Genomic DNA, 144179 nt, shown 5'->3' on the forward strand with positions numbered 1-144179 from the left:
ACCAAGACAGTGAAGACCCAAGTCTGTCACTCGGGACAGACCCGCATTCGAGTCCAAATAGAAAACATGTATTAGATTGACCTGAATACATCGGGCTCTGTTCTTCAATTCAGTAATGCTTATTGTGGATATGGTTGATCATCATGGATACATAAAAACAAATCTTAATGCATGCAGGGCATGAAAGATTTTAAAAACTTTCTATTGACCACACACCTAAAATTTACTTGTTAGCAGTTTTTCAAGCAAAAACTTTTTCCGTATTAATCTTACATTTCGAATACTGAATTTTAAAAATAATGACAATTGATTTATTCTCATTGTTTTAATGATCTTCTGTATCGACTTTAATGATTATGCAATTATCTCTCACTGCTGACTTCGATTTTCTTAATATGCTTAGTCATGGATTCCCAAAATAGAATTTTCATGAGAAAGAACAGACACATTAAATAATTGATAATTACGGCAAACTTGTATAAATGAATACTTGAAACAATTAACAGAGAGAATTGCAATTATGACTGAACTGAATGTTTGGAATAATTTTTTATTTATAATATAAAAACCCCTTTATTCCTATCTAACTTCACCTGCGAATGCTAACAGACGTTTTATCATTTCCATTCTAAGACGATCAGAAATTCTAATATATCAATATCAAATCATCTATGACAATTCCTGAGCTACCTGGACTCGAACCCGGATCCCAAAGCTTGCAGTCTGGTGCGTTTATTAACTGGATCGTTTTGCCATGTATATATATTTGATTTTTTACTTATTTATTTATTTTCAAAGGAGAAAAAGAAGCTATGTCTCGTAGACAATAAGTGCCTCCTCCGGTACAACAATTAGATAACATACCTAAACGGTGATGGATGAGATGCGAATGTCGATATATTGTGAAGGGAATAAGCCATTGAAATATTTACAAGTGTATATTTGATCAAGGAATTGTATACGTTTGACGTGGATGGGTAAATCTAAACGGGAACGGGCTAAGTCGGCTGAGTCTGTAAGAAAGTACGTATATTTTAGACAATTCGACGAAGAAAGCTTATCAAGACGTATATTTGGAAGAACGGAGTCAAATGCTTTGGCTATGTTGTATAAACTACGTTTTAATTCAAAATTGTTTAAAATTGCACGTTGGATTTCTAGGAGATTACTAGTGGTGGAGCCAGCGTCGGATTTACATAAGGACATTTGGGGCCGCTGCCCAGAACCCCCACAAAACCATGTTTAAACATAATTTTTTTTTTCTATTACCGCGACAGTCTAGTGTGGCCTAGTCACGGAACCCCTCACCACCTTTAGTGAGGGTAGTGTCCATCCTATGTCCTAACCTAAAGTTTAGCTCTCTTTATCCTACCCTCTTATATTCTTATCTCATTTCCTACCTTATCCTCATATTATCCTCACATTAATTCCGTATTACGTTTAATGTTTATTGTTTATATTTTATAAAAATAAAGCATTATTTAATTAAATTTTATATGAATTTATAAGAATGTTTTAAGCTATAACACCTTTACAATAATAAGTAAACTTTTTGAAAACATATTTTTTTTTTTTAAGTACAGTATTTTGTATAAATTTTCTAAATCATCAAATTTGCCTATTCTTAAAGGGGGGCCCCACTTTATTCGTGCCTGTGGGCCTCTGATTTAACAATCTGGCGCTGACTGGAACGATGGTTTAGTGCTTAGAAGTTTTATCCACTGTCATTTTTTTTTTACAATAGAAAAAATTCTGTTCTAAGATCGAAAGTTACCACATGTTTAATAAATTGTTACCTAATTTTATGAAAATTAAAACACTTAACAAAGTCATTTCTCTTTGCCTCTTTACTGGATGATTAAGCAACCTAAAATCCCTTTTAAATAAATTTTAATTGGAGGTAAAATTCGGGTGATTTAAAAAGCATGCTTGCATGTTGTACGTGGTTTGTGTACTGAACTACTATTCTTAGCGCAAACTGTTGAAGCTTGAGAACGGATTGAAAGTAAAAAAGTGGAGTTGACAGACCGTTAGATGAAAAGACCCTGCTATTACTACAAGCATTGAGCCGTTTTTTCCGTCCGACGGCGCGATCGAGTGCGTTCATTTATTCCTCCGCGCGCGGAGTTACGCGGAGGAATAAATGAACGCACTCGATGCGCGAATGTCGCGAATGACCAGCTTTTCGAGTGATTTTTTATATTGACGTCATTGTCCGGTGAATAAATAAATATATTCAAATTTTTATTTATCTAAAGAGAAAAAGCTTTGTTGAGAATTTAAATAAAAACATAAAATTATCATTTAATATTGTTATATATAAATATCATTCAAAATTATTTACAAAAATAAATATTACTTGCATATCTTGTAATTAATAAATATTAATATTTTTATAATTAAATTAAAAAATATTATTTAATACACGTGAGATAAAATTATTTATATTATAGTATTAAAAATTACGTCATTACAAGATGGCGGACTACATAGTCGTTTGTTGTTAATTACACGATGCTTCGTGTTTACAAAGGTAAGCGTGGGGTTTAATATAGATACACAGTGTTTAACAACGTCACAGATGTTGTTAATTTTGTATATATGAAAAGTGTGTATTTATGCAATTAAATTAATGTGTGTTTTTTTCATATTTATCTGTTCTGCGTTAAAAAACAAATTTAAAACATTATTAAATACATTAAATCATAATAATGCTTAATATGCTTATATTTCCATGCCATTCCATTATAACTGTGCTTTGCTCTGCAAATAATGTAAAACAATACTTGCAGCTACAAAGGTATATTAGTTTAGTGTCTGTACTACATTTCAATAATATGGTGTTAATATCTGTTAAGTGTGATTTGTTATCATTATGTGAAATAATTTATAAAGTTCAACAAAATTCAATACTCGAGTAAAATTTACTCGATCCTTTGGGAAAAAGCATAAAATTGCTGTGTCGAACTTATTGTACAGGAATGCGCTTGATGAAGAGAATAGACTTTATTTTGTATTGCATATTATCTACTTGATCGTGTTCTATTATACTGTATTATTTAAAGGCGTATCACACATTGTGGTTATTTATCTCATTTATTATATATCTAGTTATAACCTTAGATAACAATTTCTTCATGTCTTCTAGACCGAACACCGTTACTAAACCTTTAATTCCGGTAACATAGCATTTAATACAATATCGAACTAACACTTTCGATCTTACCCAAGATCTGCTTTGGGTTTTTAAACAAATTGTATTCCAAAAATGGAATTAAAGGTTAAGTAATGGTGTTCGTTTGTACCGGTAATTAAACTAGAAGATATCTTCTAGACTGTCTTAAAATGCATTTCGTCTACGACACCTCGTCCCTCTTCGGTTAGGTAATTTTGGTCGAGTAACATTTTCAAATAGTGGAAGTAATGCATATACATCAACAAACCTGTTAGTACTGGATAAGGTTGCCAGCCTTTGGAATAAAAGATTGTCCTTTATTTTAACTAAACTATCCTTGTCCTTTAACAAAACAAGAAAAGACATAATTTGTTTTTTTTCGTCTTTGAATGCCTGTTTTGTAATGACAGTGGTAGATTTCTACACTGGCGTGTGCTATTCTTTTATATAAATCCATATTCTTTCCCATAGAGTGCAAAGGTTTACTATTAAATATTTTAAATTCTATAATTTAAAATATTGCTATAATTTTTAATTTAAAATTATAACAGAATGTTTAGTTATTAACTAAAAAATTATTCAATTTTACTTTTCTGGAGTGGGATGGGCTAGAGCAAAAGTTGGAAAGTGGTAACATTAATTAATCATTTTTAAATTGCCTTTTAATCCAATTGTAGAAATCTGGCAACTTATGATCCGGATATGCATTACATCCATTGTTGATATGAAAATGATATTTGTTTGGATGGAATTTTGTTATGAAATCGTAAATTTATATTAAGATTTTTAAAGATAATACACTTAGTTTATAATTTAAAAAATATCAGTTGTTAAAAAAATTGTTACTATAGTATTATTAATTCAGAGATAAGTGTATATAAAACAACACTGTTATCAGTACTTAGATACATAACTACAGTTATTGGCTCTTAGATACTGTACACACAGCAGTATTATCTATGTTACTATATGTTCTACGTAATTTTCATTCATTTTCAATGATGTCTCAATAACATAATGTGGTGTTAACCTCTTTGGTTGATTTAATTACTAGATCATGATGCTATTAATTTGGATACTAAATTGCAGTAATTTATAACAGTTAAAATGAGACTAAAATGAATTTATGATTATCAAATGTTTAATAAGTAGTAAGAAAAGATTGTAAGCCTCTTGAAATATTAACCTTAACTAGAAAAATTTTCTTTATTAATGCAAATGTAAATTAAAAACCAGTTTCTATTAATTTTAATATTTTATTTTAGAATACAGTAAGGATGTGAGAACTATATTTAACAGAAAATACAGAAAAAGCTTTACCGTACGGTGATCAAATCAGTTTCTACCTGTTAAAGGTGTTATTAGAAAAGAGTAGTTAGTTTACAAAGATTTATTAATGTGTAGGGATGAATTAGTTTTGCAAAAAATAACCAATAAAATATCTTTGAACATTGTGTAGATTCAATTAGTAAATTTGTCAATATTTTTATATGTAATATCTCAATATTTAAACTAAGAAATTTATAAGTTCTCATTCATTTGAGATGCATATATTAATACTTGTTTGTTTTAAATGATCTGAAATTCTTCACACAAATATAATTTTAGTTATTCTTCTTGGCAATACTCAAATTGCAATATTGAATGCATAGAATTTCATGCTATACGAACAGGTTTTGCCGAAAAAAAAATGGCATGACAACAACTCTTATTAATCATCACACATTATTTAAACTTTATAAAATTTTTGTGATGTTACATGTAAATATTTGAGAAACAGAAGCGAAGTTATCTGATAAAAAATTTTGTCATTCTGTAGGCATTTATATCATTGACACATGAAGTTTGAGGTTCCCTCTTGTATTACATTTTCCACTTCACTTATTTTATAATTATATCTACAATGAAACAAAATTAATAAAATATAATGTTTTAGTGTTTGATATACTTTCTAAACTGCATACTAGTAAATATAATGCTTTTAAATACTGCTCTGGAGATGAGAGGTGTACAGTGGTGTGGTAAGTATTTTCCTTATACTCATAAAATAAAAACAAGGAAATTAATTTAAACATTTTATTTCTGAATGTTATTGAAGTTGTCAAAAACTGCTCTAAAAACTGCATTTGCTGCACAGTGCACTTCATAGTGGAATGCAGCAGACCTGCATAGTTGTTACACATGCAAAAATGTACTACATAATATGCATATTAGGGACAGCAGTGCAAAATTTTGCCCTAGTGACTGAAATGTGACCTGCAAATTAAAACTGCATACTGAGGATAGTGTGTATACCAAGTTTGATTGAGATTTTACATATTTATTTTTACAAAAAAATTTAAATTTTACGTGAAAAATTCATCAGGCCACAAAAACGTTTCTGAAATAACAAATCCTAGAAATAAATGCATAAAATTAAAATATGTAGTAGTTAAAGAGAATATATAAAAATTTATGATGTATTTTTTGAAATATGTTTGAAATTAACATTTAAAAAATATTCACATTCCCTAATTAAATCATTGATTCTGTAATAAGAGATCATTGAGTAATAGTGCTGAATTCAATTCGTAATTACTGTATTTATACTTAGTTGGGGATATTTTGTTACCTGGAACATAGAAACATGAAACAGTGTCCAAAATGTTACTGTGCAATGACAGATTTGTGTAATGACATTAAAGTTATTTGTATAACATTAAAACCTTCCATTATACAGTAATTTTTTGGACAGTCTATACTTAAAATATAAAAATATTTTATACTTTATTGAATATGATAATAAGAATACTGATTTTTTTTTCAATACAATGATTAAAATATATTTGTTTAGAATAAAAGAATTATGGGACAGAATCCCAGCTCTCAATTTGATTTAAATGAGCTGAAAGATGATGTGTGCCAAGGAACTCAAACATTAAAAGACATGTTTGGAACAGCAAGTTCTTTACTCGCTGTTACATCTTATGACGAATTCCTTGAAAAAGTAAAAGAATTAAACTGCATGTAAGTATTTTCTAAAATTTTTCTTTTAAGTTTTTTTCTAAATTTAACCATGTTTTAGGCCTATTGTTTGTTTTCATCCAATTTCTTGATCTTCTAACAAATATTATACATATAGAATTCAGATGTTGAGTATGCATTTGTGACTGTTCTACTATAAATTAATTGATAATATGATTTTACCCATGATCAGTAATGTCTATGTTGTATTACTACAATAATTTTTACATTCAGACAACATTGAGAACAACTTTTGAGTAATTCATTATCAATGATGTACTAATTATTTGTCTTAACCCCCTCTCTCCCTTCTAGTATGGACATCATTTATGGATAGCCCCTTTCAACATATTTATTCAAAGAAAAAAGTCAGTACAAGATTTTAAAACATTATTATTTATATTTCAGAAATATCTTTTTAATAATTTTTGCTTAAAAAATTGAAAATTTTAATACAGGAACAAAAGTTGTGTTAATTATGCACTTTAGATTTAATAGTTGATAAAATATATTGGATCTGATAGTTTTTGTTTTAGCTTTTTGGTCAAGCATTGGTTTATGCATTAGTATATATGTTTTTGGTAGTGTTTATTTGCAATTGACTGGTGACAAATTCATATTATCCTATGAAAAGAATGGCTGGAACTAACTATTATATATATATAAAATAGTTAGTTACAAAATCCAAGATTTGTGAAATTTTACATTTCTTAGATTTATATCATCTAAGATCGTGTCCCATGAAAATTAAAATTCAGTAAAATTTGATAAATTTAGTATTTTTAATGATATAAAGAATTATACTTTCCCCTGACACACCCCATCCAGGAAAAATGTTCTGGTCATTTATAAAAAACCTTCATTATTGAGGATGTGGAAGTAATGCAAATCAGGAAAGGAAAGGTTTTATGTTGTTGGTTTTGCAAAAAAAGTTAGATGATATTCAAGAATTATTGCAGGAGTCACATGAAAAGATTTCACACACAAAAAAATTGGCTTTGAAGTTCATGCAGTACTGACAACAGTGGCCATTCCATCAATCCCTGTAATTTTCTATCAGCATAAACTGCTTTACATTGTGGCAAATGAGTGCACCAGTGTCCAATAAGTCCAAACATCAGTCTTTTGTACTACTAAATGTGGGAAAGGCAATGCTACCTCTTGAAATTAGAAGAAAATTATTGAAAGCATTAGGAATCGTGATGAGAAAAATTGGGAGAAACCTCTCCATTTCTTAATCCTCAGTCCTGTTTTTTTTTAATCACTACAATTTCACTGAATCCATTTTCCAATGAAAAGATATGGAAGACAAAAGACTATGTGATAGAGAAAGATCACATGCTTATTTGAGAAATCAAGGCACAGTGACCAGGAACATATATAGAGAATGCAGCACTATGGGAAGAAAAGATAGGTAGGCCAGTTTGATCAAAATGACCACTAAAAGAATGACTTCAGATTTTACAAAGCCAAGCATAAGCCCTTACTAATGAAGGCCCTATAGAAGATATGGTATCAGTAGACTAGGAATCATCTGCATTTGATGGATCAGGATTGGCATCAAATAATATGGTCCAATGAGTTGCCTTTCAAGGTTTTGTAAGAAATACTAGACAGAGGGTCATCAGAATGACAAATGAAAGCCTGAAGAAAAGCTACATCAAATAGCAAGTTAAGTTTCCACCCTAAGGTGCAAATGTAGGAATGTTTTAATATTGCTGGCATAGGTAATATGGTTTCTTGTGATTCAATGTTTAAAAGCAGTTGATTAGTAGAGACTGTTAAACTATATTCTCTGCTCATCTCTTGACTGATTGGCTCCTGAAAGTGACTTCTTGTTTCAACAGGATGGTGCTTCCATTGCTGCATGATTAAGAAATCACAGCATTTTATAGGTTATTGACTGGCCACTCAATATTCCAGATGTATCCTATAGAATCTCTGAACTCTATAGAAGTATTCCTCAAGAGACAAGAAACAGCCACTAATGGTTAGATTTTAAATGTGTATTTTTTATTTGACTTGTGGCTTATATCAATGCAGGCAGATTGTACAAAATTAAGAAATTCTGAACAAGTTTTGTTAAAATTGATTTGTATTTGTATCTCGTTTTATATAATTTTGAATCTGAAAATTTTTTACATGAGAACTTCAGCCTACATTTGGATGAAAGGTATCTATGATTATGCATAACTCTGGAAAGCATAAGATAATTCAGCAACTGCACTGTCAATATGTTTTTGAAGTGGCGGAAGTAAAGAATGTTATCACCACATTTGCTCTCTTTGCTGCTTCCATCCATGATTTACGTTTAGCAGTTTTCATGTGTTTTAATAGAACCCTTATTTCAGGCTTAGTAAACACTAGTGTTGTGTTGTGTTCCAAAGACACTTGGCAAGTTTTTCCATCAAATATCTTTATTTAGTTTAGTCGACCCTTAGTTTAGAACCCTTATTATTTAAAGAAATTCCACTAGGACAAACTAAGTAGTTGGAAGTGTACATGTTCTGCCCTTTCCAAGCCATGATTCAAATTTCTGCTCTTTCAGCCACTCATTATTATTCACCTTCTCAAAGTGTTTTGAGGAGATGAACAATTATTCTTGAAATTTAACTTGCAGATGGGTAAGACAGGAACATATTTGTTTTCCATGTCTGTCTAATTGCTAAAATAGTATAATTCAGTATGTTCATTAAAATGTTGCAGTATTTACCAAAATTCCAGAATAAGAATATGATACATTTACTTATATAAACTGTAAATTTCTCCAATAAGAAAGTAAAAATATACCTATTAAGCCATTAAGATTGAACATTGAAATGTCTGTTAAGTAAAATCACTACACACTTCTAAATTACCTTTACAATATAGTATTGAATTTATTGTTGCATTCTTTTGAGTTATATTTGAAGATGCAATAAACATTAAATTTTTGTTTGGTGCTCAGCTACTGATATGAACTACCTCAATGTTGATAGTTCGATGAAAAACTACAGATAATCCTTTCACAATATGGCAAATGCTTGCACATTTTTGTTATTCAAATGAATAATTTTATTCACAAAAATTATTTGACTAGCAGCAAGGGCGAGCCTTGCTCTCATGCTTTGTTGCCAATGTTAAAGTTTGTTTTGGTTTACAACTTGTTCTTCTGCTGGTGGTCATAGCTCATTCCAACCTTTTTTCAAAAGTTGCTCACCCAACATTTTTTCCATTCATTGGCAGTTCAGAACATATCTTTACAGTTGATGAATTTCATAGTGTTCTTTGTCACAGTTGTTATCATTAATGATGCTTAGAAGTAGTTTTTCCTCTAGAATGTTTTTGTACACTGGATCATGTGCTGGTCTGTAGGTTACAAAACTAAACTTTTGTTTAATGGTAAAAACATTGTTATGGTTCCATCTTCCTTCTTAATTTGTTTTATGATGGGTAGCTAGGAGCATTAGCCAAGATAAGCAAAGTATTTGGGGGTAAATGAGGGTTTTTTTCAAGTGTTCTTTAACTGAAGAAATTGACAGTTGAAATGAGAATCATTTCTTGAACACTCCTTTGTTCATCCAAATACTTTTCTGCCCCTCATATTTCACTGGAAATGAAATGTTTTTTTAAAGCAAATGGTTGCTTTGATTTTTCAATAAGAAACAAGGGCAGTCTATCAACTCTAGCTGTGTTAGTAAGTTACAAACCAAAAATGTCAATCAGATATCGTTACTTTTTCTTACAGGGGCTTTAGCTGAAATCCCTGTATGCTTTCAGGAGCTACACAAGTATTTTATCAGAAAATGTGCCAGAAAAGACCCTTTCATCAGCATTGCATATCATTGTATATCTGTTAACATACTAGGTTCATATCTTCAACTTTTTTAAAACTTTTTATGAAGGCTGCACCACTGATGTATCCATGTATCCAACATTAACCCGTTATAGACAATCTTATTCCAATCCTCCGTTTAAGACAATTGAGACACCCTTTGGTAGCAGTAAAATAATTTTTTCCTGTTATGTTTTTGTTTTCATTAAAAAAAACTAGCTTTTTCAGCAACGCTTTCACCATTAGATATCCTCACATTCAAGCTACACAAACCATGAATATAATGCTGCATGTACTATAAGATTTTCTGCTTGTTTCAAAGTTTATTATTTTCCAGGCCCACACTCACTAGTAGAGAGAAATGTTTACAGGCTTTCTTCTGACTTTTTTATATAATTGATTGTAGATTTTACCACATTGAATCCATCAGCTACTAATCTTTGAATTTTTTCAAAGATCAGTAGCTGATTCTCTTTTTGTCAAGCATTTGATGATCTCAATTTTAGTTTTTACAGTAAGGGTATGTTACTTATGCTCTGAGGATATTTTTACTGTTTAAGATATAGCAGGCAACTGAAAGTTTAAATTTTTGAAAATCAAAAAGGATCACAGAAGGAATGAGCAGCAATCCATGAAAACATGTTCTCAAGTTTAGTTTACGCATGTATGGTTTAGGACAAGCCCATTATTTTAGTTAGACGAATGACAAAGGCTGTTCAAATTACAAGGAGTTTTGAATGATCAGTGGTACAGGTTTGTTGCACCTATACTGTAGTTTTATAAGACAACTAGCTGACCCGGCCACGCGTTGTTGTGGCTCAAAATGTATCTATTATAAATGTATAACACTTCCCCCGTGGGGGAAATTTCAAAAAATCCCTTCTTAGTGTACATTCTCTTGACGTACAGTACCTATTAAAACGCAATCAAACCCGCGTGCAAAATAGTATAAATAGAAGCCGAGTTTTTCACAGTAAGCCTTAATCCCGTCCCTTTCCCTGCTGGGGAATATCGAAAAATCCCTTTTTAGTGTATATTCTGTTGACGTAGCCTATTAAAACGCAATTAAAAACGCAAAAAACCACATGCAAAATAGTATAAATAGAAGCCGAGTTCTTCACAGTAAGCCTTAATCCTGTCCCTCTCTCTCCAGTGGGGGGAATTTCGACATGTGTATTCGAATGTAACGTGGTGTCAAAATTTCAAAGGAATCGGTAGGAACAAACGAACGTTAAAATATTTTATTTATATAGATAGATAGAAAATGATCTGCTTTAGTCAATTCTCACAGCAAAACATAATGCCTCACAGAAAAGCAAACTTAGGTCGTCGGAAGTTAGCGCCATCTGTTGGACATAAAAGCCTTAATCCATATATAAATATATTTTTGAAAGGGGGGAAATGGTGGTCTTCACATATGCCAGAAACCTTCGCGGGAATGTATTAAACAACTTCCCAAAGTTTCATGGCAATCGGATAAATGGTATGGTAATGCATGAAGGACAAACAGACAGACAGACATACATTCATTTTTATATATATAGATTAAATTTACAAGAAAAATAAAATAATTACTTTATAAACTTTATATAAATAATAATGTTTATTGTTTTCTCACTAAGTGCATATTTTTATTTATTATCTGTCGTTTTTGAAATGAAGAGAAAAATTTTTAATATATAAGATTGATTGATTTCAAACATAAAAAGTTTATTGAATAAATCTCAGACCAATAAATAAATATTTTAGTTTTTTCATTTTCTATCTGTCATAAGACTAATAAGCTGTCATTCTGAAATTTTTTTTTTATGAAAGATGAAAGTAATGAATAAATTTATTTTTAAAATTACATAAAATATCATCTATCAGAACTGTTGCATTTTTCATAAATCAAGTTAAATTTGTTATGAAAATATTATACAATGAAGTGTCGAAAATCCGGATTCTGCCATAGAAAAATGGACATTAACCCATTCTATGGTAACTTGGTTGTAGATTTTTTTTTGCAATGTATTGATGATGATCTAACATTCATTCAGAATTCTGAAATGATGTTTAATGTATTTTTCGTTTAAATGTGATGATTCTGTAAATTATATTTTAAACCTTTATAAGTTCTATATTCCTTGTGAAATAATGGCTTGAACTTACAACACGTAAACTTCAATTACAGTATATTTAGAGTTTATAGTTGAGTGTAAAATGTTAATTTACATGTATATTTGAAAGTCTGGCCTCAATTAGTCTGGATTTTTGATAATTTACTGTACATTGTATAATTACGTGGTATATGCAGTGCCATCAAAACTAGTTAATTGTAGTGAGTTTTCAACTAGTACCTGTAGTGAGTGCAATTCAATCTGTTTCAATAGATTCAGAATTGATAAAAAGTTACAGTATAATTCAATATTTATTTATTGTTTTGGTTTAATTCTTTTCTGTAAGAGAAACAATATAATTTATGTAACATTCCCAATGAAAATAAAAAACATATTGATTTAGATAATTGAATTATTTGTAATTGGTAAATTGAATGGTGAAAGGAATGATATAGAATTAATTTTATCTGAATAGTTCTTCTAAATTCTTTCTGAATGTTGTTATTATTAATCAAAAAAAGTTAGTATTTTATCAAATACATGTTAGTTGAATGATGATGAATAATGATGTATCAGTGCAGTATCTATTGTTACTCTCTTTTTTACTGAGAGGATGCTCTCTCCTCAGCTGAGACAACAATTTAACTTTCTATTTTAATTCAAGAAAGATATACTGTATTTTACGGACTATAAGATGCTACGGACTATGAGACGCACCCGAATTTTGGAGGCAATTTTTCGAAGAAGAAAATGCGTCTTATAGTCCGTAAAATACGGTATTTATTGAATTAAAATTTATATTTTATATTTAATTTCTAATGTTCATAATTTCTGATCAAGATGATTGGGATTTTAAGTCATTTAAACTTCAAATATTTTAAATAAAAATTAAAACTTCAGTTTTAATGATATCATTGAATAAGAATATAGATGAAAAAATAACTATAAACAAAAGTTATGTATTAAGTATTTTTATTATATATTACATACAAGCACCATGTTTTTATTATGTAAATAATCATAGCCATCAAATGATCTTTATTTTATTATTATAAACAATAATGCTTTGAAAGCATTTGCTTTGTTGGTAGTTCAACTTAATCAATTGATCTGAAATAAAAATTAGATTTATAATATTAATAATTAGGTAAAAAAGACCAATTTAAAAATGATTGTCTTTAAAATTTAATAAAAAAATTTCCATGCATTCAATGTTTTGCTATCTCTTACATTCATATACAGTACTTTTATTTATATATCTTCAATACTAATTGAATTTTTAACATTGAGATTTATATTGATCATTTGAGTAGATGTTATAATTAATTTTTATTTTTAAATAGATTGTACAATTTGAACTGTAGTAATTATGGAATAATAATTAGCAAGGATAACAAACTATTTATATTAAGGCTGAAAAATGTAGCAAACTATGGACAATGTTTCAATAGGTGAACATTTAACTTTTAAAAATGCTGCTTTCAAATTTAATGGAAACAGAAAAATTTCTTACAGCATCATTCCTTATACTAATCAAGGAATGATGCACTAAGCAATATATGGGCACTAGAAAAATAGTTCTTAATAAATTAAAATTGCAAAAAGAGTGCTGCATGGAAGTCTTAATGACTTCCATGCAGCACTCTTTAACAACACATTATTGGTTTATTGAACATTTAATAAACTATACACTTTGGCTTTGAATAATAGATAAAAGATATTTAAGTATGAAAACTTATTATGGTGTAGTTTTTAACAAAGTCTTTTTAACAACAGCTTTTGTTATAAATAATGAAAATACAGTCTTGAGATTTTGAAAATAAATGTCTAAGTAACTTTTAACTTCATCCAAAATTTAGATTTATGTAATACATTTAATTCAGCTGGCTTCTTAAATTAGGAAAGGAATCTGATTGGATAGGACTTTTAATGTCACTGGAGGTTTCTGTGATGGAAAATATTTGTATTCTAATGTAAAAAATTTTTTTTATATATTTGAAATATTGTTTCATTTTAGAACATTCAAGAACTTGAAGATGACTTTCAACTGCAGTTGAAAACATTTGTTTGTTATCATAATTATTTATTAGGAATTATTGGGAAATCATCTTCACTTTAAAACTATTACAACTATTATTAAAATGGTATGTAATTCAAATATAAACTTCCACTAACCCAATTTTTAGATTAATGCCACATGATTGTCAGATTATATCAGGCTATAATAATAGTACTATTTAATAATTAAATGTCAAGTAATTTAGCCTAGAGATAGGTGTTAGGTGCCATCTCTTGATATATTTAATAATTAATTTAGAAGATTCTGGAAGAAAAGAATTGGCCTGGAGCACAAGACTTGAACCTGCAACCAGATTGGATGGAGGTCCAGGTAACTTCATTGGTAATGTATCCACACAGCAAGCGAGAGTTGCAGGTTTGAGTCCTGCTCCAGGCCAATTCGTTTCTTCCAGAACCTGCTAAATTAATTATTAAATTTATCCAGAGATGGCACCTGATACCTGCCTACCTCCAGACAAAATTACTTGATATATAATTATTAAATAGTAGCATTGTTATAGCCCAGTGTAATCTGGCAATCATTTGGCATTAATATATTATAATTTTTCAAAATTCTCAACACTGACATGTTTTAGTTATGGTGTTGAGATAATATTGATTCAAAAAAGCATTGTCTTTTTCCAGTGAATATGCTAAGTCTAAAACACTACACTCATGACACCTTATAAATTTGCAGCCGTGTTTATTCGGTACAAACGAACGTTTTCGGTCGTGTTTAACGACCTTCTTCAGGAAATATCCAAAAAATTCGAACACAACGAAAATCTGCAAAAACGAACAAACTTCGGAATATTTTTAAAAATATTCTAAAGAGAATTGCGTGCGCCATCTCTACATCGATGCGTATTAAATAACCCATTACATGAGAATAAAATAAAAATAAATAACAGACAATGAAAAGTAATATGCTCCTTGGAGACATTAAAAATAAAATACAAACATAAACTATGGTGCAAGCCGAACGGCACACAGAACATAGGGAAGGAGAGGAGCTGTGCAGAGACAAAAACTACGGTTTCTGTCCTTGTGTAGGCTTCTGCATATCCGCTTTTCTGAGGTTTACATGTCGCCTGAGCGCCGGGCTGCAGATATTTTACTAGCTCTCTGCAAAGCAAGCCAAAAAGGACAATCTATCAACTTCAGAGAGGCTAGTAAAATATCTGCAGCCTGGCGCTCAGGCGACATGTAAACCTCAGAAAAGCGGATATGCGGAAGCCTACACAAGGACAGAAACCGTAGTTTTTTGTCTCTGCACAGCTCCTCTCCTTCCCTATGTTCTGTGCGCCGTTCGGCTTGCACCATAGTGTGGGTACCGAGGAGGGACAATGAGGTCAGACCTCTGTTTAATGTCGGCAACAAGTCGGAGGGACTTGCCCACGAGTCAGAGATGTCTTATTTGTCGGTAAGGATCCCGTAGGGACGGGACTGCTTTTTATCTGGTCGAGTGTAGGAGGGAAAGTGGAGTCGTGGTAAGACGATAGGCGAATATTCGAGCAACCAAGACACCATTTAACAGGATAACAACGATTTAATGGAAAACAAAATATACGTTACAAAAATCTGACATAAAAGGGGTGACATATAATAAGCTATATATCCCTATCACGCGACGGGAGAGAGAGAGTTCACATAAGTGGGGTCCATACCTCTTGGACAATCAGTAATTCAAATATGCTGTTCGTCACGATGGTCAAATATTTCTTTCTAGGGAAGGTTCGATGGTACTTGAGGCACAATAGTCAAATATATTCCGTAGGCACACAGGGTAAGATCGCGACTCGATCTTAATCGATGATAGATTCTCCACCGGGGGAGGAAGGAAACATCTTATATATAGCTTTTTGGCTGGGAATTTTGGTCACGTGCAGGTGCTTAGGCCATAGGTGTTCCCGGGATTGGAAACAATACGGCGAATTCGGGCGCTAACTATAAACTTAAGTTGCAAGATGATCGGTGCTCAGCGTAAGAACAATGGATAGTTGACAGTTATACGGCCGGGGACGCATATTTTCTTGTCCAGGGCCGTTTTTAGGCAGGATGTTTATACTCAAGACAGTTTTTGGCAGGATATTTATAATAGAAGAATTTTCGAGTCGATATGGGGAACAATTTTATTATAATTCGTATTATATTCGGATTATATCCGGATATAAGAAAAGGGTAATTATTAATTCGGATATAATTTATTATAATTTTGTGTCAAGAGGATTTTCAGATCTCACAATAGTTTATGTTTGTATTTTATTTTTAATGTCTCCAAGGAGCATATTACTTTTCATTGTCTGTTATTTATTTTTATTTTATTCTCATGTAATGTGTTATTTAATACGCATCGATGTAGAGATGGCGCATGCAATTCTCTTTAGAATATTTTTAAAAACGTTCCGAAGTTTGTTCGTTTTTGCAGATTTTCGTTGTGTTCGAATTTTTTTGGATATTTCCTGAAGAAGGTCGTTAAACACGACCGAAAACGTTCGTTTGTACCGAATAAACACGGCTGCAAATTTATAAGGTGTCATGAGTGTAGTGTTTTAATAAGATATGCAGTCTACGATGAGTTGTGCTAAGTCTAACCAAAAAACAAGTACATACTAATCAATTAAAATAAATGAATGTTTTATTCTAAACAGGAAAATAAATTAAACTTTTCTTGGAGGAATTACAATTTGGTGTTGAGGCTAATAAAAGAGTATCAATGCTTTTTTTTATTTTATTTTTTTATATACAGATTTTTAAACATACAAAGTTGACATATGGTTTATATGATTACCCAATGATTTAAATCACTTTAACTGACATAAAACAATCTCAAATTCATGGCTTTGTTTCCATTCAAGCAAAATAAATATAGTTGTATTAGCATTGAGCATGCATTTTTAGACATCAGTGGTAGCAGTTTAAAAGTTAAAAAAGCAAGTAAAATGTAGCAAATACTGACAAACAATAACAATTTATTAAAATGTTAATTTTTATGTTTCAATATTTGTGGGATAATTCTATAACTTGTTTAAAAAAACAAAATTGATTCCTATGTTCAAACTACATTAAATTATTATGAAAACCTTATCACTGACATACACAAAACAGTCTAAAAATTATAAGAATTAAGAAAAGTTTAGAATCAAAATATCTTTCTTTTGATACAGAGGAAAGGTTTTCTTTTATTTTTGTCAACCTTGATTCTTATTTTTGTTCTGAGATCAAGGTATGGCTTTCTTTTGGGTCCACTGGGCAATCTTTAAAAAATATTGGATGGTACATCCATCCAATACATAAAATTATACCAGTTGTTCCTCTATTGAAGTATTGTCCTGTAAACTTTGCTTGATATTTATTCTATAGTTTATGTTATGTGTCTTTGGAAAGTTGTTTCACAAGCTGACAGACTCATTAATTTAATTCTTACTTTGTTTACTTATCATAATATTTCACATTTTGTATAGCAGTCATTATGACAAACTTTATAGAAACTAACTGCAAAATGATCTGAACAGACAAATTATCTCTGCTTGACACTAACTGAGCAGATTATTTTTTTGGTCATATTTTAAACTTTTCTTATAATTTAATCAAATTGTTTTTGCATGAAATAAGCAATGATAAATAATTTGATTAGAAGAATCTAAAAGATTAAAGTTGTAACATTGTATCTATTACATTCATTCAGTTTTTGTTATATTTTAAATGTGCAACTTTCTTTATAATTTTTGTCTAAAGAATTCAAATGATTTTTCTTAAAAGAAAAATCATTTGAATTCTTTAGACAAAAATTATGTAAAAAAATAGCTGATTAGATTATCTTGTAACATTCTGCATGTAGATAGACCTAAAGAGTTTTGTTCCTGACTGGAATGGTTTAATTACAAAATTTTTATTTTATGTCTAAAGTGTTATTTATTCTTTTTTTATATTGTGTTGATGCAAGATTTTAAGAAATTTATTCTTCTCATTTTTCAAAATATTTTCAAATTTATTATGTTTGGCTTTTTTATTCTAACTAGTGACTACATTTATTAAAAGCTTTCAACATTTTAAATTAAAATATATATATAATTAAAATTTACGAAATCTACAAAATTGTCTTTGTGTTCCATCATTACAAACACCAGTGACTTCCAAAAACAATTTTCAGTTACGGAGACAACCTTTCATTTGAGGTTACACCTCTGCAATAAAATGCAAAATGTATAAAAACATTCTCTGGTAATTATGCCAATATGAAGCTAGAAAATTTTTAATTACTAATTATTAATTATTAATTAATTATTAATTATTTTTTTAATTATTAATTTTAATTTAATAGAAAGAAGATAATTAAAAATTTTTAATTTTTAATTATCTTCTTTCTATATATTGTTGTAAGTAATAATTCTGAATTTTTTCTGCTGTACAGCAAAAATTAGATATTAAAAAATTACTTATTGTGACATTATCACAATGCTGGGCTTCAATTTTTAGTCATATTTTAGTTTAAATAAATATAATTTTTACATTGAATCAAACTATGATTACTTTGTCTCTATGATGTTATTTTTCACATGACTTTTATGAAGAAAATATGAGATCACATGAATATTGTATACTTTAGAGAGTCAAGTGATATATTACTGAATGAGGATCATAAGGATCAATTCTATATCAAATTTATCACTCTATATATTAAGATAAAAATTTTGAATGTAACTTCGAGTCCAAACCAGAAGTTCATATATAGTTAATTTGGACTTCTGGACCCTAAGCTTTCTACGTCTGATCTCGATTTTCATCTAGCTAACTCCATTCTTGAGATTAATGAAGGACAGATGGACAATAGTGGGAATGTGTAATTGCAGCCAAATAAAAGTGACGATAATCTATTAAAAATGTATTTTTGCACTGATTTTTGGAGACAATCTCCACTAAACAAATTGAAATAAAGATTTCATCAGTTAGCTTTTTTTACTGCTGAAACAAAGCTTTTTTTTTTTACATGAACTTATAGCACTTCAATAAATTAATAATGATATTTTTTGTTATTTTCATAACAAAATTCAACAAATCTTTACAGTTGACTCTCAACTTGAAAATTCTTCTCTGCCACTTCCACTTCAAGTTATGGAAATTACATTACCATAATGAGATCATGAATATTGCATTACAACAGTATAGTTATAATAAAAAAATACAAAATATTTCAGTCTTTCTTAAGTTCATAATATACAAAAAATATTTGTTATTAGATAAAGTTTTGTTGAGCAGGAAGGCAGTGTCAAACGAGCAATTATTTATTGTCACATCATCATAATGCCAGGCTACAATTTTTAATCATATTTTTAATTTATTTAATTTAAAATATATGCTCTCCACCTCAAATTAGTAGTGTCTTGCCCCCTGTGCATCATACTTTTCCATTAGCAATGGAGTCATGTTGGTCATCTATCTAACTCCTTTCAAGGGAAAATTTTTTAATTGAAATAACGTGACTTCCTTTTTTGCATTGGAAGTTCATATATAGTTAACAGGCCTCCAGCCCCTAAGCTTTCTGTATCTGGTCTTGAATTTCAGTTATCTAACCATTCTTGAGATTAAGAAAAGGCAGATGGACAACAGTGGGAATTTATAGGTTATAATTTTTTCAAATTGCAGTCCAAAAACTTGTGTAATAAGATATTTTTGAGATGATCAAGCAGATTTAAGATGTTTCATGTTCAGTTTCTAGATGCCACATCACACTTGAAACAAAATAAGACTAGAAAACCTCTGAAAATATTGAGAGCTTGCTATTGACAAAATTTCATTGACTAATATGTGTTTAAGAACAAAGTTGTTACTTCAGGGATATTATTTGTTTAAATTTTGTGTGCCGTGATTTAAGATCAACATGTATTATCTATACTTATGTATACTTGAAGAAACATACAAATTTACTTGTTTCTTTAAGTATACATAATTAAGTATGGTGGGCAATCGGTTAACGAACATAATCCATTCCAAGACTTTGTTCATTATCCAAATTCTTTGTTAACCGATTATCGATTTACCATAGGTTTTTATGGAAATTTGATTAATTTGTTCTGGAGACTCCAAAAAATAGTAAGAAAGTATATATTTTTTTATGTTTATTTATATGTAATAATAAAAATACATATATACACAGTCTTGCATTTTTATTAGTCATGTTTTTTCCATTTGTAGGGGTTAAAGAATCTGTAATCTGTCCAATGTCTATTGATTTTCTCTCTTCTTCAGGATTTTTTGGAAGTGATTAATGGCATTGTTGTCATAGAGATTCCCAAGCCTATTAACCTCAACTCAGTTTGGATGCTATTCTAAGACCATTGTTCTGACATCCTCCCACTTCTTCAGAAGGTCTTTAATAGCAGATGTCGGCATTGATCTTCTTTCCTCTTCCTCTTTTTCAGAAGAAAACACATCTCGCCGAGTTTCTTGGTGTTCTTCATTGAAGAGTTCTTGGAGTTCTTCTGTCGTCAGATCAGTTTCAGATTCCATTATGAGCTCTTCAATGTCATCTTTATTCACTTCCAATTCCAGATCTCTAGCGGTCGTCATAATTTCATCCATAATTTCAGGGACATCATCTCTCTCTCCCTGAATGCAGGAGGGACACAGCTTTTGCCAAGCAGAATTCAACTGTCGTTGAGTGACTTGTGACCATGCCTTTTGAATGAGCCATATAGCTTTAAGAATATCAAATCTTTCTTTCCAAAACGTTTTTAATGTCATTGTTGAGGAGAACCGGCATGCTTCAAAACACCGATGAAACAGTGCTCGTATGTACAATTTCTTGACACTTGCAATAACCTCTTGATCCATTGGTTAAATCAACAAAGTGGTATTCGGAGGTAGAAACTGAACTGTCAGCCAGGGAAAGTCTTCCAGCAAATTATCTTCAAGGTATTTTGGGTGTCTTGGTGCATTGTCCAATAGCAACAGTGCTTTTAATGGCAATTTATTGGTCTGAAGGTAATCCTTATGCTTGGAGCACAAACTTCAAACATTCATTCTTTGAAAAGAGCCTGCATGACCCATGCCCTTTTATTTGATCTCCACATCACTGGCAGTTTTTCTTTAATTATGGAATTTTTTTCAATGCTCTAGGGTTCTCAGAGTGATAGACAAGAAGCGAGATAAGCTTCATACCACCACTAGCATTAGCTCCCAAAAGTAATGTCAGTCGGTCTTTCATGAGTTTATGCCCAGGAATATTTTTCTCTTCTTTCATAATGTAGGTACGGTTTGGCATGCACTTCCAAAATAAACCAGTTTCATCACAATTGAAAATTTGTTGTGGACAATATCCTTCTTTTTTAATGAATTCTTCAAATTTGAGACAGAACTTCTCAGCTTCTTTATCTTCACTAGCAGACTCACCGAGAATTACCACATGTTTAATGCCAGTTCTCCTTCTAAACTTTGAAAACCATCCAGTAGTAGCTTTGAATTCTATCTCCTCGTGACGAATGTGGAGTTTTTCTTCAGTTCTTCAAAAATTTCTCTAGCTTTCTCTTGAATGATAGTCATACTAGTTACATCTTTTTTCATTTCCCTTTCTTTTATCCAAATTAAAAGCAATCTCTCCATTTTTTATGGATGGAACATCTTTGTTTCTTAGATGTGATTTTCGTTACTCCTTTAGCTTTTTGAGTCTTCTTGATTATATCTTTCTTAGCTAAGATTGTGCCTATTGTAGACCTGTTCAAGCCATACTGCCCACTCTCTACTTTGGCTATTACGTCTTGCTTGGTTTCTATGGTGAGCGCGGTTCTTGACACTCCACTTTTTTTATGCTCCATAATATTATCAATTTTTTTGAAATAAAAAGTTCAGGAAAGCACTCACAAAAATTCAGAGAACAGAAATTAACTAGTGCATGAAAGAATTATGTAAATGTAAGGCCCGAATGTAATTCGAAATTTTGGTGTTAAAACGTTAATGAATACCCAATAGGACAGTTAAACTCTTACCTTTAGAAAATAAAAACCAACGCAAAACTTATGGAGTGCCCGACAGTCTCGCGAAGACTATAAAAAATTATTTGTCAAAAAGTAAATAAAAAGCTGGAATTACAATGGAGAGTTTCAAAGTTTGAGGAAACACTCTCCGATCAGTATTGGGTTGAGCATCAATGTTGATGTCTCCCGTGTTCCGAAAGGTTTCGAATTGTTACCCGAAGACAAGGGAAAATCAATCGGTATTCATTATTTTATGTTGCTTCTTTTTATGTTTGTTCAGTTAAGTGTTTGTTATCCGAACATGTGTTCATTGTTTGATCATAAAAATCTTTCGCGAAAGTATTCGTTATCCGATCACCCACTGTATTTGGTTTTAATATGAACCCTTAAAAATGCAACAGAGAGCATACAATGCCAGACATGAAGTCTCTTCACTAGAATCTTACATTTTGAGTTATCCCAAATGTATTGTCAAACCATTTTGACTTTGAAGAGACATAATGCATTGAGTTTGTTTAAGTTATGTCAGGACAAAAATAAAATTTGACTTACCAAGAATCAACTGTACATTAAATCATTGCAGCTACTTCTTAGTTTTAATTAGTAGTTAAACAGGAATGATTAAAATTTAATATTTCTACAATTTAAGAAGTGTAGGGGTGATAGATCTTTTTGAGTTTGCTTACTAGAGCAGAATTCAAAAATATATTTTTAAAGGAATGAATATACTTTAAATAGAATACTTAAAAAAGATAAATGACATTTACTTTATTGTAATTAAAATTGTTGAACTGATTTTCCATCTGAAATATTTCAGGTGAAAATATTATTATTTTGTTATTTATAATTATTATGCTATGAAAAGTATCTGAAATCATGATGCACACGTGACAAATGAATAACAACATGCCATAGTTTTCTCATTCTTGTTGTTAGGTAACATAGTTCAGAATTTAAAGAAAAGCTTTAAAAATGTTTTAGAACAGAAAGAGAGGATCTAAAAAGCTATCCACCAACCAAAGCCGAATATAATTGGGCGAGAAATGACTATAATATTAATAATTAACAGACAATTTGGCATTAGAGGTAGACGTTAGGCACCATCTCTTAATAAATTTAATAATTACAATTAATTAAATAATTTAAATAATAATTTAGAATTACTGGAAGAAGTTGCAGGTTTGAGTCCTGCTTCGGGCCGATTCTTTTCTTCCAGTAATTCTAAATTATTATTTAAATTATTTAATTAATTGTAATTATTAAATTTATTAAGAGATGGCGTCTAACGTCTACCTCTAATGCCAAATTGTCTATTAATTATTAATATTATAGCCATTTCTCGCCCGATTATATTCGGCTTTGGTTGGTGGATAGCTTTACATGTATCGGGTATAGTAAAGATGTTTGATTATTTAGGATTAAAAAGATTGACTGAAAAGAATAATATGTAAAATGCTATTAATTTTTAATGTTTCTGCAAAGTATAATTCTGAATAAATTGTATTATTTGTGTTGCATTAATGATGTTTCTTCGTTTATTTGTAACTTAGTCAGAATCTAATTTTCGATTTAAGAGGAAATAATCTTCAAAACATTTAATAAAATTAGACTCCTGTAAGGAAATCTTTTATCTTTATAAATGGCTTAAGTCAGTAAGTCAGCTTATGCAGTTCCAGTTTTATATGAATATCATTGCAGAATAAGCTATCATTTGAATGTAAAAATAAGAATTAAACATGGGATAAATTCATTTGGGAGGTGGTATTACACAATCTCATTTCTAAACACTTACTGATTGACAGTTGGCAGAACAATTTACAGAGGGATTTGTTGTTGCTCAAGTTGAGCAGTGGGATGTCACTTCAGAAACAGGGTGCTAACACAAAATTGTATGTTTTATAAAACAGGACATGGACAAAAGTATTGGGTGAGGCATATGCTTCTGTGTATGAGCGGCATAAACATTTCTGTGAAGGGCAGGAATATTCAAGTTGTAATGATTGTTCTGTGCCAAGTATAGAAAGATGGCTTCCAAAGATGCTTAGAGTTGCTGTGTGAATACTGGTAAAAATGTGTTGTTGCTCAAGGATGAAACTTTGAAGGACATGTTTCAATTGACTTACAAGAAATGAAAATATTTTCAGGTTCTCTTTTTATAGATTATTATTATTATTATTATTATTTAAATCACATGGAAATGAGAAAATACATTCATTTTAAAAGAAGATAATTCACATAATTTAATAGAGATAAATTTATGAATTTATTTTAGAAAATTTTATTTATATTGACATCCTAATTTCACATGTGGTAGTTAGTAATTTACATTGACTATACGTTAAGAATTTTGTATAGTGAACAAATCGATAATTTATCTGTATTGAGAAAAATTTTCAATATCTATGCTGTACTTTGATATTGATATTTAAATTTTCAAATCAAGCAGAATGTTTGTGCTATTAATTTCATACCAGTTCTCAAGGAGATTCTAAATCATTTGGCATGTATATTCACTTTACTGTCATTATAGTTAATGCTACATTTAAGTTTCATTTAATGTTTTGTTTGTCTTAACAGTTAACTTATAACAATAAAGTTATCTCACTATTAGTTTCTGTTTACAATGTGATAAAGTCACTGAATATTTATTAAGATAAATTATAAAAATGCTATAAAATCTACATTTTAATTCTCTCTCTCTCTCTCTTGATTTTTGCTAGGAAATAATGTTTAAGGAAATGTAAAAAATATAAGATATATGTATATATATATATTGTTTCTTCTGATTTATATCTTTATATCACGTTCCTTTTTAAAATCTCAGGAACACAACATAAAAGGTCAACTCTTCTTTAGATAGAGTTGTTCCTGAGGTGTTAAAAAAAGACAAGCTAGGAAAACATTTATTGTTTATTGTAATTTGTGAATATTTTTATATTTTATTATTGTATTGCCATTATATTTATTAAATGTATACAGAGTTTACATGACTGTATTTGTGAATTGCTGATGTATAGCTGTAGCTGTTCCTTCTATGCAACCAATATCTTTTACATTTTGTAATTAAACCAAGAATTAAAAATAAATGCTTAAAATTACTTCATTAATGCTTTTATTTTTATTTGTTTTTAATGACATGTAATTTTAATGAAAAATAAAATGATACAATCATTTATGAGAAAAAAAAATTTGATTTCAGGGAATGAATTTTTATCTGTACTACTAGCCAAACAAGTTAATTGTCTTAAAAAAATAATAATTTAATCATTTACTTTCTCTAGTATAGATTTCAATCAACACATGTTTGCAAATAGGCAGTAATTGTTAATATGAAATGTGACATGGTTAAACAGAATATAATAGTAAATGTGAACAGTAAAATCTGTTTATTGAATCAGTGATACTAGCGAGGTTGAGGCCGAAGTTTTAAACGTGAAAACGTGTACATAAGACGTTCAGCACCACTTTCCTGTAAGCCTAGAAGTTTGACAATGGCATTTGGAAAGTCAGTGGAATCATGCTCGACACTCCAAACCCCATTGTCAGACTTCTAGGTTTACAGGAAAGCGGTGCTAAATGTCCGACGTAAACGTTTTTGCGTTTAAAACTTCGGCCTCAACCTCGCTATTGTATCAAAAAATGTAAACAACTGATTACTTATTCTAACCAATATAGTTTAACATGTTAAGTTTTATAAGAATTTCAGTTATAGCTAGCTTAAAAATGCCTGTTTACTTCAGGATACTTTTCTGTACTATAAGCCTCATGCAACTGATAACAATTCTCTCTTATTAGTTGTAACAATTAGAACATTTAAAGCATTAGTTATTTACTCAATAGTTTAAATTGCTATTATTTCTTACATCAGTTGTCATATTTTCATGCAGAATTACCTGCAGATTATGTGATAAGATGTTATATGCTGACTAAATTCCAATTATAAATTCGTCAAACAGCTTTTCCTTTGTCTAAAGTTTTAGAGATGATTTTTCATATTTTCCAAAGACATGCCATGGATATATTTATTTACAATAACAATTTTTTTTCAAAACCACTAAAAACACACAAATAATTCCCTTGCATTTAGTTCTCTCCCATTCATTATCTGTATATTCAATCTGGTTGATTACTATTAGACACGCCTATGAAGTTTTGATAAAATGGATTGCCTAAAAAGCAAGAAATATATAGGTATTTTTCTAAAGTAAATACTTTTATTTTGCAACCAAATTAGAATTAATTACATTGAATTTTAACCGAATGAAATAAGTATTAGAATATTTAGGTTTAAATCGCTACAAAATACTGTGTTAATACAAAATATTTCTAATATTTGTATGATTTACAGCGTCATTGAAATATTTTTTACATTTATTAATTACAGATGCCAGACTTTAAGCAGAAAAATATCTGAAAGATCAAACAATTCTAAATCTCTATTGTTATTTGCTGTGAAAAAAGGATCTGATGAATCTGTATTTTGGAAAGGAACTGTGAGAATAGGATGTGTTTTGGTATATTTCAATAGTTATTTAATAAAATTTTATTTTTTAGAATATTAATTGTATTTCTGGAATTTAGATTATAATATAAATTTGAAAAAAAAGCTGAAGTACAGTATAAGTCAAATTGATGATAATTTGGCTTATGAATTTTTTAAAAAACTGAAATATAGTTTATTTTCCAGAAGTTTTATTTTATAGATATTACTTTGTAATATATTCCTTGATTCTGATATACTGTACCATTAGTTTGGAGTCAAATTTAAAAAGATTTTTTATTGAAAGAAAAATATTTAACAAAGCATAGTAAAATTTTTAAAATAATGAATAAGTTAGAAAAGCAATACAAATGCCATGGAACAATGTGTTTGATCACTTTATTTCCATGCACTTTGTACTTTTCTTTTTGTGCTGCATTATAATGTCTTTAAGAATATATTTTAAACATTGAAAAATAATTTAAATTAAATGCTTGCTACCAGTGAAGTTCATCTGAATTGATATGACTGTTGAACAGTATAGTAAAAAATTCTTAACAATGATGCATCACTTAGTCTGTATTCAATAATTTTTGTTTTGGACAGCAAATTAAAACACCATTGATTCCAAAATGCACCTTTCCTTTGGAAAAATAAAAAAAATGGATCTTAGAATCAAGAAACTACAGTAATCAAAGGTTAATTACTAAATTAATTCAAAAATCAAGTATCATTCATACCTATAACAGGACATTTTAAAATTAATACACTGAACTCCTGATTATATGTGTTAATTAGTGCTTGGGTATGCATGGAAAACACAGATAATCCAAAATAATCCCCTAAAGTATAAAAACTATTCAGAGATTTTAGATGAAATACATATGTTACTATGAAAGACTGATATCTGGCAAATGTTGAGATTCTCCGATGAATGTCAGCATTCACACAATTGTTTCGTGTATGTATGAAATATTTGCTAAATATAATTACAGTAGAGCGTCGTTTATCCGAATCAACTGGGGACTGGGTTATTCGGATAACCAATTATGTACGAAAAAATATATTAACTTATCCCATGTTGAAATTTTTCTCCCTTGCGTGTCGCTTCGCGTTGAATTTTCGTCAATGTTAAGCCTAATGTAAATTTTTTAAAATAATAATCGTGGCTATTGTATCGTTAAAAATTATTTCTTTATTTTGTACAAACAAAATAAATATATTGAAAAATATAAAAACAAAAAAATTATATTTTGGAAGTTAATCTAGTATCAAAAATGTTTGATTCAGCATGACACAGTCCGACTGGAATGCTTTCGGTTAATTGATGTTTCGGTTGACTGGCTTTCGGATAAATGACGCTCTACTGTATTTCTCACTTACACTGGCAAATGTCAACATTCAGTATGCACTGATGGTGAATGTTGAATAAAAATATTTTTCTTACATTGAGTCAAAAATACAACTTTTTAATATATCATATATGTCAAAATAAGAGACAGCTTAAGTAACAGCACATGTAAATAAACTGTTGAACCTAAGACGAACAGTATATTCTTAATCAGAAAAGAAAAATAATACCAATAATAAACTTACACATAAATTATGTGATTAACGTCATACAATCTTATTTATTGCAACAACTTACACTGTTATGACACTTTAAATTGCACAAGACTCCCTTGCTTTTACAACCGCATTTAGTCGTGGAACACTTCTTTTTGCAATTACAGCGTGATAGCCTTGCCTTGCCTTCCACCACTTCTCAAATTAGTTGCAGCTGCTTCTCTTGGAGAAATCTTACGTAACCTAACCAACCTAACATTGCATGCACCAACAAACCTTGCATAAGACTAACAAACAGCAGTGTTCGAGAGTATAACAAATAGATGCAGCTTTTCGTTTTGACCTCCACTGAAGCTTATCTGTGCTTGTCGACATACACTGGCTATTGTTCGAATGTATAATAATATAACCAAATATTCAGTCTTTCACCATCATATTTTGTATGTGTCAACATTCACCAGAAAATATCAACATTCTCTAATTTTGGTCTTTCTCGGTGACACATGTATATATATATATACATGTGTCACCGAGACACCGAGACAACTCAACTCCGTTATGTGATGTTCTAGTTTTGTGAAATATGAGCCCCAAGTCTCATAAGCCAAAATGCATATTTAAACACAAAATGTAAATTTTTTTGTTTTCAAAAATATGTAGAAATTTTAATTTTACATTTCTATGTATAATTCTTACATTTTTTCTAAATTGGAAAATTGGTATATTATAATTTTAGGAACCAGATATCAAACTCAGCTTTTTAAATAATGGATTATCAATACACCATCTGTTGCTGAGGAATGTTTATTAAACAAAACACAAATGGCATATTGTATTAAGCTGAAAACATCTTCAAATGTAACTGAATTTGAACATCTTTTCAAAAATTTAACATTTTATTTATTTTATTTTATTATTTATTTGTTAATTTAGCTAATACTTTTGTTTTAAATTTAAACGTAAAAAGTGATCCAAGTATAAGGGCAAGTGCAGACTAAGAATTTTTATATACTCTTCAAAGACTGCGTAGATTTGCACTATAGACTCTAGTGTACCTTTTAAACACAGCCGTTTATTGCTAATATTCTAACGTTTTCGGTTATTTTTAATAACCTTTCTCAAGAACAGTTACATTCGAATGCGGTCGTAAAAATTTGAATCAAAGATTTTTTTCAAAAGCTCGTTTTCGATTGGCGACGTGTTCAAATTTTTACGACCGCATTCGAATGTAACTGTTCTTGAGAAAGGTTATTAAAAATAACCGAAAACGTTAGAATATTAGCAATAAACGGCTGTGTTTAAAAGGTACACTAGAGTCTATAGTAAGAATTTTTATATTTTAATTTTTCTTTTATGTAGAATTTCCATGCAGATGCTAGTCCATCCACATTCCTGGCATTAATACAACCATCCTTTAATTTACTTTTTTAGATTTCAATTTTTTCTTTGTTCATTGCTAATGATAGGGAATTGCATGGCCCCAAGGATAGTCACTTCATATCCATTTTATTACAGAGTCCTCTACTTGTGCCATACTGGACAAAACTATGTTATAGTACTCTTTATTAATGTCATACTTGTGCTCCTTAAGAATAATAGCTAAATTCCTTCTTGTGATCCTAATATAGTCTTTCTTAATACCTAATTCCTGATTTTCAAATTGAATTTTATATATGTCTGCTTTTTCTTCTTTTTTAAGCTTGTCTTTATCATTTCTCAGAATACTATATAAATTAGCTGTTTTGAAAACTATTTTCAAGTGTTTTTTGTTCAACAGAAGGTGTATTGATAGTTCATGAACTATAAGTTTAAAGCTAATAAGATTCTTTTTTCATGTGTATTCTTTCAATAAATTGAGGTCAATTTCCGTGGACATTTTAGACTGTTTCTTGGAACATCAGCTGAGCTTGAAAACCTATTGCTTGTACACTGATGATGTGTATATGACTTTCCATTCATTAAACTGTCTATAGACAAGATAGACAAAATATTTTGATGATGCACAGATAATCAAAGTTTGGTGTAGTGTAGTTTATTTATATTTGACTTTTATAATAGCAGAAACATATATTATATAAAACACAATCAGTAATAATTTTTATATTACGTTATATTATACTTTGTTTAAAATGAACGTAAGTGAAATATTCAGTTTGAATGTTCATTTATAATAGCTTTGATATCAATGTTTTTAATTTACTGATAAATAAAAGTTGTAAGCATTGGAATTATTTAATGAAGAATGATAAAAATTTGCATAATTATATTAATTCACACACACCATTTTATGATATCAGTAAAAAAAAATTTTATGTAGATGAAATAATCAACGAAACAATAAAAAGCAATTGTTCGACGACATTCAGCATAAATCATAATCATTAGAGTATTTTTATAATTAATGTGTAATAATTGCTGTTTATATGAGATTTATCATTAAATATATATATTTTTAGATTGACACGCAAACTGGCAACATAAAGTCACATAGAGTTATTAATTTGAAACAGTTTCTAAAAGTACATAAAGCATTAATTGCATATGTCGGAATTAGATCTTCAGGTGATATTGAAACTGCACAGATTGCTGAAGCAGCAATAGCTGAAGAAAAAATTGAATCTACAATTTCTGTTTTATCACCTTCCATCATTCTTGAAGGGTAAGAAATAAATAAAATATAATTATTTTAATTAATCTTCTTAATAGCTATTTTTAATTTGCTATAAATTTTAAGGACTTATCAGACCACAGTTTTCAATTGGAAAGTTCACAGAGATTGTATTAAACCAATATGTACTGTACATTTCAGGCTGGTTATAATCCTTCCTCAGTTGAAATATAACAGACAGATTATTTACATTCCCCTTTAAATGCCTTTCTACCCATTACTCCCTCTATAAATGATACTATTCCATTATTGGTGAATCTCTTTTCCTAGGTTATTATTAATTTTATTATTTTGTCTTTTTATATAAATGTGTTCAAATAACTTACTTCTTTTTTTATTTTTACAGTATTTAAATCGATCTCATGATCTTCTTTATTACAATGTTCTGCTACAGCCAAATTTGCATAATTTCCTTTGTTCTAATATGTTCTTTTATGCGTATTTTAAGTTTTCTTTTTGTCTCACCTATTTATATTTTACTTTGTTTACAGCTACAATCAAAATAATATATCACCCCTACTTCTTTTGTTATTTCTATAATATAAATCATTTTTTTCTGGGAATTTAATTTCACACATTTTTTTATCACTATCAAATTGTTTATTTCTTGGTTCATTGTTAATTATCTTATGTATCCATTTATCTAGTAATTTTTTAGGGTAATTGTTAAACAAAAATAATTTTATTATCTGTTGTATTTCCATTTGTTGGTTTTCTATTTTACTAGTTCTACCCTTGATTTTTATCTATATACATGTTAGGCTCAAAGACTGAAATCGCTCATTGAGTGAAAAAATGGCCACAACGCGTTGTGGCTAACTGAAAACGACCACAAAGCAAAATTCGTGTCGTGGCTTTCGTGATATTTGACCATGACTTGATCTGGTTAGGTTACTTTTATAAGAAAATGATTACATGTTGTTGAACTGATTTACTAAAAATAATTACTTTGTCAGGAACTTTTATTAATAAATCAGTCTTTTTTATGAGAATCAAGAATGTTTCAGAATTATTTATTTTTACAAGAACTGTTACCGTGACATTTAGAGTTGCATTTTATGTTCTTTAAGCAACATTTGCATTTTTTTTATCAATACAGTATCTGTTACAGTGACACATTATAAACCAGATGCTGAGTGACGTGTGAAGTTGAGGGTATGTCCTGAATGTTAATAAAATTACTCTCAGAAATTGTAAATTTATTACGAGCATAAAGTCGATCAAGAAGACCCTTGTTTCTTAACAGATAGAGACCTGATGGATTAATGCTCATAACAACAGCTAAAACATTTCTGGGAGCTGCATGTACCCGATCAACATCAGACACCCTAACTAAAACATTTAAACCAGTTTCAACCTGTCCGAGTAACTTAGCCTAACCAGAACACGTGGTCAAATATCATGAAAGCCATGATATAAATTTCACTTTATGGCCATTTTCAAATGACCCACAATGCGTTGTGGTCATTTTTTTTGCTCCATGAGCGATTTTGGTCTTTGAGCCTAACATATACATTTTGAATATATTAAACTTTATAGTTAATGGCACGTTTGATTTATAGTTGAGTAACTTAGATACCTACATAGGTTTAACATATTTTTTTTTATATTCTAGTTTATTTTCTTTTCTTTCTATTGTAATATCTAAATACACTACTGGCCATTAAAATTGCTACACCAGGAAGGCGGCATGCCACACACTTGAAATTTGCATGACAGATAGAACATGCTATGATATGCAAGTGATTAGCTTTTCAATGCATTCATGTAAGGCAGATGGTGGTAGTGATATCTACAATGTGTATAAAAAAAGAGATTTTACATCAGGTTTCTCATACAGAAATTGCATTTGAAAGTTGTTTTCTGGTTAGAACATTGTTGTTATGCCTCGTGTAAGAAGGAGAAATGCCTACCAACACATGTCTGACTTTGATCAAGGTCAAATTGTAGCCTACTGGGATTTCAGTTTATTGTACTGATATAGATACAGATACAGATATATTTTATTCAACACACTAGGTACAGTGTATACTGGGTGCCACATAGGTATAACCCAGTTTGATACAGTGAAAATAATGACGCGCTAAATAAATAGTATTGGTTGCAATAATTAGAGTGGATTAATAGGAATTTGTTACAGATATTTACAATAAATTAATTTTTTTTTAAGTTAATTAAATAACAGGTACAATTAATTCAGTACAATAATCAATTAATTCAAAAGGAATTTGTTACAAGTACTTATTTACAGTATATACATGCAATGACAAACAAGTTTACAGTCCAATACAAATTAAGTCTTAGCAAGCAGGTAAATTGACATAAATTTGATGATACACAGGATTGTTGATGAGATGATTGTCGCCAACGCAACAAGCACAGAAGGGCGTGAATAGGACAAGGTGAGGCAGAGAAGACAAGGTGATCATTGGGCAGAAGAGGCTAGGAGTAGGCATTGACCGTGGTTCGTTTGAAGTATTTCGTGATGAGTGCTAAGAATGCATCATAAGTGTCCTCATAGTCGAAGATTATTGTACAATCAGTGGGCCATATTCCCCTATGTGCCTCAATAGTGAGCTTAAGGCGAAACCTCTCCGGTTCTAACATTGGGCAGTTGAAGAAGTAGTGTCGACTGCTGTCCTCAACACCACACAGGGAGCAGTTAGGATTGGATGCGTTAGTGAACCTTGTAAGGTATGAGTTGAACCTGCCATGATTACTAAGGAATTGACTAGCATGATGGCAAGGTTTGTACCACCTGCTAAAGATAAAAGGCTCAATGAGAGGGATGAAATTATATGTGGTATGATGGTTATAATCATTCCAGTCCTGCTGCCAGGAAAGAATAAGATCCTTCCAAAGTAGGTTCTTGACGGTTTTAGAGGTTAGCTTAGTATAAGAGATAGGGAGGTCGGTGTCATCTCCCGCAGATTTCGCCAGGGCATCAGCGCACTCATTACCGGGTGTGCCCTGGTGGGCTCGTGTCCAATAAATGAAATAGCGGTTGGTAGTGTTGTTGATGATATCTTTTATTTCATTGGTGATGGGGTGTCCGGTGGCACTTTGCAGCAGGGAGATGGATGAAGCACTATCCGAAATAATGGCCACAGTGTTGTTAGTGTAGTTGGTGACTGACCAAGCCACCGCCATTTTGATGGCAAACAACTCTGCCTGGAGTACAGAACAATGTTTGCCCAGCCAGTAACGTCCAGTGGCAATCTCGTTGCTATTGTGGAAGGCCACAAAACTGCTACCCACCTTAAAGTCCGCTTTTGAGCCGTCTGTATAAATTTCGATGTTTGCATGCTCGGGCTGAAAGAAGGTGATTAAATTGGGTGTTGCCGGATGCCTGGTAAGAGCATAATCAATGCTGCTTTCAAAGTCACTGCTATTGATGATATAGTTTTCCGTGTAAATGGTGTGGCCCCGTTTGAAGTGCCACAATGTTGCCTTAGAGATCAGAACTTTGTCTATGGGTGCCTTTTTGGCCAGAATCTGTAGGGATGTATTGGGAGTCGTTGCATACGCTCTAGTAATGTGCATAAGTGCACTTCTTTGAGCGGATATCACTTTGCGTCTGTTGTGCACTTTGCGGACAGCCAATCCCCAGCTGCCGCATGCATATGATGTTATGGGCACAAAAATTTGATTATAGATTGTTTCCATTGCCTCAGAGGCCAAGCCCCATCTGCTCTTTGCAATGCGGGCAAAGGCATTAAAGATTTTTCCGGTCCGCTCAGTGATGTAATCTATGTGCTCTTTCCAGAGGAGTCGATGGTCGAGAATTACTCTCAAGTACTTAATGGATTTTTTTATAGTGACTGAGTGACCTCCCATTTTAATTGTGGGCACTCTGAGGTGTAAGTTCTGTTTGCCTGGTTTGTTAAAGACAATACCTTTGGTTTTCCTTGCATTAAATCTTAGTTTGTATTCTTCTCCCCAGTGTAGGATTTTATTCAGAACATTGCTGCCATTTTCCTCGAGAGCAGCATGAGAGCAGCCCCCAAGGAGCACAAGAGCATCATCGCCATATGCAACTATCTCGTGCTGGCCAAAATCAAGTTCCAGAAAGTTGTTAAAAATGACGTTCCAAAGGACTGGGACGCAAACAGAACCCTGCGGGCAGCCATGGATGACTTTGCGATGAATAAGATGTTCGCCACACTGAAGGGTGGCTGTTCTGTTATGAAGATAATCGCAGAGAATTTTATAAACATTTGCAGGGCAGTTCATTTCTCTTAACTGTTGCAGGATTAAGGGCCACCACACACTATCAAAAGCCTTGGCAATGTCTAGGCTTATAGCAAGTACATATTTGTAGCTCTCGAGTAATTCGTTGACCCTGCTTACAACTTTTTCAATAGCATCCTCTGATGATTTCTGTGGCCGAAAGCCAAACTGTGAACCATGTATGATGGAATTTGTCTCCAAATGCCACATTAATCTGTTATTCATCAAGCGTTCCAAGACTTTGCCAAGGACTGGCAGGAGAGATATTGGTCGACTTTCCTCTGAATTTCCTGGCTTCGGAACGGGAACAATCCTGGCATGTTTCCAGGTTTCAGGAAAAATACCATGTTTAAGACAGGCATTATATAGTTGAGTGAGTTGGTAGGGAACAAGGCTCCAGATGATTTTAGCCAGTTCTGGTGTAACATCGTCATGTCCTGGTGCTTTTTTATTTCGGAGGTTGTTAAAGGCATTATTGATCTCATGAAGTTGAAAGTCAGGGTCGTTTTCAGTGTGGATGTCTGCATTGGTTTGATGTCAAATCCTTTGATGGATGTCATTGTCATTTTCCTCTGGATCCTCCAGGCAGAAGCTATCAATTTTTCTGTTTGCAGCTAGGAAAAAATCTTCCCCTGCTGTGTTGGAATAGAGAATTTGACTTTTCCTTAGCTTCCCGGTACAGAGTCTTGTTACAAATCCCCATGGGTTTTTTGTGGCATTGGCGCAGTAATTTTTCCAGGACTCCTGTTTGGCTTTTTTGATTTCACTTTTATATATGTTCAAATGGTGGTAATATTGCTCTTTGTTGTGATTTCGTTGGGGTTGCATATGGCAGTTCTGGTATTTCTTTCTTAAGTGAATATTGTCCCTCTTAACATTGGTCAGATTGGGAGTCCACCATGGGACAGATTTACGTTTGTTAACATATTGGGGGATGTGCATTTTGCAGGCTGATTGATGTCAATATTATGTTCAATACTGCGGCGGGCTTTGTTGCTATCATCGTGGTTGCAGTCAACTAGGTTGGTGGAAAGAAATGCCTGTAGTTCATTCCAATTGGCGCGCTTCAGGTTGTATTTCGGCCGTGGTTGGGAAAGAAGGTTGGGGGAAGTGACACCGATCTTGAAAGAAATAAGTGCATGATCATCAATATTATCGTCCAGGATTTTCCAATCATTGATGTGTGGGTAACATTCCAAAGAGCAGGCCATCACATCAATCCAGCTGTGACCCTGGCTTGATGTGAAGGTAGGCGGGGATGAAGGGTTGTTAACAACGAACAGGCTATTGCGGGCATAGAACTCTTCGAGCAGGCGTCCACGAGTGTCAAGACGCTCTCCCCCCAGGTAGGGGAGTGGGCATTAGTGTCCCCAGCCAGTATAAAATAGACATCAATAAAGTGGTCCATAATGTTCTGTATATTGTTGAGCATAAGCTCGATGTTAAGGTCCTTTGGACAGTAGTAATTTATCAGAATGTGTCTTTTCCTGTTGATAACTATTTCAGTACAACAGATATACTGTGTACTTAGTGCCTTGTAGTGGAGAAGAGATAGTCTGTTATTGATGACAATGGACACAGCCTAGGGGTAGTTGGTAGTGCCACTGAGCAGAGTGCAGGTGGATGGAAGGCAGGCCGGTTTGTTATTTATACAGTAAGGCTCTTGACAGAAAATGAAATCGTATTTTGGTATGAGAGAACTGAGGATGGAAGTAGCAGCAATGCTCCTTCCAGCATTATATTGCAGAAAACTGATATAGTTATTAGCGTATTGTTCCATAGTCGGTTTGCTTTATCAAGTTAGATTTGATACGCTGGTAGGTGTAGCAGGAGCCATCCCGTGCATTATGATTGGTGTTACCGACTTTTTCATGCTTACAGTTGATGCAAATTGGTTGTTTGTCTTTATGGTTACAATCTTTGAATGCATGTTCACCGGTGCAGTGGCTACATGTTGCAGCGGTCTGACTACAATTTTTAGTAGCGTGACCGAACCTGCAACAGTGGTAGCACTGTAGGATGGGGCAGAAATCCGCCACCCAACATCTGGACCACTCCAGGTTTACCTTGCCCAGAATTAACAATCGCTTTCACAGGTGGGGTGTGACCTCAATCACCCAATTTGTAAATGGTTTAGTTTTCTTTCCCATTGCGAATTTTGTATTAAATGCCCCTTTAAAGTCTTCCTCAGTGAAATTTTCAGATATTATATCGTTCTGATTGTATAAGAGTTGTGGCAATTCTTCACGTGCGATCAGTGAAGGTACGGAGTATATTATGAGGTTCGGTAGACGTTTCTTAGGTTTTTTAACAGCAATCTCCGGGATTTTATCCTCAATATAATTTTGAAGTTTTTGGGCATCAGCTGCCTTCTTAAGCTCAAGAGCCAAGCCGCCGTTTCCTATATTACGTATTCGTTCAACTCCAATATTAAGTTGAGATGGTTTAACTTTGTCATAAATTAATTTCCTTAAGTTATTGCAACTCTTATCGTTGCTATTGTGATACAAGAGCAGAACCTCAGGACTAGTCATAGGTGTTCTTGGGATTTTTGTGTTGGTATTGGATTTGATGATCTTGCTGGATTGCAGTACAGTACTATAAGTGATGGGTGTTTCAGCAGGAGTGGGATTACTGGGGTGGAGCTTTTCCATTTTCTCCTGTACACTCTTGGTTTTCTACGATTCCTGTATAGGGCCATCAGTGATGAGCTTTTCTAGTTTCCCAGAGAACTCCTCAATATGCCCTTTTGGGACTACACAGTTTAGCTGTTTGGCTATGTCATTGACGTTTTTGCTGATCTTGTTGCTGGTGCTGGTTAGGCCATCATATTTTGGTAATAATCTCTGTCAATTTTTTGTGGAGGTTAGAGGGATGATGATCAGATGAAGGATGGGTTCTGGGAGGCAGTAGGACAGGCATAGGTGGAGTCATGTCAGTGAGCAAGGACTCCTTGTGACTAGGGGACATGGCTCTCTTACCAGTAGGAGTGCCCAATGTAAGTGGAGCACTCGTGTTGTTAGGCTTATCCGTAAGATTTTCCAATAAGCAGTTATCCTTCATGGTGGATTCTGCCAAGTCGATTATTTTTTGAATTTGATTAGTTATATACGTCGTGTGTGCTTCTGTGCTGAAGCGCCCGTTACGGTTGTCTACAAAGTAACCTTTCACTTTGTCTGCAATTCTATAGGCCTCGTCCAGAAACTTCAAGAGCTTGCTGGAATCCATGTTGGTTGAAATACACCCGATTAAGACGCGACAAACCCAGATATGAGCGTAAAAGCAGTAGTGTGACGACGCACTAGTTTAAGTAGTCTGTGAATTAACCAACAAAACAATTCATGTTAATTACAGTCACGAGCACGAAAGACAAAAAGACACCAGGTAAGAAACCCTGTTCAATGCACTAGTCAAAAGTGCTCTGGCATGCTTTGTACAGAAGGGAGGATGACACACTAGTCCAACTGTGTATCCTGATGTGACCACTTTGATGTTGTACCATGTAAATAATGCACAGGAGACTTACCCGGGGAGTCTTGCTTTGTAAGATGAAGGAGAATATCTGGGGTAGTGTCCGTAGACTGCAGATTTGATGATAATCCTTAGTGATGGCAAATAGTGTCAATTGTTTCTAAAGTACACCGCTGCTGCTGTGTACGGCTTTCTATGCTAGATGAGGCTGTGTCCAGTGGAAGCCAAGCTAACTTGGCCAGTGGCAGCACTGGCTGGTTTGCCAACACGTCCAAACTAGCTGGACAGGACGACTGGTCTGCTGGTTAGCGGGTCGTCCCAACTAACCAAAAACAGAAAAAGGAACAGACACAACACTATAGGTGAAATGACTGGTATTTACATAACCTGTAGACATAAACACTCACACTCCAGACCTCACCACACAATTCCAAAAATGGCCAACACTGCTGTCTTCTTGCCTCCTTGTTGTCGAGGTAGCCAACATGGATGGCAGAAAAATCCAACACGTTGCTAAATAAATTTAGCAAGAAAGTTAGGCTTAGCAACCTTAAGCCTAACACAACTCCTAACCCTAAATTAAGCCTACTTTCCTATAGTTGAACACTGAAAACAGCTCACTAGGCCTATTTTTAGGCTTACCTCAAAAGACTTTGCTAAAACACTTCAGGAGCACTTCAAAACACGTCCTTACCCTACGAAGGCACCTGTCTCATTCCAGTTTATTGTACTGCAGTATTGCTGCTTGAGTTGGTCACGATCCCATGACTGTCAGCAGAATATGGAATCTATGGGTTCAGGGCAGTCATACGGAATGCCGTGCAGGTTCTCAGCGGCCCCCATCACTAACAGCCGAGAAGACAGACATCTTATCCGCATGGCCTTAACAGATTGTACAGCCACATCATGAATCCATAGTCAAACAATGGGGTCATTTGCAAGACAACAAGTGTCTGCATGAACAGTTCGAAGATGTTTGCAGCAGCATGGATTGTCAGCATGGTGACCATGGCTTCGGTTACCTTTGACCCTGCATCACAGGCAGGAGCACTTCTAATGGTGTGATCAACGACAAATCTGGATGCAGGAATGGTATCACATCGTCTTTACAGATGAATCCCAGTTCTGTTTAGAGTACCATGATGGCCGCATTGTGGAGAACACACATTGCCAGCATGCATTTGGCATCGTCATACTGACCCATCATCTGGAGTGACGGTATGGGGTGCCATTGGATACACATCTCGATCACCTCTTGTTTGCATTTTTAGTACTTTGAACAGCAGCCGTTACATGGCCCGTGGCTCTGCCATATCTTTGAGGCCTGCATAATGTTACATTTCAGCAGGACGATGCACGACCACATGTTGCTCATATTGTCCGACCTTCCTTGATACAGAACATGTTTGACTGTTGCCCCGGCCAGCACATTCTCCTGACCTCTCACAAATTGAAACGTCCAGTCCATGTTACCAAGCAACTGGCACACCATCATTCGCCAGTCACTATGGTCAGTGACCTGTGGCATAGTGTTGAAGTTGCATGGACTGCTGTACCTGTATATACCATCCAATCTCTGTTTGACTCCATGCCCAGGCAGATAAGTGCTATTATTGCTTCCAGAGGTGACTGCTCTGGGTACTGATTTCTCAAGATCTATACCTCCAAATTTCCTGAAAATTTAATTACTTGTTCTTCCCACTATGATATTTATTACACACATACATTATTCTGTTATTTGCATTCCTTCCTGGTGTAGCAATTTTAATGGCCAGTAGTGTAATTAATACTATTTTTCTTTTCTGTTTCTATTTCAAACTGTATATTTGGTTTAATTTGATTTGCTTGTTCCAATATTAATTCTTTGTTTGTTTCCATATGGTTAAATATGATAATACAGTCATCTACATATCTATTATAAAATTGAATTTTTTTTATATTTCTTATTTTTTCATCAATCGATATAAATATTTCTGCAAATCTCAGGCCTATACATGTTCCCATTGGTATTCCTTCTATTTGAGTGTAATATTTTTCATCATTATTATACATAAATTAATTATCTATTGTGGAGCATTTGCTGATTTTAATGAATTTTTTACATCTCTAGTGATGTTTGAACACACATTTTTCATATCTGAAGACATTAATCTTATATTAGAAAACGAAATATAACCATTAATAATAATCTGTTTAATAATTGATCAACATTTTTAAGGCTATATTTTGATGTTTCTAATAAATTTAACTTATTTTAAAAAATTATAATAGATGTCAAAAATTATATGTACTAAAGTTCTACAGTGGAACCTCAGTATACGTCCTGTTTGGATGAAACAAATTTTGCTCGGTATATGACTTAATTCAAATATACGCGCCATCTATGAACAAGTAGCACTATCGGTGTACTAGACCAGACTAGATGTTCGCAGTGCCATGGTTTATAACTTTAAAATCAGAAGAAATTTAAAAACAATAAAATTTTACTTACAAATTATTATTAATCATGAATTGTAAAAAGGCAAATGAAAAGCAACAGAAAACTAAAAAAAATGACTAGAATCACAATGGAACTGAAAAAAGAGATTGTTGAGAAATATGAAGGTGGCATGCATCTTCGAGATTTAACTGTTGCATACCGTATTCCGAGAATGAGGATATCGACAATCGTGAAAAATAAAGACATTATTAAATCTGCTAACGTTGCAAAAGGGGTTAAATCAATTTCTAAACAGATTATTAGTATTAAGAAAAGTTTGATTTGATTTTGATTTAATGATGTATTATATTATTTAAAATATACTGTAATAACTTTAATAAAAAGATAAATTTTATTATAGATTTTTAATGTGCTCAAACAGTGTTTAAATTATTTTACAACCCCATTAATATATCATATCAAGAGAGGTTTTTTTACATGAGAACGGATTAAGGTCGTATACCGAGGTTCCACTGTATACTTAACTGGTTCTTTGTGTTTTCACTCTAAAAAGAACACCAAAATTTAATATTAATGTCTTCATCTGTTATTATTTACTAATTTTTCTAATTCTGTATCCAATAGCTTTGACAAATTTTTTAATTGCTTGTATCTTCCTTGTAACAATTCATTTATTACTCCTTTTTCTTTTCGGTTTTCATGATTATCACTTATTTTGTCTTATCTCCTTGTAATAATTCCACATTATTTTTTACTAGAAATGTTTTTACATTGTCTTTTATAAGTTCTTACCTTATCTAGTTTCTGAATTTTTAATTATGTTTTGCATACCTGATCTTATTGTATACCTTTCTTCTTCAGAAATTTCCCATAATAGATGTTTTGTAAATACAGTGGTGCCTCATATAACATACTTAATCTGTTAAGTGAAAAGTCTGTTATACAAAACACATTTTCCCATAGAAATACATGTTAAAACATCTAATTTGTTCTGCAGCATAAAATAACCGTACTGTACTATTTAAAAAAAATGAAAATGAAGCAGTTACCAATTATGCCGGGCAGTCAGATGTTGAGGAAGAGATGGAAGAACACTTTCTTCACACATTCATACAGACACACACTTTTTACACATTGATTAAAAAACAATAAAAAGAGACCTGCTGCAGAGTCAGATTCAAGAGAGGCTACCGGGACTTGCAGGGTCAACTCCTCTTGTTCCATCCTTTGTTTTTTGGCAGCTGGCTTCTTGAAAAACATGTCCAAGGTGGTCTGTTTCTCTCTCTTCTTCAACACCTGCTGGAAATGACGGACAAGGGTGTCATTGTAGAGATCATTGATCCTGTTGGCCTCAGCTATGTTTGGATAGTGTGTTGGTAAACTCCTGAACCCCATTTGACAAGGAAGTCCTTGATGGCAGCAGTTGAAATTGGTTGATTTGATTGCTCCTCCTCGTCAGATGAAGCTTCCCTTTAAGCTTCATCATGTTCCTAGACCAAAAATACTTGAGCTCTTTAGTTGTCAGCTCTTCTTGGTGTTCTTCAATGTGCTCCTCCACCTCTAATTCCAAATCTCAGGCCGTCGAGATGATCTCCTGCACCACTTCTGTATCCTCAGCTGGTTCTTCCTGGATCCATTCAGGAACAAGCCTGTTCCAGGCTGAATTGAGGGTCTTCTGCATGACTTCTGGATGAGTCTGATTGCCACAAGAATATCAAACTTCTTTTTCTAAAACTTTCAGACAGTTATGTCTCCACAAGGCTGACATTCTTCAAACACCTTCATGAAGAGAGCTCTGGTGTACAGTTTTTTGAAGTTGGCAATGACTTGCTAATCCATTGGCTAAAGGATGGCAGTGGTGTTTGCTGGCAGATACTGCACCTTTATGAAAGGATAGCTCTCCTCCAGGTCTTTTGGGTGACCAGGGGCATTTTCCAGTATCAGGACTGCTTTGAGTGGCAGCTCTTTGTCCAGCAAGTATTTCTTTACAGCAGGAGCAAAGGTTTCCAGGATCCATTCCTTGAAGACAACCTGGGTCACCCAGGCTTTTTGTTTTGACTTCCAATGGACAGGCAGGTCAGACTTCACAATGCGGTTCTTCTTGAAAACCCTGGGATTTTCAGAATGGTAAACCAGCAGGGATTTGAACTTCAGGTGTCCGCTGGCATTGGCTGCAAACAGGAGTGTCAGCCTGTCCTTCATGGGCTCGTGTCCAGGCAAAGTCTTTTCCTCCTTGGTAATGAAGATCCTGTTGGACATCTTCTTCCAGAAGAGACCAGTTTCGTCAGCATTAAAAACTTGTTGCGGGCGGAAGCAAAGAACTTCTCTGCTTCTTCCTTGTCATTACTGCCATGCATGGTGACGTTGTGGAGTCCACACCTTTTCTTGAACCTAAAAAACCACACCCTGCTGGCTTTAATCTCCTCCTCTTCATTGCCACTGCTGCTGCTTGTTCCAGGAGTGTTTTTCTTCAACTTGTCATAGATGAGTTTGGCTTTTTGACAGATAATTTCTTGGGTAGAGATATCACCTCTCACCTGCCTGTTATTGATTCAAACCATCAACAGCCTTTCTGTTTCATCATGGAGTGAAGACCTACGCTTCACATGGAAGATCTTGGAGACTCCCTTAGCAACCTTGGCTGACTTGATGGTGTCTTTCTTGGTTTATGGTGGTCTTGCTGAACCAAACTCTTTGACAAGGTCACACTGTTTTACCCCACTTTCATTCCTTCTGATGATTTCTTGCTTTATTTCAATTGAAAATCACCTTTCTGCTTTTTTAGAACCCATGATTTGCACAACACTTGTATAAATGTAAATACCCTACACTGAGGTGATGTACGTAATAAACAAGGGAGCAAGCCGAATCCCAACAGGAGCTCTGTACTTCAGGCGATGAATGAGTTCGACCGTCGGGGCTACTCGTGAAGAAGGAAAAAAAAAAACATCTTACTCTTCTGCAGCCAATGAGCAACTGTTTTCAAAGGCCCCCAAAATACCTACATCAAGAAGCTATTCTGGGAAGCCAAGAAGGGGAAAACATTTAAAAATAGCAGATTGTCATTGGCAACGGCAAAAGAGAAGAAACATCATTCGCTTCACATAACTGCCGAACAGAAAGCCCGTTGTTCGAGGCACCACTGTACTGCAAAATCTTCTGTTTCATTTTTGTTGGATTAAGGTCTTAAAGAGTTAAAAAAACCCCTTCCACTCTGTGGGCACTAAGAGGGCCTCTTATAACAAGCCCATTATGAGTTCGGCCAGGCCCACAATGGGGCGGCCGGGTGGTGAGGGACGGGAACTGACATATCCGAATGCACCACCCCCCGAAAAATTCCTGGGGATTTTTCGACCTGTCTGGATTTGATCCTGGGTCCTCCAGGGCGGCAGGCTGCTGACCTTGACCGCTCGGCCATCCGGCCATGTCTTAAGGGGTTAAAGTTTATTCCTAATTCTAAGGTTCTTTTTATTGGAATTGGGTATTTCAATATCTGTTGTGTTCACTATCAATTTTTTTATAAGTGAGCTTTTCTTTTTTCGATTTTCTATTTGCAAAAACTGAAATAACATATTAGTAGGACTTATTATACTGGTGTTAAGTCCAACATAGACAACCAAAAATGAATACTTTCATTATTTTTAGATTTTTTTATGAATGGTTCTATAGATTCAAAATAAATTTTTATTTAGATCAAACTCTCTCTTTGTCTCTTTATGGTAAGAGAAAATATTTAACAGTTTATCAGAAGGAAGAAATAAAACTATTTTTCATTTAATCAGAAGAATATTCTCAATATTTCATACAAAGTAGATAATTATTAGGCTATGGGATCATAGACCTGTTTTAAGTCCAACATAGTATACATAAATGAAAATGCACTACCACCAGATAATGAAAGATCAGTTTTATTAAAGATTTCTACAAAAGCACTATATCACGACACAAATAAAAATCTTGCTACAGAATCCTATCTCATCTGTCCAGTACCATTGGCTGCCTCGTAGTTACAAGTCTGGAAAGACACTGTCCCACGTAACACTACATTCCAGAGACTAGTTTAATCAGACAGTTGGAGATCAGTAGCTACTCCACACCTTCCATGTATTCTGTTTAACCCACACAAGTTACCTATAATTTTAGGAAATTTGAAACCACTTAGAATGCCCTAACATAGTGTTATACTCATACATAACAGACAGCATCTCTGCCTAATGCATCCATTGAACTAAAAGTCTAGAAGACCTTATATATAACTCCTCTGACTCTGGCCCTCTCATTTCAATTCTTTTTCACAGCTTAACTGGCATATGAAGGTGACAAAGCATTAGATGAGGATTTTTGGTAGACTTGCATTTACAGTAAGCCCATTGCATGGTCCATTTTTTCAATCTGGATAGATGACAGTGCATCAGTCACACCCATTCACCCAAACTAATGCATTTGCTAGTTTCTTTACTTGTGACCATATTCAATATAAATAAAAGGAGGGGGATATTAGTCATCCTAATCTTTATGGATGCCAGAATCCTCTCAGGAATTGGAATTATGTTTAAGAACCTCACAAAGTGATTTGGTCTGCTTGGTTTTCCAGGAATGTCTTTGTCATATTGTCTAACTTCCTTGGCTTGCCCAGTCTCCAGATTTGTCACCCACTTAAATGTTTGCCTGCCCATACTCACCTCCACATAGCTTACTGCTTGAGTTGGGTCACTCTCTCATCCCTAAATTACTTTCTGCTTCTAGTTCTCCAGGATAGCTATAATCATTCCATTAGCTTTTTCACTAGCTATTCTAGGTGCCAAAGGTAAGAACTACTGCTATCTGTTCATTGACCAGGTGATTATGGGTCATGTGACCTGTTGTCATCTGACTCAGCAGGCCTGATTTTTTAATCTCCACACATACTCACCGGGCACTTACAGATGTCCTTTCCATGTTTGCACTTGCTCATTTTATTCTTCTGGTTTCCTCTTGTTCTTTGTAAAATTTTTTTACACTACACACTTTTATGCTAATTTTTTCTTTGCAAATTAACATGAATGTAGACTTTTGTGAGGCCAAGACAGACCTTTCAGGTTCCTAATTTCTCCATCTCAGGGCATTAGGCTGGCTTATCATGCCAAAACTAGTTCCCTTACCTGTCCTGCCATGATAGATGAGCACAGACTGCTGTGGATTGGTAGTGTATTGTCTTTAGCAATGAATCTCAGTTCTGTTTGGTAATCATTAGTGAGCAATTAAATCCCATCTCTACTGTTGAATGGCATACTGTCCCCAACTATTGGAGTGTTGATCTGGAAAGCCATCTCCTGTGACAATTCATCAGCCCTAGTAATGGTACAAGGGCATTGTAGTATACATTCAGAAAATTCTGCACCTTTCATGACAGGGCTACAACTCTTCCATTTCCAGTAAGATGATGCTCATCCACATTTAAGCTAAGGTTTCTCAGGAATGTCTTTAGGCAGGCCAAGGAAGTGAGCCAATGTGACAGTCCCTAAATTTGTCACCCATCAAGAATTTATGGTGGCAGGATGGTTCAGCTTCAGCCATCTAGGAGTGTGAGGAATCTGGAGCAGTAATTGCAGCATTGTGAACAAATGTGTCACAGGATGGTATACAGGCCCAGTACAGTGATACCTCTGTTTTCGTTGATAATCCGTCCAAAAACAATCGGCAAAATCCAAAACTGACGAAAACCGAGACAATTATTTCCATACGAATCAATGTAAATTCAATTAATTCGTTCTAGACATTCCAAAATACATACCAAAAACACATTTTATAGAGAATTAATAGTGTTAAAAACTAAAAGCAATAAGAAATTAATATAAAAGACTAATCTAAAGGAAAGAAACAGAATTGTTTGGCTAGATGCAGGGTAATGTCTTGTAGGAGCTAGTTGGACATGAGCTTCTAGCTTATGTCGCCCCGTGGTAAAGTGTGACGTAATTGTCATATTATAGTAGTCATATCATGGGGAATAATGTTTTTCAGGAGGACCGTTTAAGGGTTACTGGCCCCTATTCTGGCATTACAGATATGAGAAAACCTGGAAAACTTCCTGGCGAGGTGCAAACCCACTACCAAACTCCCAGTGTACAGGGAATGGAACCGTTGGCCATTGCAGGATAATGCTCACACGAGAAATAATGCCACACTGAGCCGGAAAACGTGTGGGTCACCGTTTGTTTTAGCAAAATTAGCAGCGAGGTCACTTGGGCACACTGACAAAATCTGAGACAAATTTTTCACAAAAAAAATCGACGATAACCGAATTCAACAAAAACTGAGGTATTACTGTATATCACTGCATGTATTCAGGCAAGAGGAGGTCTTATGAAGTACTAGAGATTTTTCTAAATACAGTAGAGCGTCGATAAATGGAACGTCGGTAAGTGGAATGGCCGGAAAGTGGAACAATTTTCAGTCGGACTGTGTCGTGCTGAATCGAATGTTTTTGATACTAAATTTACTTCTAAAGTATAATTTTCATGTTTTTTATATTCTTTAATATATTTATTTTGTTTGTACAAAATGCAGAAATAATTTTTAACGATACGATAGCCTCGATGATTATTATAAAAATTTTCGTTAGGCTTAAAATTGACGAAAATTCAACACGAAGCGACACGCAACGGAGAAAAATTTGAACATCGGACAGGTTAATGTATTTTTTCGTACAAAGTCGGAAACTGGAACAAATCATTAACTGGAAGGACCCCAGTCCCCAATTGGTTCCACTTATCGACGCTCTACTGTAGTATCATTATTACAATACCATAGCAACATAATGTTTGCAGCAATAAGTTTCATTTGATTCTATGCCCAATTCTTGGTATGTAATTTTTTCTGATAATGAGTGTATTTTTAAAAATATGTAAACAAATTGTATTATATTTATGATGATAAGTGGTTATTCATTCTACCATTTTTATCAAAAGGACCTCAATTAATGCAGTTTGGTTTAAAAAAAAGAATTTGAATCAATCTTGAATTTCATGTTTTTAGATAAATATAAAAGTACTGTCCATTAATTACAGAACAGTTTTTGAGCCAATGTTGATCTCATCTATCTATTAATTGTGCAAAACAAAGGGAGGGAGTTTGCCAAAAGTACAATAGTTAATAGACCTCCCTGAAATTGAAGAAATTACTTTTCTTCTAACTGATAGTTCATTCACATGATTAGTAAGTAGACTTACAAGAACAAATTCTTATACCACTAAAAAAATCCATATAGACAATACCTTGATCCCTTCCCTCCTCACTGCGCACAATAATACACTTTTTGCAGTCTCCTCCCCCTTCAACTGTACACACAAAGGAGTGCCTCTTAGAAAGATGATAAAATCTATGGTTTTTAAAATTGCTAAACACTATAATTACATGTGCAAAGAGAATTTATAATTAAAAGTTATATTTTTACTATAAATAAAACTTAATTAATAATCATTAAAGTAATATTATTGCATTTTAGCATTAATGCCGAATTGTCTGATCCAACGGAATGTTGTATTTGTATGGAAAGGGATTTTGAAATAACATTACCTTGCGCTCATAGTTACTGTCTTGTTTGTATAGAACAATGGTTTGTATTGTATTTAATTCTTTCAAAACATTCTTTTACTCTTATATCTTGTAATTAATGTATATTGAAATATTTTACAGGAACGTTTCCAATAAAACATGTCCGATATGTCGCGAGAAACTGGAAAATACGGGCGACTCTTGGGTTTTGTCCGAAATACCAGATTCGGAGATAGTTTCTGCCGAATTATTACAAACGCTTATGGGAATGATTGAAAAAATAACATGAGAAAAGTTCTAAATTGAATTGCTTCTAAGTTATTTATCATTGTGTATTATAAATAATAATTATTTAATTGTTACCTATGAAAAAAATCAAGATTTAAGTTTAGAATACATTTATTTATGTAATCTAACAATATTAAGATATTAGTTATGTTAAATGATTAATTTCATGCACCATTAAAATTATGTACATTAAGCTCATTTTTTAAGAAAATTTTTGGTATTATGAAAATATTTTTCCCAAATTAAATTGTGAAGTTATATAAAGTAAAATTGTTAGTTTAGTTTAAGAGTGAACATAAATATCAGCACTTATTTAATGTTTCTGTAATATGAAGGAAGTAATGTTATCAATTCAGAAAATACTCTGTAGCTCTTAAATTCTTATATTGTGCATTTTTCCTCCATATGATTATGATCTAGCCATTAATCGGATAATGTAAATGTTACATTGATAGTTACAAGTCCACACAGTAATTTGTTTACAATATTAAGTTAAAATAAGAATCTCTCTAATAAAACTCATATATTTTTATACATTCCAATTAAAATAATCTGTAACTGTAGCATTTCCATTATGACAACTTTTCATGTTATCAAAATTTTGAAAACAAATAACTCACTACTCACCACACCAGAATTACAGTAGAGAGTCGTTAATCCGACGATTTTCAGTCGGAGTGTGTCGTGCTGAATCAAACGTTTTTGATACTAGATTTACTTCTAAAGTATAATTTTCATATTTTCGTACAAAACTTGGGAATTAAAGTTAAATTCAAATTTGAATTACAAAGGTTATACAAACATAAGTTTGAGTCCTTATTTCTTTATTTTCTTCCCTTTATTCCGATCAGGAACCACCATGCAACTTGCAACTTGAAGTCAAAAAAACTTCTAAAATTAACGAACAAAACACTATTAGACGACATACGACACAATTAAAAATGATCTTCGGCGCCAACCTGTCTTTATAGGCTACGGCGTCTACAAAGCATTAAAAACTGTTAGTCTTCCACAATAGTATCCGTGTTATATAATTGCTTTTAGTTGCGGGCCCTCTGGCAGATTCAAGTAGTCTCAAAAAATTTACATATTTAAATATTACATATTTAAAATTTACATATTTGTAATTCAAATTTGAATTTAACTTTAATTCCCGAGTTTTGTACAAAAATATGTAAATTTTTTGAGACTGCTCGAATCCGCCAGAGGGCCCGCAACTAAAAGCAATTATATAACACGGATACTATTGTGGAAGACTAACAGTTTTTAATGCTTTGTAGACGCCGTAGCCTATAAAGACAGGTCGGCGCCGAAGATCATTTTTAATTGTGTCGTATGTCGTCTAATAGTGTTTTGTTTGTTAATTTTAGAAGTTTTTTTGACTTCAAGTTGCAAGTTGCATGGTGGTTCCTGATTGGAATAAAGGGGAGAAAATAAAGAAATAAGGACTCGAACTTATGTTTGTATAACCTTTGTAATTCAAATATAATTTTCATGTTTTTATATTCTTCAATATATTTATTTTGTTTGTACAAAATAAAGAAATAATTTTTAACGATACAATACCCTCGATTATTATTATAAAAATTTTCGTTAGGCTTAAAATCGACGAAAATTCAACAAGAAGCGACACGCAATGGAGAAAAATTTGAACATTGGACAGGTTAATATATTTTTTCGTACATAAATCGGTTATCCAAACAACCCCAGTCCCCAATTGATTTGGATTAACAACTCTCTACTGTACTTCCAAAAAATTATGTACCCAGAACCTTTTACGGTGTGATAACTCGTAAATATCGTCACACAAATGTTTTCGAACCCCTTCTGGGCTCTGCTTCAGGCTCCAAATCGTTTCTAGATGGATGTTCGATTGATGTTAAAAATTTGTTCAATTGGCATGTCATTGAAATATCGGTTCGATCGTAATTTCGAAAGGATTTACAAAAAAATCCTCATCATGCATGCACGACAAGCCAGCCTGTTCGTGTATAACGGGTTGACTAGAGTGCGCTCTGAATTAACTCTTGCCAAGCTAATGATAAAACCATATTTCAACGACATGCCAATCGAATGAATTTTTAACGGCAATCAAACATCCATCTAGAAACGATTTGGAGCCTGAAGCAGAGCCCAGAAGGGGTTTGAAAACAATTGTGTGACGATATTTATGAGTTACCACACTATGAAAGGTTCTGGGTACGTAATTTTTTGAAAACTGGGTCCAATATTAAAAGCTTTTCTTGTAATAATTAGTAATAAACATTTTCAATAGAAACTTTTATCTGATTTAATTCCTTGACATTTAAATCTTTTTTAAATCAACTGGAAATCATTTGATCCATTCAGATCAGACATTATAAGAGAATGAAATACAACCATTATAATTTTCACATAAATACTTTGATCATATTAGCATCTTAAATTTGTACTTCACAGATTAATTCTAGTTGTATAAAAAGAAACAAATTACTGGAATATAACAAACATAATCCGTTCCAAGACTGCGCTTGCTATCCGAATTGTTCATTAACTGATAATCAAATTTCCACAAAAATCTATGGTAAATTGATAAATTTGTTCTGGAGACCCTAAACAGTAAGAAAGTATATAATTTTTATTATGTTTATATGTTTATTTACATGTAATAACAAACTAAAAGCAATCTCTCCATTTTTTCATGGATGGCACATCTTTGTTTCTCAGATGCAATTTTCCTTACTCCTTTATCTGCTTGAGTCTTTTCGATTATATCTTTATTAGCTAAGATTTTATCTACTGTAGACATGTTGAAGTCATCTGCCCCCCTCTATATTTTGCTTAGTTTCTATAGTAAATGAAGTTCTTGACTCTCCACTCTTTTAGGCTCCATAATATTATCAGTTTTTTAAAGAAAAGTTCAGAAAAGCACTTACAAAAATTCAAAGAACAGAAATTAACTAGTGCAAAAAAAGGTTATGTATACAACCGTGAAAGTCTCGTTCCATAAACTGTGTGTAGATGCCACTAAAATACAGTTTTACAAATCTTAAATGCAGCATCGCTTCTTCTTGTGTTTGTTCTGTCAGATGTTCATCGTTCGATTTGTTTGCAGTCCGAACTGTTCGTTAACTGTTCACCCACTGTATAGGCTATCTTTTAGTTTGCTTATATTTTAGTAGGAAATCACAATTTTATATTTTAAACATTATAAAAAGAATTATTATTATTTATATCAGACCATCTTCTCAAAGTAAATATCACTAATAATCTTTTGCTCCTGCTCTTCCTCTTTCTCAGTTCTAAATTATTGAATCATCCATTTAACTTATAAATGGTAATTGAAAATTAATATTTGCAAGGTTTAATTACTGACTTTTAGAATTAGAAAAAGCCAGTTCAAATATAAACTCTCAACAATTTCTATTAAACTTTGAAATAAATTTTATTAATGTTAAAAACAATAATAATTTAAAAGATATATATTTTTAAAATTTGACATGTATACAGGATTCTTAGGAAAATTCTTACAACCCTCTATAACTTTTAAACCATCTGTTGTAACACTATGGAAATAATTGTCACCTATAAAAAAGTGACCACACACAATTCATTGAACATGATTGTAGAACCCAACTAGCAAAGGAAAAATTAAAAAGTTCAATTACATAATAAAAGAGCATTGCTTAATTAGTATAAAAAGAATACTTGATTCAGCAGAAACACATACAGGAAAGAGCAGAAAAGACTAATAAAGTAGTAAACAGTGCACAAAAAACAATACAGACATAATACAAAGTTTGTGCAGCACAGCTGCAAATAACCTGTCAAGTCTACTGTGCACATTCTTCAAAATGTGCACAGTAGACAGCAATGATACACTTCTGGAGACATAACCACGTCTCGAACAGCATGCAACATTGCATGCTGGTCTAAGTCATGGCCACACACTACATATGTAGCCACTGTAGTTCGGCAGATTCCACACGGTCACTTTCCTACAAGTGCTAATTACTTCCACGGCACTGTGGCATGGAAGTAATTAGCACCTTTCCAGTTACTAGATGTAGGGGGTGTACAGACTTTCCTAAGGACCCTGTATATAACTCAGTATTGTACAAAATAATGAAATTCTTAATAATAATTTTTGTATTTTATACTTCACATGAAAATTTTAAAATAAATTTGCAGCTAAGAGTTAAAATAGACATAAATGTAACCTGTAATAGTTTGAAACATTTAAATAAAAATACAACGATGGAATAACACAGGAAGTTGGATTTTGTTTTTGCAATAGGAGAATGGTGTCCAAAACTTGAAAATTTGTATTACAGTAGAGCATCGATTATCCGACCCCCGATTAACCGTCGCAACGGTTAACCAACCGCGTTCTAGTCAGCGAATTCAAATGTCCACTAGTGATGTGGTGCTACAATATTTGGCTGTGTCTTGACTACTTTAATATTATTTTTGTTAAATTTTTGCATGTTTTAGCTGGCAACACTGGCTCAACCATGAAAGGGAGGCCAGTGTTTAAACCATGCTTAATTTTTTAGTTTGTCTTTATTTTGTGGAAAATAAAGAAATCATTTTTAACGATACAATAGCGACAATTATTATTTAAAAAAAATTTTGTTAGGCTTAACATTGATGAAAATTCAACGCAAAGTAGGTTAATAGCAATATACTAATATACAAATTACATGGGATATACTAATATACTAATAATGTATTTTTTCATACTTTTCAGTTATCTGACCAACCCCAGTCCCCAATTCAGTCGGATAATCGATGCTCTACTGTATGTAATACATGGCTAATCTCACGTGAAACATCTGGTAATTTAACTGAATAATTGATTTTTAAGTTTGAGGATGATTATGTTTTGTTGCAAACAGCTTATGGATTTTCTTTTGATTTGTTAACAACAGAATTTATGTCTGAAAATATTACTTTCCCTTTATAACGTCAGGTAACTGAAACTAATATTCATATTATTCTAGATTTTTTTATTGAAAAATTTCGATACTAGGAGTGAAATAGTCTCATTGGGAAATGGCAAACATTATTGATTTCAATTATACAATTCATTAGATATATGTAAATAATAAATAAATACAGTGGAACCCCGGTTAACGAACTTAATCCGTTCCGTGACTCCATTCATTAACCGAAGCAATTTATCTGTTCTAGCCTCCAAAATTTTTGTGATTTTATTTGCAAAATACAGTAGGTTTTCTTTGATAAAAATGTAGGAAAACATAGTATCTATTATTATAGCAACAAACATGTAAACTCTATTTAATAAAATAGCACTGTATACATACCTTTGTTTGTTGTTGTTGATGGCAGAGGAGTGGATATATATGGAGCTTAATGCTTAGAAGGAAAATCCCCCTCCAAAAAAATAATGAATAGCACTTTGTCGGGAGATTCTTCGAGTCGAGGTCTCTTTTGGTAAGGAACAAGAAAGTGATCCGAAGTTGATTGTCTTACTCTTTTAATCAAAATTTTTCTCAAATGCAATAGTGCATTGTCATTTTCTATTGCCACTATCACTTTTCTCTTTCTTGGATGCCATATTGATTAAATATATAAATCACAAAACTGTAAAAAGAAGTTTAGCACAAACACTTGGAAAAGCAATGCTTAACTCGCGCATGCCTAACAGCAACTAAAATCTGACACAAAAAACCATTACGTTTGTTATACAAGACAAAATTTTTGCAAAATAAAAGTTCGTTAACCAGGGCATTCGTTAACCAGAGTTCCACTGTATCAGATTGCTGTCTTTACACAATAACTTGAGGCCACTATTTACAGAATTATAAAATTATGAACTGTTCTTCAAGTACTTACTTCAAAAACCTGGTTGTATAGAATGAAAACACACCCAAAACCAGTAAAAGGAATAAAAATATTTACTGATACAAATGTTTTTGTACATTTCTTATGATCATCATCAGGTGTCATAAGTCATATCAAACACATTTAAATGTAAAGATTTATAGTAGTATTGTACATTTAAGTATAAAGGTTTGAAGGAATTATTTTAAAATCTACATATTTAAATGTGTTTGATTTGTTAATGTTGTTCTGTTTGGTATTTGTTATGTAAGGTTTACTGATTGTGAAGTCTACCAATAACCAATGAAGACTACCTATGTTAAGAATGGCAAGTGACCTTAGCTTTGACTACGCACACCATATGAGGATAGCACGAGTTTACCGAGATGACATTGAGATTCTTACAATTAATCAGATGTCTTCACACAGAGATGGAGGACAATCTCCTTCAACAGTGATCGGCGAGGAACCTCTTTCAGTCACAGGCATTGACTGGAGGATGGTGTGGGAGTTCCTCGGCAGGTCCCTTCAATAGTGTTTGGTGTTTGTCTCACACAGGTGAGTCCCCTGGGTGAGTGAAGGAAATTCCTTTGGTGTTCCATACCCAACTTGGTGAGAAGGTATAAATCAATGTTGCTTCAGACTAGGACAGGACTTGGTGTGAAAGGTCCTTGTGTTACTGAGAAAATAGCTTTTTATACAATCTGTCCTTAACTTCTGAGTTCAGACTGGTTGCAATCCACTGCTGCTCCCACTCTTATTGGTCCCTGACCTGTTGCTGGGGACTGAATTCTGATTGCAGAGGTGGTGACCAACCCCTTCACCCTGATGCAGACCCCACTCTCCCCACTGGGTTTGGTTACACCCTCACATGATCACCTGTAAATTAGAGAAAATGGGGTTTCTTTTCCTTTTCAGAAGATGCAGCTGTGTCCGCAAGGTCCCCAGCTACACCTTCCTCTGAGAAAGTGTTTACTTTTTCAATTTTGACCAGCTGTTACGCAACAAGCAAATATTTACATCAATGTCACTTCCCTTCTCTTGTGTGAACATAATAAGGGAAATGTGACAAATAAGTTTTAAAACACCAAATTCATTTCCACCGACTTCGCGAAAAGAATGTATCACCTAAATATTGATGTAGTTTGGCGGTTACATTCCCTGCACTGTTGGATGAGGTCTAGACCTCAGTTGACATACCTGATGATGCCCATTAGAAACAGATAAAGAAATGAAAACATTCATATCAGTAAATATTTTTTACTGGTTTTGGGTACATTGCATATGTTTTCACTGTTCTTCAAGTATTTCAATATTCACATTTTATAAACAGGACAAAAAAGCAGTATTGATATTTGACACAAATTAATTTAAGTAGAGCAGAATTGATATTTTAAACAGTTTTTTCATTAGAAATATTTTACAAAATTACATCTCTCTAGTGAAAAATTTATGATGAAATGACTTTTATAAAACATTAACTAGATCAGTGATTCTCAAACTTTTTCGATCCACCGCCCCCTTTGTTCCATAAAGTTATACCCAACGCCCCCTAACTTATTTTCTCTTGTGTGAGAAAGGATTGGAAATATTCTTAGGAAAACTTTTCTATGAATCTCACACTTTGTGCCCGTACTGTACATTGTTCTCAACATCTGGAAACCATTAAACGCAATGTTTCCTCTTATCCGTTTAACAGAGGAAAGGGAACGGCTGTCAGTGACCCCAACTTTTGCCTTTGATCACCATTCAGTACCCTGCCTCCAGCGCCCCCTAGATTTACTCACCGCCCACAAGGGGGCGTTATCGCCCACTTTGAGAAACACTGAACTAGATAGATGGCCATGCAGTAAGATATTTTCTACCGTCACAGACATCATAATTTACAGATAATATACATTGGGGTATTATTCCCAATTTGCATTTTTGTTCATAATTTCACTCGAATGGAACCATGATATAGTTTTAAATGAATATGCCCTATTCCTTAGTATCCTAATGCTTTGACCATTAATTCACAATCAGAATACCTAGTTCACCAACTACATCAAAAGCATTCTTTATAGAGTAAGATATCCTGGCTAATGATGATGTTGCTATTTGCTCCATACTTTTGTAGGAATGAATACAAAACATAAAAGCAGGACCTACTTTGAATTTAAGATGCTGAGAGCGAGCATTATTTGGTGCCCCTTGCCAGAGCGCCGGTTACACACCCGCAAATTTGGCTCGGACAAAATAGTTTGAAATAAAGATCACAAAAATAAAAATAATGGCCAAATTTAAGTAAAATTCCAAGAATTTCTTTTGTAAAATATTTGTTACAATGATTTAAAAAATACATATATCTATATATATAATCGAGACGAGTTGATAATAATAATGATCAGTGCAGAGCTCAAACAGTTAGGAGTTGAAAGTTGAAATTTGGTACACAGTTAGGGTACGTCACGAGAACGCACACTAAGAAGGGATTTTTCGAAATTCCTCTCCAAGGGGGGGGGACAGGATTAAGTCTTAACACTTCCATCAACAATGGAAGTGTTAAGTAACAATGGAAGTGTCAACAATGGAATAATTAAGAGAAAGTGACATGCAAGACGCAGATGCAGTTTTTTTCGTTTTTGCAGGAAATCAAACATATTTTTAGATCCATCTAAAAATTCTCTGATTAGTCTGGAAACAGGGGGACCCAATTCTTGCATTCTGCGAAAATGGGTAAGGTTGACTATAATGTAATAATCTTAATCTTCGCTATCATTACTTTTGCCCGAGCATCGCCGGGCCTACCTGCTAGTATATATATATTATTCTGAATTATTATCTGCATGGCATTACTTCCTTCTCTTACATTAAACTGTTAACCATTTTCATTGCATTTAATGTCTACTATTATAATTATTAAAACAGTTTATTGGTTTACTTATTAATTAATATATACGACTGCTTTCAGAGTATTCATTGTAAAAGAAGTTGATGTCAGCAAAGAAACTCTGATTGTAATTTACTTGTCATGATATCTTCACATTTACTCTGGATATTTTTCAAAATATGACTTCTACTTTAATCATCTTGGATATAAATTTAGTTTTCGAATTTTCTTATACCGATATCGATGCGGTATAGCCAGACAAACGGCATATTAGTTTTTAATGACAGACTATTAAATGGTCCGTCGTCGAATTCGACGATCATAGAATAGAAATTTATTTTGTTAGTATTAAATTCAAAATTAGTTATATCAGTATTATCAAAAATCTGTGTATAAAAATGAAAATTTTAATGTAAAACCTATTACATAATATGCATATTGTAAGAATTATTAGATTGACAGCTATAATTCAATTGTAAATAAATTATATAAAGAAAAAATTACAGCTTTAATAAAGAATTATTTATATTGTTGAATACTTTTACATAATATTTTAAATCTGTTGTTTTGAAATGTTTCATTTTTCCAATAAAATGACTATTCTTAAATCTATTATTTTTTTATGACTGACTTTGCAATCCGACAACCATTACGACAATCTCGAAACGAGGACTCCCCATAACTGGCTCCGCACCCAGAGTCGAGCTTCAAATCCCGAAAATAATTCTAACCACGGGAGTTAGAATAATACACCGTGGTAAACCTTTACTTTTGGAAGTGTTGTAACTTATATTACGCTGTTTCAAGAGTGTTAGTAAATGCCTAGTGGCAGAGGGTGTGAAAAAATAATGACTTACAGAAAGCAAAGGTCATCAACACTATTTTTTAACAATCACTATTGTGCATCAAGTAAACAACTGCTTTGAGGAATCTAGACAGATAAACGGAATTGTCTGTTTTTAAAATTTTTTGAAACTTTGTAGTTTCAATACAATGGACATCAGTGACTATAGTGCAGTCTTCTTTTGCCGCAACAGCTCTTTGGCAGACTTAACGGCATTGTGAAACAAAATTTTTCGATCACATCCTAATAACTAAAGATCTAAACAGGCTTTAAGGGCTTCCAATTGTCAACTTGAAAGATAAAAACAGATGTGAAGGCTTCAGAGAAGCATATAACTAGTTTTTCTAACATAGTATGCATAGGAATTCATGTAACCACTCTAGTTTTTTAAAACTAAACATCTATAGATATTTCCAAATGTTTTCTTATATATTTTAATATGTTTGAACAAACTGAAACTAAAATATTTTATCATATAAACATAAAAATTAGCATTAACCGTGCAATTAGAATTGAATTTCTTGACACTAATGTTTATCAGGTAATACCTGTTTGGTTTTTCAATGTCTTATGATGGAAAAACAGTTACTTATTTAATACAAGATGCGTCTGAAAAGTTTGGTGAATGGTCCCATAGTTTAATAACCATGCTAGTTAGGATGTTGTGCTCATGCAGACGTAGTGAGAGACTTGCCAACTAGTCCCCCCTAGCGTCGAAATCACGACAGTTAAATGGAAGTGCGTGCGACAAACAATGCAACGCAATCAGTGTGAGAAGGAGTGTCACTGCTAAATGGAGCAACACGTAAACATCAAGTTTTGCTTCAAATTAGGCAAAACAGCGATGGAGACACATGACAGGTGACAGTTCTTCAACATTCCATATTCTCCAGATCTGGCACCTGCAGATTTCTTCTTGTTTCCCTGCTTCAAAGGAGTCCTGAAAGGTCTACGCTTTTCCGACATTGCACAGATCCAACGTGTGACAACGGTGCTTCGTGTGATACCGAAAGAAGCATTTGCTCACAGCTTCCAGTAGCTGTACAACCAATGTCAAATGTGTGTTGTCGCTAATGGCGATTACTTTGAATGCCAGTAAAGGTATTTTGTTTGTATCTCTTGTTTCCTTTATTTTATGAGACCATTCACCAAACTTTTCAGACACACCTTGTATTATAAGGTAATACATACCCTAATGTATGGGCAAACATTTTAATATCAAATTCCTTAAAATATAAATAACTAAATTACAGTTTAAGACAAATATAAGAAATACTACTGGCAGTGAAATCCTGGGCAAATATAATGAAAATTATATATATATTTATTATTACCTGAAAATGAAAATGTGAAATACAAATGCCAAGACTATTATAGGAGTACAAAGACATTTCTATTAATGCTGTAACCATTTTAGGAGTAAATCACCTTTTCTAGCACCACATCTCTATTAAAACAAATGTTTTCGACCTCTTTTAGGGGGCCTTTCTTGGGTTTTAAACAGATATAATCCGAATGTTTAAACTGAGAGTTCCGACAATAGAATTATAACCATTTAAAACCCGAGACAAGCCTCTAAAAGGGTCAAAAATGTTTTTATAAAGAAGTATGGTGCTGGAAAAGATGCGAAAGGCATTGTTTACTCTAAGAGTTAATGCTTTTTATGAAAAAACATTAACAATAACCTTGGCATCTTGTGTTCAACATTTTATAGAAATTCTTCTAATATAAAAAATTTTTAAGAGATTCAACTGCCAACCAAACACAGGTAAACAATAGTTTTATATATCACAGGCCACCTAATGATTGCTCAAGAAAGAAATCAGCAAAATTAGGGTTTTTGTCATTGTATTGTGATATTTTTAATTTTATCATTACATAACATAGAAACCGCTAAAGTTATGTCTTAATGAACTCATCAAAATATATCAATTTTTATTTAAATCAATAATTTTTGATAATTAATAAAAGTAGAATTCTTTTGGCTGATCAAGATGTATTACATTTCTTTACGTACTTGTTTGTCAAAGGTAAATTCATTGTATCCATTTTTTTATTCTCGAAATAAATTTACATACTTTTTATAGAGAACTTTTAGATAAAAATATTTGGATACTCAGTGGTATCTTTCTTATAAAACAAATCTTAGAGACATTTTAAAGATGGGAAAGGTTGGAATTGGAGTCGCACATTTCAAATTTTCCAGAGTTGGAATCTGCTGATTTGTTCGCCGACTATGCCACACTGATATACAATAAAATCTCGATTTAACAGACAAAATTTCCGGGTCGTATCTCAAGTAGAAATTAATACTCTGTTAATTTTAAAATGCTTTTTATGTGTAATTAAATTAACAGGTATAATCATTCTTAAAAACATTACTTATTTAGTTAAGTACAATTAAATTGTATTTTCCAAAAAATGTTAGTTTATTTATTTTGAGTTAGATCGTATATTTGTTTACTACAGTCTCAGAACTATGGTGAGTAAATAAGCAATAAACATATAGAAAACTCTTCTGTGAAATTAAGCTTCTGATGAATACTTAATTTTAATTACACAAATGTATGTATGTACATAAATAAAAACAAATTAAAAAATGAACAAATTAATTAGTTTAACGAACACATTCAGAAAACCTACTTTATTATGTAACAGCTTTAACAGACATCCCTCACTTGAATTAGTCTGTTGAATTGAGGTTTTACTGTAATAAAATACCTTATGTAGTGTGTGTAATATATTTTCAACATTTTTATCGTCGAGAGGAATAATGTTTAATATTTTTAACACTAAACATTTATTTACTGTTTTTACAATGTATTTCAAACTGTGTATTAAAATCTAGCTGCTGCTATGTTTATTTTTAAGAAAATACTTTAAAAACTTTACTGTTAGAAGTCTTCAATCCAAGCAGGTTACTCTTAAATTTTTTTTTTCCCCCTATGAAAAATAATAAGTTTGAATCATCGACAACTAGAAAATAAGTTTAAATATAACAATTTACAGTAATACATTGGTTTTTGTTAACTTTGGTTATCATCGGTTTCCGTCTTCGTCAATTTTTTCCATGTAAAATTTGTCTGTTTTCGTTGGTTGCCTTGGATTTTGTCAGTGCGCCCACATAACCACCTGCTAATTTTTCAAAAACAAACGATGACCCACACATTTTTTCCCCTCTCCCCTTCCTCGCCTTATTCCATATGCCAAGAAGAGTCTTCAGAAAGGTAAGTGCCATGTCATTTATTTTTTACATTAGTCTTTTATATTCATTTTATATTAATTTCTTATTGCTTTTCATATTAAACACTACATTTATTCTCTATAAAAAATGTTTTTGGTATGTATTTTGGAGTGCTAGAACAAATTAATTGGATTTACATTGATTCGTATGGAAGAATTTGTCTCGGTTTTGGATTTCATCGATTGTTTTTGGACAGATTAGTGACGAAAACAGAGATATTACTGTATAAGAAAAAATGAGTGCAGTCTACCAAGTGTCACCAAACTATGGCCCATGGGCCAGATCTGGCCCGTTGCCATACTGTATATATGGGGCATTGCAAAGTTTTGTAATTTGTCTTTGAATAAAGTAAAAAGACCATAATTGCAACCCTCTATCATTAGACCACTAGTGCATTGCAAATTAGTAAATTAGCATAATGAATTGCATATTGGTGATGAAATGCAGATACTATTTCTAAATACTAAGGAGTCAATGTCAGCAAAAACAAAAGAAAAAGCTGATTCCCCAGCCCCACATGGTACAATGATATAAGCAATTTAATGTAACTTAGCATTGCTTTGTAGTATGTCTCCATCCCACCTTTGGGGTGGGACGGGAAGCCTTAATAAAGCCTAACCTAGAAATTTTGGTGGTAGGTAATCCATCACCGATTTTACCCGAAAGCTTAACCAAGTTAATTATGACATGTAGCAATAAATAAAAATATGTTTTTAGTGGACCTAAAAAGGAAGATTCTATTCAGATAGGAAATTAAGCAATTCTAAATAAAATACTATAATCAGTTCATGAAATCATATAAAACTGAAGTTTAAAGAAAAACTTCCATTTATCTAGCTTTATCTTTCTAATGACTAAATCTACCAGTTTTACAAACATACTAAATTTCATCTATACAAAACTCTTATTCCTAAAGGCAGCTTCACAAATTCAATGTTCACCAACTGCTAAACAAATGACTTTTGCTAAAGTATTTGGCAAATTGTTTGTCACGTGGTAAGCACATACAGTATGTACTGTACATATATATATATATGTGACAATTTTCCAAGCCATTTTGTCGATCTTTTTAATAAAATTTTTTTGTTTGTGTGACATTCCGCATATACGGAGAGAGTAAGATAGTTCCTATGTGTAAAGAAAGACCTTGTGACTCTCCTAAGAATTATAAAAAAATTTCTTTAGTAACAGTTTTATTCAAGGTTTTTGGATTTTATGTAAAAGTTTAGTTATTTGGCTAAATCATCATAATTTTCTTTCAGATTATCAAATAGGATTTTGTCTTGGTTTCCTGTACCCATTGATGATGATTTAGCCATTTATATCCACTTATTCAGAAATGTTTAAGAAGGAAATGTGAAAAACTTTGTTTTGCATTGATCTGTGTGAAGCTTTCGATTCACCAAACAGAAATATTCTCTAGGAACAATTTTCGAAGGTAGGACTTACCGTATTTACTCGCATATAGGATGAGGTGTGACATTAAAGATCAAAATAAAGAAAATTAGATTTATTAATACAATTCTAATTTTATTTCGTTTAATCACGTATAAAATATCAAATGCATTTAAATGCACACATTGTCCTGCAAAAATTACTTTTTAAACTTTAAGGAAAAATCTTGTAAAATCAACAGCATAACTTGTTCGTGTAAAGCTGGACAATTGGGAACCTTTTTTGCCAATTCTTAACAGTCGAATCCATTTATGAGTTTCTCCGAATTCTGATTTCCAAATAATCATGTGTTTTCATGTGGGAATAGATTAAAACTTATATTGGGCTCCCGTGTGATTTTGAAATTTCAATTCAAAAGCTTTATTGTTATTCATCTTTATTCCTGACAATACACAAGAATGATTCAAACGACCCAGATAAAATACTTTTGTTTTTAAACACCACAGGGTGAGCATCCGGTAAAAAATGCAAATACACGGTTCACAAAAATTATTGCAAAAATGCAAAGAATCCTTCACTTGCGCATATAAGATGACCGAGGTTTTTGAAGCAATGAAAAATGAATAAAAACCTCGTCTTATATGCGAGTAACCATGGTAGTTAGATTCGACTGTGTGAATTTTGAAGCCTTCGTTTCTATTAATGAAAAAAAATTGAGATTTATTTTTTTACCTCTACAGGAGTCAAAGAAAATTGCATTTTAAATTTGATATTTATTTAATATTTACTTATTTACTAGAATTTGTTGAATAGATGTTTGGTTTGGATATTTGCAGGATCAGTCTTATAAATAGGAAAATTTAATTACTTATTTGAAGCGTGCAATGCCGTAAGGTTGTAAATGCCATTTTTCTCAAAATTCGTTTTATTGAAGAAATGAATTTTAAATGCAATGTTTTTTCCTACAAAAAAATATTGTGGCGATTGTGGCGCTCTAAGTGGCTATATTTTGAAGATGACGTTATGTGCAAGCCATAACGTTTTAAGCGCCAAAGCGCAAGCCACGTGACTTTTGGCACGTAAAATGTTACGGTTTACTTTTACATCATTTTGTTATTCCAATTTGTAACGCAGTGAGTTTTTTACGAGTGAAATGAATTCCTTAAAGTATGAAATACCTAAAAGAAGAAAGAAATGTGCAGAAAAATGGAAGAAGAACATTCGAAAGAAACAAAAAAATAGTGGCTTAGAGTACATTTCTCCCATATCACAGAAAGTTAATCCGAGAAAGGATCCACCAACAGGGGTAAGTAAAAGACTTAATACTTCAAAAATATAGACGTAGATTTGAGATTTGCAAGATATGGATAGTTATTGTGTCTATGCATGGGTGAACAACTTGTATATGACTGTTTCCAACAAGTTTGTCAAACTTTTTGTTTACGTTACAGGTGACATGCAAGTGTTCCTTCGCTTGCAAAAACGTAACGTTGGCTTATCGTCAGGAACTCTTCCAACAATTTTATGAACTGGCTGACTACAATAAGCAACAGAGTTATCTTCAAAGACTTGTTCATCCCCAGATGATAAAAAGGAGACGATATGGGAAGTACCACCATCCTTCTGGAAGTAGAAGGCAACACTCTTTCAGTTATCATTTGCTTCTTCCCGGTGGAAGTGAAATAAGAGTTTGTCTTAAGACTTTGTGTAATACATTCGGGGTTACTGCAAGAAGAATTCAGTTGATTAGAGAAAAGATTTTGGAAGGAAAAATGGATGCTACTGATCAAAGAGGAGGCCAGCGAAAATGTACTGAAAAGCAGTTGTGGACGGAAAAAATAATTGAGCACATTAAGAGTTTTCCAAGTGAAGAAAGTCATTATGCTCGAGCCAAAAGTACAGATAAAATGTACTTATCACCTGATCTCAATGTTAGCAGAATGTATAGAGCCTTCCTTGAGAAATATTGTCAACAGTATGCTGGGAGCAAAGCCCCAGTTACTCGACAATGGTACAATGAAATTTTCCTGACCAAATTCAATCTGTCTTTTCAGACCTCGCATGGACACTTGCTCAACTTGTGACCGCCTTGATGTACGAATAAAAGCTGGTGATGCATCAGCAAAAACAGAACTGGAATTACATCATTACAGAGCTGAAGTAACCACAAAAGACATGTCTGATGACACAAAAAGTGCTAAAACCTCAGATTCTTATGTTATATCTTTTGATTTGCAGCAGCAAATGTATATACCACAATTAACACACACTGAAATGTATTATGCTCAACAATTGGCATGCTACAACCTTGGAATTCACGATTCAATTAAAGAGAAAGGATGCATGTGTTTGTGGAGTGAGAATTTTGGAGGAAGAGGGTCTTTGGAAATATCATCCTGTATATACCATTATATTACTACTGAGGCTGCTATTGGTGACCGAAAGAAGCTGACTTTGTGGACAGACAATTGTGTTGGTCAAAACAAAAATCAATACGTGATAGCCATGTATCTGGTGTTATTGGCCAATAATGTATTTTCAGAAATAACACATAAATACCCTGTAAAGGGTCACACATTTTTCAGCTGTGATCGAGACTTTGCTCTAATTGAAAAACGGAGGAAAAAATGCAAAGCCTACACACTAAAGAGATCTTGTGGACATCATTAAAAGTGCAGGGACCAAAAACCCTTTTACCTGCATCGTATTTGAGAAATTTCATGACTTTAAATCGATTGCCCACGCATTTTTGAATACAAAAGACCTGGGAATCTCAACAGCATCCCAAATTAGACTCTCATCAAATAACTTTGGTAAAGTTATGATTGCTAAAGATGGAGGTAAAGCAGCAAGATGGTGCACTGGGCTTAATGTGCTGAAAGATGGAGTTAGCATTGATGATTTCAAAAATCTTCCACTTCCTCTTGCTCGCTCCCATTTTGGGATTCCTCAAAAGAAGAAACCTGACATTGGTAAAATGATACCATTTTTAAATCCAATAGCACAAACCTATTTCAAGGAGATGCTAGCAGAACCGGATAACTAAATGCCAGTTTATTAATAGTTAACCTGTCACTTTATTATTTGATATTTCAAAATGATATTTGGACTTCCATTAATCTTTCAAATTTGAAGTTTTTAAATACGTTTTAACTTTTATTACACTAAATTAATACCTTATTGATAAAGATTACAGCCCAGTTCAAGTCATTAATAGATTATTGTCAGTTTTTAATGTTAAAATTGATATTGAATTTGTAAATTGTGTTTAATAATTTAAATGTAAGTTTTTGGTATTCAAAACTGTTTTTCAGCTGTAGAAACATTAATTTTATGACTGCAATCGTTTTTGGCATTTACAACTTTATGCACTTGCACAATTTTGGCATTTACAACGTTATGGCTCTAACCCTGTTTTTAAACTTTTTTTGTTTCCTTACTATTATTCGTAGGTGTTTGAAATTAAACCCAATGTTTTATTCCAAACTATAAATTGTTAAAATAATTTTTCTAGCATTTGATTAAAGTTTGTTCATTAGAAAAAGTGTTTTTTCTCTCTCCTGAAAAATTTGTTTTTTGGCATTTACAACCTTATGGCATTGCACGCTTCATTTATGCTAATGATTTAGTATTGGTTGCTGACTCACCACAGGATCTATATTTATTGGTAAAATACAATTACCAATAAATGTGGATAAATCAAAAGGTATTTGATTTCTTTAGTAATGGCTTTGTTTACAGTGAGGGAGGAAGATGGTGTCTGAAACGTAATTTGATTGAAGTTATAGACAAATATAAGTATTCAGGGTTTTATTACAATCAAATGATCATTTTTCTAAACATTTGAACCATAAATTATAGCCAAGAAATTTTTATCAATAGTTATCACATGTAATAAAAAAACCAAATTTGTTATTTTTTCTAATTATACTCATATTTTTTCTTTCTCTGCCTAATTGAACACAAACTATTATTTTAATAAATTTATTTATTTATTATATTACATAAATTACTACACTAAACAAAATTTATCACTTTAAAAATCTATGATGTGAGTGTAAGGTCCATTCGTTTCCATATTTAATACTTGTCTATTTCCATACGTTCCATATTTTACATTAATTTTTTCTGCTACTAATTCTTTGCATTTTTTAATAAATACTTCATACAGTTCGAATCCCTCACTTTTATTTATTATTCTGTGATACTGAAAACTTTTACCTTTTAACCTCCCTCCCAGACAGGCTTGTGGAACAATAAGAATATCACCTGGCAAATCCACAATTGACACCATTCCTCTATCTTCAGTTTCGCACAGTTTTACACTCAAAGCTGTTGTAACTATTAAAAAATTTTTGTATAAATTATAATTATTTTCTAAAAATATTTGTTACATTATTAATATATAATGCAATTGTACATAAAGCATTAATATTGGAGTTTCTAATAGACAATTCTTAATGACACTAGAATTATTAAAGAACTAATTTAATATTTACCGCATTATTAAAGTGTATGGATTGCATACTACTCACAGTTAATGCTGATCCAAGATCAAGACCCTAACAGTAAATTTTTACTAGGGTTCTGGGCTGTTTATGTATATATCTGATTAGGACCTTCCTAATTATGTGATGTGTGTTACGTACACTACTTTCTGCATTGTTATGTATGTATTGTTGTAAAGCTATAATGTTTCTTGGCTTTAGTGTAGTCTGTGTGGAATATTTGTTGTGATGCCTATATGCAAGAAAGAATTATAGGCACAAGTATCTTATCCACTCTCCACAGTAGCTTTATTCTTGGGGTATTTGTTAACACTTCCAATGTGTTTATTTTGTATATTGTGGCATTTGATTAATTATTTAATAAATAAATAATTCTCTTTCGAATAGAGATTACTTTGAATAAATTTTGAGAATGTTTGATCAGGCAAAAGTTTAATTACTTTTTGAAGTTATAATCATATGGAAAACATTAAGATTGGATTTATCAATTAGCCTTTAATCCCTTTTTTATATAATACAGTATACTTTCTATGAATACATATTACATAATTTTATTAATTGTATTCCATAAAAAAAATTATGCTCTATGTATTTGTAGAAAGTATATTGTATTAAAAGAAAAACTGTCATTTAAAATTGGTTAAATTAGAATTAAAAAGACTAGACCTATAAACCAGCAATATATATTACAAAAATTTGTTGGTTTATAGGTTTAGTGTTTTTAATATTGTATTAAGATTGGAAATTCAATGGCATCTCCATCCCCACTTTGGAAATGCCATTGAATTTCCAATCTTAATATTTCCTGCTTCCAAGACCAGGTTAATGTCCAAGTACATAAAAAAAGGAATCTTAAGGAAAGATGATTAAGTGAAGTGTTCTGCATGCCTATGCCAAATTCCACTTGAATATCAGTGGTTTAAGTATGTATTGTGTTGGTTCTGCCGTGTTTGATGTAACCATATCTAATGTTGTTTAGGTTGCTTTTACACTGCCAACGACGACGACCACAGATCCTAAATGATAATGACGGCTTGACTTTTGCTGTATTTGTTAATCACCAAAGTGTTCACATCGTTCATTAGTTTGTATTACATGTGCAATGTACAATACATTAGGCTTAGTGTTATTACTTGGAAATTTGCACTTCTAGAGTGGATTTGTCTCTTGTTTAACTGTGGATATGAACGATAAAATGTTAATTCTTTGACGTTGATGGCTGAATTTATTGTTATTAAGAAAAACATCAAAAAGTCAGCAGTGGATCAGAGCTATTAATACCGAGAGAAAAACAGATTTCCGTGTTTTGGTCCAGGAATTATGATTAAAAGACATCAAGGAATTTTTAAAATTATTTTGTATGTTTCCAAATACTTTATTAAAACTTTATTAAGAAAAACATCATTTCTTAATAACAATAAATTCAGCCATCAACGTCAAAGAATTAACATTTTACCTTTCATATCCACAGTTAAACCAGAGACAAATCCACTCTAGAAGTGCAAATCTCCAAGTAATAACACTAAGCCTAATGTATTGTACAGTACATTGCACATGTTGTAATACAAACTAATGAACGATGTGAACACTTTGGTGATTAACAAATACAACAAAAGTCAAGCCGTCATTATCATTTAGGATCTGTGGTCGTTGTCGTTGGCAGTGTAACAGCAACCTAAACAACATTAAATATGGTTACATCAAACACAGCAGAACCAACACAGTACATACTATCTCATCTCATGTATAGTACATGGATGACATAGAACCGTATGTATCCACACAAGCACAGTTAAATCAATTAGAAGTTATACATACATACACCACTGATTAGTCCAACTAAAAAGTGTGCGATCTAGCTACTTCAGCCCCTTGTTCAGAAAAGAAAAATATGTATGCTGATCAATTAGTCCGACTCATTCAGAAAAATAGAGTACTTATTTAAAGCAGGGATAATAAAGGAATGATTCAAAAATATTCAAATTCAATTGGGTCAAAATAATTTAACTACTAAACACAAATACTACAAAGAACACTACATATTTAATAAATTAACTTGATGCATTTTGTATTTAAAATAAATGATTATAACAAAATACAAAAAGATTTTAAAAAGTTAATAAATATATAATAAATTTTCTTTCATTTAAATAAAAGAACTAAAGTAAACTTAAAATGCGAGAGTCGGAGTTGACACATTTTTTCCAACTCCGACTCCTTGGCCAGAAATTCCTCCCGATTCCGACTCCACAGCTCTGGCGGAAACACTTAAATAAACTGTATTAGATAAACTAAAGAAGTGGAAACACTTAAATAAATAAACTGTATTAATGTAATGTAAAAATAAAAAAAAACTTTCAAAAATAATTTCAGTGTTATATTATTTCAAATTGTCATATTTTCATTTACCAGAATATTAAGACACATTTTTATAATAAATCATTAGAAAACGTTATTTCAATTAATTTAATTTAATTTTGTGATCAATACTGTAGTGGCCGAAATCACTACTATGGTTATCTGCTGCACATATCTGTGTATACATTATTTTTCTCTATTCACCTACTATTTAAATTGTATTTTTTTAAACTTTTACTGTATAGGTTGTTATTCTGCTCTCAAGCTAATTTTCATGTTGGTTGGTTTGTATCGGTCATCTCTTCATCCATTCATACCATTTTCACTAACGTTATCATATTTTTTGAACACTATCTCAGTATAATTATATATATGTATGTATAACTTTTCATTTATGTATCATTGTATTTAATCCGATTCTTCATTGTTTACAAAATATAAATGAAATCAAATCATATAGGAAATTTAAAAAATTCATTGAGATGTTAAAAGAATAATTTATTTGTTTCAATCTCAATGTGTTTTGAAACTGTAACACCATTAATACACATGTCTGAAATTTAAGGATGATCACAAACACAATTGCTAGTGGAGATATCTCATAAAAAGTCATGGACCAGAGACTTTATCTAGATATCTCCACTAGCAATTGATCAGTGATGAGCCATCATGACATTGTGAGTGCTGCATCACAATTTAAGATGAATATATTCCATATTGACAGATTTCTCTGCCTGGATATTAGTAAGCACTTTCCATCTATTCTCCACCTACATACAGTACAACTGCAGTATGTATTTTTTGTTGCTTTGATTTGTAAAATCTTACAAGCTGTTGTATACTACCCTTTGTTAGACATTGGGTAAATAGTCGTCTGCATTCATCTACAGTTCTCCCTATTCATGTAAAAATGTCACATATCCTTAAGTTTTGGACATGTATGTATTTATTACTAAAATCTTTTTTTTTTTTTTTTCCTTCTAGAATATATAGTTTTAAAAGTATTCTTAGAGGATTATATGGCATAATTTGAAGTTTGAGTTTAAATAGATTAAATTCAAATACTATAATATACACAGCATATTGAACAATCTTAATTTTAATATAAATTTTCAATTCTCACCCATTTTATGAACCAGTTCTTCAGAAGCACCTTTCAGAAAGCATACATAAATAACTATTCCTCGATTTATCTATCAATAAAAATATTTAATAGTAATTAGTAATTAGTTTGTTAAAACCCTTTGCTGCACTAGTATTACTATAGGTTTATTTATTACATTAAACTCTTTATTAATCAACACACATTATATAAATATAATCATTATTAAAATAAGTTAAGTTTGGTAATTACTTTGCACATAACATTCAACAAAATAATTTGTGAAAATTTCACTTACAAACTGGAATATTTTTTTAAAAATAAGTAATTATTAACTACGTTAATTAAAATAATGTTAACAAAAAGTATTATTAACAAAATTATATAATTTCATCATAAAAAAAACATTTAAAATGTCATTTGTACAATATAAAAAAAATGTAATATTTTATTGGATGATCCCTCCTCAAAGTATCATCATCATCATCATCATTTTGCCTGACAGATGATAGCAGTATTCATATTGACCAGTCAATGTGATAAATTACAATAAAGAATGTGAAATTTATTATGCTGCTTGATGTTGGTTGTCATTATAATGCCCATATTAACTACTTAGTCCTTAATATACAGATATTTATATATGGCTGGTTGATGTAAAATGGATGGCTGGTCAGGTCTCATCAAATGGAACTCATTTCACACCAACCATGAAATGTTGATGTGAAGAATGACTGGCATGAAATGTTCACATCTGCATATAAATATATGCAGATGTGGACATTTCATGCCAGCCATCCTTATTGTTTAGGACCAATACATATGATTTTCTTCAAGAAGAATCAGGCATTCATGAGATGATAACCATTCCATTGATTATATCAGTTGATACTCATTTTTGTATATCTGGAAATGCAACCCCTAATTTTAACATATTTGTACGGAAGAACTGATCTTGGATTTGATTCGTGCATATTTACAAATCCGATTCATATTAATAAGTTTTTACAAGCGATTACTTCAGTTATTTGCCATTCAAATTATCTAAAAACATTAACAATTATTAACCTACCAGTGTCCATGAACATATGCATGGTGAATCATTGCTGTCACTGCCATTTATCATTCTAGTTCCTTTCACCAATACTACTAAATGTCAGTAGTAGTGGTTTGGCACGTATTACTGACATCACAAAATTAATTTTTCCAGTAAATTCCTTGAATAATTTGCCGAGTAAATTCAGATTACAAATTACTAAAATCAAAAATATCAGGAAACAATTTAAAATCCTCATAAACATCGTTTGTATAAATTTGAAGTGTTAGAGAATCCATGTCAGTATATAATAAATGCATGTTTTCACGGTATCTGTTTTTAAATATTTTATAAAATGTTTTATATATATATATATATATATATATATATGTGCAATTTGCTTAATTCTAATACGCAAAAACCTATACAAATAGATTTGTCTAAAATTAAGTTAGGTTTCTTCATTTTAAAAATTGAGAGATTATTGTTTATAATTTGAACTTTTTGGTTAATGTTACCTATGGTTCCAAGATGGCGGCTCGTCTGATTCCAACAAGGAAACAGTGGGAACGCACATTCTAACCTAACCTATTCTAATAATTTTGTTGGTAATAATTATGGTAATTTATTAGAATAGGTTAGTTTTTTTTTTTTTTTTTTTGTGGTTTTAGGCCCTTTACCGCTCTGAGAGCACAAAAAGGCCAAGATCTGATATGTACACAAGAGTGTCTGCGTTTGTTAGTAAAGGTGTCCCAAAGAGGGCTCATAAGAAATACTAGTCCCTTGTGAGGGCTCATAGGCTTACGTGTTTTGTGTTATGTTTCAGTATTTTATTCTGAATGTTATGTTTTGTGTTATGCTATTTACTTACCATTTTGTTTGTTTAGAGAAGAGGAAAGATAGATGGATAGAAAAGTTGCAGTTTGCATGTATTAATTAACCAGACCTAACCATAATTTCTGAGTTACTCAGAGTTGCCGAAGAAAAGAAGGCAGCAGTGAACAATTCAATGATAGTAGTTTCCAGCAAAATGGGAATAGCTATTAATAATTAAGAATTTAGAAAAAAAAGGGGGAAAATACTACACCCTTTAGGGGTACTACAGTAGCCTTCCGGGAGGACTTTTAGGGAACTGGCCCCCATTTGGGACAGAAAGTGGAGGAAACCTGGAAAAACTCCACTCAGCTAGCAGCAAAAAGAAAATCAGTTGGGAAACCAACAGTGTAGAAGTTTAATCTAGCAAAGGCAAAATAAACTACTGGATGCTGGAAACAAATACCACATGGGAGAGGAAGAGAAGTATAAGAAAGCTTTAAGATTAGGGCCCACACAACAGTCTCCAACAGGTGTGTAGTTCTGTGCAGTGAGTGATGAGCTTTACCTGTGAAATTAATTTATATATTATTACCTAGCAATTGGCTAGAAGAAGGAGCCTGCAGTGCTAGGTGAGGAGAAGAAAAAATGAACATAAAGTTTAAAGAATAGCAGCAGTTGATAGGTGCAGTGGCTTGCTAATGCCACGTTACTTGGCGTTCACAGGAGGAAGAAGGCGACGGGAGGCAAGAAGGAAAGTTTGTTGTCGAGTACAGACGACAACCCCGGAGCAGAACCATTGCTGCTGATCAACTGAGGGAAACTCATACCGGAATCGAAGCCACTAACCGAGAAAGGCCAAAGCAGTGGACAAGGAGATCCACCTGTGCAAAGCATTGGCCTTGAAAAGTAAAATAAGTGGGTTTGGTGCGTGAACCACAGACCCCAGCACCCACTCAGAGGAAGGAGAAAGACCCGGTATTCCTCTTGCCTAAGTAGAAGGGGCGGAAGGCGACAGATGGACAAACAGCAATAGTGAAGTAGAGGAGAAAAAAGAGTAAGGATAGTAGGAGTAGAAAGAATGGTGCCATAAGAACACCTTTGTTAGGGTGGATTGTTTTTCTATTTATTTTACAATTGCCCACTACTAATGAAAAAACATTTCGTGTGGGAGAAAACATTCAATTTAATTTGGTGTCAGGCAATATTGTAAGAGCAGTGCAGCAGCAGAGACCGGTACTTGATCGTCCAAACGTTCGTTTGGACGATCAAGAAGTACTGGATATTAAGGTTAAACGAAGTGAATGTGTATTAAGTTAACCGGTATTTAAGTCAAGTAGATGTGGTAGCAGCAGAGACTAGAACAGATCGGCATAAAGGAAGTGCGTGGAGGAGGATAGGATTTGAAGTGAAAAAGAGTGGTGAAAAATGGTGAGAAGGAATTTATTATAGTGGTTGTGGTGGAAGGGGTGAGAAAGGATAGATATGGGTTGAAGATTGGGGACTGAATTAAAGGTAATGATTAATAATTTATACAAGCTGAAATGATGAGTATATACAATGAGTGTTTTTTATTTATTTATTTCTTTTCCAACAAGGCCAGCCGATGAAAACAGGGCTGGCCAAGGAAGTTTTCAAAGCTATAATGTGATGAAGAGTAGACAGTGTATATACAGTGGTAAGGGGAGTAGGGAATAGAAAATTGGATACAGAAAGAGAAGTTGTAGTGTTTGACTTAATAGAAGTGGTGAATAGGAAACAGTAGAGTATAACATGTGTAAAATGCTGTAGTGTGTGTTTGGGAAGTATAATAATTATTTGATGAGTAACAGAGTTGATAGAAAGTTCTGTAGAGTGTGTATAACATGTATAATAGTGTATGATTGTGTATTGAAGTTTGTGATAAAAGTAATAAAAAAAAAAAAACAATCCCACTAAAAGAATGCTTTTATTTGAAGAGCCCAAACCCCTTTGCAGAGATTTGGGCTGAGGAATAGTTGACTAATGACTTGTTAATTTAATTATGAACCTGTAGAGTGTGTGTGGGATGTGTATTAATGTATTGTTGACTAATAGAGTTAATAAAACGACCCCACTAAAAGAAATGGTTTGATTTCAAAAGCCCAAACGCCTTTGCAGAGGTTTGGGCTGGAAAATGGTTGCTAATCACTTATTAATTCGCATCTGATTCTGTAAGTTCGTGTAGGATATGTATAAATGCAGAATAGGTTAGGTTAGGTTAGGTTAGATTTGAATGTGCATCCCTACTGTTTCCCTTCTTCTATTTGCTGGAATCAGAGACAAGTTTCCATCTTGGAACCATAGGTAACATTAATCAAATTTTTCTACAGACAGTTTAGATAGATATCTACAATATTGATTTAATGTCAGATGCTTTTAAGTTAATATGCTTTCTTACATTTTGACATGTTTTGCCAAAAAAACTATTATTCATTAATTTAAAAAATGATTTGTCAAAATCATTAGTCGACAAGACTAATTAGACTTGCACACCAATGGAATAGTCTTATTATGAATATTTGAAAAATCTTGCAAAATCCAAAGGACTTTTGCACAGTTGGCATAATTTAACAAACTAAAAATTTTTATTTTTAATAGTGCTTTAATATGTTAGACATTAATAAATGAGTATAGTGTAATTTGTTTGAAATTCAGACTTAACATGTAATAATTTATTGATGAATCTTTAAAATTTTTGGTGCTTACATGTATACATTTTTTTGTTTCTTATGCATTAAAATAAAACTGAATGTCAACAGAATCTATTGAATATTTTATATTAGTTATTATTTCATTGATAGTATCATTGGCCAAATATATGGTTATCTCTTACCAATTTGGGGATTAAATTAAATTTAATTGAGAAGATTCAAATTTGAGCATTCAGTGCCTGATTTTTAATTGCAAAGAGAAATTGACAATGGAAGAACTAGAGAACCAAGCTTGTAACCCACAGTTCATAAGATTACCTGGATCAAAAAATAAATACAATTGGATGGCTAGATTAAAGAATATGTTGGATAAACAGATATTCCTACTCAACTAGCAGACTTGCTTGAAGAGACTATGATAGAGACAATCCAGACCTATCATGATATAGCATTTCAACAGGAATTTCTACCTTATAATATCTTTTCAGTTTGTGATAACTCTCCTTTAAGGATTCCCTCCATTTATTACATGACATAAATTATCATAAAGTGTTTGTGTTTACAGTTAAAAGTCAATAATTATCAATTGGTATTTCTATATAAGTGTGTTAATTTAAATGTGAAAAAACCTTTGTAATTTTTGTAAATTAATTCCTCAATCTGATAATGTTTATTCATTTAATTCATGTAGTGTATTAGACTTGATGAGATGAAATATTTGATAATGTGGATACATTATCAAATTACTTGAATTATTTTTGTAAACTCATCTATTTTTTGTTGAAGTAAATAAACTCTTATTGTAAGTTTCCCCTTTTGTACAAAAAGCAGTACAACAAATAAATAAATAATGGTACTTTTTGGTTAACAGGACACCAGCTGATATGTACTATACAGCAATGGGTAAAGCTTTGAATAAGGGGTTTCACACTATCCCCAAAATTGTTGACCCTTTGTGAGATATTCTTCTCCAAAGGTCAATTTTTAACATGTATCAGTCTACTGCCTTTTCTACATGCTTTGTATGTAAATGTGCGCATTGGTGCAAGCAATAGCAAGCACCTCAGTGTCCAGGTGGGGGTGAGCCCCCACACCCCCAAAACTACATATCATCAAGTACTCCACGAACAGTCAAGTTGGCTACTCAAAACTGGTAGTCACATGGGCTAAATTGTTAAATGCAATAGTCTTTGCAATGGTCTTCTGGCACCTGTTAACTGAAAAAACCGAATCATGCATTTAACTACTACTACAGCAAACTTCCTTGTATTCCAATACCAGAATGTGAAGCTTCCGTAACACTGTTTATAATGGCGATTACACATTTAACAAACGAGGAAGAAAGCAGAAGTAACTTGCCACAACTAAGCGACAAATTGCCAATGCTCATCGGTTAAATGCCAAAGTCAATTCTTTCTGTAGACAGACTGTAGTAGTCTAAACTTCTGTAATTGTAATATTTAAAATAAAAATTTCTTTTTTAGCTTATTAAATCAGGCCAGTGTTTAGTAATGTCATGTAAAAAATCTAATTAACTAGGAGGGTGAAGGTAAGAAGTGTTCAAAGTAGCCTCAAATTGCATACAGAGTTAGCAAGTTAGACCAGTGGTTCCCAACCGGTGTTCCGTAAGCATCTCCCAAGTGTTCCGCAGATTTAGTCACAAATTGGAAAGTGTACAATCGTATTCGAGCCGCCGAATATCAAAAAATTAAAATCATAAAATTTTCATAAACTTAAATATATATGTACGACTCGTACTTATGGAGTGTACTACTGTTTCGAATAAGATAAAGGCAGTGATAAAAACTGAATAAAATATGTAAAAAACATCAGGCACAAGTTTCCCATTAAAGTTATTTAGGTATATTTTTTCCTGTTTTAGAATTGACATTAATAATATGAGTAGAGATTTTGAATTATAACTGCTCAATTCTAATAAAATAACTGATGACAAGCTTATGTATTTCATATTAACTTAAGTAAGTGTTCCGCTAAAGAAAATTGCTCACAAAAGTGTTCCGCATCCTAGAAAAGGTTGGGAACCACTGAGTTAGACTAATCAGGTATAAAAAAAGCAGACAATGGATGCGTTCTTTAATAGCAGTCATTCCGCATCGCTGCTACTATGGGAGTGTGCTGCTGTTTGTAGGCATTTAGGAACAACGATGAAAGAAAGAAAGATGGCGGTGCCCACACTATCGATAGTATGGTGATGGAGGAATCTATAATTCTAAAATATGAGCTTTTAAAGGCAAAAGAAGGGTCCCAATTGTAAAATTTAACCATAAAATGGATTATTTGTTGAAAGAGCATTCATAATAGCCACGAAAAAAATTAGAATGCTGGCTACCATTCAAAAAAAATTTGAAAAGACACATCACTGCATGCACTAACTTGCGCTTTCACAATTTCTAAATTTTCATTCATAAAACCACATAATGGACCACGAAACAAAACTATCTAAGCCATGGAGGATGCCATTTTGCTTTCCACCGTAAACTACTGCTACAAAAGGCTATTTTTGCGGTTTGACGGCGCACACTCCCACCGGAATTTAGGAACGCATTCCGCGGGAATTTTTATACAGATGTCGCTCATGCAGAGTTACACAGAGAAATAAAAGAACGCACCCAATATAATCATCATAACTGTCATAATTTTATGACAATTATATAAAAATAATATACACTACTGGCATTAAAATTGCTACATCAGGAAGGTGGCATGCCACACATGTGAAATTTGGATGACAGGTCTACATGCTGTGATATGTAAGTGATTAGCTTTTCAATGCATTCATGCAAGGCAGGCGGTGGTAGTGACACCTACAATGTGTATAAAAGAAGAGATTTGACAGCAGCTTTTTCATACAGAAATTGCATTTGAACATTGTTTTCTGGTAAGAATGTTGTTGTTGTCATGTCTCATGTAAGGAGGAGAAATACCCACCAGCACGTGTCTGACTTCGACTGAGGTCAAATTGTAGCCTACTGGAATTTCAGTTTATCGTACCAAAGTATTGCTGCTCGCATTGGTCGCGATCCGATGACTGTCAGCAGAATATGGAATCAATGGGTTTAGGACAGTCATATAAAACATCGTGCAGAATCTCAGCGGTCCCCCATCACTAACAACCAAGAAGACAGATATCTTATCCGCATGGCCTTAAGTGATCGTACAACCATGTCGCGAACTCTTAGTCAAGAAATGGGGTCGTTTGCAAGACAAGTGTCTGCATGAGCAGTTCAACGGCGTTTGCAGCAGCATGGATTGTCAGCTCGGTGACCATGGCTTTGGCTACTCTTGACATTGCATCACAGGCAGGAGTGCCTCCAATGGTGTGATCAACAACAAATCTGGATGCAGGAATGGCATCATGTCGTCTTTACAGATGAATCCTGGCTCTGTTTAGAGCACCATGATGGCCACATCCATGTTTGGTGGCATTGTGGAGAACACATATTGCCAGCATGCATTTGACATCGTCATACTGGCCCATCACCTGGAGTGATAGTATGGGGTGCTGTTGGATACATGTCTTGTTTGCATTTCCAGCTCTTTGAACAACAGCTGTTACATTTCTGATGTGTTAAGGCCCATGGCTCTGCCATATCTTCGAGGCTTCCGCAACACTATATTTCAGCAGGACAATGCACGACCACATGTTGCCCATATTGTCCGACCTTCCTTGATACAGAACATGTCCGACTGTTGCCCCGGCCATCACGTTCTCCTGACCTCTCACAAATTGAAAATGTCCGGTCCATGGGTGCCGAGCAACTGGCACGCCATCATTCACCAGTCACTACAGTCGATGACCTGTAGCATAGTGTTGAAGCTGCATGGACTGCTGAACCTGTATATGCCATCCAATCTCTGTTTGACTCCATGCCCAGGCAGATAAGTGCTATTATTGCTCTGGAAGCAATAATAAGCACTTATTCGTTTTTCTTGAGAAATCAATACCCAGAGTGTGACTGCTCTGGGTATTGATTTCTCAAGATCTATACCTCCAAAATTCCTGAAAATTTAATTACTTGTTCTTCCCACTATAATGTATGTGTCTGATAAATATCATTCTGTTATTTGCATTCCTTCCTGGTGTAGCAATTATGGACTATTGGACTAAATACACTACTGGCCATTAAGCCAGTAGTGTATTTAGTCCAACATGAGCAGCCTTCTTGCAAATCATACAACAAAAATAACATCACCACTAATAGAAGGTTAGTATAGACAAAACAAGCCAACCATACTACTTAGAATTCTAGCAGTGGGAGGAGTCAAGTAGTAGTAAGAAACGAGTTCGACACCACAGCATAATTAGATTCAGCAAGAATTCCGCAACACCAAAGCTGAGTTTATCTTGAAAAGCTTCCGCATCCCTCAGTCCAGCCACGCAGTGACTCACTTTACATTACGTAAAAGAAAATTTCTCGGCTCCAACTTAGGACAATTAGACTTAATAATTCCCGATACCAGGCATTGCTTAAATAAAATTGGTATACTGACACAATGAAGTGGCGTTTTCTTAATCAACACTGGGCGAGTTATCCATCTTTATTTAGTTAGTAACTAACTAAATAAAGATGGATAACTCGCCCAGTGTTGATTAAGAAAACGCCACTTCATTGTGTCAGTATACCAAATATAAATAACAACACGGTTTCGATTGTACCAAATTAAATAAAATTACCTCCAGCTGTCATCAATGCAGTCAAGGAAGATTTCCAGAAGAGCATGGGAAAAAATTAAAAGAAATTTGTGTGGAGGAAGGGAACAAATAATTTCTACCACGCACATTGACTGTTTTTGTGGTCATTTGGTAGAAATAAATCAAATTATACAAATTTTAACCCAACATAGATTAATAATTACGGTAAAAGTATATCATACCTGAACGAATAGAGGATCTTCTTGTTCACTCTTTAACTTAGTTTGTAGCTTTGCATTCAGACATTGCTGAATAACTATTCTACCGATCGAGTCTGTAGTCATTACGAATTGCGGCGTTTTATATAATTCCGCTTAAACTATAAACCTACCACAGGTGTTATCTTAGTATTTACGACACATACAGAATAATAATGATTTAATAATAGCGTAGAACAAGAGGTTTCCTCAACAAGAAAAATACAACCACGTTTTAAAACATGTTTAACAACGCCCCCTGCCGCAGAACGAATAGATCTAGTGATCGAGGTTGTAGTGATGGGTTGTTTCTAAATTTAACTTTAATTTAAAAATAATAAACGATTTTAAAAACTTTAAATTAAAATCCGAGTAAAAAGCTACTCTTTAAAATCCGACTTCGAGTGAGTTAAGAAGACAAATAAGGACGAAAAAGATGCTATACTTTCATAATTTTATTAATTCCATTTCCCAAATGCATTTCGCAACGCCTCATCAGTGGGTAGTTGAGTTTTGGTAACCTCCGTTCCTTTTATGCTGGATGATGTTTTCCCAGCATGCATCTATCTGCATACCGTCATTCAGATTGATTAAATTTGCATATTCTTTTATACAAAAATGTTCTATTATTCTACGTTTTAAACAATCTTCTTCTTTATAAAGTATTTTTATATTATTTCTGTCTATGTTACAAAAATTATTTTTATAATGTAGGTACCACGGCGATTCTTCTCTTTTTAATCTTATTGCTGCCTCGTGCTCTTTTAAACGTACTTCTAACTTCCTTCCGGTTTCTCCGACGTAAGACTTCGTTTGTGGACAAGTACAAGATAATTTATAAATTACACCTGCAACATCAAGTTTGTTTAACATATTGGCATCATCTTTGTTTATGACATTAACTATATTCAACAATTTGTTCTTTTGTTTTGCCACGATACATATAGAATACTGTTTGAAAATTAATTTATATCTCTCATAAAGTTTATGTACATACGGAAATTTAACATATATAATATTATCAATATGATTCTTTACATTATATCTGTAATTTACAAATTGATTGTACCACTTACATAATAAATTCTTTGGATAATCATTCAATAAATATTTTTTAAAAAGTTGTTTTATTTCTTTATCTATGTCTTCTTGTAAGGATGTCCTATTCACTATTTTTTTGAGGTCCATAGTAAAGACGTTTTTCTTGGTTTCTACGGGACAGTATGATTTGTAATTAATGGTCTTTTTTGTATTACATAATTTTTCGTACTTACGGAATAGCAATCGGTTTTCCTTTCTCAATATAGTAATATCCAAATAATTTAATTCCTGATTTTGTTCTTCTTCACTGGTGAACTTTAAGTTGTTACTCAAACTGTTTGCATAGCTTTCAATATCTTGGGATGAAGTTATTTGTGAGTCATATATAATTAATATATCATCAACGTAACGTGCGTAGTACTCTATACCTGGAGCCTGTGATATATTTTCATCAATCGGTATCATGCAGATATCAGCCAGTTTTGGTCCGACGACCGATCCCATAGAGATTCCATTCTTTTGTCGGTAAAAGTCTGTGTAAATTTTAAAATAATTATTTTTAAATATAAATTCAATAAAAATTAAAATGTGCTCAGGTATATTATATCTATTTATGGTTTCTTTAATCATTTCTAGTGTTATCGATGGATACATGGATTTGATATCTAAACTCATAAGACAATGACTTTTTTTAATTTTACCTTTTAGTAGTCCATTAATTAATTCATCTGTGTTTTTTATGCTGTAGAGTGATCTATCGATTTTCTGCAAGTAGATTTTCAAGTAATATTCAAGATTATATAAAACTGTTTTTTTAAAATCCACCAATGGTCGACATATATTACCAGGTTTATGAGTCTTAATTCTTAGATTTAATTTTGGATATCGTATATTATTAAAGTCTAATATCTTTTTTACCTGGTGACTTGGGACTTCCTGTTTATATTTCTTCATTAATTTTGTAAGATTTTTCTTTATTTCCTTTAACGGATCTATTGGCAACTGTTCATATTCGTCAGACGTGACTATTTCATTTTTCTTAAATTGTAATTCTTCTTTTGTTAATATAACAAGTTGATGCGATTTATCTGCCTTTACTATGGAAAGGTTATGTTTCTTAAAAAACTTAATTAATCTTTCTGATTTTTTAATTATTTTATTTGCTTTTTTATCAGTTATATAACTATTTTTACCTCTGTACTTGCCCAAGTCTTTACTTAAGTTGGCTCGTAGCTGTGCTTTATCCTCGTTGGATCCAGATATTTTCCGTATAACATTCTCAACTTCTGCTACTATCGGATAAGGTTTAGCGTACATTGGTAAGTTCATATTAAGTCCCCAGGACAACAATCTCAGAAAATCCCGTGGTATATCTACAGAAGTAAGATTAATTACCAATTTATTCAACCAATCTTGTTTTTCTAGTTCAGTAGGATACTCAAATTTAATTTTCAATTTCTTATTTTTGATTTATCAAATAAGAATCTATAATTATTGATTCTTATTTGATAAATAAAAATAAGAAATTGAAAATTAAATTTGAGTATCCTACTGAACTAGAAAAACAAGATTGGTTGAATAAATTGGTAATTAATCTTACTTCTGTAGATATACCACGGGATTTTCTGAGATTGTTGTCCTGGGGACTTAATATGAACTTACCAATGTACGCTAAACCTTATCCGATAGTAGCAGAAGTTGAGAATGTTATACGGAAAATATCTGGATCCAACGAGGATAAAGCACAGCTACGAGCCAACTTAAGTAAAGACTTGGGCAAGTACAGAGGTAAAAATAGTTATATAACTGATAAAAAAGCAAATAAAATAATTAAAAAATCAGAAAGATTAATTAAGTTTTTTAAGAAACATAACCTTTCCATAGTAAAGGCAGATAAATCGCATCAACTTGTTATATTAACAAAAGAAGAATTACAATTTAAGAAAAATGAAATAGTCACGTCTGACGAATATGAACAGTTGCCAATAGATCCGTTAAAGGAAATAAAGAAAAATCTTACAAAATTAATGAAGAAATATAAACAGGAAGTCCCAAGTCACCAGGTAAAAAAGATATTAGACTTTAATAATATACGATATCCAAAATTAAATCTAAGAATTAAGACTCATAAACCTGGTAATATATGTCGACCATTGGTGGATTTTAAAAAAACAGTTTTATATAATCTTGAATATTACTTGAAAATCTACTTGCAGAAAATCGATAGATCACTCTACAGCATAAAAAACACAGATGAATTAATTAATGGACTACTAAAAGGTAAAATTAAAAAAAGTCATTGTCTTATGAGTTTAGATATCAAATCCATGTATCCATCGATAACACTAGAAATGATTAAAGAAACCATAAATAGATATAATATACCTGAGCACATTTTAATTTTTATTGAATTTATATTTAAAAATAATTATTTTAAAATTTACACAGACTTTTACCGACAAAAGAATGGAATCTCTATGGGATCGGTCGTCGGACCAAAACTGGCTGATATCTGCATGATACCGATTGATGAAAATATATCACAGGCTCCAGGTATAGAGTACTACGCACGTTACGTTGATGATATATTAATTATATATGACTCACAAATAACTTCATCCCAAGATATTGAAAGCTATGCAAACAGTTTGAGTAACAACTTAAAGTTCACCAGTGAAGAAGAACAAAATCAGGAATTAAATTATTTGGATATTACTATATTGAGAAAGGAAAACCGATTGCTATTCCGTAAGTACGAAAAATTATGTAATACAAAAAAGACTATTAATTACAAATCATATTGTCCCGTAGAAACCAAGAAAAACGTCTTTACTATGGACCTCAAAAAAATAGTGAATAGGACATCCTTACAAGAAGACATAGATAAAGAAATAAAACAACTTTTTAAAAAATATTTATTGAATGATTATCCAAAGAATTTATTATGTAAGTGGTACAATCAATTTGTAAATTACAGATATAATGTAAAGAATCATATTGATAATATTATATATGTTAAATTTCCGTATGTACATAAACTTTATGAGAGATATAAATTAATTTTTAAACAGTATTCTATATGTATCGTGGCAAAACAAAAGAACAAATTGTTGAATATAGTTAATGTCATAAACAAAGATGATGCCAATATGTTAAACAAACTTGATGTTGCAGGTGTAATTTATAAATTATCTTGTACTTGTCCACAAACGAAGTCTTACGTCGGAGAAACCGGAAGGAAGTTAGAAGTACGTTTAAAAGAGCACGAGGCAGCAATAAGATTAAAAAGAGAAGAATCGCCGTGGTACCTACATTATAAAAATAATTTTTGTAACATAGACAGAAATAATATAAAAATACTTTATAAAGAAGAAGATTGTTTAAAACGTAGAATAATAGAACATTTTTGTATAAAAGAATATGCAAATTTAATCAATCTGAATGACGGTATGCAGATAGATGCATGCTGGGAAAACATCATCCAGCATAAAAGGAACGGAGGTTACCAAAACTCAACTACCCACTGATGAGGCGTTGCGAAATGCATTTGGGGAAATGAAATTAATAAAATTATGAAAGTATAGCATCTTTTTCGTCCTTATTTGTCTTCTTAACTCACTCGAAGTCGGATTTTAAAGAGTAGCTTTTTACTCGGATTTTAATTTAAAGTTTTTAAAATTGGAATTTTTTACCGATCCCATTGGTTTTTAAATTTTTTGAATAATAAACGATGTTTGTTATTTTTTAACTATTATTTCAAAAAATTTATGTGTAACACAATTAATGTCGATTTTTTCCGCACCGTGACGTATATGCAACGTCAGCATTAGAGCCCTCTATAAACATGTTTATGTAGGGCTCTAGTCAGCTTCTTCGTCCAATCCTGGTTAGAACTAGCGCTAGCGCGTTTATCATACTGTTGACGTCGAAGAATACGTTATACGTTAAATAAAATGGAATGTGGCGAGTGCGGTATAAAATATATTCACAGACAAAGTTTAAACAGACATATCAAAGTAAGTAAGGAAGTAAAGGACGACGACAGGAGGGAAAAAAATTAAAGTATTTAAAAGTACTGGTCGTGTTTACCTACGTATCACAAAAACGAATATATTTTTAATATCAATGTCCCCATAATCGGTACATATTATTCTATACTTAGCATATATAATTAAAATACGGGGTTTATGTATTATAATTATCTATCTTTTCGGCTGTAAAAATATTGAGCTTCAATCTGAAAAAATTGTAGACCTATAAATTTCCAGTCTGTCTTTCCATAAACTGATTTAGAATATTCCAAAACCGTTTAGAATATGGAAATTTATTTTGCTTTATTATTTTTCCTATTTATTACCAAGACGACTTGGCTTTATTCAAAATTTCCTGTAGTTGTCGTCTGTGTGTATTCTCATGTTGAGTCTTAGGGCTGTTTCACACTATGACCGCTGGTCCGACTCCAAGTCGTGCTGCCATTGCAACAGCAGCCGGCCGACCGACCGACTAGTTGTTCCAGTCGGACAGATTTAAAAAGTTAAATATTTGTAATCGGGTCGGAGCAGTCGGTGAGCTACAACCAATGAGAGCTTCGAAACTGCAACCAATCAGACTTTGGATATATGAAAACTATGGAATCAATCAAACATAACTTTACATTATATATATTTCTGATTTATTGAAACTTTTCCTTGTATCTTATTTCTTTTACAACTGCTTACATTTTAGGGTGTACTATAGATTACTCCCTATGGAATTTTAGGACTTTGATTATATATTTGAACTCAGAGGACCGAAACGAGTTCAACGGTACCCTATTTTTGGACCGGAGACGAAAAATAAAAAAGTTATCATACTTTTTCACTTACCATACTTTTTTAATGCTCTCATGCAGACGGCACCGTAGTTGCTAGTATTGCCATCTTGCGGTAAAGTCTGCAAACCATGACGTCGGACTACGGTCATCTTAAGGAGGGTAAACACGCGATACGAGAGCGGAGAGAGCGACGCGACTTCCGATCATCGCGCGATCGCGAACATGGCGGCTGTTCCCACTGTTCGTGCTCCCGACTGACCTCTCGTATGGGAGCCACCACACGCCGCCATGTGCTAAACTAGTGATCGATTCACGGTAGTTCTTGAACAAAGTAAAAAAAGGGGGAAACGTCTACTAAAGGCAATTTTAACGGCAAGCACGCGACTCCCGATCGCGATAGCGAGGCCACTTAGCGGAGAGCGACGCGACTCCCTATCATCGCGCGATCGCCGGGAAAAAGTATGATAACTTTTTTATTTTTCGTCTCCGGTCCAAAAATAGGGTACCGTTGAACTCGTTTCGGTCCCCTGAGTTCAAATATATAATCAAAGTCCTGAAATTCCATAGGGAGTAATCTATAGTACACCCAAATTTTATATGGGAACATAGATAACTTTAATATATTTATTAAAAAACATTATCGACTATTCTTATGGCACAACTTTCAATAGTTTCTTTTATTTGGATGTTTTTTCTGAGCTTTTATTAAGTGCCATTCTTTTTTCTATTATATATTTCCACGATGTTGGAAGCGCATTAGCATTCATAGCGTTTAGGCAACGGTTTTTCATTTTACTTTTATAAATTTCCATCTTTTCCATCTCCAACACAATGGATGGAGAGTGCACCGTTTAAATGACTTTAGCCTCTTCCCATTTTACAATCGTTCCTTCAGTCTGTGCCATAATTTCTAATAGTGTCGTGTCCTTTGCGAAATTGTATGTATGTTCTCGCAGACATACCGCCAGGTTTCTTCTAGTCACACCCACATAATCTTTTTCGATTCCTAAATGGAATTTTATATACCGCAGCTTTACCTTCCTTTTTTACGCTGTCTTTATCGTTTCATAGCAAGCTACAGATATTAGTGCTCTTTTATAGATCATTCTCGATTTTTATAAGAAAAAGAGCATCTGATACAACGTTGACAAACGACACAACAACATAATATTATCAATTATAGCACAGACTGAAGGAACGATTGTAAAATGGGAAGAGGCTAGTCATTTAAACGTGCACTCTCCATCCATTGCACTGGAGATGGAAAAGATGGAAATTTATAAAAGTAAAATGAAAAACCGTTGCCTAAATGCTATGGATGCTAATGCGCTTCCAACAGCGTGGAAATATATACTGTAATAGAAAAAAGAATGGCACTTAAAAACCCTTACATCATTTCTTTCTACTTAGCTTTGTTTTCTGTTTTATTTGTTTATTTATTTATTTAATATACACACTTCTTTCAATTTATTTTAAAGTTAAATTATTTTTTGAATTTTAAATATGTAAAATATTCGAAAACGGCACGTTCCATTTAGGAACATTTATAATATTAAACCTGACGATGGCCTATATTAGATAGGGTGAACACTTTCTATTCTAACAAACTACTTTATACCCAAAGCAGCCGCCATTATGTAGTTCGCGCTAATACCGCTAGGTGTCAGATCTATCGTTGGCACAAGCGAATTGTATTGCTCATTACGAAACGTTCTATTTTTTTACTTTTCCATATAATTGTACTTTATAATTATATTTTTATTTATATTAAACTACTTTTAATTAATATCATTAAGCGTATATATATATCCAGTGCTGTTATTTTTTTAAAGATTTATTCCCTGTTGCCAGTAATAGTTTTTCGGGCTGGCAACACTGAAACAAAAAAAACGAGTTCCGTAATCTCAAAAATGGCTCTCTCTGCGAGATTTCAGTTTAAAAGTCTTCTGCGGTCGTCCTTGTTTCGACTAGAAAAGAGAGCGTGCCAGATAAGCGTCAAGGAAAGAATCGAGAAGAAGAGAAGCGAAGCTTTAGTAGGAGGAGGCAAAAATCGAATCGATGCTCAACATAAAAGAGTACGAAAATATTTCCTCTGCGTGTGGAAACGACGAATGCATTAATAATGTAGGATTCTAACTCTAAATGAGGGGATAGCCACCTCCCCTACCCCTCATTCGGAGCTGGAATCTTATATAGTTGTTGCAACGTTAACATGATTTGCAACATTTTATGTTTATATCGAATATTTACAATTTAAACAATTATTATTGACTTGTTGCATGGGTGAATGCAGTATCTTGCACTGTATTCACACGTGCAATAAGTCAATAATTGTTTCTGTTGTAAATATGCTCTATAAATGTATCGTACTGCATAGTGAGTGCAGTGTGTTGGGTTGCATTCTATAATAGGGTGAGACGAGCCCGTTGACTAATAGAGTGGCTTTAAAATGTCTGGATGAATAAGTCGACAATTTGGTCCATTTTATTGGAAACTGTCTGTGTCGTCGGTTTGCTTATTACGGCTGCCTTACCGAACGATGTGCCCTTTGTCTCTGTTAGATACAGAAGCACTGCTACAGTCGTAGGCTATCCATAAACAAGCAAAAGTACCAAAAGAATTGCAAATATAGGCATCAAAGTTTTTCTTTATTCTTTTTGATTTGGTCAGATGCATCAAAAATTGGTGCTGTTTCTTTTAAGATTTCTCTTGACTCTTCACTAGAAAAAAACTTTATAATTTGTGTAATGTATATACAGGACTGTTAAGAGGAGGAGCATGTCCTAGAGGAAAAGTAGAGATCCATAGTGATTTCTACTCCTATAAATTAATGTTTTCTTTTTTACTAACAAAAAAATAAAATCTAAGATCACAATTTTATTAACAAATAGCAAATACACATTTCATTTCTTTAAAAATAAAATAAGGTAAAAGGGACTCACTCTACTTGCAGGCCCATACGAAGCTTTTGACAGCTGTTATATATAATAATTAATCTTACTATGAGTTAGCGTCAATTCTACTAAACATAACGAAAATTAACATTGTATTGGAAATACATCTTGACGGCGTATAAATATTTAGCTTATTTTAAATACTGTTTTAGACAATCGAAAGGACAGTCCATATACCTTTTGATTTTTCTTTATTATATAGACAGTGTCGGATTATTAAATGTGCATGTGCACGGCCAGTTATTACGAGGGCTCCCAATTTGGTAAAGTCTAATCTCTGTCCTATATCTAGTTGGTGACTTTTCTTTTTACTAAAATGTAAACGTCAATAAAATTGTGTGAACTATTTATGCTTTGTTTGTCTAATCTGCCATTCTCTCATACTTTTCACTCTATGGGCATTCTCTACTGCTTTCTATACTGTCAATGTCAGTGATTTGTCACCACAAGGTGTATAGGAATATTTTGAATATTTTCTATTTAGAAAGATCTGAAGGTTGGCTACATCTATTGTGTGAAAATGTCTTAATTTTATATGTTAAATTAAATCCTTCTAACATGTCTCTAGTTCTCCCTGTGAAAAATGTGACTTGCTACAAGTCTTGTCTTTTTCCACTTTTCCAAAAGCAAACTGAATATGCATAAAGACTGGTTATGAGATATGACTACACAGACATTTTGTCACTTGAAACCACAGAATGCATGGATTCAGTCATTTGAACAAACTTGCAACTTACTGGCAACCATAAAGCAAAAATACACCATAGTACTTTAGTAGTACTCCAGCACTTTGATAGAAACGTGATGTTTTCGGCAACATATAAAGGGCTTTGTCAGGTAATTGAACTGTTTCACAAGTTGAACAGGTTCCAACACATTCAGAACAGAATTTTTCCTACATAATGTGATGCAATTTAAAAAATACAAATGATTATAAACAGCAAATACATTGACATAAATGACACATATAAATGAAAAATATGTTAATTTATAATCATAAATATTAAAATTAATATAGGTATAGAAATATAGCAGATTAAAATGAATGCATTATGGTCCTATGAACTAGGCTGCCAATAACTAAAAAGTGGTTCCAACTTTTAAGTTATTGGAACAGAAAAATCACATCTTCCTCACGCTTTACTACAATAATTGTTTAAAATTACACCTACCTCACAGTTGCTTGTTTATTAATGTGTTATATGTTAGTTCCAGCTTACAAATTCAATAAATTTATTTCGACCTTTGCTACAATTATGTTTTTTATTAGAAGTAGGAATCCTATCTGCGCATAATATATATGTGTTGTGTATGTGTGGTGCTCTTATAATGTGGAGAATTATATATGCCAGGGGTGGTTTAACCCTGTCCTGATAGGACCCATATGCTCTATATCACAAATACATAAGAGCTGCATTTTATATTGGAATAATTTTATACATAATTTATATTGTATGCTGTATATATAGAGGAATAGCATCAAAGTCAAATCCTACTCTTTAGTAATAAGGGTAGGGTCTAATATATGGGAATCCATAGTAAGTATCTTGAAATCAATGGCATATATTTGTGGTGGGCACATGTCATCGACTAGAAATTATATTATTCAGTTGCAAACTGTAATAATTTTCACAAATTATTTTATTACAAAATAATTTGTGGTTAATGTTACCTATAGTTCCAAAATGGTGGCTCGTCTCTGATTCCAGCGAATAGAAGAAAGGAAACAGTGGGGACTCATGTTCTAACCTAACCTAACCTATTCTAATAAATTACCATAATTATTACCAACAAAAGTATTAGAATAGGTTAGGTTATGTTAGGTTAGAATGGGCGTCCCCACTGTTTCCTTTCTTCTATTTGCTGGAATCAGAGACGGGCCGCCATTTTGGAACCATAGGTAACATTAACCTAATTTGTTAATACAGAAACACTTGTATTAACTTAATGACTGAATAATTTAGAATGGCTTAATTAAATTTAGAATAATTAAACCGTTTAATTATTAAGTTATTATGATCATCCAGGATTATTTTTGTCTCAATTTTATTCTTTCAAAAAAGAAAAAAATAAACTTTTAGGGTATTTCCTATGATAAAATACCGTTGAACTTTACAGGTACTCCTCACTTTACGATCGAGTTCTGTTCTGACGAGTACGTCATTAAGCGAATTGGTCAATAAGCGAGAAGCTTGCGCCAGGAATATAGGATCGTTGTAAAATTATCCAAATTATGCAACAAACTTCAAATTTATTCATAAAAAGACCATTATAGTACGATATTAGCCTATTATAGTACTATAAGACTATTACAGTATGCTTAGTGTGCATGTCACCATTCGCCACTGACCGACACTCAAGCCGAGAAAGGGAATTCCCCTAATTGCAGGTTGAAACTCGATTGGTCGTTAAGCAGATAGGTCGTAAAGTGAGGAGTACCTGTATTTTCTCACCATAATCTCTTAATTTGCCTTTGAATAATTTGTATATTAAAAAACTCCTTTGGCTTCTCTCAAAAAACTGGTAAACTTGAATTTTTAGTTTCTCTTCCTATCCCAATTTATACAGAAACATTGCAGTTGGCTAAACGTATAATAATAATAATTATTGAATTTCCATTTTCTAGGGAAAGTTAACGGCAAGAGAGAGAATAACGCTGTTAATGGATCCGGGAAGTTTCGTAGAATACGATATGTTTACAGAACACACGTGTACAGATTTTGGAATGGAAAAAGAGAAAGTACGAACTGTTATAAAAATATAGTTATTTCTTATTTGTATTTACTTGTGCAATATTTATTATTTTTACATATATGAATTAATCTCTGTTTCAATTTTAGTATCCAGGTGATAGCGTAGTGACCGGTCACGGTTTAATTCACGGAAGACAAGCATTTGTATTTAGTCAGGTAAGCTTAAGATGTAATCTAGATTCTAATTCCAACTAGATTCCAATATATATCATTATTTGAAATTATGCTTTATGCCATTTTTATTTGTATTATAGATTTTATAAAAATGTTTAAACTGTTGTAAAAAAAAGTGAAAACAAAACAAAATTTCATTTTTGATAGTCGTAAAACTGCAAGTACACTGTCTAGGATACACACGAGATATGCAAGAAATCATACTTTTCCTAGTTTGATTTATGCTGGTCTACTAATGCCTTGTGCATGAGACATTTTTTTCAGTTTTGGTCTATAATGTTTGTTAATTTTATTTTATTATCTCTAGAAAAGAAGCAAGTTACAATTTATCATTTTTAATATAGGTGTCTGATGCATCTATTTCTATAAAATAACCTCTTTTAGTACAAATTTTCAATTGACTAGGTACGATTTAAATGCAATTTGTAATAATTACTAAGAAAGAAATCAAAAATTCATTTTATACTGATCAATTCCCAAGTATTAGCAAATATAAATTAAAAGAAATTTTCTAAAATTTTCTCATTTCTAACATTCTTTCAAATCTCTTTATTCACATTACAATTAGTATCAGTTCTTTTTTTATTATACATTTTTCCGGTAATAATAATGGATCGTCCAAAATGAATGCTATCATTTTAAATTACTGTAATTGTGTTAATTATATCTGAGAAGTATGTGATGTACTGTACACCAATCAATTGAGTAACCATCAGAGTTTTGTCTCTTATCAACATTCAAATGTCTTGTTGTTGTCTACGTCTGGAAAGCACCGTAAATGAAAATGTTGACTGTGCAACGAAGAAGGCATTTTGTATTCTATAGTTTGCAAACTTGGGATTAGTAATCTGCAGGAGCTGTAGAATTATGGTTGTGGAGAGAGGAGTGACAATGGATATACTGTTGTGAACATAGGAAGAATTTGAGTAGTGGTTGGATGTGTGCCATGTGACACAATTACAAGCATTGAGAAATTGTAATGGACAAATGTGAAACTTGGATATATTTTCAAAGTTTCAACATATATTACAAAGCTCTTGGGTAATAGTTAACATAATTATAGTAAAATGATAGCATTCTTTTTGGAAGACTATTATTTATTTCATATGCTTTTAAATTACTTTCTTCCTATTAATCATGGTAGAATAACTGACTACATTGCTGAAAGTCTTGAACATATAAAAATGTATTATTAAAGATATTAAAGAATCTTAGGATACATTTGATGTTATTTAATAGAATACATTCGAAGAGTGTCAAATCACTAAATTTTCAGTTCTTCAAAAACTGCAGAAATTGAGATTTGTCAAGAAAGAAAATTGGTATAAAGTATTGACTATCAAACTTGTGACAATCATTTATACAAATTATCTCTCTCAATACTGCTGTCTGATTACTTGTTTTTGTTATTGAGATAATCAGTTTTCAAGGAAAGAAATTAAGACAAACTGTAAAGATGTTTTCTTTTTAACTTTAACTAAAACTCAACAACTATTTGCTATATTGTACTTATTAGATTAATAAATTTGAATGAGGTGAATGTAGTTTCGCAAACAGAATAACATATTCTCTGCTTTTATAATTTTATTTGAGTGAGATCTGTTAGGATTTTATGTTTGATGTTTTTTATTTAAAGTATTAATTAATTAATTTTACAGTAAAGACACAATGACTAGGTTTTTATCACTTTTTTGCTTATTTATAAAAATTATGATGACCAGATAAATGTTGGGTCATAAAAATTTTTACAAATACAGTAAATGAGTAAAAATCTTGTAAATTGTACTTAATAATCTTATAAATTGTATTATTAAAGTGTTTTTATATATATTAAAAGCACATAAACAATGTATAAGATTGGAGAAACTCTAACATTTTGATTTGGTAAACTGATATCTTCAAGTATGACATACAAGGAATAACCTCTTATGTTCATATCTAAAAATGGTCCATTAACTGGATTGAAAATGTTAAACGTTTCTCCAATTTTATCCATTGTTGAAGGTATATTGCTTACTTCATTAAATTAACTAGAATTGTGCTTAATTTTGGTCACGCAAATAATACTTTGTTAATATTCCAGGATTTTACTGTCTTTGGTGGAAGTCTTTCAACTGTTCATGCAAAGAAAATATGCAAAGTAAGTATTTTAAATAGCAAAGTTTTATACACAACAGAAATGATTTCTTGAGTTTTCTTTTTAAATTTAAAACTAAAATTTGATAATTTCAATATGCATATAAAAATTAACATCCTAATTTTAGAATATTTATTATAATGATTCTTTTGCCATAAATATATGTAAGCAATGAATAGAATCACACAGATCACTTTATATTACAAATATATACTATAACTTCTTGACTAAATCTTGGGCTATATATTTCTAAAATGTACTTAGCCCTTGGGATTTTTTGACACTAGGGTTTATTTCCTTGCCACAGGAGATGAGGGGATAAAAGTTGAAAAAGTACCTTATTACTTGTTTATTTTTAGAACTATCAAAACCTTTTATTAACTGTATTTATGACTTACAGCTATGACATTTAAAGTAATTACTATTTTCATGGTTAACTTGAGTCAGCATCTTCTAATTTGGTTTTTACATTGTCATTCATGTCTGTTTTGACATAATTATAGGAAACAGGTTCTTATGTACTGTTGTCTTGTCCAAACTCAACATCTCCAATTTTCCTAATTACCTTTTGGTTGATAAGCTCTTGACTTATGTATTCAATTGTGACTTTCCTACACTTAATTTTTGACAATATTTAAACTTTTGTTTCTAAATATATTCCCACAAACCTTTCTTAGAATTAGAATGTTCTGTCTAATTCTAGATAGTTTGAGCAGGTAGAATTTTAGCTAAATTTTTACCTGTCACAGTAATCTTTTAATACATTATCTTATATTGATACTTTATTCCATATTTTAACATTTTTCCATGCTTTTCAACCCAGGGTTTATTTAAATTCTGGGTTTAATTGAGGAAATATCAAATGCCACAAATATTTTTTTACAGTTAAATAAATCATAATTCCAGACAAATATTTTGGAAATAAATAGTGCTGGTCAAAATTTATTTCACAAATTCTAATGAGTAATTTTAATTATTGCCTTAAAAGTATTTAATATTTTCTTGTTTAATTTTCAGGTGATGGACCAAGCCATGTTAGTTGGTGCTCCTGTAATTGGATTAAATGATTCCGGAGGAGCAAGAATTCAGGAAGGGGTAGAATCCCTTGCTGGTTATGCCGATATCTTTCTTCGTAACGTCGTGTCTTCCGGTGTCGTTCCTCAAATATCCGTAATTATGGGACCTTGTGCCGGTGGAGCTGTTTATTCTCCTGCATTAACCGACTTTGTTTTTATGGTCAAAGTGAGTTAAAAATCTTTCAACTTGGATAAGAGATTAACAGCAGGACAATTGTAAATTGTAATTTTGTTTTTACCTTTGTCCTTTTCCTTCTAGGCTAGTATCTGATGATGATGATTTCTATTATATATCTAATGCTTGGAAGTTTCTGTTCATGCAGTCTTTTATGTAATATTTTTTCTTAGTTAATTTTTAAGTTCTGCATATGTTCTTCCAAGTTTGTATATGATAATTGAAAATATTTTTTGCTTCAATTTTCTAATATTTTTAACCTTTAACATTCAGCAAAAATATTTTTGATGGATGTTAAATGCTAAGGATGATGATGAAAGATGATTTATCCTGTTTCAATCCTTAAATATTGATTGATAATTTATTTTTAATATTTTGTACTTGAAATGTATAATAATTTAATTTACAAAATATATTGTTTACTCATTGAGTATATTTCTAACATGTTTTATACATCATTAGATTTTAAATATTTATTATACTAGTGCATGTATTTTTTTCATATTTCTCTACATTTAAATTATACATTGTTTTTTTTTAAGGATACATCTTATTTATTTATTACTGGACCAGATGTTGTTAAGGTAAATAGATTATATTATGTCGATTCTTTTTTAAACAATTTAATTGGATGTTCAGTACATTTATATAAAATACTCAAAATTAACTTTCATCTTAAATAAATACATTTATTTATTGGTCAGAATAATTTCTCATTAGTTGAATTTTACTAAAATTAACATATTTGTCTTTAATTTAAATGTACATTTGTTTCTTTTTTTTTGTACTATTTTTATTGATTTTATATAAAAAGTTTGAATTAACATATTGACAACAAAACAAATATTATTAATTCATACGCCTTTGTGTCCTTATTTTATAAATGTCTACTAGGACATATCTTATTATTAGGACTTCTTGTACTGGTGTTCTGTTTCTACAAATCAAGGAATGTTTTTTCTGAATAAGTTTTCCTCAATTTGTAGAAAAAGAACACCAGTACAATAAGTCCTAATAATAAGATATGTCCTAGTATACATCTATAAAATAAAAGATAATATTTGTTTTACAATTATGTGCATTGAAAATCCAACGAATTATTAAGAAAAATTATCATAAAATAAAAATTTGATTACTGTGAATATTGATTCTCTTTGTTTTACTGCCTGAAATTCTATTTATTTCTTGTTGATTGATTACTATTGTTAAATTATTACTTTTTAAAATCTTTAATAAACATTTCAGTCACTTAACTAAATTGTATTTAAATTGAAAGATAAGATTATGCTTTTATCAAAAATATTCACGAATAGGCTGTCACCAATGAAGACGTAACTCAGGAAGAACTCGGAGGAGCCAAAACACACACGACAATATCAGGTAAAGTGGTATTAATTTAGTATTACTTTTTTTCCATAAAATGTATGTATATGAAGATTGTTCAGAAGTTAGTTGAAATTTTTGTTTTGTTTCATCTTGTATGTGATTCTGTTAGTTTTGAAGATCATTAAGATTTTTAACTGCAGATTGAAAACACTTGAGTTAAGTCTACAATGTACAGTTGTACTCACCACAATAAAATCAGTTTGTCAAATATTACATCTGAAATTCATTCTTTGTGTAACATTATAAGCTTTTGTGTGCATTTTTTAAAACAAATTGTTTTATTGTTGTTTGTTATTTACCATGCAGTATTGTAAACATGCAGACTATACATGTTAATGCATATGTTAGGATCAAAGACTGAAATCGCTCATTGAGCTTAACATGTGCATTTTATGTTGTGGTCATTTCGCTTTGAAACAACCACAAAGCGAAATTCGTGTCGTAGCTTTCATGATATTTGACCATGATGTGTTATGGTTAGGTTGGTTAGATTACTTGGTTACTTTCAACAACATGTAATCATTTGTGAAAATCTGTTGCGGTGCTTGATATATCAACATTTTCTAACAACTAATTTACTAAAAATAATTACTTTGTCAGGAACTTTTATTAATAAATCACTGTTTTTTATGAGAATCAAGAATGTTTCAGTTATTTTGTTTTTACAAGAACTATTACCATGACATTTTGAGTTGCATTTTATGTTCTTTAAGCAACATTTGCATTTGTTATCAATACAGTACCTTTTACAGTGATACATTATAAATAAACCCTTGCTTACTTCCAGATGTTAACATGGATGCTGAGTGAAGTGTGAAGTTGAGGGTAAGTCCCGAATGTTAATAAAGTTACTCTCAGAAATTGTAAATTCATTACGAGCATAAAGTCGATCAAGAAGATCCTTGTTTATTAACTGATGGATTAATGCTTATAACAACAGCTAAAACATTTCTGGGAGCTGCACATCCCCGATCAACATCAGGCGCCCTAACTAAAACATTCAAAGCAATTTCAACCTGTCTGAGTAACCTAGCCTAACTTAACCAGAACGCGTTGTGGTCAAATATCATGAAAGCCCGACACAAATTTCGCTTCGTGGCTGTTTTGAATTAGCCACAACGCGTTGTGGTTTTTTTCGCTCAATGAGCAATTTTGGTCTTTGAGCCTAACACATACAAGTCAACTGTTTAGTGATCAGTAAGCCATATATTAATCATTATAAATTCTAATATGGTAGTTTGTTACCTAAGTACATGTATTTGTATTATGTTTAGTTATACTTTTAGGTTGAACAAATTATAATTTTTCAAGTTAATTTTTCCCAGTTTTAGCTGTTGGTTTAATTTTTTTTTTAATAAAAAGTGGAAGGTAATGAGTCAGGACTTAAGTTCTCTGTTAAAATTCTGTCTATAGAAAATTGAATTTCATCTTTATCATTATCAAAATCTAGAAGCTCAGAGTGCCAATCATCCACTATGCTATTGTCAGTAATTCTTCCTTGGAGAAAACTAAGCAAACTATTGCATCATCGTTCTCCCACAACCTGAGACTTTCCATTGGTCAATGTGGTGAATCTTTTAAGAAATTTCAGAATAATATCTTAAATCATTCTGATTTTCTTCACAATATTCATACGTAAATGACTTACAAGGGGAGGGCACGACCTGGGAAATTCACTTTGGGATGAGACTTGGTATATAGGTAGTACTCCTTTGGGATGTTCAATCCTCAAAACAAGAAAGTGCAATGGCCAGCCAATTTTAAGAAAAAGGCCTTTAAAAATTCGAGCTCAGCTTATGTACTACTAAGTTTCGCTAGGTTAGCAGCTGCTGAACAGCTCAGTTGACATCGTTCTTGGCTATCGCCAAGTCATTCAGGGTTCAAATCTCTGTCTCGATTAGTATTTTTTTTTTTTCTTTTTAAAGATTTTTAAAAAAAGTATTTTGAATATATATAAATATTAAAATTTTATTATAATAAATAATTCCATTTAAAAAATGTTTAACACATATTACATGTCATTTTAATTATAATAATACAAAATAATTAATAAGTATATTAATAATCATCATCATCAACTGTTGGTAAACATAGTATCTTCATTCACAGACATTTTACTGTAAAATATTGAAACTATTTGTATTATGGTGTGATATATTACGGAACACTATGATCTCTTCGAAATCCAAAAGTAAACTGACACTCCAAATATCAGGTCAGTCCATAAGTCCATGCGCATTTTTATGACCTTGAGAAAAATCTTGTTTTGCTGTTGAAAATGTCAGTCTAATGTGATACTTTTCACACTGAAGTGTTAAATTGGATCTCATTTATATAATACTGTTGGAATTGGAAACATTCTAGTTGTTTATTTTTGTTAAAATGGAAGTAAAGAATGAATATAAAAGACATGTTTTATACTTTTTATTTTTAAGTGGTGAGAATTAATAAGAGTAGTAACCTTTGAAAAATTTGATACAATAGAATAATAAATGAAAACTATTGTTTCATAACTAATTATTTATAACTATTATTATTAATTATTTTGTATTATTATAATTAAAATGACATGTAATATGTGTTAAACATTTTTTTAAATGAAATTATTTATTATAATAAAATTTTAATATTTATATATATTCAAAATACTTATTTTAAAAAATGTTTAGAAAGAAAAAAAAAATACTAATCGAGACAGAGATTTGAACCTTGAACGACTTGGCGGTAGCCAAGAACGATGTCAACCGAGCAGCTCAGAAGCTGCCGGCCTAGCGAAACTTATTAGTACATAAGCTGAGCTCGAATTTTTAAAGGCCTTTTTCTTAAAATTGGCTGGCCATTGCGCTTTCTTGTTTTGAGGATTGAACATCCTAAAGGAGCACTACCTATATACCAAGTCTCATCCCAAAGTGAATTTCCCAGGTCGTGCCCTCCCCTTGTTAGATTTGACTGCATTGTCAAGTAGGAATTTATCTTTCCTACTCTTCACTGTGATGTTTGTGGTTTAAAAATGGTTGTTTGAATTTTGAATGTAAGTAGATACAGTTAGAACATTTCATTTAAAATTAACTAATGTATTTAATACAAAATAGTACTAAACTTAAACTGTGTAAATATAGTTTTCAAATTATTTTATTCATTTGAAAATAACATTTTTGCAGTTATAAACTTACCTTTTGTTTAAAAATAAAATGCAACACATTATCTTTTCATAAAAATACAAATTATGTATATTTATTAAAGGTGTTGCGCACAATGCTTTTGAAAATGATGTCGATGCCCTGCTTCAGCTCAGGAAATTTTATAATTTTCTACCATTAAATAACAGAGAGCCTCCTCCGATAAGAGAATGCGACGATCCATGGTAAGTTACTTCTATACTTGTGAAATTCTTTTTTTGATAAATTAATACATTGTTAACTTGCCCAGAATGGACATACCCACAGTAAGTCCAATGGACTTACTGTGGGTATGTCCATTCTGTCCATTAGTTGTATCTTTGACTCATTCAGAAACTTGATGGTGTTCATGGTTTGTGGGCAGATTGCTGTCATAGCAAAGATCTTAGGGTGCGACTGTGCAGACATGAGCGAGAATATGTGATGAGAAGAGGTGATGATGTTTCACACTCTTGGTTTCTTGCTCTCGTCTTTGTGGTTGTAATAAACAAGAGCAAGAAACAGTGTGTGAAACATCATCACCTCGTCTCGCCACATATTCTCACTTGCGTTTGCATAGTCACACCCTTACAGTCCTATCTTTGACTGCCTCCTGTAAATTTCCTCGAAGACCTTAGTTAGGCAAACAGTGATGTAATGCTCAGCAGTAACAGGTTTTCTTTCCACCAAGTGGAATGGTGCAAATATGTCCAATTTTTTCAAAGAATGTGGACTGTATTTGCCAACCTATGCTTCTTGGGCACTTGAACTTTGAAGAAATTGCCTTATCGGGAAAAAAACCAAATTTGGGATTACTACTTGTTATTGTACTGACTCATACTGATAGGCCAATATTTCATTATGAGTAATTAAATTCCACACAAACCTTCCTTAGGCAAAGGTGTTTACAAACAATTTCATACACTGCTGCTGATCCAATCTGCAAAGTACTTTTCAGTCTTCTTGTAAGTTATCCATGGATCCTCCTCTCTGACCACAACCACACAAACCACATTCTCCTGGCTATTTGCAGTTAAGTAAGGGACAGCCATTTTTATCTTTCAGGCTCGTTCTACTGTGTTGAAATTCATCAAACTTCCAAAAAAAAATGTGTCCTTGATGGACAAGCATCCAGAAAGATGCTTGTCCCTCAAGGGCAAATGCTGGTTGGCTGGCTGCCTGCTAGCAAACACAAGACAAGTATATTAAACCATAGATATAATATAATTTAAACATTTTTATAATGAACAGAAAGGTAATATAAGTTTTTCCTAAAAAAGAATTTCAATTGAATAATTTATACTGTGGCAAATAAATCATATACTATTAAAATGTATATTGTGAATACAGGTATACCTCGTCTTACGTCGGTAATTGGTTCCAGGAGAGGCGACGTAAGTCGAATTTACTTGGGTAGTTACGACGTAAGTCGTAGTTTCGACTTACGTCGTAACTAAACGTCAATAATGAGCACTTAAAGATCGCTAAATAAGACGACAACACAGAAACACAGATGTTTTCATGTTTTATTCTCTAGGATTTATGATGATTATATTAACATTTACTGTAAATGTACATATTTTAATATGATTTTATGTGCTTTCAACGCTTCTCTAGTGATATTACGACTTCAATGTTTGTGGCGGACGGATTTAAAGTCGAATAAACTGACTTAAACTTGATTTTTATTTTTCCATATATTTTTTTTGACAAACGACGTATAATCAGGAACGACGTAACTCGAGGTATACCTGTAGATCTAAATGAGTTAAACAGCTATTTTACTTAGTCATTTATAATTTTTCACATAAAAATTGCTTATTGTGCATGATTTATAATTAGGAAAACTATTCCCTTCAGTCTATTAAAAATTATCTTAAACCAACAGCATAATATAAATTTTACATAAAATATAGATAATTTTTCCATTTTAGGGATCGTAAAGTCTACGGTTTGGATACTGTGATTCCCATTGAAAGTACTGCTGCCTATAACATGCTAGACGTTATACTTGGTGTAAGTTTTTTTTCTTTTAGAACATTTATATTATATAACAAAAGTACATGCCTACTCCTTTTATGTTAAAGTAATTTACTTGTGTAAAGTTAATATTTATATGCAAAAAACATTTCCAGAACTTCCTTAATGTATTAGGAAAACCAATTTTTTAATATTTTTCTCTTCTTATCGTATTTATTGAAGTTGATAATTAATACAGTACCGTTTAATTATAAAAATATTTATAATTACACACTGTAGCAATTCCTAAATCAAATTCTATCCTCCGACAATAGATTCTTAGGGAAAGGGAAAATCAATTTCTCAAAATCTTTTCTTCTGAAAATTTACCAAAATTTAAAATAGTTAAAAGTCTATTTTAAAATAATGTGCAGTTATACTTTTTATTTGTGATTGAGTTTTCATTTGATAATCTTAAAGCTTTTGACAAAACAATGACAAATGTCATTCTCTGTTGTATAAAATGCATTCAAATCATAATTTTATTACATTTGATTAAGTTCAAATTTATATGCTTAAAACAAAATAATTTATATAATCAGATAATAGACGAACGCGACTATTTCGAAATTATGCCAAACTACGCAAAAAATCTGACCGTGGGTTTTGCCAGGATGAACGGCAGAACCGTCGGAATCGTCGGAAACAATCCGAAATATGCTGCAGGTGAGTGCTAAATTTCGCAAATTGGATTATTTGAATATCATCGAGACGGCCGTCGTCTTTTGCAGGATGTCTGGACATAAATGCTTCCGTCAAGGGAGCCCGTTTTGTTCGTTTCTGCGATGCATTTAACATTCCCATAGTGACGTTTGTCGACGTTCCCGGGTTTTTGCCAGGTAAGCGCATATAAATTTCAAAATAAATTCTTTTCCCCCAATAATTACATCGTAATTGCTGGTTTAGGATAACAATATTGCCCTTAGCAGATTTGCTAAGTAGTTTATAAAATACGTGGCTAGTTCCTTTAAAATTGTGAATAGGTTCTTCTATAGTTTAAAATTTCACAATGTTAAGCAATAAATCTTCAAAATTGAATTATTTTAGAATCATTTTGCACATTAATAAATATTACACAATATTTAAAAGCTTTTATTGAAGGAAAGATTAAATTTTGAAAACTGTATAACTTTAAAAATAGTTATACTATACAATAACAGGTTTTTTAATAATTGTTAGTTCAGAAATATATATTTTTCTAGTGATTTTGCTGTCAATATCAGAGTTCTTGAATGTTTATTCACAGTAAAACCATTTATTAAGTGATATTTTTAAAATTGAATGTTTACTGTAAATTATTTTGCCAAAGTATTTTTTGATAGCATTTGATACTTTTCAAGAATAAAAATAATAATGCTAACAAGTTGGCAGGGTAAACATTCAAAAGCCCAACATTTTCCCAGAAATTTATCATCAAAATTTCTACTAGTACTGTATTTTGTTATAATGAAACACACTATAGTGTTACATATACTGTAATTAATAGCATAGCAATGGGTGAGCAAGTAAAAAGTTTACACATAAGGAGTTTGATAACATTACAAGTCAGACTTGACAATGTCTTGTGTGAGACTAGCTCAATGTCAATTGGCTGTTCCTATACTGCTATATATTGTAAAAGTTAAGTGCTTTATAAGAAACATTTAATTTTGAACATTTATTTACTATGCACTCTAGGGATAATATTTGAAATCTTTATATTTATTTACTTGAAGTTTGTGGACAACATTATTTCAAGAGGCTGAAATTTGATGTCTACACGAATAGAACTGTAAAATAACGCAGTCTCTTCAGACCAAATACCTTTGATACATTCAGGCAAACAAAGATTGTGCGTTATCAAATATCTCAAAGGTTTGGCTATCACAGAACACCACTACTAAAAAGTTAGTAAACACAAACCTTTGTAGACAGATGATTCCAGATATTTTCACGTAAGCCATTGCCTTAGTTTATGGTAAATTTTCTGTGACTTTCTGTAATGAAAATTCTTGGAATGATTGCATTACAGAAACTGAAAATGCCTTATTTAAATGACAAGCTAACAATATAGTTGAAGTTAGGTGACGTGTGACAACACATTTGCTCGTGGCATTGCTAAACTTTTCATTACAGTATTCATATTGGGTAAGCAATTGAGGTTTGTTTTTAAAATTATAATAAAATTGATTCTATTTATTTGGCATATGCTACAAGTAAAATAGTACAAAATATGATAAATTTTGTTTTGTGACAATTACAAAAGTTGACAAAAAATAAATTTTCATTAATAGGAATTATAAAACTCAATTTGATATTGTTTCATTAGACCAACAGATGCAGATATTTGATTTTATGTCAAGATGTTAATTCGTTTGAATTTTAAAACACCAAAAATTAGGAGCTTGGGTTATTTCACAAATACAGAACATTTAACAATATCAAGGAAATAAATTTGGTGTCAGGTATTAAAATATAATTAAATAAATTTTCATTTTCAAAAGGTACCGCACAAGAGTATGGAGGAATAATAAGACACGGAGCCAAACTTCTCTATGCTTTTGCAGAAGCGACTGTGCCCAAGATCACCGTCATAACCCGAAAGGTAAGCGACGGTAATTTATTATTTGAGCAATGAAGTTAGTTTTATAAAAACAGAAAAATTTTAGTTAAGACTTTAAATTTATTTCATTGAAATGTTCCTTGTAACTAAACCAAATGGCTACCCGACTTTTAAATATTTCATATTTAAAATAAAAATTACATTTAGTTTAAATTTCACATAAGTTAAAAATCCTCCAATACTAAACATTTTTCAGAAATAAGGAACCAATTTTAAGCTATTGAATTTACATGCTCTAGTGCAAACATAAGAGTGGGTGGTGTAGTGGTTACATTCCAGCCCAGGTGTGCACATCCCATGGCTGTTCTGGCTATTCGTGGCTTTTTTTTTTAATTTTTATTATTGAGAGGTTATTTAATAAGTAAATTAGTAAAAGAGAGCCAAAATAAATAATTCAGTAATGGAAAAATGAAACTCTCCTTTCCTTAAAAACCCCACACAACCACTATACCACTCACTATTACAAATAAATTTGCAGTACAGCATATTAATCCAATATCTTAAAATTGGTTACTTTTTCTCGATAATACTCGGGATTGAGGCTTTTCGACAGTTGCGTATAAAAGTCGGGTGAAATTAAACATTAAATATTTAATGTATATAATAGAAGTTTGTCATTTGGTTTATTTTCCTTGTAAGTTATGTGTGATATAGAAAACAGGTCAATTGGTCCTCCCTCTCATATTACTTTTTTCTCATTTGTATGAATAAATTTGCATAGAAAGCTAGACTTGCACCCCTCATAGCACTGGACAAAAAAAATATATACAGTGGGTAATCGATTAAAGAACATAATCCATTCCAAAACCATCTTCTCTATCTGAATTGTTCGTTAACCGATTATCGATTTACCATAGATTTTTGTGGGAATTTAATTAATTTGTTCCGGAAACCCCAAAAAAAAAAAAAAATTATATACTTTCTCACTATGTTTATTTACATGTAATAACAAATTACGAGGAGAATCTGATAGTGTAATTTTGGCATGTACCTGTAATAACATTTATAATTAAAAAAAATATTTAATACATTCCACAAAAACTACATACATTTGTTTATTTCTCGACATAATCGACATAAACATTGAGACATTTATCCCAGTGTGACACTAATTTGAACATCTCTTCGTGGTACTGTTGCTTGAAGTAGTCCAGAATGGTGTCTTCCAATTCCTCCTGGTCTGTAAAACATTTCCTTGCCAAAAATTTCTTTAAAGGTCCGAATAAACAAAAACCTGATGGATAAATTTGGACTATATGGAAGATGTTGCAGGACCTTCCAATTCTTCTGTGCCAACCACAGTTTGGTTTGATTTGATTTGCTGTGTGGAGTATAGTCCAGATTTAGCCCCGAGATTTTCATTTATTCGGACCCTTAAAGAAATTTTTGGCAGAGAAACATTTTACAGACCAGGAGGAATTGGAAGACACCATTCTGGACTACTTCAAGCAACAGTACCACGAAGGGATGTTCAAATTAGTGTCACGCTGGGATAAATGTCTCAACGATTATGTTGAGAAATAAACAAAAGTATGTAGTTTTTGTGGAATGTATTAAATATTTTCTTTAATTATAAATGTTAGTGTAATTTTGGCCTGTACCTGTAATATCAAACTCCCCCCATAAAAGCAATCTCTCCATTTTTTCATGGATGGCACATATTTGTTTCTCAGATGTGATTTTCATTACTCCTTTAGTCTTCTCGACTATATTTTTCTTAGCTAAGATTGGCTTGAACAGGTCTACAGTAGGCACGTACTGCCTAGCAATATCAGACATCTTCTGCCCACTCTCTACCTTGGCTATTATCTCTTGCTTGGTTTTTATGATGAGCATGGTTCTTGACACTCCATTCTTTTTACGCTCCATAATATTATCAATTCCTTTTTGAAATAAAAAGTTCAGAAAAGCACTCACAAAAATTAAGTGAACCATTTTTGCACTATTTAATTTCTGTTATGCATACAACTGTGAAAGTCTTATGCCATTAAAATATAGTTTCACAAATCTTAAAATGCAGTGTTGTTTGTTCTGTGGTTTGTTCGCAGTTCAAACTACTTATTAACCGATCACCCACTGTGTTTGGCTTTATAAAGAAAACAAGCTACAAGATTTGAAAAATTTATATACCATATATATTCGTCTGCACTCCACATACAACTTTGTTGTTCTAACTTACTTAGTTGTAGCACCAAAATAATTTTCCTTGGATAGGTTAATGTGACTTCCTGGAGATTAGGAAAGAGGTAATAGGCTGGGTATTTTGTAACTTCTTAATGATTTTGGAACTTCACTTTGAAGTCCAACATTATTCTCTATAAAAGCATAGATACTTTTTAAATACTTATCCCAGAACTATGAAAAGTGTAAATACTTATATGTCGAGTGCATGTCGTGTTAAACTAACTCTTGGAACTGTAAATATAACATATCATTCGAATGGGAAACAAGAAGAGATGGAGTAAATTCACAATTCTCCTGGCCATATCACTACTCTAGAAGTCCCGAGGTGTCCAGGGGCAAATGAAAAAAGAAATCTGTGGGTGTACGTGCATCACCTAGTGGCTGTGGGAGTACCAAGTGCACCAGTTGACAAAAGCCACAAGCAATTTTATCATAAAAAAAAGTAGTCAGAGGAAGTAAAAGAAAAGAAAGGAAAATGGTTAAATATGGTACAAGTTATCACTTATATTAATACGACTACACTTGATAACTTAACTGTTCTACTCATTTCTATTGTGTGTTTTAGTACAGAAAATACATCAGTGAGCCAATGGGTGTCAAAGAAAGCAAACTACAATTGAGACAAAACACTAAGTGTTATAATCAATTTAGTCTTGGTGATCTGTGCAAAAGCCAGAAATTTCCCAAAACTAAATTGGAATTTTCTTATTCTTGAGTTGTTGGGCATTTGTTACTTAAAGAAATTTGAGTTTTAAGATCAATGTAATTTGCCAAAAACAGAGATTGAAGCAACCGGTTTGCACTACCTAGGATTTCTGAACCGACCTTAGACTAGATTCAATGTAACTAAGTCGGGGAGAAATGGCAATAGGTGAAATATATAGACCAGGTGTGGCCAACAGTTTTTGCCCCTGGGCTGAATTCGAAAGAAAACTTTTTTCATGGGCTGAACGAAATATTAAAATTAAAAAATGTTAAAATATATTAGTATTATATTTCTAGCAAAGCACACGAATTACTAAGTTAAATTGAATATCACCTGTATATCTTGAATTACTGTCTAACAATACATTTTAAATTTATCAATTTTTTTATTCTGGCACTATCACACAGATGAGTACAAAAGTTGTAAATCTCTACAATGGAATTTTTTTAAAAAATAAAGAAGTATCGCGAATCCATTCTACCAAATATTGGAAGTTAAGTAGCTAATATTAAAAGATCAATCGCGTGCCATATGTTGCCCATGCCCGGTAAAGACAGTTAACCACGCTTTTGCCGGTCACTTTAATCTCCAGAAACACATCTACGACCAGCCTAATTGCCGTTTTAATTTGTCAAAAACATGTAACACAGTTGCTCCCTCATCCAAATATAGTAGTCGTTTCAATCTGGAAGCAAAATTCCATCTTAAACTTCGGATGGAAAGAACTACAGAAATCCAATATCACTTCCTAAGCCTTTTAAGTTTCCGGTACTCCATACGAAAATTAACAACTAATTAATACAGAACTACAGAAATTTATACAAAATGTCCGGTCGGCATCGAGACATTTGGGAACCTGTTTGATGGACAGTTTTTTTAGCAGATATTATTCTTAAATTGTCTGGGATCGTAAAACAAATAGCTATTGTGTTTTCTGGAATTGTCACTCGAATCCAGCCAAACATTATCATCTTTATTATCAAATTTCTCTTTTCCGCCATATACAGGAATGATAACACTTATCATCTAATGCAACCAATATATCGTAAATTTGTTTGACCAAGTTTCCATTTTACAAAAAGATATTTTGTCATCGCTCGCTGCTCTTTTGCAGTGAGCGAAGACAAAATATTGTTATTTTCACTTTGCATCTGGAAGAAAAACAAGAAACTTTGATATGAAATAGGAAAAGCCAAAAGACTTACCACACCCAGAATGACAATATTGTTTCCTTACAATTCAATGAAAAAATCTTATGATAAATGAAAACTTCAAAAGATTAATAAATAAGAATGTGTAAGTCTTACTTTTGCTCATAATTATATAGTAATGTCAGAACAAGACTTAAACCAATAAAACTATTATTTCATACTTTTATCGGGCCAAGAAATGTTGGAAATAAAGAAAGGAAGAGGGAACGATTAATTACTAAAATGTTTTAATACTATAGACAGAGCCGTCCTAAGATATTTGTCGTCCGTGGGCCACTAACAATAATGCACCCCTCTCTTCGTAAGCTATATCTGCTATATCAAATGCATAGAAGGGGAAACAGGACGGGTGAAGTTTTACAAAAGGTCAATATTTACCAATAAATAAAAAAATATTTAAGATATACGTAATAAGTTACTTTTGTTTTTTGTTTGCGTAGGTTATTCGAATTTTATATTTTTAATTTCCTAGCTCTTTATTTGGCAAACTAGTTAATAATATCACACGTATTTAAATAAATCACTCTCTATGGACAAAATACTTAAGAATAAAAAATTATTTATGCTGCTCTAAGTGCCAAAACATCTTTCACTGCTGCAATTTGTAGCAGCAATACTTAAAAACATGCGCATTGCTGTAGACTCGATTTGTGATCAATTATTGCCCTCAAATTAAGTTCTGCAGTAGATATATTTTCTTTATCTTCACATAACTGAGCTTTTTTTAAATGAGTCGAACTCATTTAAAATAGTCCGCGCTTTTGTGGCAGGCTTTTGAATATCTTGGCAAATTTTATACAAAGCATCTTTAAAATTTCCATAACCGGAAACCACTACTTTCACCGAATCGGCTCTTGCCGACCAATGTATGTCGCTTAACTTTTTGGGAACTTTGTTTTTTGGTGCTAGCGTATTTTTTAAAAATTTTCTGTCTTGATGTTGACGTGGCAAAGAAATTATATAAACTTTGTAGAAATGAAAATAATTTGATCGTCTCTCCTAAAGGCCAAACCCCTCAAACTTAAAAATTTGATTACTTCGACAATCCGTTCTAAAAAATATTTTGACATTGTTATAATTTTTGAAATGTTCACAGTTTTCTGTAGATCGGTTAACAAGTACATGGGTTTCTTTATGCAGGGCGGAATTTTCGTGCTCTGAAATGTTTTCAGTGTTTCCAATTGTTGAATCCTGCACTACTGAATTGTTTGCATGGAATGCAATAAACTTCTCCCAAAGAATTTGAATATGAGAGATGGTTTCATTTTTGTTGTTTTCTGTTTAGTAAGTGTCTATAAAATATCGTTTTCGTAGCATACCTGCTCTGCGATCTGTAGGCCATTTTACATGCAGCCAAGTCCAGTTTTTGAATATCTAAATGAAAATTATGAAAATAAGAAAAAATTATTCTAATTTTCATAATTAGCACTCAGCATATTATTAGCTTCATCTTCATCTAAATGTTCTTTCACCTATGGAGTATCTTCTTTTTCTTTCTCATTATCGTACTGTTGTTGATTTTCTTCTTTTCCTTGTTCATGTTGCCGACATTGTGTAATTTCCATAGAAAGTGTTTCATTCTTTTTATGAAAGAAATTTGTTAATGCACGCATTTTTCCCAGCTTCGTTCTCTTCCTTTAATTTACAATTGGCAAAGTCAGAGAACTTTTTTCATTTGTGTTCCGTGGCTAGTCTTGCCTTCAAGATATAATAAAAAAAATTATTTTAAAAATTAATGCTAGGAAGTAAAGATTAACTTACCAGTTACCGTAGAAATTAGAATACAATATGCACAAATTGAAAAATACCAGACTGGAAGAATATGTTGAAGTTTAGAACGAAGGTAAGTGCATGTGTTCTGGTTGGCAGTAAAGACAAGTCAGTGGTGTGTGTATCTAATTGCAAGGCAGCTGACAGCCATGTGCACTGGCACCTAGGGGCCATAGCCCATTTAGCCCTGTGGTTAGAATCTATAGTCAGTGCCACCCTAACTTTATTTATTTATAAACCTTAACATTGTTTAATGTAGCAGTAATTGACTTAGTTTAATAGTATATATATTATATATAACACAGAAGCATGGGATTTTTAGCCGTTTGGCCAATTCTAGTCAAATTTCCTTAATTGAGAATGACCAGATGTATAGGAGAAAGAATACTATTTTACAGAGTATAAAAAAAATATCCAGTTGTTCCAGTCTATACAATAGCATTGTTTCTCCCATACACTGTTACGGAGGTGCGACTCAACAGTGATAATTTAAAATTGGCCCACACTTTCAAATTGCTTTAAACGCAGGTAGCCCGGGGATCAGGTGCACAAAATACAGTAATTAAATTCCAGTTGGATGGTGGTGCATGTGTAGCAACGCTTTTGTTGTTTTGCTTTGAATTTGTGCCAGAATTACACGAATTCGGACAAAACGAGATGGAGACATTTTGATAATCTTGACGTATTTTCAGAAGGAAAATTATGTCACAGTTTAAGCAGAAAACTAAAGAGAATCCTCTTTAATTCAAGGCATATGGTGGAGCCTACGACGTCATGAGTTCAAAACACCTGCGCGGGGACATCAACTATGCGTGGCCCACGGCCGAGATCGCCGTGATGGGGGCCCAGGGAGCCGTCTCTATCATCTACAGGGGCAAAAAGGACGTGCAGAAGTATGTGGACGAGTACGTGGAAAAGTTTGGCAATCCCTTTCCCGCTTCCACACGAGGTAAGCCATATTTCTAATGTCGAAAAAACACTGCAAAAAATTGAATGAACAATTCCTTACGTAAAGCAGGGGTGCCCAGACCCCTGCTTTACCACGGACACAACAGAAAATGCACTACTTCATGGCCTGTTGGTTAATATGAAAACCAACAGATGATATTCATCCGTAGTCATGCAAAGTTCTTTGCTTGTTTTAAAATTATTCAAATTACCCGAAATTTGTTTGGAAGCGGTAATTTTACGCATAGACAATAAATTAATTACGACGACAAATACATAACACTATTGACTGCACCACCGAAAAGACGGTAATTTCCTATTTTCTAAAGAGATCCACATTGTATTTCAGGATTTGTGGACGACATCATTGAACCACAGACCACTCGCACCAGGATCTGTCGGGATCTGGAATTACTACAGAACAAGAAACTGACAAATCCCTGGAAGAAGCACGCCAATGTGCCCCTATAATGCCACCGTTGTCGTTAAGGAATCTCCAAACATATCGACGCGAGTGCAAATTATCGAATTATCATCCAGACGGAAGGAAACTTTTGAGTCCATTTGTACATACGACCAATGTCCCGTTATCTTTTGTACTCGGAGGATATTTTCGTAATTTCCCACTTTAATTCCAATACGACACTTGTATCTCTGCCAATTAAACTTTTTAAACAGATATCTTTAAATTAGAGTGAAAATCTATCAGTTGCCGTTTTTGTGTCCTCGATATAGGAAAGGCTATATACATATTTATGGCAGTAGCAACCTCAACTCAAAACACGGGTAATGCACATTAATTTGAAATTATTCAATAACAGGTCTGAGACACTCTAATACTGAATTAAACCATGTCGTTATTTTACCCAACCCAAGATAAAATTTGCATCCGTGCGAGAGTTAGAAACACCCTTTCCAACAAATAACTAAATGGCGCTCGAGTAACAGAAGCAAAATATATAATATAGTCTGGTGCGATGCCGTGTCTACACCTTGTATAAAAGATACATTTCATAAATATAATTTGTAAAAAGTTAAATTTAATATTGAACATTAGAAAAAATATAGTATAATATAATTAATAAAACAAACATTTGACAACGATGAGAAATTATATGTCAAAATTAATTTCTCTCTTCTGTAATTCTTCTAGATCTTCTCCGACGACTTCTAATCTTTCTGCCACATTTCTTCCAAAATTTTCAAACTACAAAATAAAAATATTTGTGTATTGCAAGATTAAATAACATATTAATTGCAATGATTCAAAATACATTTATGTAAACCAATAATTTTTCCATATTTTGCATATAATATTGATTACGTTTTCAAGTTTTTAGTTGCTCTATTAAAAAACTTCAAGTAAATAAATTTGAATAATCTTTATTAAATTCCTACTATTAGTTCACACTCTCCCTATATATATTTATATATCTTGTTCAAATACATTTTTTAAAACTTGTAGTGCATGACACTTGATGTTAATACAGTTTTTTCAAATATTAATTCATTAATTAAATTTAATTATTGGTTAATATTACCTGTGGTATCGAAGATGGCGACGGGGAAATTTTTTCCCCTACGTTTGAGACGGCTGCATTTCCGGTAATCTCGAAGTAGAATACCGAGTGATCTAAACGTTAGGGAGCGTACCCGTATTATCTGTCGCATTATGCAAATTAATAAATTTCCCCGTCGCCGTCTTCGATACCACGGGTAACATTAACCTAATTATTAATACTTTAAATAGAGTTTTAGCAGTTTTTAATGAAAATTGAAATCAACAGGCAGTAGCTCAATCGGTAAAATGCAAGGATTTCAGTATTTTTCATGTGAAGGTGAAGAATGCGAGTTCAATTCTTGCGAAAATCGACAAACTTTTGCTTTAACTAGACGTTTTATTCAATGATTTTCGAGCGTGGCTTAGTGGTTAGAATGAAGAAATTTTATGCTTTGGGTTCAATTCCGATTTCTCTTTCTATTTTGCCACTTAATATTGTGATTGTCATATGTAAATACATAATTATTTAATATAAAAAAAATTTTTTTAAACAGTAATAGTCAATGAACACTCTTAAAGCTGGTCTATGCATACAGGATCCTCCAAAAAGAACATTACCTTCTTAAATTATTGTGATTATGTTAATTATTATCTGAGGATGTCAACACGTACATTAAAAAATTGGAAACCCTTTCACACTTGTCGATTAAACAACATTAAAGTGGAAAGCTCGGGCATCCACACTTTGATATATCATAAACCCGGATCTATGTCGTTATACATTCCTGCTGGGTCTGTGATCCGGTTATATAAAGACTGCAGCCTTTAGAGCCTTAATCAGAAGAGCCTTTACACATTCTTCTAACATCCAGGCTCATGATACCGAACTAGCATATATAATCCGCTTCGCTGCTGAACACGAGTATCACAAAGGTATACACATTGATGATATTGTATCAGCCTATGTCTATATTCAGAAAACGCACAGGAACTGGATCAACCTGTTGACAACCAACCAGAAGACAGAACAAATCTCCATCACATACAACCCGTACTTAAGATCTCTATATGCCAAGGTTGCCAGCTACGTCTCGCTTTCAGGAGGTGCCCTACTATTTTCAACATCCTATGTAATGGGAAGGATCCTCCTAACCCCAGCAGATGCCCAGAAACCTAGTGTCCCTTTAAGGATAATAGGTGTGATATACAGGGTGTATTTTTCATCTTGAGACAATGAAATAACTTAATTAGATCTCATTATTTTGGGAAAAAGGTATAGACAAAAGTTGTAGGGTTTTGAAGGGCCAATCAATTGGTGACCTTGACCTTCAAGGTCATTTGAGGGTCAAGTCTTTTTTTCAATGGGAACACACATTTTTGACCCCAGCAATGGAAAGAGCGGGAAATCTCACAACCGCTCTCAAAAGCTTATAATTTAAACCTTAAAATAATCTTGATCTTTGACCTTATGGTCTAGGTTTAAATTATAAGCTTTTTCTAATGGGAAACCATACTTTTTATTACTGGAATAGGCAGGGAGGTAAGTTACATTTTTTCGTGACCTTATTACTTTGACCTTTAAAAGCATTCACTACTTTTAGCACTACCCAGGAATAACAATGTCGACATAGTAAGTGTATATTATTAAAAAAGAAACTAATAATATTAAGTTCAGAGAACAGAAATCAACTAGCGCACAAAAAATTATTTAAATGCAAGGCCTGGATGAAATTTGGTATTAAAACGTTAATGAATAACCAATGGGACAGTTAAACTCTTGCTTTTCGTAAATAAAAACCGATGCAAAACTTAACGAGTACCCAGCCTGAGTCTCACAAAGACTAAAAAATTATTTGTCAAAGGTAAACAAAAAGCTGGAATTACAAGGGAGAGTTTCAAAAATTCAGAGGAATACTATCTGATTGGTATTGGGTTGAGCATCGATGTCGACATCTCCAGAGTTTCAAATTGTCACCCGGAGACAAAGGAAGACCTATTTTATGTCACTTTTTTTTCTGTATGATCTGTGAAGTGTTTGTTGTCCGAACATAAAAATCTTTCGCAAAAGTGTTCGTTAACTGATCACCCACTGTACTAGAGAAAATCAAGAAAAGATTGAATTCTCTGTTTTTTAAAAATTGAACCAATTTATTGCAAATTTCTAGTACTTGACAGTGTTTCACATTCTCTGGCAATATTACACTTCCTCTTTAAATTCCTTTCTGCTTCCATTTGTTTTTAGAAAAAAAGTTGAAATGATTAATATGTGTCTTTTCCAAACCTAAACATCTAAAAGAAACAAATCAAATTAATGGCTCCACTAGATAGACACAAACGTCATTATTAACTGCAAAGACGATCAGATGGCTGAGCAGTTAAAGGTGACAACCTACCGCTCTGGAAGATTGGAATTGAGCCCCCAGGGGTTTAGTTCCTTCAGAACAGAAAGTTTAAAAAAAAACCCACAACTGTAACATGTGACAGTTTTGTCCATGCTCCACAAGTTTACAGAATACATTTATTTTGAGTATTTCCCGAATTGAATGTATTCTATGAATTAATTGATTATGTACTTGTTTTTGCTGAGTTTTATTCTGAAGTATAGAATAGTTTTGAATTATCCGACTTCAACTGTATCTATCTATTTCTTATCTTAATGCCAGGTTGTTATTATTAATTTAAAAGAAACTCTTACAGTCTTTGACATAGAAAGTGTCATTTTATTGACTTCCTGGTCTAACTCTTTCCTTTCGTCTTTATGCTTTTGTATGCAGTTGGTAATTCTACGTTTCTCTGACAGAAGTTTCTGTAAAAATTCTTCTCCCTGATTATTTTCCATACACCTACAAATCGAAATTTATAATAATGATTTTGGTCGGTAGGATAGTAATGATTGTCACGCAAGAGGGACAAAGAAACTAATCTTACTTCTCTTGTTCGGCAATCAGCGATTTTAATTCCTCGATCTGTTTTTTGTGCTTCAATTCTTCCCTCTGATTCCACTCTTCCAAATGAGTTAATTCCGAATTCTTCTGGTCCAACTGTCTTCGTAAATTCTCGGATTTCTGTATCTCTGTTTTATTTGCATTGGTAATATCTTCTAATTTAGCAGTAACCATTCTATTTGAATAATTTAAAATAATTGTTTTAATTTTTCAGCAATACTTAATTAAAAGGAAAAAATATTAACAAACCTATCCTTATTTATTTCTTTATTAAGATTATTAAGAAATTCCAGGGCTTTGTTCAATTTATCCTGCATTTTTACGTGAGTATCTCTCGATTTCTTATACTCGTCAATTTTGGAAAATATTTCTTCGTTCTTTTGGTAATATAACTGAAGTTTGTCGGCCAGGTCTTCCAGTTCTTGTCTCTGTTCGCTGGATACGATCTTACTTTCCAATTCTTTCTTTTTTTCAATGCAAGAAGCTATTTCTACATTGATGCTACTCTATAAAAACAATTTCAAAGTTTACAATTATTATTATTTCCGTAAGTATACACTTACATATCTATCAATTTCAATAAAAATCAAACTAAAACAATATACAATTGGTGCACTTGAACTTTTAAACTTTAATATATTTTTATATATAAACAATATTTTACCAAATAGCTTTTCCTTTCAGCATATTTTTGTTTTAACTTGTGATATTTTTCAGTTACTTCATCCTGAAATGAAAATATATTTAATTTACAGTCAATTGCAAACATTATATAACAAATAATGCAAAGATATGTGAATGCATGTGTATTAATATATTAAAAAGTTTTGTATTAAGTCACGGAATTATCTATTTATTTACTTATTTTACACAATGTCGCTAAGAAAATAATTTCCATCCGACGCAACAAATGGATCCCATCAAAATATATACTAAAAAACAGAAAAATATGTTGACGTTTAAAAGCATTTAAACCTAATAAATGCTTATATTAGGTTTAAATGCTTCCTAACCCCCACCCCAAATGTTTAAAGTTTCTAACGGACGGCAAAATTTGCTTGTAAATAATTTCACGAATTCTTAAATTAACATAAACAAATGGTCTAATTGTAATGGGAAATTTTGGCACATTCGACGATAATCGATATTTATTATAATTATCACAAATTAGTTTTTTACTCTTCGCTTGAATTTTTTTTTGTGACGATCTAGTACTGTTTTTTCTAACAAGACGAAATCAAATGATGTTAACAATAGTAACTGCTGACATCCTTTTTCTTCCCAGTATCATTAATTAAGAAATATTTTAGCTTCCATCTCATACTCTCGTTTATTATAGTAATTATAGAAGTTAATAGACACTTTACATTTGCTGCAATTTTCTTGTTTCGGTTGGTTCCTACAAACAACGAAAGACATTTTATCACATGTAAATTTCTGAAAATCTATTCTTAACTTCCAAAGATGAAAGTTCTTTAAGAGTCACTACCTTTTGCAATAAAACTTATTTCCATAAAAGGGAAGGATTTCTGAAACTACAGGTACAGTACATATTGGAACGTATAGTAAAACTACACTAGATCTTTAAAAAAATGCATTGAAAATATCAACTGTATGCTGCCAATTAGAGATCATCGTCCAGTTTACGTAACTAATTTCCATTATCAATATGTCAAATATTTCTTCCAAATGGTCAAACAGTTAGGTGGTAGCCGGGGACCCAGAATCAAATCCGGATAGTCAAAAACTTCCTGGATTTTTTGGGGGACAGTCCCTCGCCACCAGACTGCTCCCTTGTGGGCCCAACCAAACTTATAATGGACTTGCTAAAAAATAGTCCTCTTAACACCCACGGGGCAAAGGAATTTAAAAAATTTTTAAACACAAGAAATGTATAGGGTGTAAATAGTTTAAAAATTCATAAATGTTGAAAGAATTGGTATATTTGAATGCAGTTTATCTAAAAGTTATTCTCACGAAGGGGGATATTTTTGGGTAGAGCAAATAAAAATAGTTCAAAGTTTTGTCAATAGAGGGTGCTGAATGCAAGAAAATCACTGGAATTCCACGAAAAAATTACATTTATTTGCATGCAGGCAAATGTTTACACTTACATGCATATCACAGCACTACAGCACTTGTTCTATGTAAGCATGTGGGTTCTCCTTTGCCCATATTCTACAATTATGGGTATTGACTGTTCCATGCAATGAAAAATGAGCCTCATCTGTCCACAAGATATAGAGCAGCCATTGTGGATCTTTGTCGACATTCGACAAAACCCAATCTGCAAAGTCCACTCACTTAGCTGTGTCACTTGGTAAGAGCTGTTGCAGTGGTTGCAACTTGTATGGGTACAATTGTAACACACCATGAAGGATGCAGAATACCGATGTCTTTGGTATTCCAGTTATTCGTGCCAATTCTCACGTGCTACTTAACTGCATTTCCTCAGAGTCTCCATTTGGAAAGCCACGTCGGAGGTACAGACCTCTGATAAACGTGGTTCACCACTGCGTGGGCGATTACACAAACTTCCCGTTTCTTTGAAACGTTGTTCTAGGGAAACCAATTCAGCAGGAGTGATTGGACCTGAACCTTTCTTCATTCTCTTCTGTGTCTTAAACCTTTCTTTAAAGTTTCAGCTGGCAATTCGTGGCCGAGATAAAACAACTTCACCAACAGTGCTTTATCTACCAACATCAACATCATAATGAAAAACATGTCAGAAATAAGCTGTTAATCATACGCCCTGCATTTTATAAGATTCAGATTTGCGCAATTCCAATGACTTTCTTGCGTTCTATCACAAAAATTTGAACTATTTTTTTTTTCCTCTACCCAAAAAAAAATCCCCCTTTGTGAGAATAACTTTTATGCGAACCGCATTCAGATATGCCAATTCTTTCAACTTTTATGATTTTTTTTTAACTATTTACACATTTATGGGACACTCAGTATATATTTTTATTTTATTTTTTTTATAAAGGGAGAAGACTACAAACTTTGTCATAACCACTTCATATTTTTGCAATTTCGATTAAACTTGTGCTACTAAATGTCATGCCATTTGACTTTATTGTCCAAATATTCAAGTACTTATACATAAGTTTTGGAATTTAAATTTTCTAGTGTTTTATTAATATGGAAAATGTTTATCTCGAATAAGATTTCACTTCCTTCAAATAAAGTGTATTTTGGATAAAATTTAACCGCATCATTTAAACGTTGTATAAAAATATCCGATATAAACTAACAACAAAATTTATAGAATAAGCTAATTTGTTTATCAATAATTTTTTTTTTCATAATTAATTAAAAATTATAACAACATAAATATTTAAAACAATTTACCTTTGTTTTCATTATTTTCTTCAAATTTTCAACGTAAGTTTTGCATTCTTCTTCTATCTGCATTAAGAAGCACATTAATATGAACAATTTAACATGCAGTAGTTAAAAGTTAAAAAATCTGGTAAAGTCAGTACTGGCATAGAAGAGAGAAATTTAAACTATAATGAAAATGTAATTGAAATAAATAGTCTTTACAATATCCTGATAATAGTATATATCTACCAAAATAAACCATAGTGTAAGATTTAATTTAAAAAATTTACAAGAAATTAACAGAACAAATCACAGGTTCTTCTTTCTTTGTCCATTTTACACCTTGGGAACAAACGGACTTACGGCAGAGTTTACCTTTTATTGTAAGCTCTTATCCATCTTGATACGCAAAAGGTTTGTTCCCAAGATACAAAATAGATGAAGGACAACAAATCCTTGTTTTCTTCTGTTAGTTACATTTTAAAAATTTTTAAAGAAATTATCGTCCTGGTTATTTACTAGTTTTATTCATATATATCAACATCCCAAAGCCCAATGTATTGATACTAATCCAAACTATGATCATAATTAATTGAGCTATTATGGCATAATTAATAATTAGAAGCCAAGTAATTTGATACTAGAGGTAAATGTTAAGTACCATCTCTTATCTAAATTAATAATTATAATAATTTATTAAATACATTAATTATACCATAATAGCTCTATTAATTACGGCTAGAGTTTGGATTACTAGTTTTATTGAAGTTAAGACATAACCTAACTAATATAATTGTTAATTCAATTTTTCAAAAGTTGTTGCACCAAACTTACTTTATATATATACAGTAGAGAACCGAAAATCGGAATCAATTGGGGACTGGGGTTGTTCAGATTAGCGATTTGTTCCGATTACCGATTATGTACGAATAAATATATTAATCTGTCCGATGTTCAAATTTTTCTCCGTTGCGTGTTGCTTCGTGTTAAATTTCCGTCACTTTTAAGCCTAACGAAAATTTTTATAATAATAATCGAGGCTATCGTATCGTTAAAAATTATTTCTGCATTTTGTACAAACAAAATAAATATATTGAAGAATATAAAAACATGAAAATTATACTTTAGAAGTAAATTTAGTATCAAAAACGTTCGATTCAGCACGACACAGTCCAACTGAAAATCGTTCCGATTAACGAGTCTCTACTGTGTGTATGTAGATATATATATATATATATATATAAAATCATCATCACTTAATCAATCAGTTGAGGAGCCGATTATTACTAATTGACTCTCCACCGACAATCATCAAATGATTAATTCTCCCAATAATTGGAGATATTGATATTTAACCATTCTGTTAAAACCACTGAAAATGTTCTATCGCTGCACTGTCTTTAAAAACTAGATATTTCTAAAAGTTCAAGCTTCATAGCTAATTATCACATCCAAATAATTAATTTTTGACACCTATGCCTATTTTTGAAAGAAATTTTGTATTTTTAAACAAAGCATTTGGCAATGTAATATCAATCAAGTATATATAAATTGTATGTAAAATGTAAATATCAAGTATATAAATTGTTATTACATTGCCAATTATTTCATATTGTTAACAGCCTTGCACTCAAAAGAATGTCTGATGAATGTAATTGTGACGTAAGCCAATTAATTTTCGAATTAATAATGGAAAAACATGACCGCCAGAAATATTAAGTTGTTGCCCATATTTTCTAGGAATGGCATCGGTATATAGTTACCAAAAAGTATATAAACTGCATTTCACATTAATAAAGATAGCAAAACCTTATCTCAAATCAACGTCAAAAACTTGGATGGAAATAATATAGTCAAAGTTATCACAGTAAACTAAGTTATTAAGAAATTAAGTACATTATTTGGATGAAATGCCTGGTGCTTGGTGTGACCCCTCTCGACTGGAAGCCGGACAAGACCCATGGATCTGTAGTTTGGCTCAAAACTGCATAGTCGGCAACCTCAGCTATTATGGACATATCAGATTAGTTATATTGGTCACCTGATAATAGATGACGACAACTGCAAAAGCATTTAGACAACAGAATAAGAAAGAACGAGTAGCACCCAAGCATTTTTAATTTAACAATCCTGTTTAGCCAACAAATGCAATTGTTATTTATGTGCCACTTGCATCAGTTTTAAGGAAATTACATAGCCACCCATGCAGTTCTTAGCATCCCATATCAAGCAAGTAGACACACTAGAATGCAAACAGGATGCTAAGCAAAAAAATTCTCTTTATTACAATGATATGATCATGCTGTGTACCTACGAGTATACTGAATAAACCTACAGGAATTGTATGTCTTACTGACCATTGGTTACAAAGAAAAAAATCAATGCCTTTCTCTCCTCTGTATATAAATCGAATCTCTGACTATTAAAATCATTAGTTGTAACCCAACTTAATTGGTGACAATGTAATTAGTTTTTCCATATCTTCGTACAACTTTTAAACTGTTACTAAATAAAATAAATACTATATTTACTCAAATATAAGACGACCTCGCATATAGGATGAGATGTGACTTCAAAGATCAAAATAAAATTAGAATTAAAGAAAATTAGATTTATTAATACATTTCGTTTAATAAGAAATAAAATATCGAATGTATGTAAATGCACCCATTGCTCTGCAAAAATTACCGGCATTTTAAACTTTAAGGAAAAATCTTGTAAAATCGGCAACATAATTTGTTCAGGTAAAGCTGGACAATTGGGAACCATTTTTGCCAATTCTTAACGGTCGAATTCACTCTTCGTCAATTATACTTACGAGTTGTTTGAATTCTGATTTTCAAATAATCATCTATTTTCACGTGGAAATGAATTAAAAGTTATATCGGGCTCCCATGTAATTTTGGAATTCAATTCAAAAGCTTTGCTTTTCATATTGCTATTCGTCTTTACTCCTGACATTACACAAGAACAATTCAAACGACCCAGATAAAATACTTTTGTTTTTAAACACCAGAAGGTGAGAATCCAGTAAAAAATGGGAATACACAGTTTACAAAAATTATACAAAAACAAAAAGAATTTTCCACTTGTGCATACAGGACAACCTAAGTTTTTGAAGCAGTGAAAAATAGATAAAAACCTCATCTTATAAGCGAGTAAATACAGTATTTATATATTTAATTGGCAGATACTTAGCACAACCAGAAAAAACTGTATAAAAACTAAAAAAGAATTTGAAATCTAACAGGATATTTTAAAAATATCTGACAACCATTAGTTAACAATTAATTTTACATCGAGATGATTATACAATCCCGATTAATCATTTGTCATTAATCGGCTAAAGCTGAGTCCACACCTCCGGTATTTGTCGAGGCAAATAACTGCCTATCAATTCAGTTCAATATACCAACAAGGACCAAGAAACAATGAATACCAAATATTATTCATGATTAAATTGTCCAAGCTACTCTGTATTGGCCAAACGTTTGCTCAACATCCATCAACGTCAAATACCAAACATGTGGAGCAGACTTAACGCGACAATCATCCCGTCTTTAAAAAAAAAATGATAATTTTTTGTAAAGTGCCAATGGTCTCCATACAGAAACAACCATCTGAAGTTAAACCGCAACCAATTTATACAGAATATATAACTAAATTACATACCTCGGAATCTTGAGCACTATTCATATTTAACTGTTTTCTTTTCTCATTTATTTGTTGTTTTATTCTGTCGATGTCATTCATCAATTCTTTCTTTCTCTCAGCTGCTTCACTCTAAAAAATTTTTTGAACTTTATTAAACTCGAAATATTCTCTCCTTAAAAAGAAAAACATGTAACGCCTTATCTATTTCTATCCAGAGCCCGGATAGTTTCCTAACGGTACATTGCATAAATGAGGGTTTGGTTAGTGCCAGGCCTGGACTTTTTGCGGGAAATAAGTAATGAAAAATTGTTAATGTATCAAGAAGCTGAAATAATTATTATATGTAATAATAGAATAAATAGATTTTTTGCTAAGCCTGAATATGTACAAAGTGAGATTCCTAAAATCAAGTTGGAATTTCAATTAATTATAAAATTTCTAAGTTGGGAAATTTCAGAGGTTAAATTGGATCAAGAACATGTGTCGGTACAGTAGACACGACAGAATGGAAAACACTTGTTCTAAAACAAATTTGACGCATGTGACAAATGACGGAGGGGATGTCGAGAAGGAGAGAGGGAGTTTTGTCAGGGTGCTGTATACAAGTGTCGGGCTGTAAACAATTGAGGAAAAAGGAGAGCTAATGACCAAAAGGACATCTGTTACGTAGGCCCTAAACCATTTAGGGGAAACAGCTGAAAAAACATCTGGCAAATCGGTTAAGTTCAAAAACATAAAAAAAACAATTACGGAGCAAAATATGAGTATCGACTTCAGAGCTCCGTCGACACCTCTCAGATCTGTGACATGAATTGGTTTTGGTTTTGCCTAGAGACAGAAGAATGACCAATTGGGGTCAGGAAGAAGGGACACTGGACCAATCAAAAAGAGGAAATTTGTGAGGAAATATATAAAATTTCCGAAAACAAAGAAGAAAAAGTTCTCTGTCGACCAAGTGTGTGCTTGCAAGAAGCTCAAGACTGTAGACCATCTTCCTGCATCGCCCACCGGAGTCTCTCCACTTATTCATTAAAACCACATCCACAAGTACCCTGGGGCCACCTTAAGAGTCGTACTGTGTTTGACACCTGATGCCGGAATGTTCACACTAAGTCGATCTAGATTGCATCTTGTGTTATTGATATGTAAGTTAATTTTTATGCTAAAATAAATGATGATATCCATAACCATAATATAATAAATAAGAAAAACTAAAAATAATCCCCAAACAAAATATAATGGGTTGAAATGGACTCCTTACAAACACTTAAAAAAATTGCAGACCTATAAATTCCCACCGCCATCCTTCATATTTTCTTAATCTCAAGAATGGAGTTAGATGAAAGACGAGACCAGATATGGAAACCTTAGAGGCAGGAAACCCCTATTAACTATACGAACTTCCAATGCAAACCAGAAGTTATGTTATTTCAATTCAAACATTTCCCTCAAAAGACAGATGACTCTATTGCTAACAGGAAACATATGATGCACGGAGGCAAGACATTACTAATTTGAGACGGAGAGCATATATTTTAAATTAAATAAATTAAAAATTGCAGCCTGGCGTTGTGATGATGTAACAATAAATAATTAACATTTAAACATTTTAACAGATAAAGAATCCACATCCAAATTAACTTTTTAATCTAAAAATTTAAAAAAAGATAAATATAAATACAGCATCAATTCAGTTATTAATTATGCTAAATATTTTCAAGAATGTTGCCTTTGCGTCTTCAGTTTCTTTACATTGAAATCAAACATCACACACAAAAAACAAAAGGCAACCACAATTTAAAATTAGAAATAAAAAAATAATCACTTTTAAAAAATAAAAAAAAATATTATATTATTCGAATTACACAAATAATTATTCATTAAACAACCAAATGAATGGCCAGATTCTTTATCGGACTGCAGGACTTAATAATCACTAAGTAATTTGACAGGAGACTGGCTGCAGTCTCTTTTTAAATACAATAATCTATATAAATAAAAATGTACAAGTTCGTTCGTTCCTAATAGCTAATCTCCGAAAGTTCTTCACCAATTTCTTTGAAATTTTGATACGACATTGCATTCGAATAAGTACTTGTTTTTATATAATATAGATGTTGAAATTTCCCCTCCCCGCAGGGGAGAGGGACAAAATTAAGGCTTACTGTGAAGAACTAGGCTTCTATTATATTATTTTAGATGTGGTTTTTTGCATTTTAATAGGGTACGTCAAGAGAATGTACACTAAGAAGGGATTTTTCGAAATTCCCCCCTTTGCGGGGAGGTGTTATACATTTATAATAGATACACTTTGAGCCACAGCAATGTGTGGCAGGTACTGCCAGTTATAAATAAATTAATTTAATTTTAGAATATATTGGAAGAAAGGATCGGCCTGGAATGAAATTCAAACTCGCAACTCTCACTTACTGCGCAGACAGGTTACCAGTCACAATAATCAGACCTCCGTCCAATCTCCTCTTCCAGACTAACCTGGTTGTTCATTTGGTATTTGTAATAACTATTGGGCCTGTTGTATTATTATATGTAATAATAATAAAATGAATAGTTATTTGTTTTAATGTTTCATCTAAAGGACATGGAAACAATTACCCATAGCTACAAACATTACCCATTCCGAGACACTTATTATTTAAAAACTTCCACCCTGTAAAAACTTCAAATTTCATTTCAAACTCATAATGCTTTTTAGAATCAAAAATAAATTTTTAAATTTTTCCAAATAAAATAGCTTTTGAAATGTAAACTTACAAATTTTTCTTTAGCTTTTATCCACATTTCCAAATTCTTTGCAGAAAACTGCCAATAATTTGCAAAATACGATAGAATGCGACGAGTTCTTTTACGCTCTGCAACAGATTTTGATAAAAGTTTACTTTTTATTTTAAATAATGGAAGAAGAAAAAAAAAAACAAATGTTAATATAAATCGTGTAAGCATCATTATTATTTAACCATTAAAAATTATTTGTACAATATTTGATTTATAAATTTATTTATTATTGTTTTTAATTCATTTCATTTATTCACAATAATAAATTTTTACTTTAAAAACTTGTAAAAATAGAAAAATAAAACTAAATTTTATCCTATTTCAGTGTGATAACAACAAATTATCTGAATAATTTGGCATAAAATTTATTTAGAAATTCTTGTAGAGGATCATTTTTTGTTATTTGTTTTTGTATCATTTCTGCAACATTTTAATTATATTATTTAGGAATTTGTTAAATAGATTTTCTTATTATTCAAAGTTCATAAATCAAATATTTTTAAACAGTTTAGTGTTGAATTGGTTTAGTTGTTACGCAATGTGACACGTGGGTGATCTGCCGAGGAAGGACTCCTCCAAAAAGAACTTTCAATGGGAAATTGGCTTGCATTTAGGTCTTACTAATGTGAAGAAAACTCCACCCGGTCGGCCCATTAGCCGAGCATAAACCCACACCCGACTACCGACATTCGTTGATTTGACCACTCGCCCATCGACGAGTTAGTAGATAAAAAGTTTGGCATTAAAGGCTTAAAAACTAACAGATTTGTTAGAGTTATATTTTCAAAACTTAAGGTGTCGTCCTTCAAATCTCTTCTGAAAAATTATTTATAGAATAATAAGAATTGATAAACAGTTCAATAATTTGTTGAATTTCCAGAACATTCATTTTAGAAATTGATGTTGAAATATTTATCTAATAAATCTGTTAATTTCTTTATATAAATAATTTTAAGTTAACATTTATCTTGCTACCCAACTATTTTAAATTTAAGTTTTATATTTGTTCTAATTTATTGGTAATTAGATTACCAAAGTGCCTAAGTGGATCGTCGACATGTTCTTGCTTGCTTACAAAATATGGAAGAAAAAAAAAATGTTTAAATCTTTAAGTTGTTTGGAATATGTTATATTCAACAGTGTTTTATTTGAAAGAATTTCCATTCTTAATGACAAATGAGTAAAACATTTGGAATTTAAGTGTTTAGAAGATTCTTTCCGATAGAAAATTTTATTCTTACTTTGAGTAAACCCAAACAATTGCCAGATTAGATTGGGCTATATTACTGCTACTATTAATAATTAAATGCTAAGTAATATGGCCTAGAGGTAGGCATTAGATGCCATCTTTTATTAAATTTAATAATTAAAATTAAGTAAATTTTTGAAGACAAAGTCTACCCAAAAGGAAACTCCATTTATTTACCTCATGTTCCAGACTACACACTTTCTTGGTGACTGACCTTTCTTTTTAGGCTACTGGTCGCCAAAAGCTAAAAAAGTCCTTTTAAAACGAAAAAACATCCAATTAAAATTACAAAAAATTTTTAAAAAAGGAATTGGTGACATACAGACGTCTTGCTTGCTTCCATCCATGGGGTGTTACAGTTTTTATCTACTAGAAATGAGTGCTGGAGAATGTAGATTTTTAAAAAAGCCGCCCCTTTAAAGGAAGCAAGCAAGATGTCTGCATGTCACCAGTTCCTTTTGTAAAAATTTTTTGTGTTTTAAAAGAACTTTTTAGCTTTTGGTGACCAGTAGCCTAAAAAGAAAGGTCAGTCACCAAGAAAGTGTGTAGTCTAGAACACAAAGTAAATAAATGGTGGTCCCTTTTGGGTAGACTTTGTCTTCAGAAATTTACTCATAATGTAATTGCCATTGGACAAAAAATTTACAAATTAAAATCGAATCAAATTAATAAATATTAATTTAATTTTAATATTAAATATAATATAATTGTGAGAAGCTGGGGGTTGAGATGCGAGGCTTAACCCTTTCGTCAGCATCGGATCGGCGAAATTTACTCACGGTGTCACTGGATGGCGTTCTTCGTTCTAATTCTTATAATTTAAGCAAGTGGTAGGGTTTAGCGAGGTTGTCGATACACAAGTAAGAGCAACCTGTAATTCGTTAGTAACTATTAAATTTATTGAGTAAAAACTCGATAAATTTAATAGTTACTAACGAATTACAAATAAAAAAATACAGGTGCAATGCATACAATTCCCTCGATCTAGCTACCAAATCACTAGAGAGCGCTATTACTCCCAATTTCAAATAACTATTATTGACCGAGAGAGAGAGTGTACATAAATTGGTTAATTATCATACCTTGTTATGGTAGTGGATGGTTCTTTCTGAGGAGATCTCTCCATGGAGGACTGGGGGAAGAAGTTCAGGATGATACTAGCACCAATCACCAAAAATAAAGGTAATCCTTTGGAACTTTTCTTGCAGCTAAGGTACCAAACCAAAAGATAGGTTTTACAAGATGATTGCTCCAAAGATCGAGTGCACTCATGTTATATCCTCATCAGGTGTGGGAATCTGATCAGGTGACTTGTTGTTTGGTAGTAATGGCATGTTGAATGTCTCATTGCTGGATGGTGGGAATTAAACAAAATCAATTCGAAGGTTTAGTATTTCTTTTGATTCTTTTTAGATTCTCCCCACGGGCTTAGTTAAATGTCAACTTTCTCACTCTTTAACAATTGATTGTTATAACATATTTTCGATATTTTCTTGGGTCGATGCAAGGGGAAGGACTTTGTCTCTTTGAAGACCCCTATAAACACGAGTTCTTTAGTTGCTTGTGGATAGTTAAGTTAACATTTGATCCTTCCCATTTTTACTTTATGGGAACCGGATGGAATGAAGGAGTTTCTTATAATTCTCTCTTTCTTTTTTTTCTTGTGAATATGTGGAAAAACAACTCTCTGAATCTCACATAATAAATATTAATTATAAGGTTCTAGAAGCAAAGAATTGGCCCAGAGTGTGACTTGAACCCACAATTGCCGCTTACTGCATGGATGTGAATTTAATTATTAATAGTAGCAGTAATATAATCCAAACTAATCTGACAATTGTTTAGCTTTTAATGTTCAACTTGTGTTAATATGAATCACTAGGAAAACCATAGTTAGTTTGCTAATCAAAAATTCATGTTAACAATTTTCAGGGTCAAGATAAAGGTTGCATAATTTACAAAGTTAAGGATTAATAGGCAATAAAAACCTCTAAATTATAATGTTTTGAATTGATTTACTATGTAAAATTAATTTTTATTTAATTTATTTTTGTTAATTAAATTAATGATTTAAATTATTTTCAAATCAAACAAAACAAAGAAGAGCTGATGTTCACAATTTAAGTGTGGAGCAGTATATCAGAGTGGTTAAACAAAATAAAGCTAAAAGAAATCTAATTTTTTTTCTGAAGATTGTTTGAAAAAGTAGAATATATATTTTGGCTCCAAAAGAATTAAAAAATTTATTTTTATATTACTTGTTTAAATAAATTCCTACTTAGGTCAACAAAGAAAAATTTTATTTTAGTTACTTTTTATTAAATAATTACAAAGTTCGCTTTTTTTCTCCTCGCACCCTCTATCGGTCTGAATCGGCATATTGCTGACGGGCGTCACAGTTTAAATTTAATTAATTAATGAATTAATATTTGAAAAAACTGTATTAACATCAAGTGTCATCCACTACAAGTTTAAAAAAATGTATTTGAACTTGAGTGGATGAATAAAAAGTATTTTATTAACGATTGAAAATTTGAACAAGATATATATATATATAAATAAATAAATAAATATATATATATATATATATATATATATATATAGGGAGAGTGTGAACTAATAGTAGGAATTTAAAAAAGAAACCAAATTTGATGCAAAGTAGCCAAACTGGCATCACCATATGCACCATGATATGCAAACTACTAACATGTGTTTGAATGAGACTGCATCCATTTTAAAGGGATGCAGTCTCATAAGGGCATTCTTCAACTTAAACCCCTACTTTCTGAAAACGATAGAATGGCCCACTAAAACCAATGTTCGAATTACTCTACAATTGGATGTTGAAACCGTCTTCACTTACTAAGAGAAGAAAATCTATTCTACTCAAAATAAAATATTTATTACAGTACTATATTGCTTTTTACACTTTTTGACATGAATAATAAAACCATTATTGGAAATAGGGTTATCTCTTCTGGATTATGAAGGTAATTTACAGTTTGGTTTAATGAATTCTGGTAAAATTTTTGTTTGTTTTATTGTGTGAAAATTAACGTTGTGACAATGGCATTTTGCCGGGGAGATGGCAAAGTTCACTTTAGCACAAGAATTCGCTTTATTGGTGTTTGTTTTAAGGCAAATTGATTGTACACTGGACGACAAAAAAAATAACGCACCATGAAAGACTTGTTGGATTTTGAATAAAAATTGGTATGTGACATCGTCATAGCTAGACAGGTATATGATTGCAACCATAAAGCAAAAACATATTTTATTGTGCAGTAATGTTCAATACAGTGCAGGCACTAATATCCCATTGGGCCGCCTCTAGCGCGGATACAAGCTGTGATACGCCTTGGCATGGAGGCATAAAGGTTGTGTATAATGTTCTGTGGCATATCTGTCCACGCGTGATGCAACTGAGACTCAAGATGTGTCAGATCCCGCAGCTGTCGCAGCTGGCGTCCCAGGTAGTCCCATACATGTTTGATTAACGATAAATCTGGAGACCATGCAGGCCAAGGAAGTGTGGCAATGTTATGTAGGCATGCTTGGGAGACCGCTGCGATGTGTGGCTGGGTATTTTCCTGCTGGAATATACCTGTTGGAAGCCCTGCCATGAGGGGCAACACATGTGGCCAGAGGATGTATTGCACATATTGTTGGGCTGTGAGGGTAGTACGCATGACAACTAGAGGTATCCTACTACCATATGTTATGGCTCCCCACACCATAACACCGGGGCTTGGGCCCATGTGCCACTCCACAGTATAGGCTTGGTTGACGCCTTGACCAGCGATGGCCATACCCTCACACGGCCATCGTGAGCCCCCAAACAAAAGTGGAATTCATCGCTGAAGACAATACGCTGCCAGTGGGTAGCTGTCCATGATTGTCATGCAAGACACCACTGCAGACTGAGGCATTGGTGGGTGGCTGTTAATGGTAGAACACATACTGGGCATTGGGAGACCAATCTGCCTTCCACTAAGCGCCTGGAAATGGTGCGGCTGGATACATGGTTCCGTAACGCAGGTGCAACTGCTGCGTGAATGGTAGACGACGAAGCTGTAGATGCTGTCCGTGCTTGACATACAATGAGACGATCCTCCCGCCTGGTGGTCTGTCGATAGCGTCTGGAGCCTGTTTGCCATTCGTGCGTACCCCTACGTACCCACTGCTCATAACACATCCTAACAGTTCCATCAGAACGGTTCAGATGGCGGCCAATCTGGCGGTATGACAATCCTCCTCCTCTCAATCCAATGATGTGACCTCTCTCAAACTCACTTAACTGAGTGTAAGGCCGTCGAATGTGTCATAGAGGCATGTCTATCACTCAACGAAGTCACAACCATTAACACAAGCGCAGGACATATGCACAAGTCATCACAGCGTGCACTTTTATACCAGACAGAGGAAGCACTTTTCTACCCTCTGGTGGCGATACAACACAAGAACCTGATCCCGAAAGCTAATCATTTACATATCTAGCTATGGTGATGCAACATACTAATTTTTATTCAAATCCAACAAGTCCTTCGTGGTGCGTTATTTTTTTTGTCGTCCAGTGTATAACTATCAGGCTTATGGACATTTAAACTGTATAATTTGAGTAAACTATGACAAATTTATAATTCAATGCTAAACAAAAAATTTGACACGTGACAATGTAGAATTGTAAGATATGTTTAACATAAATAACCATTCTACACACTACAATAGTAACTACATTTTAAAACACTACATTATCTAACTACATTATCTAAAACACTTCAAAAAACATCTGTTACTAAAGGATGGATACATAAGTCTTTCATTCCTAAACTTATATACTAAACATAAATAAATGATCTCTTGAACTATTCTTTAATTGGCAACCCTCTCCAAAACCTTGGTTTGAACATGTCTGAACTAAAGTAAACCATATTCTAATTAGTTCTGTAACATTCTAATAATTATATTTTTATTTTTATTGCACTTATGGTAAAATAGACATAAACTGCATCGAGCAAGAAATGTTTAAATTAGTAAATACAAAAAATTTTACTTAGGTACTTAATTTTAATACAAAAATATTTTAAAAAAGAAATATCTTACTTGGCTCCATGATATCTCTGATAGTGAAATCGTTAATGCCGCATCTTGTGGCAACTACTTTCCTAATAAAAATGGCATTTTTATTAATTTTTATAAACAAACTAAAAATGTGGTGAATATATACAAAAGTACATTATACATGATATAATTCTTTCTCTGCACATATCTAGAAATTACTTTTACAAGATTATTAAACTGAAAATTCATCTGTTAATGTTTATTTTTATTATAACATAATACATACAAAGGAATAAGCATCAAAAAGAGGAACAATAGTTGTGCTTGTTGTCTTGGTCATTATTCTATAGAACGACAACAAGCACAATGTAGTATAATTCGTATGTGTTGTAAAGTACTATTTTTTTTTAGTATCTTAGGAAACCAACTATAATTACGGTCGGTAAAACTTCCGTTAACCTAACGGGTACTTTACGCGGATTCGAGATTAGTTTGCCAGACCTGGGCTTTTAAGCGTGCACCAAGATTAGTAATAATAACGATAAATACCAAGTCAAATCAAAAGTTCAAATATATTTAATTAATAACTAGAACGTACTACGTACAAATGTCAATAATTCCAAACAAAATTTATTAACGAAAATCAACAAGTCAACCCGACAATAACCTTAGCTACTTAGCTTAACTTAATAGTAATTCCCCTTTGAAATTCGACAAATCAAATACTTAGAAACTATGAACAAAATCTCTTACTAATTAAACGTCTATCCGTCACCTCACTATACGAAGAAAACTATTTCCTCAATCCTTTCGATATCGTCAAATCGTCAATCGAACTCCTCTTTAGCACCTTGGATCGTCCAATTATCAATCTGGACTTCTATCAGAAAATACTTCGCTTTCGAATTAACCTCGCTCTCACAGTCGCCTCGATTTGGAAATCACCTCGGTTTGGAAATCACCTCTCCTTCTTCGGTTAACGTACGGGTTTTATACTGTGAGGTGACGTCACACTTGAGCTGGGTTACTCCTCTTTTTTACATACTTAGTTGCTAACATTAACTTTCTGTTCTGGCAGCTTTAAGTTTCCGACAAAGCTTATAAACCGTTTACAAAATATTTATCATAATTTTCTGGGATGTTTAAGACGGTTTATCAAGTATTTCTCTACTAGTGATTGTGGGGACTCCCCCCCCATTTTTTTTCTGCGGACTGTTACTTCCGCCGGGCAGCGCAAGTGCGCAAGATGTTTCCTATGGCGCTTATTTCTCCGTGAGTTGTTTTTTCTTCATTTTTCATTACTAACAAGAGAGTGGTGGGGAACCTTCGTCCTAAATAAACATAAACCCCAAACAAAAAGATAATAAAACGGAAATAATAATAAAATAAAAAATAAGGTTCGGACTCAGTTCCTTACAGTGTAATTAATGTTTTAATATATTACTGATAAACAAACAACTTTCATCATTGTATAAAATGTATTTTTTTTTTTTTAAATAGAGCAACAATCACTATAGTTTAAGAAATATAATAAACAAAAACACTTTTTACAACAAATAAAGTTATTTAAAAAAAACATTAATAAATAAAGAAACATTAGCAAACAAACAAGGAGTGTAGAAAAATCTTTACCCGATAAAACGTTTTTTGGGACCATTACATCACAGTTTCATATCATCCAAATCAAACAAAAACAAAGAATGACATTTATAGTACTACTTTAAAATTCAAATTCTTGAATCAATGCAACATCTTTTAACATATTATGTACATAAAACATTTGAATACATGACACGTGTACCAAAATAGTATGTCAGAGAAAGCAACTGGTACGTAACTTATCGTGCAATTTCAGTTTATCACTTGTCTTTTTCAATCAGCTTCTGTTCATTTATTTTAATCAAAGCGTATTTGTTTCATTTATTTAAATATCATTATTCGAAGTCTGAAACTTTAGCATGCGTAAACATTTTTAAAGATACTATGTGGATGCAGACTTAAAAAAGTTCACCATGACTGCTATGAATGTATAATCTCCAATGTTGTAACTGAATGTTTTCTGTACATACTAGTAGCCTGGGACATCCCCTAGTGGGCGTTCTAGCAGCAGCGGTGTCATTCTGTGATATAAATAATAAATTCCAATTACAAATAAAAATAATAGTATACTGAATTTCTCATGCTGTACCCTACTAAAACGCGGTCAAAAATCCTGCAGAAAACCACATTTATTGGTATTTTAATATTGTTACGCAAAAAACTGAATTTATTGTTAATTTATATAATAGCTAGGGCACCCCTAGTGGCCATTCTAGGCATACTGTTACAGATAAACTGACACACGATCAATGGCTTATATTATTAGATTACATCAAAAGATGTCACATCAATCTGAGAGTTAGAATTTGAATTTCAAACTAGTTCTATAAACGCCACTCTCTGTTTTTGTTCAATTCAAATGATACGAAGCTAGGATTTAACAATCCCAAAAAATGTTTTATCAAGAAGAAACGATTTTTCTACACTCCTTATTCCCTTCCTAACATTTCTTTATTTATTAATCTGTTAAATAGAGTTATGTGATAAGGAACCGTACTTTAATCCTTATAAAACATGTTAAATTTGTTAATTTTTTAAATAGAAATTAATTATATATGTATATAAATAATAAAAATTTAAACATAAACACTTACATCACAACTAATAAATTAAGTAGTGGAATAGTTTCTTCATAGTTCTCAATGTTTCCTTCAAATGTATTAGATGCATTCCAATTTAGCTGAAAAAAATCGTATTACATACATTTTAAACCATAAAAATAGTTATCATTTAGTATTAAAAATAATAATAATTAACAACAAACCTGATTTAGAGCATCGATATTAAATCCAAAATCTTTTAAGAAAGTTTCATAGACTAATACAACCACTTCAGGCTGAAAAACAGAATGACATTGTTGATTAATGTATCTAAATTATTAAATTATATTGTAGTTAATTAAATTAGTATTTAAAATAAGTTATATTTACAGGTGGCAATTTATTCAAAGTAGAATTTTTAATTATTTAAGTGCGAATTGTTACCGATCTATAAATTCTAGAAATAACATTTTAAAAATACTTAATAATAGTTCATTTTAAAAGTCTTATTTTATTAGCCTGAAATATTCTTTTTTTTTTAAATAAAGAATGCTGAAATGTTTCATACTAACTGAAGGAATGACCCTGCTTCTGATGTTAAAATAGCATTTTTAAAATAGAATTTAACAATATTACACAAACACACAAGAAACAATTCTACTATTTCAGGAATACACATGAGAAATTCAAATATTTTTATTAATTTTCTGGACTGTCAAGCAGCCAAGTTAGAATAGAATTACATTCGAACAAACACAGAATGGTGATTTTGAAAAATAAAATTCAAGCAAGTAGTGGTTTTAATAGAATAAAACATATTGCGAAAAATAAATACAAAAATAGCTATTCACAGAAACTAAAAAGAGTAAAAAAATACAAATTAGTCATGTAATATTTTGAAGTTAAACTAATGCACTTATATCTTGTACAGTTACATTACACGCAATCTTGTAAAATGCCTTCTAATGTTCTGGATGGCTGGTGTTAATAAAAATTGATTTTCTTATGAAAAGTAACTGCAGACTCCTTCTCTGTTGGAGGAGCTGTGTGTCCACCCAAATAGGGACAAAAGTAGATGTGAAAACTAATTTAGATAGCTCCATGGTTTGGTTAGTGTTCAACATCATTTTTTTTTTCTGAGACACGTCACAAAGGTTCTGGTCTATCTAATAATTATCATTATTGGAGCCACAACCGATTGATATTGAGATAATATTTTGTTTTGGGTGTTTCTGAGGGGTATTTGTTAGACATCCAATTTTCCCATAAGGTCTGAGGGTCCCTGACATTATAGAATGATTGGTATGTCACCTCAGCAATTAAAGTAAACATTTTTTATAAGTGCACAATGAATTTGTTTTTAGACCCAAATTACTATTAATTCCAAATCCACTTTATTTCAGTTTATCACATATGTTTGTTAGTTCTGATCATCAGCGGAATGTGGAATTGATGTCAACACTATTATTATTATTATTATTATTTTATTCACTACTTATAAATTCCGAAATAGGATGCGACAAAACAAAATCATGCAAAAAACAGCTTAATTTTCCAATATGACTGTATAGAAGGATTAAGAGACGGTGGAGTGTCAAAACTTGTCTCGTTATAAATGAAATTTTATCGACTATCTAACGATGTATTATTTATTACTCTACAGTTAACAGTTTTGAAGATATAAGCATACAAAGTGCGACATGTTTTCATTGCATCCATGCACCCAAGGTTACTTCCTACCCAGTGTGGGAAAAGACACAGTTTGGCATCAAAAAGTAAAATTAAATAATTTCATGGTTAATAAATATTCTGTTTATATCTTTCACATTTTGATTTAAAAAGTAGTTTTCATATTGACTATACAGTATTTGTAAACTTTAGCTTAATTTAGAATTTAAAATATATAATGGTTAACCATATACTTCAACAGAGCAGATTATGAATTAAACATATCCTATATTGATATATATATATAAGGTATACACCTGCACAAAATTCCACAATTGCCATTACAGAACACAGACATCAAAAAATGAAAATAAACAGCAATCTGCTACTATTCTGGTTCAATAAAGGATGTAGCATTTAACTAAAATGAAAAAGCGTCTGTCGAAATAAAGGACATCCGGCAAACCTACATGTGGTGTAATAGTGTCTCATGTCATCAAACTAATCACCGTTTAGCAGTTTTAGAAAAACCATTACATTGTATAAATATCTGTTTTTTATACAGTACACTCTACACACTAACTCAGTGGTCGGCAAACTACGGCCCGCACGATCAGTTTTATCCAGCCCGCCACCGTGCTGTACCACAAATGAGCTAAAATATAATTACTTGTATGGAAATATCATAGATAGTAGATGAACTTATTATGTAGAAAAAATTAAAATAAGTGTAAGTAAAAATGCAAAAATTGGTCCGATCTGATTTTTGCATTTGACAGTAATATAATTTTTAGGGAAATCACTGAAATGAAAAATTTGACGACTTTTTGCGACTTCGGTATCAGAGCACTTTTTCTGTAAATACCTGCTATGAAGTTTTTAAGAAAAGCGATTACAAGCTTGCTGCAGCCATTGTGTTTGTTTTGGTAAATAAATATATCAGTTTTAGTAATCTTGAAACCGTGTCAGTAATTGTTTTGGTCTCTTAAATACTATATAGTACAAACACACGAACACTTGGCAATCTTCACCTTAAGTTTATTCAATTTAGTTGATACATGTATCTGTTTTGGGCTTTTGTAAGGCCCTTCCTTGGCCAACTGAAATTACATAATACATAGGAATTACAAATACTAATATACATGTATAAAAATTTTTTTACAATTGTACCGAACATACCTTGAGATCACTAATTTCTAAAATCTTAAATACCCTTTCCTTAAAATTCTTTATACTAAGATTACAAGTGTATTGAATTAAATTCGTTGACAATTATTGAATAACAAATGTAACCTACCTTGTTGTTTTCTTTTTTCACTTTAATTTATTTAATTAAAACTAGTTCTCTAGGATTGAGCCAGCTTATGAAGGCAGTGTACCAGTGTATTCTCTTGGTAAATTTTATAAACTAGTCATTAGTACATATTTCCTTTATGTTATTTTCTGGTTATTCTTTTGTATCAACATCCAAGAAGTTCTATCACACAAACGGGTTTTCAAATGCTGTTTTGTCTTTTTATATTACATTTCAATTTTACTGCACAGAACTGTACTAATTTCCATGTTCTTACATGGTGGATACGCCACCTCACGACCGATTATTACTTAGTCGAGTTAAAAATTCAATGTTTAGAAATTCTTTTTTAATAAATTTGATTTACAATATTTCAAGCCAATTTTCATTTATTTTTATACTTAAATTTTTATTTATGCATTTTTTGTTTTTAAGAATCTCTATACTTTCTTTAAATTTGCAATTATATGTTTCTTTTTCTCTATGAAGGATTTTTACATTATTCTTATCTATGTTGCAGTCATTTAATGTAGAGTGGTCATGAAAAGCAGAGTTAATTCCATTATATGTAAGGTCCGCAATATGTTCTTTTAATCCGACTTTCATTTTCCTCTTGGTTTTGCCTATGTAATATTTTTTATTACTGCAAGTACAAGGAATCTGATATACAATGTTGTTAGTTTCGGATATTGCTTGCTAATCTTTTGGGGAATTTAGAAGTTTTAATTTAGTAGAAATTTTTTTTGTACTTTGGTGCTAATTTAAAGTTTATTTCTTTTATTTCATTGTTAATTTCTTCATACAGGCCTTTGATATATGGGAATGCAGTATACTTTAGGTTTTTGCTTGTCTTTATCTTGAGTCTTTGGGTTATTTATTTTACTTTCCCATGTATTTAATAATCTTTGTGGATATCCTTCTAGAAGAAAATTCGTTCTTAACTCTGCTAATTCTTTATGTATATATGTCTCTTGGCTTGTTCTGTCTTTTATTTTATGATATTCCATTTTAAATGTATTTTCTTTAACATATAATGGTATATTGGAATGGTACTTTACAGTTGGTTTTACTGAACCTGATTTCTTAAAAGTTCTATATTCCAATCTGTTTTTTACTCTCTTTATGATAATATCTAAATAACTTAATTCTTGATCAATTTTGTTTTCTTCTTCTGTTTTAAATTTTGCTATTTATTTGCATATTAATTTCTTCTATCCTAGTCTCTATTTCGTTATATATTATTAGGATATCATCAACATATCTTTTATAGAACTTTATCCCTTGTATCTTACTAATACTTTCGTCTATTTCTATCATTATTAATTCTGCCAATTTCGGTCCTATTATAGACCCCATACTTATTCTTTCCTGCTGTGTATAATAATTTCCTTCAATTTCAAAATAGTTTATTCTATTGCTTCTATAGGTGAATTCTATTAAGTCCAATATTTTGTCTTTTACTTTATGTTGTTGTAATTTGTTTTCTATTATTTCCCATGTTACTGATGGATATATGTCCACTATATCTAAACTTGCTATCCTAAATGTTTCTTAAATACTAATTTTATTTAATTCTTCTGTAAGTTCATATGTATTTTTAATTGAGAATTGTGAATTTTGATATTCCTTGAGCTGTTGTTTCAAAAACTTTTCTAAGTTATATAACGTGAAGTACTTAAAGTCAACTATTAGTCTAACTTTTTTTATTTTGTGGGTTTTTAGTTGTATATTTAACTTTGGTATGAATTTGTTTTATTTTACAGGTACATGTATCAACTAAATTGAATAAACTTAAGGTGAAGATTGCCAAGTGTTCATGTGTTTGCACTATATAGTGTTTAAGAGACCAAAAAAATATACAGTCAAACCTGTTTTTATGCGGTCTTTTTATGTGCGATTTTTATTTGTGCGATTTGTTTTATGCGTTTTTTTTGTGCGGTATAGTTGGCGACTAGTCTCGTGCGATTTGTCATGTCTCACGTTGACTTATTATAGATAAATAAACTTATTATAGCATAAATGCACTTATTATAGTAATATTATTGCATGAATATGCGAAAAATGAAATAATTTACTTTTTAAGTCAACAAAACACCACCTGGACAAAAATATGTAAAACAGACGATAGACCAGATGATGCAGTCAAGTGCTGACATCTTGCAGTCAAGTGTTGTCAATAAATTCTATTTCGTACGGTTTTGAGTTATTTTCTATGTGAGACTTTTTTTATGCGGTCCCTGTTGACCGCATAAAAAAAATATTTTTTTAATTGTGTTGCGAAAACTATTATTTACAGCCATTCGTGAAGTTTTGTGAGATTTTTTCTTGTGTGTTTTTTTTTAATGCAGTCCCTATCCACCGCATAAAAACAGGTTTGACTGTATCAGTTTTCTTCATTTTTTGTGTATTCAGTATATATATTGAGAACAAAATGGTTATGTTGCCCGCACATGCCATTCTTTCAGTTATCTGGCCCACTGTGAGAAAAGTTTAGTGACCCCTGCTCTACCTGATAGTATTTTTGTTATTTGTATTTTTTATGTACAGTAGAGCGTCGATAAGTGGAACCAATTGGGGACTGGGGTCCTTCCAGTTAATGATTTGTTCCAGTTTCCGACTTTGTACGAAAAAATACATTAACCTGTCCGATGTTCAAATTTTTCTCCGTTGCGTATCGCTTCCTGTTGAATTTTTCTCCGTTGCGTGTCGCTTCGTGTTGAATTTTCATCGATTTTAAGCCCAACGAAAATTTTTATAATAATCATCGAGGCTATCGTATCGTTAAAAATTATTTCTGCATTTTGTACAAACAAAATAAATATATTAAAGAATATAAAAAACATGAAAATTATACTTTAGAAGTAAATTTAGTATCAAAAACATTCGATTCAGCACGACACAGTCCGACTGAAAATCGTTCCACTTTCCGGCCATTCCACTTACCGACGTTCCACTTATCGACGCTCTACTGTAATTTTAAACGGATGTTACACAGATTAACCATTACTAATCCAACAATCAGTAATCCAGTTCCAAAGCTAAAGTTGCTAGCATAATTTCAAATTTCCCACATCATCGCACCAACCAGCCGCCACCATCTGGTGTATCAGACGTCGCCAGACATACAATATCAGCAAAGCACATGATAATTTTACAAGAATTCTCATTTAACATTTGTTGTTTCTTTATTAACTAACTCATACCAATTTACAGGCTATTTTAAGGTAGGAAAATATGGTTGGCTGTTGGATTAAGCATTTTTACAAAATGACTACTTTATCTGGGTCGCTTGTAACTAGTCAACGTAAAATTAATCATATATCATTGTCCAATATAATGATATATGTTGTTTGTAGCTGTTTATCGAGAAATTTTATAGGAGAACAATTATTGCTAGCGGGACACACCATTACATGTGGTATTATAGAAAATGAGTGAGATCATTCTATACATTATGCTCTTTGTGTTAAAAAGCGTTAGTTTTGACATCTGTCCCATCAGGACCAGTACAAGTAAGCTATGCTACTTTTTTGCTTAGAACCTCAAAAGCTTCTACAAAAAGAAAATTGAAGTAGAATTTTGTAATAAAATTTTTTTTACAAACCAACAAAATATACTTTAAATACTACACAAAATAAAAAGTATTTAATATGTTTATGTTAATTCTTTTCTTTTTATGACTGACTTCTAAAAATGTAAAAGATTGGTAACGGGCCTCACACAGAGTTCAGTTTAGGGCCTCAAAATGCTTAAATCTGGCCCCATGTCCCACACAAACTTACTAAAATTATAAACTTTAAGGAAAAATCCTTTAAAATTGACAGCATAACTTGTTTGTGTGAATTTGAACAATCGGGAAACTTTCTTGCTGATTCTTAACAGTCGAATGACTCTTTCTGTCGGTTATATATACGAGCTTCTCCAAATTCTGATTTCCGAATAATCATCTGTTTTTCTTGTGGGAATAGATGAAAACTTATATTGGACTCCTGTATGGCTTTGAAATTGCAATTTGGAATGCAACAGAAAGCTTTTCTTTTCCTATTGCTATTCATCTTTACTGTTGACAATACACATGAATGATTCAACCGACCCGATCCAGATAAAATAGTTTTGTTTTTAAACACCAGAGGGTGAGCATCCGGTGAAAAACATGAGGTACGTTCATTCGACTTTACGGATGTACAGTACCCCGTGTTTTTCACCAAGGGCCGTTCAGGCTACCAAGTGATCTCAAATCTGTGAAATCATAACTGTGACTTATACCGATGTCCTATATGTCTCTTTTCTCCATTATCACCAGGCTACGAGTCACATAATTGTAAAATGGGAAATGTATAACAGAAAAGTGACAAATTGAAAGTATTGTGCACGCACATTATGACATATGCATAGGCATACGTGGACTAGAGTGATAGAGGAAAGAGAAAGGGAAGAGCAAAGAGAAAGGAAAGAGCAAAGACAAGTGCTTAAAAAGGATAGGCAGGGTTAGACCCTCAGATGTGTGACGATTCTCGAATGAATAGGTGTGTACATATACTGATCTTTGTAATTATAAATTGTGAATACATACGACTATTATTATTTTGTTCAGGTTATAAGTTATAAATAAATATAAACAAACAACACTAACCCGATAAAATTACATCTAAATACCAAAATGATTAATTTACTGTGTTTTTGTTATTTCTTACTCCTGTTTTTAGGTATTTGGTATTCGGCTGAATAGTAACCGAATATTTGTTGCATCACTAAAACTAACTCTTTCCTTCGTGAGCTTCATTAGAGTTTCATTCAAAATGTCGTCACCGCAGAGCATGCGCACTGAGCAAAACTACTACTTTTCGAACGATCCGTTACTAATGTGTTTAACTCGTTTGACTTTACGAACGTACCCACGAATAGGTCTAACGACGTCGCATTAGTGAAGGTCTCCCTGTATTGTTATGTTGTGTTCTTAAAAGTGGTACAGTATGGTCCACGAACGAAAAGTACAGAAAGGACTCTACGACAATTATAACAATATTCACAGTCCCTTTATTTCACTTTGAACAAAAAAATTATATAATAACCTATTCACACTGTATATTTTAAGCCAGCTTAAGGTATGAAATATGAATGGAAATGACTTAACATTAAGACGGTTTAACTACCAATAACCGGCTCAGCTTAAATCGCTTTCACAAAGAAGCTTAAGTCGCTTCAAGCTTTCCCCGAGGTCCGCCAAAAGTTCAAAAATAATGGCGGAAGCAAATGTACAAACATTCAAACAAACGATACTCTTCTCTATTAACATGTGTATGCTGCTTCAGTACAAGAAGTTTAAATAATAATATAGATTTCTGTCAAAAATCCATTCTTGTCACAGTTCTATCACTAAAGTGATATAAACATTGAGAGAATCGTGCTGCCAACGACAACAACATCACTGATAATAAATGTTAATAATTCCTAACTAACATCTTATGCATTTTAAATAAGTTATTTATATTTTAAATTACTAAATATAAATTAATTTATGATGATTTATCAAAAATAAGCAAAAGTTTGATTTTATTTGAAATTAAATATTGAGTACACCCACTTGAGGGCTAAGTGAATAATTCGTTTTAATTACTTAGTGTGAACAAGCAGTTAACATGTTGACTGCCACGTGACTTTTCAGGATTCTGTTGTAAAACGCCAACTTAATTTAATTATATTATATTATTAAAAACTCTAATCAGAGTCCATAGTAATAATCAAAAAGCGTATAGAATGTGTTTTTCTTAAAATAAAGGTATTACGAATTATCTCGTAGTTGGCTTATGTAACAGAAAGCTCTTCGCTAAAGCCAAACTACGAGTTAATTCAGGCACAAACACGATTCGTCCTGTCACTTCGCTACAGCCAATCAGAGATGTGCGTCTAAATTCAGTAGTAATAAATCGGATAGAGGCGAGCACATCACATTTACGTCTTTTTTGAGAGTGTTATTTTTTATTTATTTTTATAATCAAATTATAAATATCCCAATATGGATAAGAAAAGACCACTGACTGAAAAACAACTTGATTACTACACTAATCTAAGTGATTCAGAATCTGACAAAATTTTTGGTGAGGATGGTAACGACAGTAGCGATTATGTACCATCTGAGGATTCAAGTGAGGACAGTGATTATGACGTCGTCTCCGAACCTGAAGATGAGACTATTCTCGAACCTGAAGGCAATGACGATGCGTCTCAAGCAACCACATCAAATCCAAACGATAATTTGTGGACAGAAACTCAACAAAATCCTGAACTATTTATTTTCCAAGAAAATGTTGGTTTGAAATTGGATACGACAAACCTTACAGTGCAAATGCTGGTAGACCTATTTTTTTCGGAAGAATTTCTTGCATTACTGGTCGAACAAACCAATTTGTATGCTGCACAAGAAATTGCAAAACATAAAGAAATAAAAAAATCTAAAAGGGTATCACAGTGGAAAGACGTCAGCACTGCAGAAATGAAAGTTTTTATTGGACTTGTATTACAAATGGGTCCTTGTTCTTTTCCTTCAATAGAACATTACTGG

General features: G+C 32.2%; 4 protein-coding genes across 4 annotated transcripts in view; 2 read left to right on the plus strand and 2 right to left on the minus strand.

Annotated features, from left to right (window-relative positions):
* The first annotated feature begins 2479 nt into the window (after positions 1-2479).
* LOC136988217 (RING finger protein 141-like) lies at positions 2480-48817 on the plus strand. Its single transcript, XM_067286067.1, has 6 exons — positions 2480-2533; positions 6009-6181; positions 26507-26636; positions 30625-30827; positions 48461-48571; positions 48652-48817. The coding sequence occupies exons 2-6, from the start codon at positions 6021-6023 to the stop codon at positions 48797-48799; spliced, it is 753 nt and encodes a 250-aa protein (XP_067142168.1). The 5' UTR covers positions 2480-2533; positions 6009-6020; the 3' UTR covers positions 48800-48817.
* An 18098-nt stretch (positions 48818-66915) lies between these two features.
* On the minus strand, positions 66916-80589 carry LOC136988239 (D-aminoacyl-tRNA deacylase 2-like). Its single transcript, XM_067286098.1, has 3 exons — positions 80365-80589; positions 70969-71038; positions 66916-67320 (listed from the first exon to the last, which is right to left on the minus strand). Exons 1-3 carry the CDS (start codon positions 80464-80466, stop codon positions 67016-67018), a joined length of 477 nt encoding a protein of 158 aa, XP_067142199.1. The 5' UTR covers positions 80467-80589; the 3' UTR covers positions 66916-67015.
* A 7530-nt stretch (positions 80590-88119) lies between these two features.
* On the plus strand, positions 88120-112165 carry LOC136988185 (propionyl-CoA carboxylase beta chain, mitochondrial-like). The gene is made up of 14 exons (XM_067286017.1): positions 88120-88308; positions 91814-91927; positions 92028-92096; positions 94198-94254; positions 95269-95493; positions 96045-96086; positions 96816-96882; positions 100132-100252; positions 101981-102062; positions 102608-102731; positions 102797-102904; positions 104549-104649; positions 111289-111487; positions 111836-112165. The coding sequence occupies exons 1-14, from the start codon at positions 88144-88146 to the stop codon at positions 111955-111957; spliced, it is 1596 nt and encodes a 531-aa protein (XP_067142118.1). The 5' UTR covers positions 88120-88143; the 3' UTR covers positions 111958-112165.
* Positions 112166-112488: 323 nt separating this feature from the next.
* Positions 112489-144179, minus strand: part of LOC136988203 (kinetochore protein Nuf2-B-like) — a 34596-nt gene continuing 2905 nt past the window's right edge. The window contains exons 3-13 of the mRNA XM_067286040.1: positions 134880-134951; positions 134710-134795; positions 132059-132120; positions 125686-125783; positions 122932-123042; positions 119287-119343; positions 116597-116659; positions 116182-116438; positions 115916-116107; positions 115683-115830; positions 112489-112693 (exon numbers count right to left, since the gene is read on the minus strand). Of these exons, the coding sequence (XP_067142141.1) occupies positions 112598-112693; positions 115683-115830; positions 115916-116107; positions 116182-116438; positions 116597-116659; positions 119287-119343; positions 122932-123042; positions 125686-125783; positions 132059-132120; positions 134710-134795; positions 134880-134951 (1242 nt within the window). The 3' untranslated portion in view covers positions 112489-112597. The remainder of the gene's footprint in view (positions 112694-115682; positions 115831-115915; positions 116108-116181; positions 116439-116596; positions 116660-119286; positions 119344-122931; positions 123043-125685; positions 125784-132058; positions 132121-134709; positions 134796-134879; positions 134952-144179) is intronic.

Source organism: Centruroides vittatus, unplaced genomic scaffold (genome assembly GCF_030686945.1).
Source record: "Centruroides vittatus isolate TY-2023 unplaced genomic scaffold, ASM3068694v2 contig_1246, whole genome shotgun sequence".
Lineage (NCBI taxonomy): Eukaryota > Metazoa > Arthropoda > Arachnida > Scorpiones > Buthidae > Centruroides > Centruroides vittatus.

Excerpts from the sequence above, each read along its gene's own strand:
- LOC136988217 (XM_067286067.1), top strand. The coding sequence starts at position 6,021 with ATGGGACAGAATCCCAGCTCTCAATTTGATTTAAATGAGCTGAAAGAT. Across the intron at positions 6,182-26,506 it reads GTAAAAGAATTAAACTGCAT|ATGCCAGACTTTAAGCAGAA; the intron begins GTAAGTATTTTC and ends TATTAATTACAG. Across the intron at positions 30,828-48,460 it reads CCTTCCATCATTCTTGAAGG|CATTAATGCCGAATTGTCTG; the intron begins GTAAGAAATAAA and ends ATTGCATTTTAG.
- LOC136988239 (XM_067286098.1), bottom strand. The coding sequence starts at position 80,466 with ATGACTACAGACTCGATCGGTAGAATAGTTATTCAGCAATGTCTGAAT. Across the intron at positions 71,039-80,364 it reads AAGATCCTCTATTCGTTCAG|ATAAATCGAGGAATAGTTAT; the intron begins GTATGATATACT and ends TTTTATTGATAG. Across the intron at positions 67,321-70,968 it reads AGAACTGGTTCATAAAATGG|TTACAACAGCTTTGAGTGTA; the intron begins GTGAGAATTGAA and ends ATTTTTTAATAG.
- LOC136988185 (XM_067286017.1), top strand. The coding sequence starts at position 88,144 with ATGGCTCTCTCTGCGAGATTTCAGTTTAAAAGTCTTCTGCGGTCGTCC. Across the intron at positions 102,063-102,607 it reads TGCTAGACGTTATACTTGGT|ATAATAGACGAACGCGACTA; the intron begins GTAAGTTTTTTT and ends TTATATAATCAG. Across the intron at positions 102,905-104,548 it reads CGTTCCCGGGTTTTTGCCAG|GTACCGCACAAGAGTATGGA; the intron begins GTAAGCGCATAT and ends CATTTTCAAAAG.